General features: G+C 38.6%; 8 protein-coding genes, 2 long non-coding RNA genes and 1 pseudogene across 11 annotated transcripts in view; 3 read left to right on the forward strand and 8 right to left on the reverse strand.

The window, feature by feature from the left end:
* LOC122023504 (mitochondrial dicarboxylate/tricarboxylate transporter DTC-like) overlaps positions 1 to 11467 on the reverse strand; it is an 11841-nt gene extending 374 nt beyond the window's left edge. The window contains exons 1-6 of one of the 2 annotated variants that reach the window (XM_042581627.1): positions 11183 to 11465; positions 10812 to 10895; positions 2254 to 2315; positions 918 to 1279; positions 206 to 420; positions 1 to 102 (exon numbers count right to left, since the gene is read on the reverse strand). The exon at positions 1 to 102 is cut by the window's left edge and continues 374 nt beyond it. In XM_042581627.1, coding sequence (XP_042437561.1) covers positions 46 to 102; positions 206 to 420; positions 918 to 1279; positions 2254 to 2315; positions 10812 to 10895; positions 11183 to 11302 — 900 coding nt within the window. In that variant the 5' untranslated portion in view covers positions 11303 to 11465 and the 3' untranslated portion in view covers positions 1 to 45. Of the gene's footprint in view, positions 103 to 205; positions 421 to 917; positions 1280 to 2253; positions 2316 to 10811; positions 10896 to 11182 lie in introns of both variants that reach the window. The other variant, XM_042581628.1, reaches the window with a different exon arrangement.
* Positions 11468 to 36988: 25521 nt separating this feature from the next.
* Positions 36989 to 42327, reverse strand: LOC122022380. Its single transcript, XM_042580351.1, has 4 exons — positions 42026 to 42327; positions 38028 to 38226; positions 37428 to 37554; positions 36989 to 37308 (listed from the first exon to the last, which is right to left on the reverse strand). The coding sequence occupies exons 2-4, from the start codon at positions 38166 to 38168 to the stop codon at positions 37064 to 37066; spliced, it is 513 nt and encodes a 170-aa protein (XP_042436285.1). The 5' UTR covers positions 38169 to 38226; positions 42026 to 42327; the 3' UTR covers positions 36989 to 37063.
* Positions 38516 to 41219, reverse strand: LOC122023164. Its single transcript, XM_042581250.1, has 6 exons — positions 41165 to 41219; positions 40721 to 40842; positions 40415 to 40640; positions 39957 to 40329; positions 39260 to 39611; positions 38516 to 39133 (listed from the first exon to the last, which is right to left on the reverse strand). Exons 1-6 carry the CDS (start codon positions 41217 to 41219, stop codon positions 38516 to 38518), a joined length of 1746 nt encoding a protein of 581 aa, XP_042437184.1.
* A 13046-nt stretch (positions 42328 to 55373) lies between the features above and the next one.
* LOC122023165 (curculin-2-like) lies at positions 55374 to 59421 on the forward strand. Its single transcript, XM_042581251.1, has 2 exons — positions 55374 to 55808; positions 59326 to 59421. Exons 1-2 carry the CDS (start codon positions 55374 to 55376, stop codon positions 59419 to 59421), a joined length of 531 nt encoding a protein of 176 aa, XP_042437185.1.
* A 6362-nt stretch (positions 59422 to 65783) lies between these two features.
* On the reverse strand, positions 65784 to 66267 carry LOC122022563. Its single transcript, XR_006123017.1, has 3 exons — positions 66236 to 66267; positions 66028 to 66173; positions 65784 to 65834 (listed from the first exon to the last, which is right to left on the reverse strand). It is a non-coding gene; the product is annotated as an uncharacterized LOC122022563 (long non-coding RNA).
* Positions 66268 to 73534: 7267 nt separating this feature from the next.
* Positions 73535 to 73987, reverse strand: LOC122022594. Its single transcript, XR_006123031.1, has 3 exons — positions 73972 to 73987; positions 73764 to 73909; positions 73535 to 73570 (listed from the first exon to the last, which is right to left on the reverse strand). It is a non-coding gene; the product is annotated as an uncharacterized LOC122022594 (long non-coding RNA).
* A 4237-nt stretch (positions 73988 to 78224) lies between these two features.
* LOC122023166 (putative uncharacterized protein DDB_G0290521) lies at positions 78225 to 79049 on the reverse strand. The gene is made up of 2 exons (XM_042581253.1): positions 78513 to 79049; positions 78225 to 78371 (listed from the first exon to the last, which is right to left on the reverse strand). Exons 1-2 carry the CDS (start codon positions 79047 to 79049, stop codon positions 78225 to 78227), a joined length of 684 nt encoding a protein of 227 aa, XP_042437187.1.
* Positions 79050 to 96299: 17250 nt separating this feature from the next.
* On the forward strand, positions 96300 to 97120 carry LOC122024851 (ACT domain-containing protein DS12, chloroplastic-like). Its single transcript, XM_042583574.1, has 3 exons — positions 96300 to 96615; positions 96687 to 96812; positions 97011 to 97120. Exons 1-3 carry the CDS (start codon positions 96433 to 96435, stop codon positions 97050 to 97052), a joined length of 351 nt encoding a protein of 116 aa, XP_042439508.1. The 5' UTR covers positions 96300 to 96432; the 3' UTR covers positions 97053 to 97120.
* Positions 97121 to 111942: 14822 nt separating this feature from the next.
* LOC122023167 (mannose-specific lectin-like) lies at positions 111943 to 112386 on the forward strand. The gene has a single exon (XM_042581254.1). The coding sequence runs from the start codon at positions 111943 to 111945 to the stop codon at positions 112384 to 112386; it is 444 nt and encodes a 147-aa protein (XP_042437188.1).
* A 12401-nt stretch (positions 112387 to 124787) lies between these two features.
* LOC122023168 lies at positions 124788 to 126792 on the reverse strand (annotated as a pseudogene).
* Positions 126793 to 127223: 431 nt separating this feature from the next.
* On the reverse strand, positions 127224 to 128690 carry LOC122025408 (cysteine proteinase inhibitor-like). The gene is made up of 3 exons (XM_042584210.1): positions 128566 to 128690; positions 128292 to 128475; positions 127224 to 127405 (listed from the first exon to the last, which is right to left on the reverse strand). Exons 1-3 carry the CDS (start codon positions 128668 to 128670, stop codon positions 127398 to 127400), a joined length of 297 nt encoding a protein of 98 aa, XP_042440144.1. The 5' UTR covers positions 128671 to 128690; the 3' UTR covers positions 127224 to 127397.
* Between the last annotated feature and the right edge of the window lie 15489 nt (positions 128691 to 144179).

Raw genomic sequence — 144179 nt, forward strand, 5'->3', positions numbered from 1 at the left:
AGGAAAACAGTGAAATTAAGTTGCACGTATCCAATAACTATAATTCTATAAGCCAAGTGACTTTTCAACCTTCTGAATTTGATTCAGGAATATCCACGTCATCTGCAAAGCATGCCATTGTTGAAGAGTTAAACACAGATAAGCCAAATGGAGTGAGAAAGCAACTGCAATTGACTTTTACTAGGAGCATCAAAGCTTTATTTACCATGACATGTGGAGCAATTCTGACACAGTAGACGGGAAATCCAGTGTAAAATTTTAAAGGGCCACCAGATTTTAAGGTCTGCATCGCACAGTCCAAAGATCCAGTGTAGGGATACTTCCCATTGGCATCGGGCTGCATCTTCTGTATTTGTGTTTTCACGTAGTCAAAAGGTAAACTACAAGCAGATGCAAAGAACCCTGAAACAGCACTAGCTCCTGAATACGCACAAAAAATAGCAAATTAATCATAGTTACAATTACTATAACACTTTTCTGCAAGCATCATGAAAAAACATGTTTCGTGCGATATACAAGGAAACTGAAATACATAGGACCGGGAGCACCACGCAAGTCAAAGTCAAGCTCATAATGACTGAGAACTAAAATCTTAATTTTTTTTTATTAAAAAATAGTACCGATACCCATATATATTCACCAGAACAAGATACGATAATAGAAAAGCTAAAAAGAACTCAGTGTTTCAACTTTCAAATCCAGAGTGGAGTGGCCGGTTCAAAATACCTAAAACCGGAGGCCAGATCAGTCCAGTTCTAGTAGTAGAGGCCACCTAATTGAACCAGATTTTTGGACCATTTCAGCCATGAAAATCAGGAACCAGCAGGACCTTCGGTACCCTCCCTAGACCAGTTTTAAAATCACAGAAAGAAATATTCAAACAATTGCATCGACATCAATACAATCTAGCACCTTACCAAGCACGGTGCTAACTTCACCAAAGCCAAGGGAATCCCTGAACAGCTCAACACTCTGATCATACGATGCAAGCATACCCATATTGAGTGACATTGCTCTTACTACTGTAGGACCTGCACCTTTCCACAAAGCCAGAACCCCCTCATCAGCAATGATTCGGTAGAGAGCATGGAAAGCATTTTTGTAGTTTCTTCTCTGAGCTGCAGGCAAAGTCGCATCGGCTTGCATCCTGATGAGTGCCAAATCTGCTGGGCTTCCAACACTCGCTCCAATTGCTCCAGCTGTAAGACCAATAGCAGCTTTCTGAAGCAAAGGCAGTGGTTTGCCGTCATTAGCCTCAACAGCTTTGTTTGTCAACACTCTAAGCAAAATGTCAAGGATCACTAGTTGTCAATAAAATGAACTGAGGCATTCTTAGCCAAACTTCATCGCATTAGTGAACACTACATATATTCAAGTTTGAAAAAAAGCATTGGCAACAAACTTTCAAACAAGCACAGCTGCAAGACTATAGTGCTACAAATAACAAACATATTTGAGACAAAATTGATAGAACCAAGAAATTCAACTCAATAAAGATTTAGTATGATGCTTCACAAACTTCTCTCTAAATCCATAAAAATGCATAAAAGATTACTCAAGAGAAACTTATCAAGCACCGTAAATAGTACTCACTTGCAATGCCAACTTGCAATCAGAATCTTCCCAATCATAATATTCCAGGGTCTCATTTTTTTTTCAGATAGCCATTGTGAAAGTCAAATCTGAATAAAAAAAGGACAGCCCGGTGCACGAAGCTCCCTTCATGCGGGGTCTCGGGGAAGGATCCATTGTACGCAGCCTTATCCTGCTTTTTGCAAGAGGCTGTTTCCAAGATTCGAACCCATGAACTTTTGGTCACATGGTAACAACTTTACCGTTGCGCCAAGGCTCCCCTTCAAAGTCAAATCTGAGTAGTGACGTTAAATTATATCTTTATTGTTTTTTTCCTTACAAAGTCTACACAAACAGCTAAGCATTCAAGTTTCAACTCATACAAAATAAACACAAGCATTGGTAATCAGAAAATGCAGACTAGTGTTGCAGGGTCACTTATTTGTTACTCAACCTAGATAATTCCGCCTAATCATTGAAGAAACACAAGTACAAACAAATTGGGAGGAATAAATTCAACTCAATTATAGCATCCTAAGAAGAAGCATCTATTCAAGAATACAAAGTGTCAACGAGGATAATCCTCCAAACTTTGTTAAAATACCAAAATCTCAAACAAAGTTATAGAATGTATGCGGATCATATTCTCAATTAAAAATTCAGAAAAAGAAAAATAAGTACCTAAAGGAACCCAATCTTGCAGTTGTATAAGTAGCCTGCCTAAGTAAACCAGCTGATAGTCCCTGTTTAAGAACAATGCATCAGCAATGTAATACATGTTAGGATGTATACTAAAAGCCTAATTTTTGGTATAAACATTTATCTAGAAATAAGAATCACATTGGTCAAATGTCTACATTTATGATAAATGTAGTTGTTCAATTAATTTATATTGTAGATAACATGGTGTGTGGTGTCACACACAGAGGATCATGTTATCAGTACCTTATAAATTATAAACAGTAGCTCACGACCAAGATGGAAAGGAACAAACCATTGGAAGGTCGCAGTGTAATTAGGTATTAGTTTATTTTAACTATATAATTACACTAGTACACTTAGAGTGTATTGAGTAGGATCATTAGAGATCGTTTCTTTTATACTGACTTTATAAAGGAACAAAGACCTCAGTTATTATGGAAATGTGTGCTCTTAATCCTAATATAATAACAAACACATATATTTGATATTTATTTCTTTAATTTATCAATGGGTGAGATTTAGTTCGATAAATCAATAAGCCCGATAAGTTGGGAAATGATATCACTTATAGTGTGTGTTGTTGATTATAAAAGGAAACTGTGTCCTAGTAATCTAGGTTGAGAATGTCCCCAAGAGGAGCTCATAAGGATTGTCATGTTAAACCCTGCAGGTGGACTTAGTCCGACATGACGATAAGGTTGAGTGGTACTACTCTTGGACTAAGATATTAATTAAATGAGTTGTTAGTAACTCACTTAATTAGTGGACATTCGACATCTTAAACACAGGGAGACTAACACACTCATAATAAGGAGCCCAAAATATAATTTGGGATTGGTGCGGTAATTCAATAATAGTTCTCTAGTGGAATGAATTATTATTGATAAAATTAAGTTGTGTGTTCGGGGCGAACACGGGATGCTTAATTTTATCGGGAGACCAAAACCAATTCCTCCTCTCGGTCCCTATCGTAGCCTCTTGTATAGAGAGATTTATACCCACCACATACCCACCTTCTTACCCATCCAATGGGGCCGGCCAAGCTAGCTTGGAACCCAAGCTAGGGACGGCCAAGACCAATGGATTGTGGCCGGCCAAAGCTTGGGTCCCAAGCTTAGGTGGCCGGCCATTAGAATATTAAAAAGGATTTTTATTAAAATTATTTCTTATGTGGATATCATGTTTTTAAAAGAGAGTTTAAAAAATTAAAAATTTCCTTTTATAGCTTTCTAAAAAAGATTAAGAGAAGAGATTAATCTCTTTCCTTATTTGTAGATTAAAAGGATGGTTTTAATTTTTGGTAAAAACTTTCCTTATTTGTAAATTATCTACATGTTTAAAAGAGAGTTTAAAATTTGAAATCTTTCCTTATTTGTTGATTAAAAGGTGGATTTTAAATTTTAAGAAAACTTTCCTTTTTAACCATGTTCATGATTTAAAAGAGAGTTTAAAAATTAAATATTCTCTTTTATAAGTTTCTACAAGAGATTAAGAAAAGATTTGATATCTTTCCTTATTTGTAGATTAAAAGATATTTTAATTCTTTTATCCACATGTTTAAAAGAAAGATTTTAATTTATAAAATTTCCTTTTTATTAACCAATCATGAAGGGATTAAAATTATTGGAGAAATTTTTATAAATTTCTGGAAACAAATTAGGAAGTTTTAATTTTTGTTTTAATTAAAACTTTCCTTGATTTGGGGAGAAGAGTGGCAGGCCAAATAAATTGGAGAAGAGAAAATTATTTTTAATTAAATAAATTTTCTTTGGCAAAAGAATTAAGGAAGTTTTTATTAAATTTTCCTTATTTGCCAAGACCAAGGATTATAAAAGAGGGGGTAGAGGAGGCTTCATAGTGAACAACCTCTATTATTTTCTCCCTCTTTTCTTCCTTGGTGTGGCCGGCCTCTTCCTCTTCTTCTCTTCTCTCCATCCTTTGTGGCCGAACCTCACATCTTCTTTGGAGATCAAGTGGTGGCCGGATTCTAGCTTGGAGAAGGAGAGAAAGCTTACATCCCTTGGAGCTTAGTTGGTGGAAAAAGATCTTCATCTTTTGGAAGCATTGTGCTTGGCCGAAACTTGAAGAAAGGAGAAGAAGGTGCTTTGGTGGTTTCTCATCTCGGAAGATCGTTGCCCACACAACGTCCGAGGTTAGAAGACCTAGAGGTTTTTGCTTGTAAAAGAAAAGGTATACTAGTATTTAATTTCCGCATCATACTAGTTTTACTTTTTGTAAAAATACCAAATACAAGAGGCATGCGATTCTAGTATTTCGAATTTGTTTTCGATGTTGTGTTCTTTTGTTTTTTTCTTTTCCTTGTGATTTGATTGTTCTTTTCGGTTGACCTAAAGTTATTTAAAGAAATTAAATATTAGATTTCCTTAAAAGGCTTTGTCTAGGCGGTGGTGGTTGTTCCCATATCCAAGAAGGTCATGTGCCTCGCCATGCAGTCCTGGAAGCCAATTTTGGAAATTAATATTTAATGGAATTAATAATCTAGGTGATTTGGATCAAACGTGTTAAGTTCCGCAGAAGATCCAAGTCTAAACCTAAAAGAACAAATAGATTAAACTTTGGATCGAACGTGTTAAGTTCTGCAGGCGATCCAAATTTAATTTAAAAGAACACATGGTAACTAGGAAAAGGTTCAGACTTTTGTACAAAATTTTTGTACATTGGAACCATTAGATTTTCCGAGTAGCAACCAACAACACAGATATCCAAACGATGAAAATGTGAATCCCAAAAGTAAGGTCATAGTGCAGGGACAAAGATATTAGGCTAGTTTCTTAAACTACGGACAAGATATCTATGGCATATTAAAATAACCCTGCTGGAGGATTCGTAGGGGAAAAAGATAGATAGGAAGTTGAAGAACTATGGTAGGTTAAAGAACTACATTATGTTGACATGCTTACTGCCAAACACAGAATTTTTTTTTCAGAGAAAGTAGGATTTTGCTAATGAATCAGTGGTAATCAGCACAGTAAGTAAACAATTTAATCATCATGTAAAATACTAAAAATTAGCGAATAATGATAAGGGATTTTTCCGGAATTTTTTGGAAATTTTTCGGGGATTTTTCGGAGCTCGTATGACTAAGTTTACGGGGATAAAATGGGGCCCGGGAAAGTCTGTTTAGGCTATCCTGTTTTAATGAGGAAAAGTTTTAATTTCTTTTTCCTTATTCCTTTTTCTTTTTTTGTTTTTATTTCTTTTCTTCATTTTCCTTTTCCCCATCCCACACGAGCCGAACTCTTCTCCCTTGCAGAAACCATGCGTCGACGCCGAAATTCCTCTCTCGATCTTCTGCCCTAACCGCCGCGAGGGCACCGCCGGCTCCTCCTCTCGGCCAATCTATCCTCGCCGGCCGACGAGAGCCGAGGATAAAGCCCTGTCGCCGGCCACACACCGAGCCCTAGGTCTTTCTCTCTCGGCGCCGGTTGCTTCTTCCTCCGGTACCGGAGCCGTGGCCGAGGGATGTGCTTCTCCTCCCTTGCCGGTGCTCTCGGTTTTTTCCTCTGCTCATCGCCCCGATCGCTGCTGTGCCCTAGCTTTCACTGCCAAGCCGAGGTGGCGTCGCTGCATCCCACAGGAACCCTAGCGCCGACCTTCTCCACGCTGGGCCTTTTACCGATGCCGACTTCTTCCTCTGCTGCCTCTCTGCGCAGATGCATTTCCGACTCCACTGCAGCCACGCATGCCCTAGGGTGGAGCTTTCTCTGGGCATCTCTGCCTGACGTCTCCATCTGGACCGGTGGTCCTTGCGAGCAGCACTGAGGCATCAGAATTTGGGTAAGTTTCGTGTTGAGTTGTTATTGATCTAAATATTGAATTAGGTTTGAGGTAGAGTTAAGGTGGATTATATTAACAGAAAATGATTATCAAGTGTTGGATGGATTTTTGGAAGAAAAGGATGAGATCGTTAGATTGGATTTATTGAGGTTTTGGCTTGCATTATCCGATCTGTGATGACCCTAAGTGATTGATTGTATATTTATTTCAGGGTTCTGATTTGAGACAAGAACTCTGATTAGAGGACACACGATCTACATTTGAGGCGGGTACCTCTTGACTTATCTTTATGATATTGTCTATTGGATATGCATAGTATTTTATAGCTGCAAGCAATGATCATGTTTGCCTTGGTATGTCACGGTTTGATACCCATACCATGATCTGTTGGCCGTTTGTTATGTATCCATGTTTATGTTTCAGGATTATTGCCATGAGTACCTTGGTTTCTAGAGTAAGTGGCATACCATACCTACTGAGGTTCGGACTAGGTTCTGGATTTTATTTTTCTGGCATGTGTATCTAGATTATCTGATACCTAGGTTTTTATACCATACCTGACGTGTGTACCTCTATTTGTATATCATATATGATTCGTGTGCCTAGACCTTGATTCTTTGATCTGTGTATATTGTTGGTACACATGCTATGGAAGAGGGATATGTTTAGGATCTAGGTTGTTATACCTTAGAGGACTTGTATACCCTAGATCCGTGGATTTGACCTACTGATACTGTGGTACCCATATTATATATATATGGATTTTTCTATGCTGATCAGGATATTCCATACTTATTATGTTCAGGACATAGGTTTTTTTGATATTCTATCTGACCTGTGTACTCTAGATTTTGGTATGTGACCATCGCTTTTACAGTACCCATTTTGTATACATGGATATGGTTATGTTGATCAGTTTTTGTTATGCATAGTGACATGCATCATGATTGCATCTTTGTCACGATTATCGGCTCACTATGGTTGAGCCCATATTCATACACCCCACTCGTGGTTTAGTGGTATATCGAGCGGATGTGTGGCGGTTCATTTAGCTCCGTTGTCATATGACCCGTGGTAGCCGTGATCGATTCCGCTCTGTTTAGCTCAGCATTTAGTGTAGCGGGTAGCCGTGACAGTGGACTCTGTTTGCTCCGTTGGTCGGTGACTCGGTAGTGGCCGTGAGATGTCCTCCGTCGTCTTATCAGGGAGATGAGGCGTTGAGCTCCCATTTATGATTTGGGGTCACGGGACAGGAGTACTCCGACAAGATCCCGTCCACTCGGTCACTCATCGGGAGTAGTGACGACGAGTGCAGGTTGTCCTACCCACTCGGTCTCACCATTTGTGTGTGAGATGACTGACGACCAGGACGCATCATTAGCATCATATGCATTGATGCATTTATATTCTTATGATTGTGTTGCGTTTGGTTCTGCGTTTTGGTTGGATCGTACTTTTGACTGCATACGGGATTATTGACACTTCGGTTTGGCGACCCTTTTATGCAGATAGAGTTCTGGTGAGTCTGACTTCCTCGGTTACCTTTCGGTTTTGCGTATTCCTATATATGATTAGGAAGCTGTGTTTGTTGCTGTTAGATATATCTTACTACTCATGTCCATTGGTATTCGCTGAGTTGTTGAACTCACCCCCGTTGACACTATCTTTTTTAGGTACCAGGTTATTTATGGTGTCGCTTGGAGCATCCTGTCTGCTGGTCCCCACGTCACATCAGAAGACTTATCGGTTCCACGTATGTTTTGTTTGTTTTATGTATCAGTTTGTTTAGCTCTGTACTCTGGTTTTATTTTTGGAGTGTTGATGTTGTTATGTGGTATTTTGTATTTGTTATTGGTTGTGTAAGCCTAGTCGGCTAGCAATTTTGTGTTTTGGTTTTGGTACAGCCGAGTGGGCTGCTTTATTTTTAACTGCGTGGTTGTGTCAGCCAGAGGCTGAATTTGATATTAACTGCGTGGTGTTTGTTTTCTTTTATTGTTATTATTCCAGCCGCATGTGGCTAAGGTATATAGTGCTTGTAGAAAAGTTTCAGATTGTCCGCCGTACAGGGGAGATGCTGCCGAAATTTCTTCGGACAGAGACTCCTCCGGGGCGTGACACATCACACGGCAGCAACTTTAGCGCCAAGGCTCCCCTTCTGATGTATAAATTAAGGCAAAAAAAAAAAATCAAACTTGTGATTAATCTAAGTTATAATAAATCTACAATTCTAAGAGATTATGGTAGTGATATACTAAAATTCTCAGTTTGTCAAGAAATTTTGTATATTTCTTTGAATGACACTTTTTATCTACAATTGAATGGGTAAATGGCACAGAAGATCTTATTTGCAAGGTCTGTCAGGCTTAATATTGTTTCTTTCCAACAATCAAATCTTTTATGGGAAATGCCCCAAATTACACCCTTAAAAAGGATAATAATCCATCTGCTCACTTGTCCCTAGGATACCCTCCCAGTTCAACCAACCCTCTTGGCTTTGCATCTATCGACAGGTTTCCTGCAAATTGGTTGGATGGGTAGCCTAAAACCTGACTGTCAAAAGATTCAATTGTTGAAATGAAAAACCAAGAGAAGTTGAGGAACAAATTGCACAGTTAGGGGAAGGAGGAAAAAAATACTAGTGGATGAATATATTTTCTTCTCATCTCCATTTCATCTAAGTCTCCTCTAATATGCTAGAACAAACAAATTAAACCTAGTTTTTTGTCCTATGGCTACGATCAAAGAAGCAATCTTTAGCAATTACCAAGAAGTCAGAGTAGTGGTTATGAATCCAAACTTAACAAATTTGACCATTTAGTGCCAAATTGTTCTGTTACCTTGATGGCTAAAGCTTGCCCCAAACTTAGCAAAACCATCCCCTATATTGTAAATGTGATGAACATTTATTTATAACAATAAAATACAACTAATTTTAGAAGAAATCCGTGAGGAGACAAACAAAAAAGGTTCAAATGTCTTCCGATGCAATAACAAATTTACATTGGCAAGTTATATGGATATTTATAAGAATCAATTCTTCTTAGAATAAGGGTCGGTGAACTAGAGATAAAGACTAAAGAATTGCTCAAGCATATAAACACAACTACAAAAGGGATAGATATGTTTGATCACTGATCACATCCAAGTCCACCTCATTTTGAACATCTAAACCATCAAATATATCTATCCAAATTGATTGTGTTAAATAATCATCAACACAACTCAATCCCATTGAATTATGAGCTTTCTAATCTCTATGTGCAACTTGTCAAACTCTTAGTTGAACTTGACCACTTAGGGCATCAACACTTTCCCTCATCAAGACAACTCAATCTCGTTGAATCACAAGCTTCCAAAGCTCCATGTGTAGCCTGCCAAGCCCTTGCACACTCGATGAACATACAAGAAACAGGATACATGCACATACAAGAAACAGGATAAACCTAACCTAAATATTTTATCAACTACATAAAAGTGTTCTTAAAATCCACTAATTGGGGCATCATTGCACCAACATGAACATCACATCAATTATACTCCTACACAAGAAGTTCAGAGCATTAACAACAATAAAGAGGAGACTGAAAATTTAGTTGAAAAACACACCCATATCCTATACCACTATCCTATACTATTGTTTGATCCAATTCAAGTCATGGTAGCCCAAGTCTAACGTGAGTTGGTTTACTGAGATATATTTATGACATGGAAAAATTATTTTTTTTTAACATTACCTAATTTATGTTTAGGAAATTATAAAGTTGATTTCACTGGGATGCCATAGAAACTAATGCTTTTATCACACTCACTCTGCTATTAGTAAGGTATAATTATTAGTAAATATGCCTATTATGCTCTTGTAATTTATAGCTTTAAAATTTTAATTCAATTACTATAGACTCATATTGGAGGTAAACAAGTTAAGTGAAAAAGGTGTATATGATTAAAACTCACTTGAATTGAATTTGGCTCACTTTGAAGTATCCGTATTGTTGAGTATCAACATAGTACAGTACCAAAACTGAACTATTCCGACTAGAGACTAGAATTTTAATATGGAACAGACTCTAGATTTGCAGTCCTTCTAAAGAATCAAGTTTTTCATTCTCAACTTCTTTACATCATAGACCAAAGTTTCTTTTCAAGATGATTAATACAACTGTCATGGCTTTTCCTAACCATGGGGTGGTACAAATGCAGGTCAAAATTCATGTCGAGATGTCAATTGGTTGGTATTAAGTGATTTGTGTGTGTAGGACTTCTACCTTTTATCAATTTAGCAAATGACTTGTCAAGACTGCAACATCCAAGCTAACTTTTATGGGTCCAATATTTGCTTTTATGATATTGTGTTTATGAACAGTGGTTGGTCTAGTAGTAAATGAGCTAGATCCGGAGGATTTCTGCCAATATGTAGGTGTTCAAATCGACACTATTCATAAGGATTTATTTGTCAATCCTACTCGAAACAGGGAATAGCATCACATCTAATGTGGTGTGGGGTCATCTCGTGGTCAAGACAAGCATAGGAAATTTTCTAGGGCTTCAGATGCATCAATTCTCAATCAACAGCACCTTTCCAAGGTAGTGTGTATCACTTCTCTAACTGCACTTACGTACTAAAATAAACTCGAAATTTCCTGAAAAATAGCCAGAATTATTACTATACAAGTTACAATGGCAACTTGCTAGAATACAGGAGGAGCGAAGAAACAGAAAACGGATCCCGCGAGGCCAACCTTGTAAAACGAACCGAAGCCTTCGTTGGCAAGCATATTCTTCGTCACTTGAGCAGCCGACCCCTGACCCAGCTGGATCCTCACCTGCAACCCACGCAAAGTTGAATGAATACCCCGGATCTTAGAGATTAACGCCGCATAGATCTCAGATACACTAATGTTTCACGGCTAAATCTATCAATTAGGTCAACTTTCTAGCAAAGGAATTCGCAAGAGAAGCATCAACGTTAGGATCCCAATCAACTGAACCGCATGAGAAACCTTTATAATTTACAAATTTCCTCATCGAGATGCTTTAGCTCGAAATGGCGGGCACAAACTTGACAAAATGCAAAAGGATGCGAAAACGAGAACAGAGATACGCGACTTACCTTGACCATATCGATGGGCTGGATGGCGCAGGTGGCGAGCATGCCGGAGAGACCGCCATTGGCGAAGGGCTTGACGGTGCTCCAGGCTCCGGTCTGACTAGTGGACTTCCCCTCCGCCATCACCGCTCAAGAGATCGGGGGAGACAGTGAGAGGGGGATCGACGAGCGAACAGGAAGCGCGAGACCGAGAATCAGATTTTATTTATTTAATAAATCTCGAAGCGGGTGGGCGGCGCCTCCCGACCATTACTTCGCTTGGTCCGCCCGCAATGCAAAAGTTTTGGTTCGCATTCGATCGCCCAATTTTTATCGGATGGCCACCTTGAGGCTTGAGTCGCATAATGTTGTGGTGGGCCCGCTGATGTACCTGGCTCGCCACTGGTCGAAGAGACGGCGAGTAGGCTGATCCCGGAATCCAGCTACGTGGCCAGAAAGCCAACCAGGAGATCACTCGAACTTGTTCCGGATTAGGAATCCGGCCACATGGACGGAAGAGGAACCATGAGATTCCAACGGAAGGCTGTGAGACTATCTCTAAACCATCATCCAAATATCAAATTTAATGTCACACCAAAAGACTTCTATCCATATATTAAATTTCACATTAAATATGGTATGATAAATAGTACAATATCATGTTTGATGATGTACTTTTCATATTATCATATTTAGTATGAGAGAGAGTTTTTATTTTTTAAATTTTATTATATAATTAATAAAATAAAATGTAATTAATTTGTAATTATTATTTTCTCTACCTTTATTTATAAGTTATTTAAATATAATTATTGTTTATTATAAATTTAAATTAAGTGTATTTAATAGCATATTTAAATTTTATTATGTATAATTATAAATATTTAATTTATTAAAATTATTATTTTAAATTTATTTAATATATTTTAATTATAATTACATTTATAAATTATCACTAATTTCATAAAAATAATACAATAAAATATTAAAATTTTTTATAATGTAAAATACATTACCCATTACATTGACATACAAAATAAAGATAGTAATGACATTAAATTAAAATATTACTAATACAAACTTAAAAACATGAATAACTAAGCTTAATAAATAAGTACATGATAAAAACGATACTAATAAAGTACACATAAATTTAAAATTACTTTAATAACATTATAATACTAATATTCAGAAAGATCACTCCCCATTCCACTAAAATAATTATGAAATTGCTCGAAAATATTCGTAGGATTATGAGATTCTTGATCTTCACCTTAAGATTGATTGAGTTGTGATCCTTCTCCCTGTATTAGAGATGTTTGAGATCCTTCTCCTTGATGTGCAACTGAATGAGATCCTTGTACTTGCATTCTCTTTTGCATAATTCTAATTTGCTCATTGCGAATATATTCACGCATCATCGGGTTAGAGATCGAGTTCAAATTTTGAATTAAATTTTAGTTTCTTCCTTGTAAAGCATAGTATCTGTCATTTTTGTAGTAGCAGCAATACTTGCATTCATTGGCTCAACAAGTTGAGCATTAATATTAATTACCTTTGCAATTTGTTCATCATTCTTTTTCTTCATTTTTGTTTTTTTTAACCCCTGGAGGTCGTTTATTAGAAGTAGTTGTTGGAACCCCAAGGTGTTTTGATGTGATCAAACAAGCTAAGTTAGGTCCTGCGTTTGTTTAACCCTTGTGTCTAAGTGTGCAGGAGCTTAGGAACACAGGAAGTCGAGCGGAAGACGCGGCTAGCGAAAAGGACAGCACGGGAGAGAGCCGACGAGCTCGGTGCGTCCGAGGGATGAGGTGACCGCGGAAGAGTACACCGGTGGACGAGAAGAACGTGCGCGGCATTCGAGGGACGAGAAACCGAGAAGGAAGGCTGCTCGAGGAGAAGGCCGGAACATGGGTTCGGGTGAGCCCTATTCCGGATGGCCGAGATCACCCAAGCTAGTGGAGCCGGAACAGAAGACCCGGACTGAGACGAGCTGAACCGAAGCGGAGCGACCGGACGGAAAAAGTCAATCAGAGTTGACTTTTGGGGTACGGGGTGCCCGGAACCCTCCGGGGCGCCCGGAACGAGGTTTTTGACCAGATCGAGTCAAACTTGATCTGAACGTTGGGGGATAAAGTTTTATCCCCTGTGGCACCTGGAACCCTTCGGGCGACCAGTGCTATAAATATAGCACTGGTTTGCACAGATCATAAGAACTCACTTGTAATCAATTCCTTCGTGCTTTCAATTACATTCTTTTCATTTGTCTGTCAGCGTTTTAAAGAGGCTACTCATGGAGGAGAATCGGATAGTCTTACATTCCTTGGATTAGCAATCCCGATTGCAAACCAAGTAAAACTCCAGTCTGCTTTTCTTTACTTAGTCTCTTTTATTTATTTATTACAAGTGTTCATTATATAGTTGAAATCCGAGAAAGGTTCGAGTTTTATTTTGTAGGGCAATTCACCCCTCCCCTCTTGCCGGCCTCCAAAGGGACCAACAAGTGGTATCAGAGCAAGGCGCGCTTCAGGAGGACTAACCGCCGATCGAAGCAACAAGATGGCCGGACTAAGCATCGTCCCACCAAAATTCGAGGGGAACTTCGCAGACTGGAAGCGTCGTATGGAGGTATTCCTAAAAACAGATTTTGAAATTCGGTTTATTATGAAATATGGTTTTTTAGCTCCAATAGATAAAGATGGAAAAGAAAAAGAAGAGAGCGATTGGACAAAGGAGCATAATGAGTCGGTAGCAAACAGTCGTGCGGAACATCACCTGTTGAACGTGTTACCGCCTCAAGAGGTCAACCGCATCGGAAACTATTTATCTGCTAAAGAACTTTGGGAGAAGTTCTTGAAACTCCAGGAAGGCACGTCCGAAGCAAAGCTCGCTAGAAGGTGTTGGGATCTTAGATGGCTAGAGGGGGGGTGAATAGCTCCTTTAAAAACTTAAACGAAAACTTCTACACAGATAATCGTTAGCACAGCGGAATTGGACAACTAAAGGAGAGAAAAACACAAGCACACTAACACTAGGATTTACGAGGTTCGGGGATAACTTGCCCCTACTCCTCGGCGTGTCCGTAAGGTGGACGACTCCTTGATCTTCGGTAGATCGCACCCCGGATAAACTCCGGCTAAAGATCCTCCTTCTCGGTGGAGTAACCTCTCCACAAAGATCACAAGAGTAGATTTGAAAGTGAAGCACAATTACTTACAGAGTGTGGCTAAAGGATTGAACAGTTTAACTTACAGCCACGAAGCAGAAAAACAACGACAGGAGGAATCAGCAAGAGCTCAACAAAAACGCACAGCCTCTTGCTTGAACGACAGAGAGAGTTTTTCCAGAGTGTTAGCGATCCTCTCCTCTTCCTCCTTCTTATTTCTCTGCTTTCTTCACTGCGTTTGCCTGCATCGAATCACTGCAAACCAGTAGCGTATCACTGTCGCCAAACCAGGCGTCGCCAATCACGCTTCTTCCTCATCTGATTATCTGAGCTCACACCAATACCATCCTTGGTCTTCACTGGTGTCTCTGAACTCGAACCAATGAGGAAGAGTCAAGCTGATTGCAGCCAGTGAGCCAACTGAACAAGCCAGTGAACGTTGACGCTTCTTTTGCACAATCTGCAGCGATAACCAGTGGAAAAACCATTTTGTTTTATTCCTTTGATAGTCATTGATTTGAATCAAAGCATCACCATGGTACACCTCGTTACTCAAAAGCTCCTGGCGGATGTTAGATCGACGTATAACAAACGAATCGAAATCGGCGGCCCGGCGGTGTGTGCAGGCGGTGTGGTGGATCGGTCGGCGGACCGATCCACACCTTTGTTGAACTCGATCGGTCGTGAAGACCGATCGGTATCTGATCGGTCGGCGACCGATCGAGGTTTAATGGTGCGGTTCCTCGCACTCGAGATCATCACCGATCGATCCGAGACCGATCGAGATATGACCGATCGGTCCGACCGTCGGGGTTCATATGGATCGGTCCGGACCGATCCGCCTTCCTTCTCGCGACATCATCTCCCGATCGGTCTCGGACCGATCGATTACTCGATGAGCTCGGTGTTTCGATCGGTCTGGGCCGATCGGGTTACTCGATGTCTTCGGTGTTTCCCGATCGATCGCCGGACCGATCGCAAACATAGTTTCACCGGATCGGTCTGTGCACCGATCAGGAAAACAAAATCCCACCGGATCGGTCCGTTGACCGATCCAACGCCTATGTGATATTGGGATTGGTCTTGAGCGAGCTACCGAGCCCTCTCGACCTAGTCCGGAGAACGAGCTACAGAGCCCTCTCCGACTTCGTCCGGTCCGGAGAACGAGCTACCGAGCCCGACCTAGTCCGGAGAACGAGCTACCGAGCCCTCTCCGACTTGCCGGTCCGTGACAAGCTCCGACGGCCCTCTCCGTGCAAGTCTCCATACTTGGACTTTTCCCATGCCAAGCTCCCTGCTTGGACTTTTCAGATGTCCGGTCAATCTTGACCCATCTGGATTTCCTACTGGCTTCACTCACTAGGACTTTCCTCCCAATGGCCAATCGATCATTAGTGAAGTTTGAAATTTCGATACAAACTTAAATCGATGTCAACATCAAAACAACAGGTATCAACAATCTCCCTTTTGTTGTTTGACAACACGATTTAAGTTTAGATCAGAATTGTTCAAATTTTCATAATTTTAGGGGAATCAAGATCCTCCCCCTAAGACGGATACTACACTATATGAGGGTCTTCAAATTTTCATTCATCTAAACTTAGTTATCTTCTCCCCCTTTGTCAAACACCGAAAAGGTGCGAATACGGTAAGATAACATAAAGAGCTCCCCTTAACCCTTATTGTCTGTTTCGTAAAGCACTTAGAATGCCCTCTAAGTGTATTATAAGACAGTAATAAAGAAATAAAGGACAAACAAGACATGCAAGTGAACAGCATATTAATATCCAATAGAAAATGAAGCATAATAAAGAGCAAGCAAATAGAAAACGGAGTAGCATAAATACAGGAGTAGCATCAGAAGTGCAAACATCCAGGTCAGTCATAAAGACTAACAAATAACATCCAAAATACAGACAGCCAACAAACAAACTGTGTCAATCAACATCCTCACACTGAGGAATATCACCATCATCGGCAGGAGGGGTGAAATCCTGAGGCGGCATGCCGGAGGATGGATAGCCTGGGTAAGACTGCGGAGGCGGGTAGCGTGCCATCCATCCGAGTAGCAACTGCTGTGTCACCACCTGATGACTGCGCATATCATCGAAACGCTGGTCAATATGCCCGCGCAGATCATCATAGCGCTGGTCTATCCGTATGCGTAGTCCATCGAACTCAGCAGCCACCATCTCCTCGTGACGATCAAATCGGCTCTCCAACTCAGCGATCTGCCAGCGCAGGTCTGGATCCGCCTCGCCAATGTCAGCAGGAGGAGCAGCAACAGGAGCAGCTGCAGCCTGTCGTGGTAACTCACCTAAAGCTCTCCCATCCTTCCACTAAACATCCCCATTTTGCCCTATGATTCCAGACTTGGAAAATGCCCGTTTCCCAAGTCGGCAATCCTGCCTGACCATTTTGATTATTCTACCCTTAGAGACATCAACCTGAAGGGTCTCAAGCCAATCAATAATTATATGCCCATAAGGCATATAAATAGTGAAGCCGCTAGGCTGAGAATATGATATGATCGAGGAGTAGATGCTCGACATGATATCAAAATCGAGACGCCGACGCAAACCATAAAGCATAAGACAATGATATGATCGGATCTCAGATAATGGTTTAGATGTGATAGGTAGAAGGCAGTTCGTGACAAGTTTAAAAAGAATGTAATCTTGAGGAGATAATCTCAAGGCTGCAAAAGTAGGGAAGTCAACATCTAGCTCATCTAGCCCTTGTCTAGGCTGTCTGAAGAAGTACTCATATATATCGTCAGGTGAGATATCAAACGGTGGAAGTAACTGATCTGGTAAGTCAGGAAATATCGAAAAGACATCACCGGAACACCTCCGACAATTGAGATACTCAAAGAAAGATGAGATACTGAAATCAAGAGTCCGCTTAGCAACTCTTGTTTTAAAACCTTGATCATTAGTCTCATGAATGTTATTATAGAACTCAGAGACCAAGTCATAGTTGATATCCCGTTCCAAGTAGACTAGTGAATCGAGTTTGTAGTATGCTATGATTTCGGACACTTGTGGGCAAAATTCGTCCATGAATTTTCTATCCACGGACCTACAAGGGAGTAATTTGAATGTCCTTTGTTGAAAAGCTTGCTCAGACTGGCGGTTTGGGAATCTACTGGAACTAGCTGGTTGAGGTCGAGAGGGAGTAGCAGGAGCTTTGGATTTATCTTTGGACTTGGAAGTACCCTCACCTACTGGTTTCTTCCTAAGGGGACACAATGGGGTAAAATGGGGCAATGAGTGAGCACCGGAGCCACCAACAAATAAGAACCGAGACAACAATAACAGAAGATCCAGTGAGAAATGAAAACACAATGCCAAGTTTTAGAGAGGTAAGAAGTTACCTTGGTGCCATTTGAACTTTAGACTAGGGCTTCCGAGGGCTAGAGCTTCGGCTCGGGTTTGGCGTGCAAAGAGAAGAGAAAGGGTGGGCTGGTGGGAAGAGTCGGCTAGGGTTTCGCGTGAACGAAGAAAAGAAAGGATCGGGAGATTTTAAGGGTTTAGATGGGTGTACAGTGAAGAAATGATCGGACGGTTGTCCGATCCGAAGGTATCAGAAGCCTCCTGATCGGTCCCTGGACCGATCCAGGAACATCCTGATCGGTCCACGGACCGATCAGGAGACGATCAGTACAATCAGCGAGCTTTCTGATCGGTCGGTAGACCGATCAGAGATTGATCAGTGGCTTTGTGCCAAATTGATCTGATCGGTCTCCGGACCGATCAGGGATCTCTCTGATCGGTCTATAGACCGATCAGAAAGAGATCAGTAGCGTTCCAGGCTGACTTGATCAGTCCGTAGACCGATCAGTGTCTGATTTCTCCCGTAATTTCAGTAACTGAAAGTTGTAATTCCAGTAACTGAAAGCTGTAATTTCAGTAACTTGTGTTCGATAATTCGTGGAAGTTTCTCTAGGGAAATTTCCATGTTCAGAGCCTAGAACCTACAAGCATAACTCTTACCTAAAAGTTATGGTATGAACTTGTTTATAGCCTTGAGGTTTCAGATTCTTATCAAACCAAAAACCTCACACTAACTCCAACCATATGGAGTTCTGTCTTCTTGGTCCTTAAGAGTTCAAAACATATTTTTGCTAAACTCATCTCTATGATCAGGTTCAAGTTTGTCAAAATATAAACGACTTGTCCTAATTTTCAAACAAGGCATGAAAGCTGAAATTCTTGATCCTTGTTATGTTTAGTTTCAAGTTTGTCAAAATATATCCAAGTTGTTATTATTTCCTTTAATAACCTATCGTTTTATCAATCAAAGTCATGACATGAACCAAGCAACAATACCAATCAACACATCAACCATCAACCATCAACCATGATTAGAAAATTTCTAGGCAAAAGTCCAACCAAGATTCCTTGGTTGGAATATATGAGTAAGATCAAGGAACCAATTACACATGAATTATGTAATGGTGTTCTCCATACTCAATTAATGTCTCTTCAACCTAATTATTCAAGGGATGCATGATACATTTTGAATAATTTGGTTGTTCCTAGCATCTCACCCCATTTCTAGCAAACAAAAATATTTTGTTAAACCTTATAGTTTGTGTGAGATGTTCCCAAGTTGCCTAAAATCATTCCCAATTACTCTAGTCATTTTAATAGTCCTTATTGATCATGGTGTAGTTCTAATGACCTAAGGAGCCAAACACATTCCCAATTCCCTCCTTAAATGACTAAATTCATTCTCCGGAAGGGGTTTGGTGAAAATATCAGCTAGGTTTGACTTTGACTCCACATATGTGAGCACAATGTCACCCCTAGCTACGTGATCTCTAATGAAGTGATGACGCACTTCAATGTGCTTGGTCCTTGAATGATGGACTGGATTTTTAGTTAGGTTGATCGTGCTAATGTTGTCACATAGCACTTGTACACCCTTATAAGAAAGTCCATAATCCTCTAGGGTGTGTATCATCCACAACAATTGCGATACACTCTCTCCCATGGCAATATATTCGGCCTCGATCGTGGAGAGAGCACAATGTTGCTTCCGACTTGACCAACTAACTAAAGATGAACCTAAAATTGGCAACCCCACTAGTGCTTTTCCGATCCAATTTGCACCAGATAGTCGAATCGGTATAGCCTATCAAGTCAAAAGACTCTACGAGGGTACCATAGACCTACTCAATTGTGCCCTTAAGATATCTCAATATTCTCTTAACTGCAATTAAATGAGATTCCTTGCACGGACTTGATATCTAGCGCACATGCCCACAAAAAAAAGTATGTCCGGTCGACTAGCTGTGAGATATAGAAGACTACCAATCATGCTTCTATATTGCGTTAGATCAATTGGTTTTCCACTCTCATCATTGTCAAGGCGAGTGCTTGTCGCCATTGGAGTGGACACTTCCTTAGAGTCACTCATATTGAATTTTCTAAGCATCTCTTGAGTGTATTTTGCCTGATGGACATAAATTCCATCTCGAGTTTGTTTGATTTCAAGTCCGAGGAAGAATGTCAACTCCCCTACTAGACTCATCTCAAACTCACTTTCCATGTGAGAAATGAATTCATTCAAATAGCCCTTGTTATTTGAGCCACAAATTATGTCGTCGACATACACTTGGGCTACAAAAATGTTTTCACCATCTCTACGCAGAAATAGTGTTGGGTCTATTTGGCCTCTTACGAAACCCTTTTCTAGTAAATATGTTGACAACCTTTCGTACCAAGCTCGTGGTGCTTGTTTAAGCCCATAAAGTGCTTTCTTGAGCTTGTACACGTGGTTTGGAGCTTCGGTACTTACAAACCCCGGTGGTTGTTCAACATAGACCTCTTCTTTAATGAAACCATTTAAGAAGGCAGATTTAACATCCATTTGATAGAGCTTGAAACCTCTATGTGCAGCAAAAGCTAGCATCAAACGAATGGACTCTAATCGGGCCACGGGAGCATAAGTCTCATCATAATCGAGACCTTCGACTTGACTATAGCCCTTGGCTACAAGTCTTGCCTTGTTTCTTACAACTTCTCCCTTTTGATTTAACTTATTTTTGAAGACCCATTTAGTTCCAATAATGGTGGTCTTCTTAGGTCTAGGAACTAAGTCCCACACTTGGCTCCTTTCAAATTGACCTAACTCATCTTGCATAGCTATGATCCAATCAGGATCGTGCAATGCTTCATCAACTAGTCTTGGTTCAATCTCTGAAATCAATGCAACTTCATTAGACTCATTTCTAAAGAATGACCTAGTCCTAACCCCTTGTTGGATATCTCCCACAATTTGGTCTTGGGGATGACTAGTGGTTATCCTAGATTGTCTTGGTGTTGGTGGTGCCTCATGAATGGTCTCACTAGGCACAGGCAAGGACTCAATATCAGGCAAGGGATCAACCGGAGCCCTTTGTTGCCTTTGCTCATCGTCATCAGAGTCAACCTCGACTCTTTCTTCATTTTGATCATTCAAACTTAGATTTCTAAGTTCAAGTTGAATTTCTCCTACATCCCTTGATTGTTCATTTGATTTAGGGATTTCTTCAAAAGCTACATCGAGGACTCTTCAATCAATTTAGTCCTATTGTTGTAGACTCGATAGCCTTTGTTGGTGAGCGAGTACCCGACCAGTCCCTTCATCAGCCTTGGCCGAAAATTTTCCAAGATGATCCTTGGTGTTCAAAATAAACACCTTACAACCAAACACCCTAAGATGTTTAATTGTAGGTGGTTTCCCAAACCAAAGTTCATGAGGAGTCTTTCCTAAAAACCTATGTATCAGGATTCGGTTTTGCACATAGCAAGCTGTATTCACAGCTTGACCCATAAGTAACTCGGTAGTGAGTACTCATTGAGCATGCTTCGTGCAGCCTCTTGTAAGACTCGGTTCTTTCTCTCCACAACCCCATTTTGCTGTGGGGTCGTTGGAGTTGAGAACTCATGTCTATACCCTTTTGCTTGACAAAATTCTAAGAACCTATGGTTTTGAAATTCACCACCATGATCACTTCTAATGGTTTTAATTGTTGTTGATTTTTCATTTCAGTTCTTCTACAAAAAGAAATAAAAATATCTATGGTTTGATCCTTAGTTTTCAAAAGAAGGTCCATGTATATCTAGTAAAATCATCAATAATTACTAAACAATATCTACTACCATTCAATGAAATAACATTGTTACAATCAAACAAGTCCATATGTAATAAGTCTAAGGCAGTAGATGTACTCACAATGCTTTTACCTTTATGAGATGCTTTTGTTTGCTTACCCATTTGACATGCATCACATAGTTTGTTCTTTTGGTACTTGATGCTTGGTAAGCCTCGTACTAGTCCTTTGTTGGCCAACTTCCGAATGTTCTTCATGTTTACATGTGCCAACCTTCTATGCCAAAGCTAAGACTCTTCTTCTTTTGACATGAAACACTTAATCAAAGCATTAGTAGCACTTTTAAACGATACTTGATAAATATTATCAACCCTTGTGCCTACTAGTACCGTGTCAAGTGTGTCAATGTGTTTAACCAAACATTGACTTGAATGAAATTCAATTGTGTAACCCGTATCACACAATTGACTGACACTTAGGAGATTAAAAGTCATCCCCTTGACTAGAAGAACATTCTTGATGTGGAGACATTCGGATATATGAATGTCTCCAACCCCTATAACCTTAAGACTACCATTATTGCCAAAAGACACATTACCTCTATTTTTATTTTGTATGGTAGAGAATAGTGACTTGTCCCCTGTCATGTGCTTGGAGCATCCACTATCAACAAACCAAGTTGATAGACGCTCCCCCTCGACCAATGTCTACAAGACACGAAAGACGGATGTTTTAGGTACCCAAATTCTGGGACCTAATGCATCTATAATGAGAGACTTAGGCACCCATGCCTTAGTCACCTTCTTCCTAGTCTCATGAACCCTAGAAGCATGTGTTCTATGAAATTGGGTTCTTGACACTAAAGAAATAAAGCTAGACTCCTTAGGTTGGTATCCTAATCCAGCCTTGTTGTAAACCGCCCTTTGGGCATTTAGAATCATGTCTAAGGTCTTAGAGCTGGTTGAGAATTTCTCAAGCATTTTCTTGAGCTTCTCAATTTCACCCTTCAAGGTTTTGTTTTCATCCTCTAGGGCCTCTTGATAAAGGTCATCGACCTCATCTTCCCTAAGGGCCCTTAATTTCTCTATTTCATCTTTTAGCAGTTTAGTTTCTGTTTTTGATTTTTTAAGGGAAGTAGACAAATGTGCAATTGTTTTATAACACTTTTCTAAATGGGGAGATGTTACCTCTTCATCATCCGAAGATGATGAAGTCGCGGCTGAAGAGCTTGAGTCCTCACTCTCGGACTCGGACTCCTCTCTTGCCATGAGGGCTAACTGCCGTGTACTCTTCTCCCTCTTCTCTTCCTCAGATGAACTTGAAGAAGACTCATCCCATGTAGCTTTTAGAGCCTTCTTCTTCTTGACTCTTTCCTCCTTCTTTTTGGCTCGTTTCTCCTTCCTTTTTAATTTCGGACACTCGCTCCGATAGTGTCCCTTTTGCTGCACTCATAACATGTAACATTAGTTTTGTCAATATTTTGTTCACTAGGTTTACCTTTCCCTTTGTATCTTCTGCTCCTTCTCATGATTCTTCTCACGAAGTTGGTCATCTCGCTTGATGATGATTCACCTTCATCATCGGACTCGGAGGAGGATGAAGATGAAACAATTTCTTTCTCCTTCTTCTTTTCTTTCTTCCTTCTTCCCTCCTTGCTCTTTTCTTTTGCAACCAAAGCAATACCTTTCTCTTTTTTCCCTTTGTTAGCAAGTTCATGTAATTCCATTTCACAAAAAAATTCATCTAACTTAACAATGGAAAGATCCTTGGATACCTTGTAGGCATCCACCATAGATGACCACAAGGCATTCCTAGGAAAAGCTTTTAGAGCATACCTTACGAGGTCACGGTTTTCTACTCGTTCATCCACCGAATGGAGACCATTGATGATCTCCTTGAACCTTCCATGTATCTCACTTACAGTTTCATTTTCCTTCATGACAAGGTTCTGTAGTTGGTTTAGGAACAAATCCCTCTTGGCGATCCGAGAGTCTCGAGTCCCTTCTTGGAGCTCGATGAGCTTGTTCCATAGATCCTTCGCACTTGTGAAAGGACCAACCTTGACAAGTTGATCCTTGGCTATCCCACATTGCAAAGTGACAACCGCCTTGGCATCGGCTTGTCCCTTGCGAGTTTGCTCGGTTGACCATCTCGATGAGTCAAGTTCCTTACCTTCTTCATCCTTTGGAGGTGAGAATCCCTCCTTGACGGAGAACCACATGGAGATATTGGTCTTGAGGTAATACTCCATGCGGCTTTTCCAGTATTGAAAATCTGCTCCATCGAAATAAGGTGGACGGTTGGTGTTGAGTCCCTCCTTCATGGCCATTGTTTAGCTCTTTGGGTTGTTAAGCCGTAATGAAGAGCACCAGGCTCTGATACCACTTGTTGGGATCTTAGATGGCTAGAGGGGGGGTGAATAGCTCCTTTAAAAACTTAAACGAAAACTTCTACACAGATAATCGTTAGCACAGCGGAATTGGACAACTAAAGGAGAGAAAAACACAAGCACACTAACACTAGGATTTACGAGGTTCGGGGATAACTTGCCCCTACTCCTCGGCGTGTCCGTAAGGTGGACGACTCCTTGATCTTCGGTAGATCGCACCCCGGATAAACTCCGGCTAAAGATCCTCCTTCTCGGTGGAGTAACCTCTCCACAAAGATCACAAGAGTAGATTTGAAAGTGAAGCACAATTACTTACAGAGTGTGGCTAAAGGATTGAACAGTTTAACTTACAGCCACGAAGCAGAAAAACAACGACAGGAGGAATCAGCAAGAGCTCAACAAAAACGCACAGCCTCTTGCTTGAACGACAGAGAGAGTTTTTCCAGAGTGTTAGCGATCATCTCCTCTTCCTCCTTCTTATTTCTCTGCTTTCTTCATTGCGTTTTCCTGCATCGAATCACTGCAAACCAGTAGCGTATCACTGTCGCCAAACCAGGCGTCGCCAATCACGCTTCTTCCTCATCTGATTATCTGAGCTCACACCAATACCATCCTTGGTCTTCACTGGTGTCTCTGAACTCGAACCAATGAGGAAGAGTCAAGCTGATTGCAGCCAGTGAGCCAACTGAACAAGCCAGTGAACGTTGACGCTTCTTTTGCACAATCTGCAGCGATAACCAGTGGAAAAACCATTTTGTTTTATTCCTTTGATAGTCATTGATTTGAATCAAAGCATCACCATGGTACACGCAACTGTTACTCAAAAAGCTCCTGGCGGATGTTAGATCGACGTATAACAAGCGAATCAAATCGGTGACGGCGGTGTGTGCGAGGCGGTGTGGTGGATCGGTCGTGATCCACACCTGAATTGAACTCGATCGGTCGTGAAGACCGATCGGTATGCTGATCGGTCGACGACGATCGGGTTTAATCGTGCGGTTCCTCGCACTCCGAGATCATCACGATCGGTGCAGACCGATCAGATATGACTGATCGGTCCGGGCCGATCGGGGTTCATATGGATCGGTCCACGGACCGATCCAACGCTTTTTCCTTCTCGCGACATCATCTCCTGATCGGTCTACAGACCGATGTGCTACTGAGTGTTTCCTGATCGGTCGCCGGACCGATCAGCAAACATAGTTTCACCGGATCGGTCTGTGCACCGATCAGGAAAACAAAATGGATCGGTCTATTGACCGATCCAACGCCCATGTGATATTGGGATTGGTCTTGAGAACGAGCTACGAGCCCTCTCGACCTAGTCCGGAGAACGAGCTCACGAGCCCTCTCCGACTCGTCCGGTCCGGAGAACGAGCTACGAGCCCTCTCTGACCTAGAGAGAGCTACCGAGCCCTCTCCGACTTCGTCCGGTCCGAGCGAGCTACCAAGCCCTCTGACCACTCCGTGCCAAGTCTCCATACTTGGACTTTTCCCATGCCAAACTCCCTGCTTGGACTTTTCACCAGATGTCTGGTCAATCTTGACCCATCTGGATTTCCCTTGCCTGACTTCACTCACCAGGACTTTCCCTCCCAATGGATCAACCTCGATCAGTAGTCAGTCTGAGTTTGATTAATATATGATACAAACTTAAATCAGTATCAACATCAAAACAACAGCAAGGTCAGACTGTATCAACAGAAGGGACATCCTCCGCAACAAACTGATGAATATCCGTCTGGAGAAAGGTGAGAAAGTAGCCGGTCTACATGCAAAGGTAAAAGAACTAGTTACTGGTCTCGAAAACCTTGGTGAAACGGTAACAAACCGAGACACTATACGCTACGCGCTCAACGCGTTTCCAAGAACTCCGGAGTGGACATCAATCGTCGATGCTTACTACATCTCAAAAGACCTGGAGGTAAGTACTTTAGAAGAGTTGTTTTCTACCCTTGAATTACACGAAACTAGATATGCAGAGATATCAAAGGACACAACCCAGACTATGGCGCTGAACGCAACCAACAAGGATGAACCCGAGTCAGACTCCGAAGACGATCAAGAAGCGTACATGGTAAGAAACTTTAAAAAGTTTTTTTAGATCCAATAAATTTAAAATGCAGAATAAAAAGAATCAAAAAGGTAGAAGAAAGGTACGGTGCTACCAGTGTCAAAAGGAGGGACACCTAAGAGAAGATTGCCCAGAACTCAAGAAGGTCAAAATGAAGACACCCAAGAAACACAACCTAAAAGCAACTTGGGATGACACTTCTTCATCTAAATCAGAAGCTCAAGAGTATGCGGGGATTGCACTGATGGCAAGCCACGAAGGACAAAGTACATCAGAACCCAGCATCGATGAAGGGGGAGCGACCTCAGATGAAAGTAGCGAAGCAGGGGGAGATTCAGGCTTCAAGTCTGATATGGTAAGTGAGGTATGCCTCTTACCCCCTGATGAACTTTACTTTGGTATCAAAGCTATGACTAAATCCATGTATAAATTAGAAAATAAAAATGTTAAATTAGAAAATGAAATTTTAGAAACAAAGAGAATTTTGGCAAAATCATGTCTTATAGAGGATTTTGAAAAATTGAAAATTGAAAATGAAAAACTAAAAGAAGAAATAGAAAGATTGAAAAAATCTAATTGTTCAAATATTTCTACTTTTAGAAATTATAAATGTTTAAATTGGTATTATAGATTTCATCAAAGTCAAATTAGAAATATATCAAAAATCTATATACCTAGGAAATACTTGGTCAATCATGTAGGTAGGAACCTCTATTGGGTTCCAAAAACTTATTTAATTTAAAATTAAAATTAGACTTAGTATTTTCAGCAAGGAAATTAAACAACTAATTTCTTTATGAGGCTTTGTCTAAGGAAGTGGTTGTTGCTCCAATAACCAAGAAGGCCTAGTGTCTCGCCACGACCTGGAAGCCAAGTATCGAAATGAAAAGTTTAATTGATTAACTGAAAAAGTATTAATTTAAATTACTTAATGCTTTAAAAGAGTTATTCAATTTGTGTTAGAAAATATTTTAAAAAAAATTGTAACTTAACTTAGAAATTTTTTATTATCTTAGAAATTTTTATGAAAATTGACTTGGATTTTTTATAAAAGTAAACTTAGAGTTTTTTTTTATAATATTGCCTTATCATTTTTTTAAAAAATTGACTTAGAATTGTTTCTTATGAATATTCACTTCGAACAAAAAATTCTGAAGAGTGTATTTACTTAGACATTATTTTACACTTGAAAGTTCATGTTTGAATTGACCTTAAACTTGTTTATAACCCCAAATTTTATGTGATCAAAGGGGGAGAAGTATGTTAAGTCTAGGGGGAGGTACTATAATTTTTCAATTGAAAAATATTTGAACTTATTTGAATAAAAATTATTTTTATTGCATATGGTTACCCTAACTTAACTTGGGTTGCTCACATCAAAAAGGGGGAGATTGTTGGAACCCCAAGGTGTTTTGATGTGATCAAACAAGCTAAGTTAGGTCCTGCGTTTGTTTAACCCTTGTGTCTAAGTGTGCAGGAGCTTAGGAACACAGGAAGTCGAGCGGAAGACACGGCTAGCGAGAAGGACGGCACGGGAGAGAGTCGACGGGCTCAGTGCGTCCGAGGGACGAGGTGACCGCAGAAGAGTACACCGGTGGACGAGAAGAACGTGCACGGCGTTCGAGGGACGAGAAACCGGGAAGGAAGGCTGCTCGAGGAGAAGGCCGGAACATGGGTTCGGGTGAGCCCTATTCCGGATGGCCGAGATCACCCAAGCTAGTGGAGCTGGAACAGAAGACCCGGACCGAGACGAGCTGAACCGAAGCGGAGCGACCGGACGGACCCTCCGGGGCGCCCGGAACGAGGTTTTTGACCAGATCGAGTCAAACTCGATTTGAACGTTGGGGGATAAAGTTTATCCCCCCAGGGCGCCCCGACCAGTGCTATAAATATAGCACTGGTTTGCACAGATCATAAGAACTCACTTGTAATCAATTCCTTCTGTGCTTTCAATTCCGTTCTTTTCATTTGTGCTGTCAAAATTTTAAAGAGACTACTCCGCCCAGAGGAGAATCAGATAGTGCACTTACATTCCTTGGATTAGCAATCCCCTGATTGCAAACCAAGTAAAACTCTGGTGTCTGCTTTTCTTTACTTAATCTCTTTTATTTATTTATTACAAGTGTTCATTATATAGTTGAAATTCGAGAAAGGTTCGAGTTTTATTTTGTAGGGCAATTCACCCCTCCCCTCTTGCCGGCCTCCAAAGGGACCAACAGTAGTACCGCTATCTGAATCAGTGATATTAAGGGGGTGTTTGGTTTAGGGAAATAAGAGTGGGGAATGAGAATAACAATCATTGATTGTAATTGTTAATGTTTGTATTACAGGAATGAAAATATAAATAAGAGAATGAATCCTTATAATTGGGTAATGACTCATTCTCATGCCCCCCTTCAATGAGGCATTACTCTATTTTCAATAATTTAAATATTCCCTTATTCCAAAAAAATCCTTGACCTAAAACTAAAATTTTCCCCTTAATATCAAATATCAAAATATATTTATTTAATTTTTCTTTCATATAACTTTCTCTTTCCTTGTTCTCTCTCATCATATTTTCTCTCTGCTCATTTTATTGTACACTTTCTCTCTCCTTAATCCCTTCCATCACACTCTCTTCCCTCTTTTTTTTCTCATCATATTTTCTTTCTCATCATACTTTCTTTCCCCTCAATCTCTCCCATCACACTCTATTTTCTCTTTTTTTTCTCATCGCACTTTCTCTCTTATCATGCTTTCTCTCTCATCATATTTTCTCTCTCCTCAATCTCTCTCATCACACTCTCTTTTTTTTCTCAACATTCTTTCTTTCTTATCATTCTTTCTCTCTCATCATTTTTTCTCTCTGCTCAATCTCTCCCATCACACTCGTTTCCTCTTTTTTCTCATCACACTTTCTCTCTCATCATACTTTCTCTCTCCTCAATCTCTCTCATCACACTCTATCTTCTTTTTTTCTCATTACACTTTCTCTCTCTCCATCTTCTCCCATCATACTTTCTCGTTCATCATATTTTCTCTCTCACCATGCTCTCTCCCATCACACTCTCTTTCCTCATTTTCTCTCATCACACTTTCCCTCTCTTTATTCTTTCCCTTCACACTTTCTCTCTCATCATACTTTCTCTCTCATCATATTTTTCTCTCACATATAATTTTTTCTCTTATTTTTCTTTAAAGGTAAAAAATAAAATTTTGATTTATTCCGATAGAAAATATTCAATTAACCAAACATTACTTTTAAGAGTGATATCTATGCTCATACCCATTCCCATTCCACAATACTATGATTCCCATTTCGATTCCTATTCCTAAGAAAGAACCAAATGCCCCCTAAGATCAAAAGCAGACACACAAGGAGATGAAGGTGTATGAAATGCTTCCTTGGAGAATTGTTGTTCAGATGAACTATCATTAGCATTTTGTTGTCGCGATTGCATGCAATTGTCGCGATTTCATGCATGCAGTATTCATAGTGTTAGTGTCAAATTTTTCAATGTCTTTGAGAATATTCTAGACATGGTCAAATTTGAAATCCTTTGTGTATTTTGGGTCTTCTGCAAATAACATTCTGGCACGAGTTAATTGCAAGAAAATAATTGAACATCAGTTATGAAGACAATGATATATATTAATAAATTTAGACTTTGATTTTAAAATTTAGATAGTTTAAAATAAATATGAGCATAGTAACTTACAATATCTTGTTCGAATGCTCCACTAGGTTTCATATGTTCGATTTGTCGAATGCAACCTTTCATTTTAGATACTACACTTAGCATAAGAAGTATTCTTTTTTTGCAAAGATCTTGGCGGTCGACTATGATGCACAAAATTCGGATATGCACGAAACTCTTTCTCGACTCTTCCCCAGAATTGATCTTTCGATTGGTTGATCCGAATGATTGGATTTTGTGAAATATGAGTATGAAGCTTGTCGAGGGGTTGCACTCATTTTAGTAGAAGAGAAACTCTGACAAAAATTGTTGACATAAAATGTGTTATACCAATATCTGGTAAGCCATTATATAGTGAAAAAATGTGAATATAAAATTATGCAAATTTTAATTCAGTGTCAGGTCACGTCACTTGCTCAACTTGTCCCAATGTTGTCATTGTTGTGTTATGTCATCTGTGTATATTTGTCCAAATGTGTTCATTGTTAGGTCATGTGTCACGCCCCAGAGGAGTCCCTACCGAAAATTTTTGACAACATCTCCCCTATACAGGTGACAATCTGAGGCATATATACATACAAAATACATCAGCCATATACGACAGGAATATATACACAACCACATAGTTATATAATCAGCCCACTTGGCTGGAACAAGAATAAACACAACCACGCAGTTATATATATATTAAACATCCCACACGGCTGAAAGTAAAAACACAGCGAAAATCACAAATAACGATCACAAAATGACAATACAACCAACTGCGAGCCGGCTTGGCTTGACACATCATTACCAAACCAAATACAAGATATCACAAAACTAAACTCCATATAAAAGATACAAATACAAGAATAAGTACAAAACCAACAAAGCGTATAAAAACACTAATAGTATGGGAAACTCGGTGTGACATGGGACTGACAGACAGGATCTCCAGGCAACTCCATAAATCCTTTACCTGCTACCTGGTGAAATAACTAGTTTACAGGGTGGTGAGTATAAAGACTCAGCGGGTAATAGACAGATAGTGCATGAGTATAGTAAAGAACTAGAGATACAAAGGTATATAGTCTCTTAGGGAAAATAGCATATATTAAAGTGATATTAAATGTCCATACTTGAAACTATATCCTAGGCTAGTAAGGTCGGGAATAGTTCAGACCTGCTACAATACTGCTCATAACTACAAGGGTATCATGTGAGGTATACTACCAATAAATAAACCAGTGTCTAAACACATACCACAGATATATATCTCAACCTATGTAAGCATATCAGCATAAGCAAGCAATAGCAACATAAACTAGCAACATCAGAATAAGTATGCAAGAACAGCATTAGTAAGCAACAACGATATAGGTATAATAATAACAACGTATGAACGGATGGTCACCCCACCCACCTCTCTATACCACAACCCCTGTATGGTCGAGAGGCCAGATCGATGATAACTGTACGACACTCCAGCCGCCACTACTCTCGAGTGATCGAGTGAGCAGTTTCCTTAGTAGCTATCTAGCTACGTAGCAATAGGGTCCCTGCTGCTCACAACTCCAGCCGCCACTACGCATGAGTGACCGAGTGCGACATGACAGGATAAGCGACATCTCCTACAGCTACCACTACCCATGAGTGGTCGAGTGTGCAGCGCGACCCGACGACTCACTCTCCTACAAGGAAGACGTGGTCGCCTGCATGCATACAATGACATGATGCGTAACATGCAGTAGTCATCATATATATATAAACAGAAAACAGGTATGCTACATGAAGCCAACATGCTCAATAAGTAACATGAATAAATAGCAGTCAAAGCAAGTAAGCATGATATTTGGTATCTATATATCCAGTAACTAGTATCTAGTATCTGGTGTCTCGTATCTGCTATATATCATAGATGACAATGAGAGACTGTATATATACAGAAATGAGTTTCTCAAAAATTGAGTGGATAAGTATCAAGCACAGGAAAAATACGAGTGGAGTCAAGATAAATACAGGAACTATCCAAAAATATATCTCATGCACTAAGATCACTGTACTAGAGAGATAAAGCAAGAAGTACCCGCCTTTAGATGTAGATCGTGTCAAACTAATCCCATGTCGAGACGCTCATCCCGAACCTAAGTCCTGCGATCACAATATATTTTATTTAGCTAATTTCAGATGAATCGAATAGCTAAATAAAATCCCCAACTTAATTAGGAAAACCCCCTAATAGAACAATTATTCACTAATCCCAAGTTAATGATTAACCTCAATTATTTCCGTTCGTTATTCAACTTAGGATTATCTATATAATCATCTCTAATAAATCCAATGATTAAATCTAACCCAATGATTAGGTTATTTTGGATCTATTGACCCTAATCACGCAATAAACCAACTAAACTAGGGTCTTTCCATCATAAATTAATTCCCCAATTAACCTTAACTATACAACAACTTAATTAGATTAGGTTTAAATCCAACAATTCACCTTCATCATGCCATAACCTAATTAAATTAGGATTTACAATCATGGCTTACTCCAAAACTTACCCAAATCTAAGGTAACCGCTGGTGGAATACAACCAAAGGGTTCACTGCTGCAACCGAATCATCGGAACAGTGGATCGCTAGCAATCTGTACCGACCAAAGCTACAATGATCAACCAAGAATCAAATCTCTACACCCCAAGTAAAAAATGGAAATTAGATTGCCACAAAACTGGTACGAACCATACCTTACACTAACCTTGTGTCGGAAGTCCGTCCACTCTAAGGATCAGCAGCCAATCTATGCTGGCGAGAAAGAGGAACCGAAATCGTGGACTTCCCTGATTCCAAGATCCGACGAAAAGGAAAAGGTAGTGGCAACGCGATGTTGCCCCCTCTCGACGACGGCAGTTGCAAGGTCTCCAGTCGGATCTTCGCAAAACAAATAGACAGCCGAAGAATCGCTAGGGCATTAGGTGCTGGCGATCGAGTGGGGAAGAGAATGGCCGGCGACGACAAGTCGAAGCTAGGGCACGAAATAGGGAAGATCGGGAGAACTCCTGCTCAGAAAGATACCAGCACGACCGAGATCCAAGAGAGGCAGTTAGGGCATGAATCGGGCACAGAGAAAGGACGACGATGGCTAGCCAGAGATGAAGGAGCAACGTCGTTGGTGATCCGGTGGTGTCGTGTGGCGTGGTGTGGTCGGGAGAGATCGGCGTCGGCGACGTCGAGCAGAGATGCGAGGGGAGGAAGAAGAAGGATCGGGCGGAGAAATGAAAGAAAATGGGGAAAATAAAATTTATATACCTAGCTTTAATTAAATCCAACTTTAGGTTAAATTAATTAAACCTAAAGCTAATTCCTTAATCAATTCCCACTTAAATGGGGTTCCAAACATGCCTCCAACTAGCCCCACCGATTCATCCCTTCAAAATGAGTCATACGAATTCCGTTTAAATCCCAAAAAATTTCTAAAAAATCTTAAAAAATCTAATAAGATTATCTTTCAAATAATCTTATTATTTAATTATTATTTGGGTACCGTATTTTACATCACGTCATCTGGATACACAAAAATGTGTGTTCAATACCTGATCACGTTGCCTGCTAAACTTGTCTCGATATTGTCATTGTTGTGTCACGTCATTTGTGCATATTTGTTCAAATGTGTTCATTGTTAGGTCACGTCATCTGGACACACAAAAATATGTGCTCAATGCCCGGTCACGTCGCTTGCTAAACTTGTCCCAATGTTGTCATTGTTGTGTCACGTCATCTATGCATATTTTTCCAAATGTGTTCATTATTAGGTCATGTCATCTGGACAAACAAAAATGTGTGTTCAGTGTCCGATCACGTCGCCTGCTCAACTTGTCCCGATGTTGTCATTATCATGTCACATCATCTGTGCATATTTGTCCAAATGTGTTCATTGTTAGGTCACATCATCTGGACACACAAAAATATGTGTTCAATGCCCAGTCACATCACCTGCTAAACTTGTCCCGATATTGTCATTGTTGTGTCACGCCATATGTGCAAATTTGTCCAAATGTGTTCATTATTAGGTCATGTCATCTGGACAAATAAAATGTGTGTTCAGTGCCTGGTCACGTCGCCTGCTCAACTTGTCTCAATGTTATCATTGTTATGTCACGTCATCTGTGCAATTTTGTCCAAATGTATTCATTGTTAGGTCATGTCATCTGAACACATAAAAATGTGTGTTCAGTGATCGGTCATGTCACCTGCTAAACTTGTCTCGATGTTGTCATTGTTGTGTCACGTTATCTGTGCAAATTTGTCCAAATGTGTTCATTGTAAGGTCACGTCATCTAGATAAACAAAAATATGTGTTCAATGCTCGATCACGTTGCCTACTCGACTTGTCTCGATGTTATCATTGTTGTGTCACATTATATGTGCAATTGTGTCTAAATGTGTTTATAACATACATTATAAATACATGCCCCATAAGCAACATGTACCTCATCCATTCAATTATCTCAGAAAATGGATAACAACATTGAAGGTTCATCAAAATTATTATCTTCAAGCTCTGATAATGATAACTATGTGGAAAGTTTTGGTGCAAGGCAACAACTGATCGCTCAGGTGATTTCTACCCATAATCAAATTATCTTGAATTATCTCAATGAAGGAAGCAACAAAAGCATGCATCGAGGCTCAATTCCTGTTCATAACATGATTAATCGTAATCGTGAAGCTGCTGATCGTAATCTATTCAATGATTATTTCGCCGAAAATGCATTGTATAATGATGCAATGTTTCGAAGAAGATTCTGAATGAGACAGAATTTATTTATGCGTATCTGTGATGCTGTTAGTAATCATGACAACTATTTTATACAAAGAAGAGATGAGCTTGGAAGACTTGGTTTGTCAAGCTTGCAAAAAATAATAGCTTCATTTCAGATATTGGCGTACAGTGTACCAGCAGATGCTACTGATAAGTACATTAAAATAGGGGAATCAACTGCTATTGAAAGTGTGAAACGATTTTGTCGTGCTGTTGTTGAAGTTTTTGGAGGGCAGTACCTACGATCTCCAAACGCTCACGATGTTGCTAGGCTACTTCATATTGGTGAGCAATGAGGTTTTCCAGGTATGTTAGGTAGCCTAGATTGCATGCATTGGAGATGGAAAAAATGTCCAATAGCATGGGCAGGACAATATTCTGGTCATAGTGGAAAGCCAACAATTATTCTAGAAGCTGTAGCTGATTATGATCTGTGGATTTGGCATACATATTTTGGGTTGCTAGGATCGAACAATGATATTAATCTACTTGAGTCTTCTAATCTTTTTGCTAATCTTGCTATATGTATTACTATTCCTGCTCGTTATGTCATTCAAGGAAAAGAGTACAATATGGGTTACTATTTAGTTGATGGTATATATCCAAAATGATCAACACTTGTTCAAATGATTCATGCTCCACAAGGTCGAAAGAATAAATTATTTGCAATGAAGCAAGAAGCGTGTAGAAAGGATGTTGAGTGAGCATTTGGCGTTCTCCAATCACGCTTTGCAATTATTGTAGGACCTTCACGTTTTTGGCAAAAAAATATTTTATATGATATACGGACATCATGTATTATTATGCATAATATGATAATTGAAGATGAACGTGATTTAAATGCACCAATCGTGGAACACTTTGAGGTGCTGACTCCAGATGTTGAGCCCGCAGTAGATGATAGTACTCGATTTGAAGAGTTTCTAGCTTGATACAGACAAATCAAAGACAAAGAAGCTCATATTGCCCTTCGAAATACATTAATTGAGCATTTATGGGAAAAATATAGTAATTAAGGTTAAAGTCTTGTAATATTGTATTTTTAATTAAGTATCATTGTTTGTTTTAAATAAAAAATAATAAAATATTTTATCCTAATTGTGTGTGATTTTATAATATTTTTAAAATATATTTATGCCTGAGTAATTATATAATAAAATTAAAAATAATATATATATATATATATATAAAAGTTGGATACTGAATTTAAAATAATTTAAAATATCAAATATTAATGAAGGATTAATTTTAAATATAATAATTATCATATAAAAAATTAATAATAATAATAGAATATTTTTTTTTGGTGTGATATGGTCTGGATGAGTTAGAGTTGAAATAGTGTTTGGTGCTGAAATTGCACCATTTTAGTGTGAAATTTACACCAAATTTGGTGTTATGAGTTGGAGATGGTATGATGAAGGAAAAGGGAGCTCTCGAAATTTTCGAGGCGACGCTTCTTTCTTTTTATTTTTATTTTTATTTTTATTTTTTTAATTAATATAAAAATTTCAATTTTAATTTAAAAAATCAATCAATTTTTTATTTAAATATTTTATTTGATATAATGTAATGTAATTTATTTTTTAATTGTTAATATTATTGTGATAATTTATGAATCTAAAATTTATTTATATATAAGATAAATATAATGAAAATGTGAAATTTATAAAGGAGTGGTTTATAGATTTTTTGATAATGGAGAAATATGTAGAGATTTTTTACTTTTGATGTGGTCTTGATGTGACATCAAGGGAGCTCTTGAAAAACTCTCATGATTGTAAATGCCCGAAGGACATCCACGTTCGGAGCTCCCAAGATCAACGTAGCAAAGGGGAGGGAGCTCCCTCCCATATACTCCTTCATTCTTCTCAAGGAACGACTTTGTGTTTATGGAGCCACTCCTTCAAATTTGTTTTATTAAAATATTTTTTTAAAGAATTGTTTTACTTAAAAATTCTTATCATATATAATTTTTGTTTTTTTACTAAAAAAACATGCTGTTTTTTTATTTAAAAAGAAAACATATTGTTTTTAATTAAAATTTTTTAATTAATAATGTAAAATATGAGAGAGATATGAGAAATATTAATAATGAAAAAAGTGTGTATCCATGCAGGAGTTGTTAAGAGATTTTTTTGCATAGTGGAGAGATGTGTTAGATTTTTTTACCTTTGACGTGACGCGAATGTGACAACGAGGGAGCTATCTAAGAGCTCCCACAATTGTGGATACTCTAACCTCGCGATTTGTTGTCTGTCGATCTGTCACAAAGGAAACTAAGTGGGCACTTAGTTTGTGGAAGAGAATGGGAATGTGAATGTTTGAAAATACTAAGGGCCTGCTTGGTTAGAACCATGGAATGGGAATGACATTGGGATTGATAAAGTGGAGAATGGGAATGGATATGATTGATAGAAGTGTGCTGTTTGGTTGGTATTAGGAAATCATTACCATTGCCATAGATGGTGTTTGGTTTGTTAATGAAAGAATCAATATATATGTTACCTATATTTTATTTACTTTTCAACATGAAATGTATATGTTACCTATACAAATTATTCATTAGATGAAATACATATTTCCGAAATAATTATTTTCGAACATTATGCACGTCGACAACTTCTATCATAACCTCAAAAATGACACCAGTTTCAAAACCTAGAGCATACAAAGATCATATCATAACCTCAAAATAAGAACAACAGCACTGCATTTGAAATGAAACGCCTAGCTTCAAAAAAATCAAAGTTTGAGAATCCAACTTCATAAGGAATGTCATCGGCACTTGAAGTTATGCGACTCATATGCTGGATTTTGTCTAAAATAGACCTTCTGAGATCAACTGAAGTTGCTGAATCCAAAAGATCAACGTCTGTATCAGTTGATTGTGGTGTGTTGCAATTTCCCACCAAACCAACCTGCAGCTTTCCGACTGAAAGCAAGCACATTGTAGACGAAATATGGTCTTAGCTCTCAATGTTCATGGGAGTAGTAAACATATATATATACAAAGGAGTTCAAAGTGAGAAAAAATGATAAATTTTGTAGCACCTGAACTCGCATTGAGGCTCCCAATTGAGCAACTGTCATTTGAAAATGAAGCCTCCAGAATAGATATTGGGCTAAGCTGACTACTTTCCATTTCAAGAATTGAAGTAGGACGAGTTTTAACGTTGTCCTGATGGAAAATGAAATCAAATGTCAGAGGAATCAAACCGAGCAACCACCATAGCATGAGGAACTCCGAGCAATTTAATTTTAGCAATAATAAAAGTCAGTTACTGTAAAATCTAACATGTAAAATATATGAAAATTTCCAAATTTCTTTCCTTCTCAAATCATGCTAATCATCATCAACACCAAGCCATGAGGCTCAACTATTTTGTGCTTACTTCATATAGTAACTCAGTCATAGCACTGACCATGTAACATGCTAAACATTTTATATACTTGCTAGGGGAAACAATATTGCCGATGATATGTATCTAGATTTTAGATTAAAGAGTCTAAAATGGGAGACAAAAGGGGGTGTGCTAGATATAATCCTATTGGTTGAGAGCTAGATATGCTCTAGTCAAGGAGCATTCAAACTACAAGCACTTCATAATTAAAATAAATGGTGGTGGATGCCAAAAGGACATTGCATTTCACCTGTTTTTGTGAAGTAGGAAAACTAGATGAGCCTAAGGAGGAAGACATGACATTTTTCTTGGAGCAGGCGCTAATCTGTTTATGTTCATTCTGTCCAGATATAAAAGCAGCTCCCAGATCTTGGAGACAAGGAAAAGACATTGCAGCCCCAATCAATTACCAGCTCAGCAGAGCTCCCTCATTCTCTTTCCTGCACCATCTGAAAGCGAACAAACAACAACTTCCACACATAATATATGCCAACAATAACTTCATCAAAATAAAACAGAATCTAAATCAGCAAGTGCTAAAGTTACAGCATTGATACAAGTTTTGGTCTAGCTGATGCCTAAATATTACAAAATATTTTTACCGACATACAATATAACTAGGTTAACACAATATTGCATGCGTCTAACTACAATATTACAACTTCAAAAATACCGAATGCAATTCAAAATAACCTAGTTATTTAACATCAACAAAAAAAACATGAATCCACACATGTTTCATGGAATAGAAGATGGATAGATAAATCCAAGCACATAGGATCTTCGCAAATGGCTTGGCAATGCAAACATAACTTCAACCTTGGCAGGGTCATTGTAACAAATTTCAGCAGCCCTACCAACATCCATTGGAGATATGCCAATATTAAGTAGTTCAACAATAACCTCCTGCATTTTTTCACCACCTATGGATTCTGGCTTGGACTCTGCAATCAAAGCATTTGTAATAGTACCATATTGTGTTGCCATTTGATCACAAATGACCTCAAACTTATTAGTAAAGTTGTCCAATCTCGAGTCAATGGTTTGTTGGGGTGTTGCTGCTTTCTTTTTCTTGTAAAAACTTTCCCTTCTTGGTGAAAGTTTTTTTCTCTTTTTCGACCCATTGTTACATGACGAACTCGAAGGTGAGCCTTGTGATAGGATGTCCAAAACAGGTTCATCTTCATTGTCCGAGGAAGAACTCACATTCAAATTCTTTTGCCAATTAGCATCCATGCTTGCGTCAACCACATCTTCAGCACTAAGTCCCGTGGCTCTGTCCTTTCCCCACACAATGTCCAGTTTGCGCAAATATGGAAATTTAAAATCCCTCAATCCAGCAGCATTAGGGTGAGTCTACACAAAAGAGTACAAATAGAGGTACAAAATAAAAAATAATATTTTTGAAAATGTACTGCCATTATGAGAAATAATCACTATAGTACTATCTTAAAAAATGATCGATGCATACAAAGCACTTACCAGACACCATTCATCGAACCATTGCTTTTCACAGTTAATCTTGTGCTCCACGTCATCCCAATGACACCCACTTTGCATACACATCTCAGAGAGGGGATTGTACTTGGTTTTAAGATATTTGATCTTGGATTCAATATGAGGAATAACTGCTTTATTGAAACTTGAAATCTTACCCAATACCATTTTGTGTATTTGAATCATATAACCATTTTTAAAACCAGTATCTACCTTCCATAAAGGATCGGAAGCCAGTTCTATGAGAGCGTCAACCAACACTTCCACCTCCTCATCCGTCCAATATTGTTTGTTTTTCCCTCTTCCACGTGCAATTGATGGAGTAATTGTAGTCATCCTAACAAAAAAGATGACAGTGTAAGAGGTATGAAATGAATATCATATTGGCATAAAAGAACTTTTTTAATCATTAGTAACGACTGATGGATAAATCTTATAATGTCGAGTATACATATAAAACAAAACACCACATAATATACCAATATATGAATCTTATAATGTCGAGTAGAACTGGTACCATTCAAATACATATATAAAATCAGAACACGCAATTGTTATAACATTCTTACAAAATAGAACTCAATCACTAACATTGCCACTAGGTCTAGTAGACCATGTGTTATACATATTGGTTGCCATATTATTTCTAAATGATGACCACTCATTACTTGGATTAATTTACGTAATATACTCTACTTCTTCATTGTCACTTCCCCCATCAGATTCCTCTTCCTCATCTGCTATAAGTGACTCTTGTGGATCAAAGCTCATAAACTTGCGAATCAAATTATGCATAAGACAACATGCCATGATAATCCGAATTTGGGTTTGAATGGAGAAAAATGATGGTGATGCAAGAATCTTCCATCTCCCCTTTAACAACCCAAAACATCTTTCTATAACATTCCTAGCCTTGGAATGCTTCATGTTGAAGTATTCCTCTGGTGTCTCCGGTCGATGGCCATCAAATTCTTTTAGGTGATATCGTTGTCCTCGATATGGGACAAGAAATCCATTTGCATTGCAATATCCAGAGTCAACCAAGTAATAACGACCTTCATTGTTGAATATAAATGAAATTGTTAGTAACATTAAAAAATAAAAATAAAATTTATAGTATACATTACAACGCAAATGTACCTCGAGGGACCCTTAGACCATGCGGTCTTGATATCGCATCTCGAAGCACACGACCATCATGTGCTGATCCCTCCCAACCAGGTAATACATATATGAATTGCATGTTTGGGCAACAAACACCTAATACATTAGTTGAAATACACCCTTTTCTAGTGCGAAAACGAGGTTTATCTTCTGTAGGAGGTGTAACTTTAATTAATGTTCCATCTAATGCTCCTAAGCATCCCTACAAAGTTAACAATTATACAATTAACACTTATTATAAAAAAAACATGTATTAAAGTTGATGTTAGATGTAAAAAGTACCTGAAAACATTTCCACTTCTCATCTTGATAATCCTGAGTAATAGGTTCTGGCTTCTTGAGCAAAATAGGATATAATTTTAAAATTGCATTAAGAACTTGATGAAATTGCCGACTCACTGTTTCTGTAATACGGTAAAAAAGTAGGCTAATTGTTCTACTTTTTTTGTGATGAGCCAAGGTATATATGAACATTGCTACAACCTCCTCTATGGATGTGTTCTTAGTGGGTTTTAGTCCTCCAATGTTTGCTACCATATCACACAATATCCTAAAGGTTGCTCTATCCATGCGAAGTTGACTAATGCAAGCAGAATCACAATCCATTGTCAATCTACACATCCATCTCGTTCGATTGACTCTTTTTTCTTCTTTTGTTTTGATATGACGAACATTATCTCGAAGGTATGAACAAATGAGTACATAATATAGAGCAAATAACAAGACCAGCATATTGTTGGTTGTTTGTTGAAGCAATAATAGTTTCTTTAGTTTTCGCCATTGTTCGGTAATAGGAAGCCGAGCCATTTGATCTACATAAAAAAATCCAGCAAGTAATTGTAACTTCTGGATTGGAAGGTAGGGCAAGCATCATTAGTAACAAGCAAATTGGTTACCATTTTTAAAACAAGAAACAAATCATGGGCATCATATATTGCTAGCAAATCTCTCAAGGTGCATCTTCCTTATAAATCAAATAACCATGTGTTTAAAGTTCTGTTTTCCATATTCTTCTTCATAAGAAGAGCTACTAAAAATATTCTTCTTCATATCATATAAAGATCAAGATCGAAGACAAAGTTGCAATTGCCAAAAAAGATGACATGGAAGAACATTCATATGTGTGGAAAACAAATGCATTCTGAGCAGCATGTGTGGAACAACATTCATATCAGTAGCTGGTTAGTTGCATGCTCACATAATATTACAAAGAAAATAAATGACAAGGCAACTAGATAGAAAAGATTGAGAAAAAATAAAAATACCTAAAGATGACTTGAAAGAAGAACAAAAATCAGAACTTGGTGAGGAACATAGCAGAAAAAAAATCAAGGAAGAACTTGGTGAGGAAGATAGCAGAACTTGGTGAGGAAGATGACAAGGCAACTTGCTCAGTTTTGTGGGGGAAAAAAAATCAAGATCGCAGAACAAAAATTAGAACTTGGTGAGGAAGATGACAAGGCAACTTGCTCAGTTTTGTGGGGAACAAAAAATCAAGATCGCAGAACAAAAATCAGAACAAAATCAAGATCGCAAAAAAAAAAAGGGCAGAGCTATGGCGAGAACTTGGTGAGGAAGATAGCTCACCTGGCGAGGAACTGCGTCGAGGAGAGGGAAGAGTCACGGCGAGGTCACGGAGAAGGAAGATTCGCGACGAGGTTGACGTCGAGGAAAAAACCTAACGTCAAGGAAAGGGAAGAGCTATGGCGAGAACTTGGTGAGGAATGCCAACGCGTCACGGAGAAGACTCGGATTCACGGTGAGGACAACGTCGAGGAGAGGGAAGAGTTGTGGCGAGAACTGGTCGGGACGATCTGTGGCGATTTGGACGGGAGAAGAAAAGAAATAGGGCAGATGGAGGGAAAGCACGCGCGCTAAATCGGGATCGGGAATGAACAGTAGTGTTTTTTCATTCCCCCCAATTTGCTAGGGATTGGAGAAAACCCATAGACTAGTATATGAAATTTACTGTTTAGGAAACAAGCCCACTCACCAAACATACCAATTGATTCTCATACTCTTTCCTTTGGTTAACTCCCTCTAACCAAGCAGGCCCTAAGGGGTACTTTTTCAATCCGAACAGTATTTTTTCCCATTCCCCCCATTTTGCTCGGTAATGGCACATTCCCATATTTGGGGGATTGAATCTGTGGGGTCCACCACCAATCCCCCAAACTAAATACCAACTTTCAATCTCTTTCCTATTCCCCACTCTCATTCCATCTAACCAAGCACCCCCTAAGTAAAATCTTATGTTGGAAAAGTATTTTTTTATAGGAGGTTTGATTCAAATTTTCTAGGGAATCTGCATCAACAAATCGACCTCCTTCATAGTTTTGGTAATCTAGTACTTAGTCATTTCATTTTGAAGCATTCTCACTTTGCACCCCTCCTAATACAATAACTCAAGTTTGCAAGTTATTCACTTTGGAACATCATTTCATTCATGTAGTCATACTTTTCACATGCGTAACACTCCTCATATTTCTTCTATCACTAAGAATGTACTTTTTGTATGTCAATTTACTTTTAATAATAATGTGTTTTTGAATCTCATCCTCATCATTGTCTTATGAAGGTCCCACGATAGGAACTATTCTATTCCAAGGAGACATTAAAAATGATCTTTATCATCTTCAACCCACCTCTCTCAAAGCCTTTATTGGAGAACATATGGATAAATTCTCTTAGCATGCATGTTTTAGTCATTCGTTTCTATGTCTTGTTTAAAATATTATTAATCGCTTTGGTTTACCAACTTTTTTAGTCTTATCATCTCATTTATGTGAGACTTGTGAGACTTGTATGAAAGTAACATCTCATAAGCTACCTTTTGTGTCATCTACTTACACCTCTAGTTTTCTTTTGAAAACTATCTCCTATTCCATCTAATTAGGATTTTCTTATTATGTTATTTTTATTGATAGCTTTAGCAAGTTCATTTGGTTTTTTTTATGAAAAGAAAGTTTGATTTCTTTGATATTTTTTTAATCATTTTTAAAAGCATGTTGAGTGTTACTTTTATCGTAAAAATACTCTCTCTTCATTTTGATTGAGGAGGTCAGTATCAAATGCTTCATCATCATCTTACCTCTTCAAGCATCCTTTATCGAGTCTTTTATCACCGAGTGATATACTAGAATCCTATATATTGCTCCATCAGAACATATTGAAAGTACAAGGGGAATGGTATATTGGGTCTTGCTCCATCTCCACTATTCCTGTAGTTTTAAAATAATTTTTAATTAGTTTTAAAATAGTTTTTAATTAAGTTTTAAAATAATTTTTAATAAGTTTTAAAATAGTTTTTAATTAAGTTTTAAAAAAAATTTAAATTAAGTTTTAAAATAATTTTAAATAATTTTTAAAATAAGTTTTAATTAGGGAGAAAAGTTTTAAAAAAATTATAAATTTAAAAAGTTAACTTTTTAATCTTTTCCTTTAAGCTCTCCCTAAAAGTAGCATTTTACTTTTCTTTTAAAAAAAAAATATATTTAGCTTTCAAAGAGTTTCTTAGAATAACTTATTAGATATTTTTCTTTGAAAATAATGTCTTTGAATAATACTTAGCTAAATACTTAACTTTGAAAAGGATGACTTTGAAAATACTTAGATTTGAAAAGATTTTCTTTTTAAAAAAGCTTAGCTAAATGCTTAGCTTTGAAATTTTTTTTTTTTAAAAAAAAAAACTTAACTAAATACTTAGCTTTGAAAAGGATTTTTATATAAACTTTTGAAGAAGTATTTGCTTTTTTTTTTTATTTTTTTCCATGACACCTTGAACTAAAAAAAAAACATGCGCTCCCATTCAACAACCAATAATTGAATTGAATAGTGAAAATAGTAGTACGAGTAATAATGCATGCCATATGTATTTTCAATTCTTCAAACTTGTTAATTAGGAATTGTGCTAGCTAAAATGGAGGAGCAAGGTTGCCTCTCAAATGATTAGGGTAAAATTAACCTTGATTCGTGATATGTTTTGTCATATGCTTAATTCGAGTGAAATTAATTTTGATTATCGACAGCACAACCACTCCCATTTAATATGAATTTTATTATAATGGAGGAGACTTTTGTAGTAATTAATTTCAAATCAAGTCTCTTTTAATTAGAATGTTTAAATTTTAATTGATAAATTAAAGGGAAACAATTCTGATAGTTAGATCCGATGACTGAATCAATACCATATACAGTGAATTTGTATGCAATGTTTCTTCGTATTGTTTGATTTTTTTCTCATTAATTAATACATAAATTTACCTTCTCCTCCTTTTTCAAAAATATTTATTATCTCTGATCACATAAGTTTAATAAAAACATTTTAACTATATTATAAATTATTTTATATAAATCAACTTTAATTTAACTCTAATTTTACGGATCATGATTATAATACTATATATGAAGGTCCAATTTATCAAATAGTTAAAATTTTCAGTTGTCTTGGGGAGCAAATCTTGTAGGTAAATCTTTTAGGATAAGGAAAGTATTGGAGGATGGTGTGAGTGTAAATTATTTAATTAAATTTGTGACGCTTACTACGAGCAAAAATCCAAAATCTTATGTCGTGGTCCAGCTATTTAATTAAAAAATGAATGATAAATATTTAAAATTTTGTTGCTTTTGATTGCGATCTTTTAATATCAATCTACTGTTGGAGTTCATTGTAATCAATGAATTGAAATATCGTTCAATTCCAATGAACTATAATAAATTGTGAGCCCATGCATATATAGACCAAAGAACATTCCACTAATCCATCACTGTAGTGAATTGAGCAAATAGAAAGTTTAGAGCTCGACTGAGAAGAATTTAACATTGTATAGTAGCGAATAGAAAGTTTTTGTGTTAATTATTGGGGTGCGTTTGGTTCGGGGTTATTCTTGATAACCTTGGTTATCCATCCAAGGTTATCAACAAAAACCTTGTTTGGTTTAGGTATTCGATGATTCCCAAGTAATGTTTCATACCCGACACGTCAGCAAAAGGATCATGCAGTCCGGAATCGGAAAACCTCAGAAAACTAAGGTTTTTCTTGATTCCGGGGTTAACGAATTTTTTTTACCAAAAATACCCTCCGATAAGAAAAAACATGAAAAAGAGAAAAAATGTAAAAAAATAAAAAATGTTTTAAAAAATTTAAAAATTTATTTTTTTTTAAAATAAATAATTTTTAAAAAAATAAAAAATAAAAATTTAAAAAATGTTAAAAAAATTTAAAAATTTTTAAAAAAAATTAAATTTTTTTTAAAAAAATTAAATTTTTTTTAAAAAAATTAAATTTTTTTTAAAAAAATTAAAAATTTAAAATAAAAAAAAAATTTAACAATTTTTTAAAAAAAATTAAATTTTTTTAAAAAAAATTAATTAAAAATTTAAAAATTTTTAAAAATAAAAAAATATAAATATTTAAAAAATTTAAAAATAAAATAAATAAATAAGTAAAAATTAAAATTTAAAAAATGTAAAAAAATAAAAAATATAAATAATATAAAAATATAAAAACATTAAAAAAATAAAAAAACACATAAAAAAATAAAAAATATACAAGAAAAAGAAAAGTAAAAAAACATTAAAAAATAAATAATAATAATAATAATAATAATAATAATATTATGTATAGTTAGTTTTGTAACTGAGGGTAATACGGTAAAATATTAAAGTAGGGTATTCATTAAAACCTTCAAACAAACAAGTTTTTGTTGCATTACCTAAGTTGAACCAAACAACATTTGGTTATGTTTTATTCCCTATAACCTTGGTTATGTGATTACCTGGTAATCACATAACCAAGGTTATACATGATGACTTGAACCAAACGCACCCTTGGAGTAATCAACTGAAAGTGATGATTAATAAATTTATAAGAGAAAATTAACCCTGACTTGAAGGCTATAAAAGAAGAATTTTTAGGAGATTTTTGTTCGTACAAGTACTAATAATCAATCTTAGATTTTAATGTATGATAAAAGGATAAAGTTAAAATATGTATTATCTAATGTATTTACGAAGTGCTAATCTCTAGTAGGACTAGACAACTGGCCAAGGTCTAGAGGGGCATATGATAGGAAGATTTGATGGGTCAGATGTCTAGTCAAGAAGGTCTGCAAATGTTAAGTGGAGGTAAATAACTAGAGAAGAGATCCAGTGATGATGAGTCCTTGTGGGACTATCGGTGTTGGTCCAACTTAGATCGATCCATTTTGAAAATCAAAGTTGAGACCAAGACTAGATTATGATTATATTAGATAGGATTTAATTTATAATTATATTATCTGTGCTAACTCTATTTTGTAGATATTTTCTTTTAGTTTGAGCAAACATATTTTGCAAGAATTGATAACTTACATTTTGACATAATATTTTTATTACTCTTTTGGATATTCTAATCCATTCGTACGTTAATTCCCTATATTTATCATGTTTTACAAGTATTGATTGGTTTTTGCACTTTGATGCAAATATCTTTTAATTTAATATCCCTAGCACTAATATGATATTTACTATATTGTGTAGGGAATCAAGGATTTAATTAAGGGAGGGCTTTTTGGTCACATATGCACAGCCAACGGATGTATTCAACCAATTCTCCATCTTGTGGCCAGATTTGTTATTGCAAAGGAACAATAAAAACTCCAAATTCCAGCCAACAGGAGCATCTTTTCAATTCCAGAAGCCCTAGCAACCGCTTCCATCTTCCTCCACGCCACTATCTTCCTCGGATTCAAGGAAGAACCACCTCACCAAGGTATTCTGGCAAGCATCTTTCATCACGCCAACATCCACCTTCTTCTACAGATTCAAGGAGAAGTTTCGTATCTAACGGCGACGTGCATCTATGTTCAACTAGATCTCAGTGATTTAGATATCCACTTGGGTTCCAAATTTCAGGACCTAGTACATTTCAACCCTAGCATCCGCTTTCAGAGTTTCAATCGAGACCCCGATAGACTCTTACCACTGTGTCTTGTCCATCTTCGGACAAATTTTGGGTTGAACTGGTCACTTTTATTTTGCTTTCCCTTGTGTTAGCATGATTACATTGTTAATTCTCCTCACATTTGATTTTGTGGTTGATGCATGGACTAGTAGCTTAGTTTAGTTTTTGCACTTAAGTTGTTTGCTGAAATGCTCCTTCAGACAAGTAACTAGTTCGTGAGTTTTTTTTTCCTTCTCTCTCCTTAGTTTTTCCTTCTAGTTGTTGACTTAGTTGATTTGTGAATAAATACGTGTTAATTATTTGATAACAGAAAAGTGAACAAAACCCCCGAATTAATATAATATAATTCTTCTCTAGAGTTAACTTCCACCGTGACTTCTCTGGGAAACGATCTGGTTTTCTCTTCTATACCGTTTAATTTACATAAGGGATTATCAAAAATTAAATTGGTACTGCGGTGTGAGCCTCACAACGACATATCATTACTCGTTACAATTCACATTGGTATTAGGAGCTTAGAGAAAAATTTAAGTTTGGATGAATAATGCTCGAGATGCCTTAACTGATTGGAGGTGCCCTAGGTAAGGAATCGGAGGCACCTCGAATGGCTGGAGGCGCACACGATTAGATAAATTTGGAGGCGCCCTCAGACAATTGGAGATGTAATGTTTTAATGGAGTCACCTCAGGTTGAGGCATTGGAGGCACCCTTAGACAATTGGATGCGCCAATAGAAGGATAAAGTCAGAAGACTTGGGATCGAATGAGAGTTAATGGAGGCACCTCAAATGAACTGAGGTACCCCCAATGCACTATATAAGAATTCCATGGTCAACACTCAAGATATAACTTTCTAACAAGTTTCTTTGATCATTCTACTACACCGTCACTTTGCTACTGCTCTTGTCACGTCTCGAGGGTATAATTGTTCATCAAACTAGATGGTACTCCCTAGTGATAATATAGAAAATATGATATCAAACTCAGATCAAGCAAAATAAACATCAATGCAACATAAAAACTTGATAATTTTTTAAATACCAATGCGTGTGTGTATGCATGTTCATGTAATCATACTAAACTAAACAATTAAATTATTATAACAAAACTCAAAGATTTAACTAGAAAATATAACCATAATCAAAGGCAGCAGAAAAATAAATCAAACAACTTGAAAAGAAGAATCCAAACAAGTTGGGCTAGTACCAAGACCTCTAACCGACACACACATTCTATATCTGCTAACTTGGAAGGTCAAAAAAATAAAGGGTAATGAGTACAAAATACTAAGTAGGTATAAGAAAGATAGTGCATGATACTACATATAAGGAGATCAAAGGAAACAATCACAATTAATAATACTTAATACAAAAGTAAGAGCATAGACATAAAATCATCTACTAATTAAACCATAAACAATGACACAAACCCTTACTAACTTGCTCTGCCAAGTTTAACCAATAAATTAAGAGTATATACAGTACAACCAAAAATCACCTACATAAAACAAACACATAACAAATGGATAACAAATATATATCAAGTACTGACTGCGCGCAAACTCATACTACCACTATCTGGTCTAGTGGACAGTCAAGGTCATAAACTCATGCTACCGCTATCTGCTCTAGTGAGTAGATAGGATAAGATAGCTATCTAGCTCCCCAGCTACTGACTGCGGGTGATAACATATGCTGCCACAATCTGGTCTGGTGGACCGTCATAGCACATAAATATCACTGTTTTTGGGAGACAATACACACTATCACTATCTGGTCTAGTTCGCAGACAAGAAATGTAGCTATCTAGTTATGGACTATAGGTGACAACACGCTACCATGGATGGTCCCGTGGGTAGTCACTGATCGCTGATGATTCTCTCAACCATGAATGAGAGACAATGGTCAAGAAGATACACCAATGGTCGTTGATGACTCTCTCAATCACGAATGGGAGATAATGGTCGACAGGATATAATAACGATTACTAACGACTTTCTTAACCATGAATGAGAGACAATGATCATTAGGATATAATAACGTAATGCTAAGCACAATGAATAATCATATCTAATATAACACTTTATAACCGCACCTCGATCTAACCTCACTAGTGTATAAGCATGAGCCATAACAAACAAAGGTTTAGTAGAATATTTAATATTCTATACTACGGTATAATCTTACTAAGGTATAGGCATGAGCCTAAAGAAAAACTAGGGATTAGTAGGATACTCGATATCCTACACTACAGTATTGCTATATAAAGACACAAATATAAATAGCAATAAATAGCATGGATAGCAGCAAGACTGCATGGATATCAAATAGATCAAACTAAGTACAAGCAACTAAGTATCAACTCAAGAAGCAAAAAGAGTAGAGTCAAGGTAAGTAGTAACTGTTGTCTAATCAATATTTGATAATAATTAATCATGCATTAAGATCAAAGAAACTATAGAAGTTAAAGCAGAAATTATAAACCTCAAATATAGAGTGTCTTATCCATCTTCACGTCCAAAGGTCACATCGAGCTTGAATCCTCTTCTCTCTGATGTGGTTTCCGGTGGCCGGCAATGACACTGGTCGGGGCTATAGTGGCAGCAGCAGGTGTAGTTTTCTTCTCCAATAGCGGGTTAATGACACACATGTGTCATGCTCAAGGAGGAAGCTGGTAGTGGAGACGTCATCAGAGTTATAGTTGAGGACAATGAAGGGCGACTGTGACTGTGCTTGATCGGTCTATATTCGTTGATCGATCTCCTCTTCAGTGAGGAAAATCAATAGGGAAACTGCCTATCTTAGCAGGTCAGAACCTTGCCATTGGGCTCGCGCAGGCGGTGAAGGTGATGTCAGAGTTTTGGAAAGGCTCGGCCAGAGGTGGAGAGACTAGGACAAGGCTAGTGGAAGCAGAGGTTCATGGAGGCATTTCCTTCTGCTTGGCTTGCTGATGGTCAATGATGGCATCAAGGAGGAGAGGGAAATTCGACACTCATGCGGCTAGATTGCCAGAGCTCACTAGAGATGGTTGTGATGACAACTCGCCGACGATGATGGAAGTCGCATGAACGACGACTCCTGTGATGACACGGATAGGGAAGCTCATGGGAAAGCTACGATGAATAAATAAAACTTAGGTTTTGATAATTAACTTTTATGTTCAATCAACTCCTTCTTTAAATAGATATTTCTAAACAACCTTTTCTCTTATCCATTTTTCCCCATAAAAATCTAAAACAACTAATTTAAAATCCATAAAAATTTCATAAATTTCTATTAATTCATATAAACTTATTTCTCTATTACTTATCATTTTTTGTTGTTTATTTTCTTAAATAAATTCATTTAGTTTTAATTTTAATCGTTTTAATCATTATCCTAAACATATATATATATATATATCGAAACCCTAAACTATATATATATATATATATATCGAAACCCTAAACTATTCAAATATATATATATATATATAGACACATTCTCTCTACTAATAAATTTGGTCCCCAAAATTACTATTCAAATTGTAGTACTAAGGTATTCTCATCTAAGGTAACAACTAAGCATGACACTTATATACTAGTTCATTCTAATACCATAGGAGGTCCTAACTGTTAGAGAATAGGATTTTCTTATAACTATATAATGATCTATTTTAAATTAGATAACTTTGTGGGTTATGAGCCCACTATGCTTCTGCTACGCCAACATTATCGTCGAGCTACTTATTGTGGGTAAAATCCACTATGCATAAATGATCTTCTAGCTGCCTTCGATGTCCATCTTTTAGGCTCAAAGTAAGTCCTCCACTTAGTGAATGGTGCACTTTGTTTGTCTGTTTGTCTGAAATTCTGCACAAATGATGTTCTACACAAAATGAAGTTCTACATACATAACTCGTTGGAAACTCTATCAAGTGATCCAACAAGTCCGTCTAGTGTGCCAGTAAAAGATGGTCGAATGTAATTAATTGATCAATGATCACCCAATATGAATCATGCACCCTCCAAATTCATCGTACTATATTTCCCTTTCCAATTAGGGAAAAAATCTTTTGAAGTAAGCCTGCTAGTCTCTGAGGCTCATTGTGGGTTATGGCATACAATGCTTCTGTTGCATCATTATGATGTTTTGTTGACGAGCTGTAAAGTCTGCAAGGTTCTTTTTCATACCGTTCCACTAATAGGAGCATTTTAGGTCTTGATACATACGAGTACCTCTCGGATGAACCATGAATCATGATCAATTTTCTTCCTCAAATAGGTCTTCTTTAACTAAGTTCACCTTGAGAGTACATAGTCTTGAGCTATTAAGTGGGTATCATATTTAGTGAGTTGACTAAACTCCACCTTGAAATGCATTATATTATGGTTGCTCTACTTAAAGTTGAGGACCTCCTAATGACAAGCTATACAAAAGGAGGTAGAAAATTTCTCTCTCTCAAAAGCCTATCAAAATAATCACTAAGTGATTCTTTATTCCCCTAATATTATCTTCTACATCTTCCACTAAGTGGTGGCCTGGTCTTGTAAGTGATAAGCAATCAACTCCATAATTTCTACATCGATGTAGGTCATATATCCGAATGTATATTCGAGGTTATCTAACCAAGTACGAGCAGTCCATGGGTCAGAAGTGTAGGATCGTAACGTGCTAGGGGGGTGAATAACATTCATGGATTTTTCACTCGTTTAAGAAAACATGATCAGAGATATATGCAGTGGAAATAAAGAAATAACAAACGCACACAAACACCGAGATTTACTTGGTTCGGAGCCTGTGACGACTCCTACTCCAAGACCCGCGATCATCGATCGCTTTCGTTAGGCAATCATTATAGATTTGAAAACTTACAACTTTGAAGTATAATTGCAATATTAAATTATAATATGATTTTGCTTGTGTTGTGGAGGTTGCCCCATCTTCTTCTTTACTTGACCCGGAAGTAGAAGCTTCCCCTTCTTCTTGGTCCAGTGTCAATGAATGTCTCTCCCCCTCAATCCTAGAGGTGGAGGCCCCTTCATCTTTATCTTGTATATGGAACAAAGAGTATGCTCCCTCTTTGCCCTTCTCATTGCATTCCTTTGAAGATGAGGTTTTTTGGACTTCTTCTTCGGATGTTGAGCATCTCGCAACTTCTGAGTCCTCTTCCTCTTGGTCTTGCTCCAATGAGTTGCCCTGTTTGGATTTGTCTTGATTTGGTACAGTGGAGGGTTCTTCATGAAACTTGGCCAATTTGCTCCATAGCTCTTTGGCATCCTTGATTCTCCAATTTGCTCCAAGATGTTGCTCGGCAATAGATTGACCAATAGCTTGGTCACTTTATCATCGACCTCAAATCTTTGGATTTGCTCTTGGCTCCACTTGCTCCTTTTGAGAATTTTGCCCTTTGAATTTGTTGGAGCTTCAAAGCCTTCCATTAGAGCAAATCATTATTCTATCTCCATCATCAAGAAATTTTTATTCTTGATTTCCAAGAATCGAAGCTCGTCATTGTGAATGGTGGAGGCCCCCTTGTGTCGAATCCGAGTCCATCTCAGAATTCCATTTGAAGTTGAGCTTTTGTTGAAGTCTTCGACTTTATGGATTTTGCTCCAAGTTCTTCATCCTCTAGCCTTGTTGCGCCTTTTGGCGATGATTCCGGTGAAGAGCGACCTCGCTCTGATACCACTTGTTAGGGACGAAATGTGCTAGACCAAGGGGGTGAATAGCTCGTTGCGTTTCTCGTTGCTTGCTTCTTGGTGATAATATGCAGCAGAATGAACAAGCAAGAAAATTACAATGCTAACATAAGGATTTACTTGGTATCCACCTCAAAAAGAGGTGATTAATCCAAGGATCCACACGCGACACACACTTCACTAATGAAAATACTCCATTACGGTAACTACCGAAGGCGGAGAAGCCTTACAACACTCTCAATACAAAAAGAAAAAAAGGGAAGCAAATACAAGTAAAATCTTACAAGATTTATCCAAGAAACTCTAACCCTAACTTCTTCTTCTTGTTGTAGAACGTCTCTTGAACTTGGAAGTGCAGAAACACTTTGCTCCAAGAAAGCTTCAAGAACTGGCGTCGACAGCCGAGAGTAATCGCTGGAGATGGAGTTGAAGATCTAGAAGCCGTGTCGAAGAAATCGCTCACCAACAGCTATAACCTGTGCAACGGTCGGATCCCAATCGATTGAATGTCTCTCAATCGATTGGGGAGGTTTTGAATCGATCGGTCGATCGATTCAGAGCGCCTCTGTGCTCTCTTGAAATCGCCTGAATCAATTGCACGATCGATTCAGCTCCTGTGTGCAATTTCCAATTCCCTTTGACCCACTTGAACTTTTCTTCTCGTGCTAAATGTTCGGTCAATCTTGACCCATTTGGACTTCTTTCTACCATAAGTCCAGTCATCCTTAACCCATCTGGATTTTCTTAGGCTAAGTATCAAGTTAATTCTTTGACCTACTTGGACTTCCCACACCAGGTGTCCGGTTAACCTTGACGCACTTGGATTTCCTTGTGCCAAGTATCCAATCAACTCTTTGTCCTACTTGGACTTCCCACACCAGGTGTCCGATCAGCCTTGACCCACTTGGATTTCCTTGTGCTTGGTTTCACTCACCAGGTCTTTCCACTGCCCGGCTTCACTCATTGGGACTTCTACCTGACTAGCTTCACTCAACAAGACTTTCATTTAGCTTCACTCATCAGGATTTTCTATCTGCCTAGCTTCACTCACTAGGACTTCTCATCTGCCTAACTTCACTCACCATGACTTTCACCTAGCTTCACTCACTAGGATTTTCCCACTGCCTGGCTTCACTCACCGGGTCTTTCACCTAGCTTCACTCACTATGATTTTTCAACTGTCGAGCTTCACTCACTAGGTCTTTCACCTGGCTTCACTCACCAGGATTTTTCAACTGCCCGGCTTCACTCACCAAGACTTTCTACTACCTAACCTCCAGTTAGGACTTTCCCGGTTAATTATCCAGTCAACCCTTTGACCTACTTGACTCTTCTTCATATGTAACTGGTCAAACCCTGACCAGAGGGAAATTGTATCAACAATCTCTCCAACCGGAAGATTACATCTGCAATCTCCATGTATTGTCAAATATCAAAATCTAAATATCAAAACTCAAACTTAGTCAACTAGGTTAAATTTAACCTAAGAATATTGCACTAACATATAGTGGATAATGTATGTGAATTAAGAATGGATCCTTATATTAGTTATCTCAAAGTAATGAATATCAAGTAAAATAGAAAGAGTTCGCATCGTACTTATTTTGCTTTAAGTTTTGGTTGTCAATCAAAGTCAAAGAAGCGAAGCGACCATCGACCATCCATACTTGATAAATGGTACAAGTTACAGATATTCTCTTTACTTGGTTTTGCCATGAAGATCCTCCTTTTTTTTATGCATCCATTTATTTGATATTAATCCTTAGTGTGCACGATTGATCTTCATCCAATATTATCACTCGATCTGTTCTCATAAGCATTTACTATCCTGACATTTAAAAAACATGCACTCATTCCAATATATATATTACTATATAAATCACAATCATCAATTGTCAATATTTGTTTTTGGTCTTTTGTTACCAACTTTTCTGTATATGTTATCGAAATGAACGGTTAGACATATATGAGTCTCATTTCCAATAGAACCTAGCTAAACTGGAGGGACATTTATTAATTGGCTAGATTTGTCCTACTGCTCTACAAATCAATTTATTTAATTAACAAGTGATATAGATCCATTTTAATTTATTTAATTAATCAAGACCATATAATTTGTCTGCAATGATTCTTGATACTATTTTTTTCCCCATTAATTAACAGAGTACTATATTTGAGTTTTAAGTACCGTAAATTTACCTCCTCGATCCGATCCGATCCAATCCGATCCTCATCTATAAATAGATGGGGGGAGTTGCTCGATACTCTGAACACGCAATCACTTGAGCGAAGTGAGTGATATATTAATTAACCATGGCTGCCCTCGTCATGCTCTCTGTTGCTGTCCTCCTCGGCCTCCTACTGCCTTCCTCCACAGCCGACAGATGTTTTCTCAGAAACGGCGAAACGCTGAAGAACGGCGATTCCCTCACCCAAGGGGACTATGCCTTGACCATGCAGACCGACTGCGGCCTGGTGTTGTACCACAACGGCCAGCCCGTGCGGAACATCTCTGAAGATACCATCGGCAAAGGCGAAAACTGCCTCCTCCACCTTCATGACAACGGCGACCTCGCAATCTACAACTATAAGGACGAAATCCCGATATTTATTTGGGCGACCGGCACCAACGGCGTCGATGGGCATTACATCCTTGTCCTGATGACCGACGCCGTCGCCATCTATGGCCCCGAAAAAATATTTTACGACGGCCCCTACTTGCAACCCAAGAACAGGAAGATCGCCATGGTGACTAAGAATTAGTAAATGGGCTTCACCGCGTACCATGCATGGATAGCTATTAAATAATTAGCTACATATATGCATAAATAATTAGCTACATGCATGGAACGTAGCCTTGTTTTTATGTTGTACGTATCGTATGTACTGTTAAGTCGGTGTGAGTTGATCACCTTAATTATCTACTTGCATGCTCTGCTTGAATTACGTTGAAATTAAAAAGAAAAACTATTAATTAATTAAAGAACTCTATTAATTATATATAAATTGAAAAAATAAAATTAATACAAGGTGGCCGGAATCTAACTAACCTAATTGAAAATTGAAATATAGAATCAGTTAAAATAGTGGATATTTATTCAAATATAGTAAATAATAATTATTTATGGTGATGGAGATAGTGTGCTAGATAATAGTTTTTCATTTTTTTTTCTTTAAATATTTATTGTCTCACATAACTTTAATTAATAAAAACATTTTGACTATATCATAAATTAGTTTATAAAAATCAACTTTAACTTAACTCTAATCTTACTATGATCATGATCTAAAATACTCGAAGGGCGAATTTAACAATAATTAAACATTTCAACCATCTTCGGGAATAAATCTTATAGGTAAATCTTTTAGATCAGTGGAGGATGGTGTGGTTATAAATTATTTTAATTAAGTTCGTTCGATGTGGCACTTCGTGCGAGCAGAAATTCAAAATTTTATGTCGCCGTCCATCTACTTATAATTAAAAATGAATAATAAATTTAAAATTTTCTTCTATTTGTTTTCAATCTTTTAATATCGATCCACCTTGGTGTTCATTGTAATCTTGAATTGACAATTCAATGAACTATAATAAATCAAAATTTAATAGAAAGTCTAGAAATTAAATAAATAAATATAGATATAGATAGATATATCAAAAATTATTCTTTTAATCCCCCATAGCCCGGGAGTACTAATGACAAAGAGAATGTTATAGATTATGATAAAATAAAGAGAGATATAAATTTCTAACTGGTTAATTGCAGGATTACTCTTTTTAAATCCTAAAGAGGCTTGTAGTCCACAGACTCCACACCGACACGAATCCTTTGGGTAGACTTAATTAGCCTTTGGTGCATATAAATGGCATTCGATAGTTGTATCCCTTTGATACTCTAGGTACATATATGTACTTTTAAGTAGTTGATAACTTTCTAAATTTTTAATTACTTTTCAAACCATTTCAAGTAATCTAGGAACGACGGGTAAAATAGTACTTATCATACAGACGGACGAGAAAGAGGAGTTTGAGAAGAATGTAAGAAGAAATAATCATCTAGATCTTTGTAAAAAATAAAAGAAATTTTATTTAATATCAATAGCTAAACATATGTTTATATAGACTACAATCTTAAAACAAAAAACAAAATCCTAGTTAATATATGGATTACAATTCCTATTTACACAAGAAAGGAAAGAAAGATATTTTTTTTTAGCATACATGTAATTCTATAATTTCTAAATAGACTTAAATCCAAAAAAAAATACAAACAAAAGCTAAAAATTAACAAAATACCTAAAATACAAAAAAATACATTAAATATCAAAAGAATAAAAATTATCAAAAATAATAATAAAAATATACGGATCCTCCTGCATAAATCATCTCGAGTAGAAAGAACTAGTGCTCGAGTTTAGAATAATGTCAGGTGGTAGACCAGGAGGAAGATTATCTAGTACTAAATCGGTAAAATCTACTAGTAGCTCCTGAACTTTGGGAATCTTCATCGATCCGCCAATGAGCATGACATTGATGACAATACTCTTATCAAAGTCATCGCCACCAAGATGTGTGTCCCCCGATGTTGAGAGCATGCACCTAAACAATAATGGCATCACGTTTACTTAGATATGATATTTCCTTCTATTACTTCTATGTCCTGAGTTTGTTTAAAACTCCATAAATTTATCTCTTGCCACACCCAAAACATCAAATTTTAGGTTAGCAAATATGTCCTTTATCTTCTTAACTCCTTGATTTATGAGAATTTCTTCTTTTTCATCATTTTGAAGTCAATTTAAACATGGAAGCTCTCTCCCTTCAACTCTTGTGTCAACAATGACACCATCAGGGAAATTCAGAGTGTTCGAAACCTACAACACGTCGTCACTAACTTCATCAAGAACTTCATCCATTTCATCATCATTATAAACTTGATCATCAAATATTCGATCTTGTCATCGTCTCTCTCATCATCCTCTAATTCATCCACCTCCTCATCGTTATAAACTGGATCATTAATCACCTCGGTCTCGTCTCCAATCACTACAAGCAAAAGTTGAAAAAGTATTGTTAGATGTGGCTAAAAAAGTGTTGTTAAAAGGTTTGTTGTAAAAAGTCCGCTCAAAGACAATGCTTAAAAAGCGTTGTCATTTTTTTTTACAAAGATAATACTTTTGTAACGCTTTAAAAGTATTATCTTTTTTAGCGGAAATAATATTTTTTTAATGGATAGAAAAGTGTTTTCTTTTTTAAAATATAATATTTTAACAAAAGATAAATCTATTTTCAAAATCAAAATCTATTTACACCATGAATTACTTAATTAAATCCTTATAAAATAATACAAATTAAAATATCAGGAAATTACAACTTATAAATTTTCTTACTATTGAACTAGAAATATGTCATATAATTCAAACAAAAATATGTTCACATAATCTACAAAATGTGTATCCATGTTTAGTCTATACAAAAGTAAAACCCCTTCTTGGATTGAATCTTTTGAGTAATATTACATCTTCTCGGAAAATATGAGCACCCTTCTTAGTAAAAAAAAACCTCACTTTTAGTTTCTTTCCACATTCATCTACGAGGAAAAAAACTATTAATTACAATTAAGATGAAATAACTCATATAATCAATACATTAAATCCAATGGAGAGATTTCAGCAAGATAATAAGCTAACAATATATACAGTATCTATATACAATGAGCAAGCTCACATAATTATACACTTTCTAATTAAAAATTAAACTCAAGCATATTCTACACTTTAATTAAAAATTACTGAATTTTATTTGCATTTTATAGTTGATTTAAATAAGATTGTCAGTAGTTAGGTTCTACTTGGATATATTGAATGAGGGTTGTGTGAATGAATAGCAGCACGAGCAGAATGAGGGATCTCAGCAAAGCATTGCCAGCAAAATAAGGGCTGTGTGAAAGGAAACCATCTTAGTTCCTTTCTGATCTCAGCCACTGGAATGTTCTTGGCCAAACAGATAAGAAGCCAGCAGAGTTAACTATATCTTTTATGAACAGAGAAATCACAAATAGAGGTTTTGTTGACACAAGTACACAAGATCCTGTTATGGCAGTTGTGAACAAATTTGGAGGAACCTATAACTGGAGAGCTAATAAAGCACAATTCACATTAATAGTCTTTCTGCTCTTATTGAGAATGATGATGCTTATAACTTCGTTGAAATTTCTTACATTCTTGATTGCTTCATCATTAACATGTGGAATTTGGCTATATGCAGAAACAAAAGACTGACAATTTTGAACTAGAAAAGGTTCAAGGAGAAATTGCTAAATGTAAAAGACAATTAGATTTTGCTGAAGAGGCTATAGTCTAGGTACTGAAAGAGATGGAAGGCACTGAGAGGTTGATAGAAGAACTGAAACGTAAACTAGAGAGAGCCAAGCAAGATGAGGCTCTTGCAAGACAAGGCACGGAACTGTCCTTTCTGAGATTCGATGAAATAGAGCAAGGTATTCCCATTGAATCAAGCAATGTGGTTAAAGCACAATTAGAGTTTTCTAGAGAAAGACATGAAGCCATAATGACTGCGAGACACTCATCGGTTAAGGAACTAAAAGATTTATAAGAAAAGATGGTTTCATTGATTAATGAAAGGGATATTGCAATTAGGAATCTAAAAAGGCTACTTTTGTTGCCATGAAGATTGAGAAGAAAATAGAGGAGCTTACGATGGAGCTCAACTCAACAAAAGGACCATTGCAATCAGCTCGTGCTGCATATCTTGAGGCAAATGAACATAGAATTGGTGCGACCTTGGTACGAGATGAAGATTGCCTAATGATACGGTGCATGTTCTGTGGGGTCGGTATGATGATGTGGTTACGAGTCAATACCGCAAGAAGGTCAGAGGTCAAGCTGACCTGGAGATCAGGAAAGTCAAAAGTCGAGCCTACGTGGCCGGTCAACAGTCAAGCGGACGGGGATAGCAAGGAGGTCAAAAGTCGAGCTTACGTGGCCGGTCAGCAGTCAAGCTGACGGGGATAGCAAGGAGGTCAAAAGTCGAGCCTATGTAGTCGGTCAGCAGTCAAGCTGAAGTGGATAGCAAGGAGGTCAAAAGTCAAGCCTATGTGGCCAGGGTCAAAGTCTTAGTTGACGTAGTGATTAAAGGAGGGAATTATAAATCGGACAAAGACCAGTCCTGAAAGTAGTCAAGGACCAGGTCCATGGGCCAGGTCGGAAAATGTTAGCCCTGGAAAGCAGTCAGGAGAAGCAGGTCTGGCTACAGACTTGGCAAGCAGGTCGGAACGAACAAGCCATGGATAACAAAAGATAGAAGCAGCTCTGACTACAGACTTGGCGAGCAGGTCGGAACGAACAAGCTATGGATAACAACAGATAGAAGCAGGTCTGGCTACAGGCCTGGCGAGCAGGTCGGAACGAACAAACTATGGATAACAGACAGATGCGGGTCGGAAACCAGACCCAGCGTGTAGGTCGGGACGTACATGCCTTGGATAACAGCAGACAGATGCGGGTCAGGAACCAGACCCAGCGTGGAGGTCGCGCGGGACGTACATGCCTTGGATAACAGACAGATGCGGGTCGGGGACCAGACCCAGCGTGTAGATCGGGACGTACATACCTTAGATAACAATAGACAGATACGGGTCAGGAACTAGACCCAGCGTGCAGGTCGGGACGTACATGCCTTGGATAACAGCAGACAGATGTGGGTCAGAAACCAGACCCAGCGTGTAGGTCGGGACGTACATGCCTTGAATAACAGCAGACAGATGCGGATCGGGAACCAAACCCTGCGTGCAGGTCGGGACGTACATGCCTTGAATAACAGCAGACAGATGCGAGTCGGGAACCAAACCCAATGTACAGATCGGGATGTACATATAGATGCGGGTCAGGAGACAGACCCAGTCTTTTGGTCGGGAAGCAGGTCAAAGCCCAGGTCTGAAGGCGAAAAGCGAGTATCACCAGGTCAGAGCCCAAGACGAGCCGGAGGTAGGATCAGGATAAACAGAGTGAGACAGGAGCATACACAGGTCTAGAGGCGCCATCAGGTCAGGGCGATAAATACAAACTCAGCTTAAGGATCGCAGACCAAGAAGACCAGACACTACATGACAAATATACAAGGAATCGTAACCACCTGTCAGAGAATAATCATCACATGTCAGGAAATATTCTAACGGTTTGAGGCTCATACTTCTCTCGATTCCTCCGCCAGCCTATAGGAGGAGGCCACGTGTCGACCACCGCGAGACAAAACCTGACACCCGACATTCCCTGACATTCGCCAGACCCCAGAAACATCCGTTGCAGTATAAAAAGGGATGTTTTGTTCCTTACGCAGGTACGCTCACTCGTCATTTCTCACTAGTCTTTACTTTTTGCCCTTTCTCTGTGTTTTCTGGGGGAAAAGTACCTGACTTGAGCATCAGAGGACTTGACCCGGGGACTTTTTCCCTGGTTTTTGGTCTATAATGACTGGGTGGGCTAGCCTGAGTGTGTGCAGAGCGACAGCGTCATCATCCGGGTCATCTTTCTTCGTCAACTGTCCGTGCTCACCTTTTAGGAGAAAAGGGGATTCAACGCTTCAACGACTTTCCGTCAACTTTTTGCACAATAAGGCCCGCCTTCATCCGACTCAGCTTCCGGATGGGATCAAATTTGGCGACGTCTATGGGAACAGAACAACCTGTTCCGAAATGTGACGATGGAGGAGTCTGGCCGTATTCATGTCACTATGATCGCCGGAGAGTACGAGATCTTCAAGGAGGCCAAAAGGTTGGCAGCCTCTGAGAGGCAGGCAACTATTTCACGACCACGACAAGCTCCTGCTGAAGCTTCCAAGGAGCCCCTCCCTGTTTCAGATCGGGGTTCTAAAAGAAAGCAGCCTGAGGTATTTCCTCAAATTCCTTATCGTGAGCCTGGCATGGGATATTATCAGCCAGAGCCTCAAGGGCAAAGCCTCAAGAAGGAGCAGCCTCAAGCCTCCATGGCTGAAAGTTCCTTGCCACGAGACTCGAAGAAGGGAAAGGCCCTTATCGTACTTGAGGTGTTCCCCGAAGATCCGGACGAGAAAGTACCTTTCTCGGCCAGGATTTTAAATGAAAGACTGCCTAAGGGTTACAGAGCCCCGTTGATCGGAGAGTATGACGGGAGCAAAGATCCGGAGAAGCACTTAAGAAAATTTAAAAATGCAACCCTGCTGCACTAATATAGTGATGCTGTCAAATGTAGAGTTTTCTTGAACACTTTAGCTGACTCAGCTTTAAAGTGGTTTGATGGGCTACCTCAAGGGTCCATCACCTATTTTTTGGACTTCAAGACGGCTTTTCTGCGTCGATTCGCTAGCAGCAAGAAGTATCAGAAGACAGATCATTGTCTCTTCGCCCTGAAGTAAGGGCCGACTGAGCCCTTAAGAAGCTATATCAACCGCTTTAATCAAGTGGCTCAGGATGTCCCCACTGCCACTTCAGATATTCTGATGAGCACCTTCTCTCATGGATTGGGAGAGGGAGAATTCTTCAGAGATCTCATCAAAAATCTTGCTCGAAATTTTGATGAGATGGTGGAAAAAGCTGCTTCCTATATCAAAGTGGAAGAAGCGCAAGCAGCTCGAAGGAAAGCTGAAAGACCACCTCCCTCCACCAACAAGCAAGAAAGAAGGGTACCTCAACCACCTCCTCAACCTCTGCCGCGAGCTCGGGAGGCCAGGCCTACATTTCATCCCGGGCCAGAAGTCAGACCCGCACCTCGATTTGCCGCTGTGCATGCTCCCCGACCAGGGCCATGGAATAATCGGTATTGTACCTATCATCGGTCACGTACGCATGATACTAATCATTATTTTTAGTTCGCTCGAGACTCCAAGTGGGCTGCCGAGATGGGTTTACCTCCGCCTGAGTTAGCCCCTCAATTGATCAAGATGATGGAGGAACAAAAGGGTGCGACTGGACAGGCCGGGCATTCTCGCCCCGACCTCGCAGGACCCAGTACTCATCAACCTAGCCGGGGAAAAGAGCCCGAAGGATCACGGGAGGCTGAGAATAGAGGCAATGCTGCCGTAAGAGAGATTGGCATGATCTCTTGAGGGCCAACTGACGGAGATTCAAGGAGAGCACGCAAGTCTCATGTCCGTCGCTTGGAGGTTCATGTCGTTGGATGCAGTCAGGAGCAAGCTGCCGGCCCTGTTATTAGCTTCAGGCCAGCAGACCTAGAGGGCCTGGAGTTGCCTCATGACGATGCCCTCATCATCAAAGCCATCATTGCCAATAGCCGAGTGGCTCGGGTTTTTGTCGACACCGGGAGCTCGGTTAACATTATGTTCAGGACTGCATTCGAGGAGATGCAGATTGATGCTACTGAACTACAGCCGGTGGCCACGTCTTTATATGGGTTTACGGGCAATGAAGTGAAGCCTATGGGTCAGATTAAGCTGGCCATATCTTTAGGCACCGAGCCATTGGTGCGCACAAGGAGGAGCACTTTTATAGTAGTGGACTCCCCTTCTTCTTATAATGTCATTCTAGGAAGGCCCGCCCTGCATGAATTTAGGGCTGCTGTTTTGACCTTCCATCAAAAAATCAAATTTCCCGTGGGCGAGCAGGTCGGGGAAGTTAAAGGAGAACAGAGGGTTTCTCGCCGGTGCTATATTGACATGGTCTGAGTAGAGGCTCGGAAAAATCAAAGGATGCAAGATGGAGGCGCCCATGCTGTGCAGGAGGAGCCTTTGCCTATAACCGAAGAACTCATTCCCTGGGAAGAAGTGCAACTACACGCCGAGCGACCTGAAAGTTTGATCCGGGTGGCCAGCGACCTTCCCCCTCCCCTCAAAGAAGAGTTAATTCAATGCTTGATCCGCAACCGGGATGTCTTTGCCTGGTCTACTGAGGAGCTGCCTGGGGTCAAGCCGGAAGTAGCTGAACATAAGCTGCATTTATTGCCAGATTCCCGACCTGTAAAGCAAAAGAAAAGGAATTTCTTAGTCGACCAGAATAAAATAATAAGAGCCGAGGTAGATTAGCTCAGGAAGGCAGGACATGTCTGGGAGGTGCAGTTCCCATCATGGCTCTCCAATGTAGTCTTGGTAAAGAAGCTCAATAATAAGTGGAGAGTATGCATAGATTTCCGAGACCTCAACTGAGCCAGCCCTAAAGACTGCTATCCTCTGCCACGGATTGATCAAATGGTGGACTCCACGGCTGGCTGCGAGAGGATATGTATTGTCACGCCCCAGAGGAGTCCCTGTCCGAAGAAATTTCGGCAGCATCTCCCCTGTACAGCGGACAATCTGAAACTTTTCTACATCTCATATACCTCAGCCACAGGCGGCTGGAATAATAACAATAAATAAAATCACATTCCACACAATCATCCACGCAGTTATATATATAATCAAACAAAGTAGTAATACTCTGACTCGAAAACCACCCTACTCAACTACACTCGTAAAGCTCAAAACCGACGAACTCACCTCTTCTGCCGTCCAGGCAGGCATGTAGTAGAGTAAATCCAAATCATACCAAAAGTCCATCCAACGGAAAGATTCCATACAATATCCATATGTAAAGTCCAAAACAAAACTAAAACAAAGTCTGATAGCGGAAAGCTAAAATAAAACAACAACTCAAAAACCAGCAGAGGAGTAGCACTACGTGCTGTGGGGACCAGCGACTGGAACTCCCTCCTGACAGCATCAACCTGAAAATAACAACAATGGAGGCGGGGTGAGTCCAACACTCAGCAGGTACAATTGATATGCAAAGTAAAGAAACAACACCTAGCACTAATCATGCGTGCAGTCTCCTGATAAGAAAGATAAAAATGCATCTGAAGTAAACATGAGAATACTGTACTAACCAGGTCCTGAGTATAAGGTCAAACAGTCCGAGTGGTATAGGGATCCTGTATGCATGTCAAACATAGGTATCCAAACAATATGCAGCATATAAATGCAGCAACCACAAACACAAGCAATAAATGCATCATGCATATGATGGCAATGATGCTTCCTGGTCACCCCTGACGCCAGTCGGTCATCTCATACAAAAGTGAGGCCGAGTGGGTAGGGCTGTGACAACCGTGCACTCTGTCGTCACTACTCCTGATGAGTGACCGAGTGGACGGATGTTTGTCGAGTACACCTATCCTCCTACCCTAAATCATAGATGGGGAGCGAATGCTCTCAACTCCCAGACACGATGACGGGAGGAATCCTCACGGATAACTCGTTGTGTCACACTACCCATGAGCGGACCAACGGTGTCTAACAAAGTCCTCCTGCCGCTACCACACTGCTATACTAAACCAATAGAGCCATACATGAACTGGCGATGTGCTCAACAATAATGGAGCGGACTATCGCACAGCATGCAATCATGCAAATGATGCATGACAATAACCATATAAACATCCTGACCTAATCCATATATATAGAAAAGTGCACCCTAGGTCAACGAATCATATCGAATCAAAGGTACACAGAAGGTATAAAAACCTAGGTCCTGAACATGGTAAAGCATGGTATATCACTACCCGTATAAGCATGTATAGACAGGTAAAGTATACATGGGATGCAAAACAAATCAATCAATCAAACATGTATCAAGATTTGGGTAGTGATTAACCGAAACAGATAAGAAACACAATTGATGCAATATGTTAATTTCATTACTAAGCATATCAAAGACAAAAAGTCAAAAGTACCCGCCTCCAAAAATAGAAAGGTCCAATCTGACTCCGAGATACTCGTCTCGCGTCAAAGTCCTATGTTAAATCGCACAGTTTAGCTAATTTAATTATAAATAAATAGCTAAACTAATTTCTAATCCACTAACCAGTTAGGGTTAGTTTCATTAACCCCAACTACACCGTTATACAACTTCTAAACCTAAATCAATATTTATTGCTAACACAACTAGCAACAATCTAACACAAAGATCAAAACCGTAAACCTTACCTCAATTCAACCGGATCAAGAAGGAGGAAGTGGTGATCGACCACAGCTACTTTCCGCAGCAAACAACCTACTGTTGATGCTGGAACCAAGCAAATCCACAGATCTCAACAGAATGGAATAGAATCTCCTCTCTGCTGGATTCTTCCCTACCATTCAGATCAAGGTGAGATCAAGAACACCACAGAACATCATAGTAACCAAAAGTCACCTCACTGATCTCAACCATGCATACCCAATTCTGTGCCAAATCCCTTCCTCCCCAAGGCTCGGTAGAAGGCTCGGCAGAAGGCTCGGCAGTGTACTGCGGGGTGACGCCGTGAGATGAGTGTCGCGGCTGAGCACAGAAGAAAAGGTCGGCACTGTGAGTTGTGGCCGGTGGTCGGCTGGCGTCACTGTGCTGGCCTCGTGCTGGAAGAGGACTCAACAGTGGCACGTCAAGGAAGAACTCAGCACCTAGGTCTCGGCTAGGGCAGAAGCGTTTGGGGATCGGCGCCAGCAGAGGAAAATGGTGGCCGGCACAAGGAAGCAGCCGAGAGGAGGCAATGGCGTCGGCGGAGATGCTAGGGCACCAGGGTGTGAGGCACTGCTCCTTGCGTCGCCGGCGGCTGCACTACGTCGGTGGCGGCGAAGCAAATCTCAGCGCCGACACAACCCAATTAGGGCACGACGTTGCTGTGGTGGTGGCAGAGGAGAGGAGAAGAGGAGAAAGCTTCGGGTGTGCGGCTCGGGATGAAGAAAATGAAAAGAAGAAGAAGAAACCGCAGCGCGGCGGTTTGGGCAGAGGAGAAGGTCGCGAGGGGGAAGAAGATATCGGGGAAGAGGGAAACGGCGAGGGAAAAAAAAATAAAGTAAGGAAATAAAGAAAATAAAAGAAAAAGGAATTGTAAATATAAACATTTCCTTACTTAAATAGGGTAGCCTAAACAGGCTTTTCCGGACCCCGTTTTATCCCCGTTAACTCGTCCGTACGAGCTCCGAAAAATTCTCGAAAAATTACCAGAAATTCCGAAAAATTCCTTTATTCATATTCGCCTATTTTCCGGTATTTTACATTCTCCCCCACAAATAAAAATTTGGTCCCCAAATTTCGTTATCTACCATCAGCAAGTACGAACAACAGATATAGAGTATAAATGCTGAACGGTAAATAAATCACATACCTCAAGTGAAAAGATGGGGATATCGAGCTCGGATCGTATCCTCAAGCTCCCAAGTAGCCTCCTCGTCCGAATGATGCTGCCATCCGACTTTAACCAGCCGGATAGTCTTGTTCCGCAACTGACGCACTTTTCGGTCGAGAATCCGTACCGGAACCTCCTCATATGTAATGTCAGGCTGAACTGGAACTGGAATATCTGCCAGCACATGTGTCGGGTCATGTACTCCTCAACATCGATACGTGGAACATATCGTGAACGCTTGCCAGGGATGGTGGTAGTGCCAACCGGTAAGCTACCGCTCCGATCCTCTCCAAGATCTCGAAAGGGCCAATATACCGCGGAGCTAGCTTACCTCTGAGGCCAAATCTCTTCACCCCTTTCGTGGGTGAAGCTCGCAGAAATACATGGTCACCAACAGAGAACTCTAGTGGTCTGCGTCTCCGATCAGCATAACTCTTCTGGCGATACTGTGCCTCTGACATCCTCCGTCTGATAGTACGGACCAACTCTGCATCCTGCTGAACTCTATGAGGTCCCAACAACTAGGCCTCTCCAACCTCATCCCAGAGGACGGGTGTCCGACAAGGTCTACCATACAACACCTCAAACGGTGCCATCTGGATAGCCAAATGAAAGCTGTTGTTATAGGCAAACTCTACTAACGGCAAATGGTCCTCCCAACTGCCTCCGAAAATCCAATACACAAGACCTCAGTAAATCCTCTAGAGTCTGAAAGGTCCGCTCTAACAGTCCATCTGTCTGCGGATGGAAAGTTGTACTGAAACAGAGCTGCGTGCCCAAGGTCTGCTGCAGTCTCTGTAAAAAACGAGACGTGAACCGGGGATCTCTATCCGAAATAATAGTCAACGGAATACCACGTGATCTGATAATCTCCCGGCAAAACAGATCTACCAATCGATCCAGGAAATCAGTCTTCCGGATCGCTAACGAGTACGCGGATTTGGTTAATCGATCAACGATTACCCAAATCGAGTCATGGTCTCGTCGTATCCTCGACAAACCTACCACAAAGTCCATAGTAATGTGTTCTCATTTCCACCTAGGAATAGGAATCTGCTAAAGTAAGCCGGCAGGTCTTTGGTGCTCGGCCTTCACTTGTCGACAGACAAGACATCTAGCTATAAAATCCGCGATGTCTTCTTTCATGTCGTCCTTCATGTCGTTCCACCAATAGAAACATCTCAAATCTTGGTACATACGGTTACCGCCTGGGTGGACAACAAATCATGAGCGATGAGCCTCCGAAAGTAACTCCTATAAGACCGGATGAGACTGAAGCACGCAAAATCTACCTCGGTAGTGTATAACACCCTCCTCATCTCGGGTGAACTCGGTCTGCTGCCCGGAAGCTATCTGGCTATAAATAAACTGCAAATACTGATCAGCAGCCTATGTCTCTCGTATCCTTGTCCTGATCAACGACTGAGCAACCCTGCTCTGTCTGTCCTTACCCCTCAAGGCCCAAATCGGAGAAACCTTAAATCAAGTCTGTGACCACAACTCGGTGGCAAGCTAAAGTCCCTCCGGACTTCCTGCTAAGCGCATCGGCAACCACATTAGCTTTCCCCGGGTGATAGCTAATGGTACAATCAAAAATCCTTCAGGAACTCCATCCATCTCCTCTGTCAGAGATTAAGTTCCTTCCAAGTAAACAGATATTTGAGACTCTTATGGTCAGTGAGAATCTCAAAGGTAACGCCATATAAATAATGTCGCCAAATCTTCATGGCAAAATAATGGCGACTTGCTCCAGATCATGTAGAGGGTAGATCTTCTCATGCTCCTTCAACCGACGAGAAGCATAGGAGACTACTATATCGTGCTGCATCAGAACAGCGCTCAAACCCTGAATAGATGCGTCGGTGTAGAGGACATATCCGTCCTCTCCAGAAGGTAAAAATTCAAAATCGGAGCCGACACTAGTCTCTGCTTCAGCTCCTAGAAGCTGGTCTTGTCATCCTCAGTCCATGTGAACTTCATGCCTTTCCAGGTCAGGCGTGTCAGTGACATAGCTATCCGAGAGAAACCCTTAACGTATCTCCGGAAATATCGAGCCAAACAAAGAAAGTTGCGAGCCTCTTCTATAGACTCCGTCTACTTCCAACGGTAACAACCTCGATCTCCTGTGGAACCACGGTATACTCCTACTGGTGACCATCTCACAGAAGACAACCAAAATACGCACTACTGATCTTCACATCTAGATGTTTCAGTCGAAACATCTCTAGAACTATGCAAAGATAGTGTACGTGATACACCTCAGATCAGGAATAAAACACCACATCATCAATAACGATAACGAAATATGATCCAATATCCTAGGGATACCCAAATCATCTAGTACATGAAAACATCTAAGGCTCCGCAAGCCCTAATGGTAAAACCAATACACATAATGTCCGTATCACAGACATTCCCAATCCATAAGATCCTCGACAATAAATCTGAAATATGATCACCAACGATATAAATCATCTAAGCATAGATCCTCCAGTGTGAGAGCAACGCTCCATTACAGAAAATACCACATATGTGGGAGCAACGCTCTACCACAAGAAATCCTCAATACGTAGGAGTAACACTCCACTACAAATAATCTATAACATGTATCTGCAATAGATAGGGGAGCAATGCTCCGCTACAAGCAATCCGAAATATGTATATGTGGGAACTCCGCTCCACCACAAACGATCCATAAGTGTCCAAGGCACCTAACTATCCAATTAGAGGTTGCACGAGATCACTCAACCACATATCACTGTAGGCAGCCAAAGGTAAAAACAACCTAGTAAACAAATCAAATCCATAGTCAACTCTATCATCATCCTAGTGGGTTGGTCACCCACTAATAGGAGAATTAGTTGATAGGGTTATACAACCAATAACATAATGTAGACACTCAGCATTCTACATTCAACATAGGTAGAATCATCATGATGCTACCCACCATACACCTGGTACACATGCACACACAACATATATCTAATCGACATAATCCTCCAATTTGTACACACCAAACACACTCATAGCATAGGTATAAATCAGTGTGATACCTCCAACAATACCTATCAAACCCGTGTGCATATATCAACATAGGTATAATCAACAATACACCTCAACAACACTTACATGACATATGTACACCTATGCCAAGAGTATAATCAACATAATACTTCCAATAAATCATAATCGACACGAGTATACTCTCAAAACAATCATATAATAAACAAGAAACCTCAAATATTACACCCAACACATCTGCACATATCACAACTCAGATTAGATCGATAAGATACATCCAATAAAACACTCAAACATATGTGCACATTCCACAACATAGTTTTTAATTGACAAATACCTCCAATAAACAATCAGACATGTATGTCTAACCACTCGGGTATAATCTACTAGAAACCCACAATAATCATATGTATAAATGTGTACGACCCAAATGAAAAAGTCAAAATTCAAGCTCATCACGACACTCTCATTTTTATCCTAAAAAATATCAGCCCACATAATATCAGATAAATCAGTCTCTACTCCCCATGAGAGCAATTTAACATTCAAAACATCAAATCATTATGTATCCACATAGTCAAATATCAGATAAAGCAAATATAAATTTTATCATCCTGTTAACTAACCACAACTAACCAGATTTATTAAAATCTCATAGGCACACTCAATCGTAAACTCTCTAGCACCCGATTATAATCTGATCACCAACTATAATCATCAAATCTATGAATATCATACTTGACACTCACTATGTCACCATCAATGACAACCCAAATAATAGATCATCAAAATAATATCTAGTAACAGATCATCAGACAACCACATAACATTTACTCTCATAAACCATTAGAAATCAACATATCATAATATCTGATCTCATAATATCCCTCAACCTCAAACCATTCTCAACAATGATCAAACATGGTAACTCCCCAATGAACAATTTTCCATCGTATCGGGTAATCTAATATCCAAAAGATATGAGTATAAAAACTCTATTGGCTAAGTCAACAGGAATAGGTAAATGTCATCCACTACCCAACTAACAATAGCAGAGGCTGGTATGTGCCTCCATCTCCTACTAGTAGTGACAGAAAATTAAAACTACTGATGGTATGATAAGAAAAATCACTAGAGACTATAATCCTTGATCTCTATTAAGGTCAACCATGCTCAGTGGCTAACCCATCACATGTAATATGGCCACAACAACCAGACATGTAATAAAGATAAAGTGCTACTAGATGTCCTAACCATCATAAAATAACCATCATACCTATTAGCCGTCTGGAGATGTTCCATCGCTGTCCAGTCCCCAACTTCTGACTTCAAAATTCCGAACGAGAAAATCGACGAAAATCCATATAAATCCGAAATGGAAATCCGAAACATAACCATATCGAAAATCCGAAAATGCCCAGTTTGACTCGCAAACCTGGCTAACCCAAATATCCAGAATACCAACAACAGGTATCCGATAAATCTCCAAAACACCAAAAGCAGGTATCATAACCCACTCTGATACCAAATAAATTGGTATCAGACAAATCTCGGAAATCCAACAAACTGAAATAGATATCCAAAAATCCAGAACACCAAAAGCAGGTATCGTAACCTGCTCTGATACCAATAAATTGGTATCAGATAAATCTCGAAAATCCAAAATATAAAAATCCAACAAGTATCACCCAACTTGGCGCTCTGATACCAAGTAAATAAATTGGTATCAGGTTATCCCAAACATCAAAAATACGAAAACAAAAGATCATATACCTGGGCTCTGATACCACTAAATTGTCACGCCCCAGAGGAGTCCCTGTCCGAAGAAATTTCGGCAGCATCTCCCCTGTACAGCGGACAATCTGAAACTTTTCTACATCTCATATACCTCGGCCACAGGCGGCTGGAATAATAACAATAAATAAAAACACATTCCACACAACCATCCACGCAGTTATATATATAATCAAATAAAGTAGTAATACTCTGACTCGAAAACCACCCTACTCAACTACACTCGTAAAGCTCAAAACCGACGAACTCACCTCTTCTGCCGTCCAGGCAGGCATGTAGTAGAGTAAATCCAAATCATACCAAAAGTCCATCCAACGGAAAGATTCCATACAATATCCATATGTAAAGTCCAAAACAAAACTAAAACAAAGTCTGATAGCGGAAAGCTAAAATAAAACAAACACTCAAAAACCAGCAGAGGAGTAGCACTACGTGCTGTGGGGACCAGCGACTGGAACTCCCTCCTGACAGCATCAACCTGAAAATAACAACAATGGAGGCGGGGTGAGTCCAACACTCAGCAGGTATAATTGATATGCAAAGTAAAGAAACAACACCTAGCACTAATCATGCGTACAGTCTCCATAAGAAAGATAAAATGCATCTGAAGTAAACAGGAGAATACTGTACTAACCAGGTCCCGAGTATAAGGTCAAACAGTCCGAGTGGTATAGGGATCCTGATGCATGTCAAACATAGGTATCCAAACAATATGCGGCATATAAATGCAAAGCACAAACACAGCAATAAATGCATCATGCATATGATGCCAATGATGCGCCCTGGTCACCCCCCTGACGATCATCTCATACAAAAGTGAGGCCGAGTGGGTAGGGTTATGACAACGTGCACTCTGTCGTCACTACTCCCGATGAGTGACCGAGTGGACGGATGTTGTCGAGTACACCTATCCTCCTACCCTAAATCATAGATGGGGAGCGCAATGCTCTCAACTCCGGGTACACGATGAGAGGAATCCTGCCGGATAACACGTTGTGTCACACTACCCATGAGCGGACCAACGGTGCCTAACAGAGTCCCTGCTGCAACACACTCTGCCTGAATCGACCACTAATCCATGAGTGGTGGTGTGTGCAGATCCATGTAACTGGCGATGTGCTCAACAATAATGGAGCGGACTATCGCACAGAATGCAATCATGCAAATGATGCATGACAATAACCATATAAACATCCTGACCTAATCCATATATATAGAAAAGTGCACCCTAGGTCAACGAATCATATCGAATCAAAGGTACACAGAAGGTATAAAAATCTAGGTCCTGAACATGGTGAAGCATGGTATATCACTACCCGTATAAGCATGTATAGACAGGTAAAGTATACATGGGATGCAAAACAAATCAATCAATCAAACATGTATCAAGATTTGGGTAGTGATTAACCGAAACAGATAAGAAACACAATTGAAGCAATATGTTAATTTCATTACTAAGCATATCAAAGACAAAAAGTCAAAAGTACCCGCCTCCGAAAATAGAAAGGTCTAATCTGACTCCGAGATACTCGTCTCGCGTCAAAGTCCTGTGTTAAATCGCACAGTTTAGCTAATTTAATTATAAATAAATAGCTAAACTAATTTCTAATCCACTAACCAGTTAGGGTTAGTTTCATTAACCCCAACTACACCGTTATACAACTTCTAAACCTAAATCAATATTTATTGCTAACACAACTAGCAACAATCTAACACAAAGATCAAAACCGTAAACCTTACCTCAATTCAACCGGATCAAGAAGGAGGAAGTGGTGATCGACCACAGCTACTTTCCGCAGCAAACAACCTACTGTTGATGCTGGAACCAAGCAAATCCACAGATCTCAACAGAATGGAATAGAATCTCCTCTCTGCTGGATTCTTCCCTACCATTCGGATCAAGGTGAGATCAAGAACACCACAGAACATCATAGTAACCAAAAGTCACCTCACTGATCTCAACCATACATACCCAATTCTGTGCCAAATCCCTTCCTCCCCAAGGCTCGGCAGAAGGCTCGGCAGTGTACTGCGGGGTGACGCCGTGAGATGAGTGTCGCGGCTGAGCACAGAAGAAAAGGTCGGCACTGTGAGTTGTGGCCGGTGGTCGGCTGGCGTCACTGTGCTGGCCTCGTGCGGGAAGAGGACTCAACAGTGGCACGTCAAGGAAGAACTCAGCACCTAGGTCTCGGCTAGGGCAGAAGCGTTTGGGGATCGGCGCCAGCAGAGGAAAACGGTGGCCGGCACAAGGAAGCAGCCGAGAGGAGGCAATGGCGTCGGCGGAGATGCTAGGGCACCAGGGTGTGAGGCACTGCTCCTTGCGTCGCCGGCGGCTGCACTAGGTCGGTGGCGGCGAAGCAAATCTCAGCGGCGGCACAACCCAATTAGGGCACGGCGTTGCTGTGGTGGTGGCAGAGGAGAGGAGAAGAGGAGAGGAGAAGAGGAGAAAGCTTCGGGTGTGCGGCTCGGGATGAAGAAAATGAAAAGAAGAAGAAGAAACCGCAGCGCGGCGGTTTGGGCAGTGGAGAAGGTCGCGAGGGGGAAGAAGATATCGGGGAAGAGGGAAACGGCAAGGGAAAAAAAAATAAAGTAAGGAAATAAAGAAAATAAAAGAAAAAGGAATTGTAAATATAAACATTTCCTTACTTAAATGGGGTAGCCTAAACAGGCTTTTCCGGACCCCGTTTTATCCCCGTTAACTCGTCCGTACGAGCTCCGAAAAATTCCCGAAAAATTACCAGAAATTCCGGAAAATTCCTTTATTTATATTCGCCTATTTTCCGGTATTTTACATGTATGCTGGATGCCTACCACGGGTATCATCAGATACCTTTAGCAAGGGAGGATCAAGAAAAGGTTAGCATTATTACGGCTGATGGTACTTTCTGTTATACTGCCATGCCCTTTGGTCTCAGGAACGCCGAAGCCACATACCAACGAATGATGGATAAAATCTTCCGGGAGCAGATCGAGCGAAATGTGGAGGTCTATGTAGATGATATACTCATCAAATCCCCGTTGGTCGTGAACTTGATCAAAGATGTGGAAGAAATGTGCAGGACTCTCCGGCAATATGGGCTGAAGCTGAATCCCTTGAAATGCTTATTTGGAGCTAAAGGAGGAAAATTCTTGGGTTACCTGGTGACTGAGCGAGGAATAGAAGTCAATCCTGAAAAAGTTCAAGCGCTAAAGGATATGCAGCCTCCTCAGAATTTAAAAGAAACCCAGAAGCTGGTCGGCAGGATAACAACCCTGTCAAGATTTATTTCCAGATCTGCAGACCGAGCTACTCCTTTCTTCAAGGTGCTTAGGAAGGCCTCCAAATTCCAATGGGATGAAGAATGCACCAGAGCTATCGAAGAGTTGAAGAAGTATTTGGAGACTCTCCCCTCTCTCTTTAAGCCAGTTGTAGGAGAAACTTTATGGGTCTACTTGTCGGCTACCCCTGAGGCTGTAGGGGCCGTGCTCGTTAAAGAACATGATACTGTACAACGGCCAGTGTATTTCTTCAGCCATTTATTGAAAGGAGCCAAGTCCCGATGCACAATCCTAGAGAAGTTGGTTTATGGGTTGGTCCTTATGGCTCGGCGGTTAAGGCCCTATTTCTTATCGCATCCTATCACGGTCCTAACCAATAGCACTATAGGTAGAGCGCTAACTAATGTAGAAGTTGCAGGTTGGCTTATCAAATGGGCAACAGAATTGGGAGAATATGACATACAGTATCAACCGCGCACCGCCATTAAGGCGCAGGCCTTAGCAGATTTCTTAACAGAGGTTCATTAGACCAACTCTGAAGAAACCTGGAAGATCTATGTGGATGGGTCTGCTAATCACCAGGGAAGCGGGGTTGGGGTCTTGGTAATATCTCCTCATGGAGATATACTCCAATTGGCGGTTCGATTAAGTTTCCGAGCCATGAACAATGAAGCAGAATACGAGGCTTTGTTGGCAGGACTGCAAGCAGCCCGCCACGTAGGGGCAGCCCGGGTAATCATTTATTCAGATTCACAATTGGTGACTTAGTAAATGACATGCAACTTTATGATAAATTGTGATAAATTGCAAATGTACCGGGAAGCTTATGAGAAGATGAAGGAAGAATTTATAGAGGTTACTGTAACCAAGATACCCAGGTTGGAAAATGAGAGGGCCGATGAGTTAGCAAAGATGGCCAGTTCCTTAACTACTTGGGTGTTGGATCGGTCTACGGCACAAACTTTTCTGATAGCTCAGATAGATCTGCAAAACAATAGAGAAGCAACTATTGATTGGCGGTGCCCATGATTAACTATCTCAGGCAGGGTATCTTACCAACCGATCCAGAAGAGTCACGGCTGATCAGGAAACAAGTTCACGCTTATGTCATGATCGGAGATCAGCTCTATAAGAGGTCCTTCTCTCGACCTTTACTCAAATGCTTGGGGGTAGAGGAAGCCGACCAGGCCTTGCGAGAAATACACCTGGGATGCTGTGGCAATCATGTTGGTAGTCGGACATTATCTCACAAGGTACTCCTGGCCTGGTATTTCTGGCCTACTTTACAGAGGGATGCTCACAAGTTGGTGAACACATGCTTGTCCTGCCAGAAACATCAAAACTTGACACATCGACCTACGACCCTGTTGAGAACGTCTATAGTTTCATGTCCTTTTGATCAATGGGGCATGGATATCGTGGGACCATTTCCGATGGCGCCCGGTCAGAGATGTTTCTTATTGGTGGCAGTAGACTATTTTTCTAAGTGGGTAGAAGCAGAAGCTTTGGCCCGGATCACAAAAGATGCCGTCATTCAATTCCTATGGAAGAACATCCTTTACAAATTTGATATTCCTCACAAGATGGTGTCTGACAATGGAAGACAATTTCAAGGACAAAGAATCCAGGCCTAGTGTAAGGGATTTGGCATAACACAAGCCTTCACTTCAGTAGCATATCCACAAAGCAATGGTCAAACCGAGGTAATCAATAGAGAAATAGTACGGGGTCTGAAGGTGAAGCTGGATCATGTCGGAGGAAATTGGATGGAAGAGCTACCAAGCATTCTGTGGACCTATCGTACAACACCCTGGGAAAGTATAGGCTTGACACCATTCCACCTGGTTTATGGCAATGAAGCGGTCGTACCCATAGAGATCGGAGTGTCATCGGTCAGGAGGACCTTATATGATGAAGAAAACATGGAACGAAGGTTGGCTGAGCTAGATCTTATTAGCGAAACTCGGGACAGAAAGGCGGCGCGGCTGGAAGCTTATCGACAAAGAATGAGACAAAATTATAATAGAAGAGTGATTCCTCGATTCTTTGGTGAAGGAGATCTGGTTTGGAAGCAAATCAAGCTCGTGGGGGACGTGACCAAACCAGCACCTCAGTGGGACGGGTCTTACAAAGTCATTAAAAAGTTAGTGTCCGGGGCTTACTATTTACAAGATGAACGAGGCAAGAAGCTAGACCGACCCTGGAGCGCTAATTATCTGCGGCCTTATAGAATCTAAGTATATAACAAAGAATAGGCCGGGTTGTAAGCCGAGCTGTCACCTGATTGACAGACCGGGTAAAAGGCAGATCGGATAGAGCGACGCAGGGGTTTGAAAGCAGAAACTGTATGTCCTAATGTTCCATTCGGGCAACTAAACAATTCGGGAAAAAATAAAACTTAGAATGCGAGTACTTTACAAGAAGTTATGGTCATTATATACAAGTATCTAAGAAAGATCATTTAAAAGGTGCAAAAATTTCATCTGAGATCTCTTTAAGGATCCGATCATGATCCAAAAACTCTGGAGGCGGAGTTGACTTCAAATAGTCTTGTTCATAAAGTTGACGTAGAGCCCCGGCCGCACCATAAATGACAGAAGTGGAGAAGTATTCCCCTACTTGAGTACAAAATTTAGGAGAGCGCAGGTACAAAGCATGGCTCTGTTGGCAGCGATCATTCTCTCCTTCTCTATAAAGGGTCAGGGTTGTCGATACGCCTTCGGCTGTAGCCCGAGCCTGAGCCAGTTCATTCCGGGCTGTGGCCAGTTCGGTTGCTTGAGAAGTTAATTGGGCCTCCTGGAATTTCAACTTCTTGTCTTGCTCCTGCGTTAAGGTTTCGGAGGCGCGTAGCTTTTGAGCCCACTGGTCCATAGCTCGTTGATGCTCTAAGGCTTGTCGATCTATACTCTGCTGGTGCACAATATTGACTCGACTTTGTTCTTCCTAGACAACTTTAAGTGCTCGGTTGGCCTGTGCTAGGGATACTTCCAGACTGTTCTTCTTTTTGGTCAAAGCTTTTATCTCGGCCCTCAGGGCATGGCTGGCCTGAACAGGGTCATTCAGTTGCAGTTCCAGTTCAGTAATTTTGTCCTACAACATCTTGTTTTGATGGTTAACTGTATGGAATGACTGGTTTATTGTCAAAGACTCTGCACAGGCCTGGGACATAGGAAGAGCATTTGATAAAAATGAGGAAGACAATAGTGGCAGTAAGCAATTATGAAAGCTGACCTTAATATATAGCTCAGAAAACCTATCCATCTGGGCAAGGGGTGGCAAAAGTTGCATTTGATGCCTGCTTTCTTCCCACACAATGGATAGATGACCTTTCATGGTTAAAGAGCTAATGGGGACGTCTCGCCTTGACTGTAGTCCAGTCTCTGAAGGAGTAGAGGTGTGATAATGGAGATGTACCGGTGGAGGCGGTTGTGAAGGTCCCGCAGCGGAGTTAGAAGGTCCAGCAGCTGACCCAGAAGGAGCCGAGGGAGGCACAGGAGATGGCTCTGGAGGTGATGTAACTGGCGAAGAGCGACGCGAGGGATCATCCTCGGTGCTTGGGTGCTGTGATGACATAGAAGGCTGAGTAGGAGGTTGGGCTGAAGGAGAATGTTGAGCAGTGGGAAGGTCCATTGGAATTGCAGTGGGAGCAGGCGGAACATCTGTTCGGCTCGGGACTGGAGCCTGAGTTGTGATAGGAGGCGAAGGAGGAGAAGTGGTTGCAAACGGGGGTGAAGGAGAAGGGATGGTAGAAGAGTCTGGGTCTGGCATTGAAGGAGGGGCTCGGCGTCTACATCTCTGAGCCAAGGGCTGGCTATCTGATAAGAACCATCGGAGGGTGATCGAGCCCTGCGTCTAGAGGGAGAAGTGGCATCCTGGCTCAGGCGGTCATTTGTGGAGCGGGCCCGGCGAGCTGCTTGAGAAGCTTCTCTGAAAGCGGGGCTGGCGAAGGAAACATTGCCTGATCCTCCACCAAGGCCCAGACCAGGGATATAAGTGGCTCGGGGAGGACTAACCGATTGGAGGGGTGTTGGGGTAGTAGGCCGGGCAATACGTGGGGTCCGGGGGAGAGCAGGAGTAGCGGGCCGAGGTGGACGCGCAGCCCGGGGGCGAGTAGGGATAGCCGATCGGGGTGGACGCGCAGTCCGGGGGCGAGTAGGGCGAGCCACGGTAGCAGGTCGGGCACCAGAAGACCCTCGTCGAGCAGGTCAGGGTGGAGGATTGGCCGGGGAAGCCCCACTGATTGAAGTCGAGGATGAATAGGGGAGTGATCTTCTTTGCAAGATAACTCGGTCACGCCTCATTATTTCCATATCGCTCAGAGGAAGGGGTTGAACCTCCGAAGCGTGGGTTAAAACTTCAGCTGCACAAAATAAAGTGTGAATTTAGTTGCCGTAGAAAAAATAAAATGCCCACGAAATGATAACAGAACAGAAATAGAGGCTTACCCATGGAACGAGGCATCTCAAGGGTCAGATAGCTTAGGTGAAAATAGGACAACAATTCCTCCTCAAATAATAGACGCGTTAAGTTCAGCTGCCAGCCGACCAGGCGAAACGAGGCTTCTATGTAAGAAGAGTCAAGATGAAATTCCCCTAGTTCGGGAGAGGGAGGAAGCAACTGTTGCCATCGCAAGGGCCACTCCACCTCGTGAGGAAAGCTAATGAAGAAAAATTTGTTCCTCCAGCTCGTGTCGGAAGGCGGTAAGGATGAGAAAAAAGTAGTTCGAAGACGGGGCTGAAAACGGAATGTGCCCTCTTCCTGGCGCTGGAGGGTGAAGAAGCAATGGAATAAGTGGGCGGACCAGGATAATTCACACATATCACATAGCACTACAAAGCCACAAAGGATCCTTATGTCCCAGGGGAATCCGGAAATAGCGGCATATGTCGGAAAAGAAGGGGTGGATAGGAAGACGAAGGCCCGCCACAAATTGCTCTTTAAAGAAGGTGCTAGAGCCAACAGGGGGATTGATGAATTGATGTATTCCAATGGGGATAACCACTTGTACGTCGTCCTCAACTCCGTAGGTATACTGCAGGTCATCCCTATCTAGTTCATCAAAAGTGGAAGAGTCGGGGTAGTACATCGATGCCAAAGAAGAAAGAAGGGAAGGAGAGGCCATGAGAAAAGAAATAAAAGGAAAAGAGATCAAGCAGGAGAGTTATCCACGTCCAGACAGGGATATCGAGGTTCAGGAGTGTTCAAGGGATTTCGTCGAAAAGAAGAAGACGAGAAAAAGTCTGAAGGCCAAAGTAAGTGGGGAATATTTATAGGTGCAAGCCAGAGGGGTAATTTCATCAACTATCATCTACCGGCTCACAATAATTGGCGGGAGTAAAAGAGAACCGAAGGATCTTCCTCAGAAATAATGCCCAGGGGCATATTTGTAAAAATACTGGCATGAAATACGAAGAGGCGGATCTCAGGAAAAGATATGAACAGCTGTCTTAGAAAAGGACCCTCGCTTTCCCGGTCTGGGCTTATCCCGGTATGTGCTTAACTCTTAATTCCCTGGTCTTTGATTATTCAGACCTAGAGTACAGGGGAAGGGACAGATCACGGAACAGGACCGAGTCAGGGGGATCAGCAGAAAAAGACAAGGAAAGCAGGCCGGGGCAATAGAAGGATCCTCAGCCGGGGGTAAATGAGACCTAAAATAGGTGGCCAAATTATACACAAGGCTTTGGGGCATTTCAGACGGGAAATATACAAGACTACCAACAATAGAGCAAATCTACTATCAGATGATTAGTACGCTAAGAGAAAATCGAGAGTCAGCGATCAAATGGTATCATGAGAAAGATAAACATGCTAAAGTAAAGATAAATCAGCAAATAAGTTGGAATAAAGTTGATCAGCTATAGGTTTACATCAAAAAGTACATAAAAAGTGCAATGCATATTGCCATCTTAAGGATTATCGTCAGCAGGGCCAGCAGGGGGCTCAGAGGGGTTAGACGTAGAATCGGCCGGAGGCTTAAGAAGGAGGAAGAAGTCGTCGTCGTCCTTGAAGGTAGGGAATGACCCGTCAGGAATCTCGTTCATTATGCGACCCATATCTAAGAAATCTTCTAAAGGGGCGGCACGAAGCAAATTTTGTTCAAACATTTGGCGAGCTCCTCCACCCGCGCCACAACATGCCATGAAACTCATCAGCTCTCCAATTTTCCTCATGAAGAAAGGGGAGGTAACGTAAGCTCGCCTGTAGGCTCTTAGACGACCCACTTCCCCTGCCTGGTAATCTGTCAACTTAGTCTCGGCCTTCTCCTTGTCAACGTGGGCCAGAGTCAGGGCTTGTTGATTTTGAGAAACGTTCTCTTGAGCTTTCAGAAGGTCGGCCTGCATAGATTTAAGAGTTGCTTGGCTGGCCTCCCACTGACTTTGAAGGGTTTTCTCCCGGTCGGCGCTGGAAGCCAATTGACCCTGGACTTCTGTTATAGTCTTCTGAAGAGTCTCCCGGGTTTCATGCAAGCTCGCCAACTGAGCATCCTTTTTATCCAGCTCAACTGCTAGCGCCCGACGCCTCTCTACTTCAGAAGCCAATTTAGACTCGCTTGTCTACAGAGCCGCTTCCAAAGCCTTTATCTTGTCAAAAGCCGCATGAGAAATATTGTGGGCAGACTCTGCAGACTCCCCAATCAAGCGAAGATAATGCGCTAGGTCTCCAGGAGTCGGATTGAGGGGATCGCGGGGGGTTAGTGGCAACTCTACTTCCTCAAGACGAGCCTTTAGTACTTCATTCTCCTTCTGTAAGTGGGTAGCATACTGAAGGGCACTTAGATTGGCGGAGCAGGCCTGCGTTAGATATAGGAGAAAAAAATTATAAAAGGTTTCAGCAAGGGAGCATGAAGATAAGAAGACTTACAGAGACCATCTGGCAAGCCGCTTGATCTAGCCCATCTACTGGGGGATTCTTCCAAAACTTTCGATGGCCTGAGCGCCAGGAGGCCGCTAAGTCTCCCTCTAATTCAACCAGAGAAACAAGGGGAGGATCCCCTTCAGCTGTTTCTGCGGCGGCCCCTGAGCCTGTGGAGGAAGGCAGGCGCCAAGAGTTAGTAAAGGAATATTTCTTGTGAGTTTTCCTCCGAGATCTAGAAGTAGATGCGGGAGCAGCTAAGGGAAGGGAGGAAGATTGAGTCGCAGAGCTCCCGGGCTGGTGCACTAAAGGTAAGGGTAGCTGACCGGGAGAAGAAGCTTGAGCGGGAAAAGAAGCCTGCTCGGGAGTTATAGCTCGACCGGGGGCCGGGGTTGATATGCGGGGTGACATAACGGGAACCTCAGGCCCCATATTAATCCCCCGGTCGGGAGTAGCAATCTTGGTTTCCATAGAGTGAAGGGCAGCATATGAGCGACGGCTGGAAGGAAGAGGTGGAGGTGACGCCTGAATAGCTGGAGTAACCTTCTTCCTCTTGCGCTGAAGTTTCGGGCGTTTAGCTGGCCGGGAAGATGCAGCTTGCTTTTCCTCAACCTGCTCTTCAGTGGCCTCCTCGGCCTGCTCTTCAGTGGCCAGGTCGATCTGCCCTACAGCGGCCAGGTCTTCCGCGGGAGCCACATCCAGGGGAATGGCCGAAGAAGCTTCCTCCTGGGTCGGTGCCGGTGGGATAGGTAGTGAGGCGGAAGGAGCATACCGTGAAGCAGAAGGGCCAGATTGGGAAGAAGCTGCCAAACCTTGCTTAAGCTCCTCACTTAAAGTTTTCAAATAGGAGGCAGATCAACGTTTTATATCGGAGGAGTACGCTCGGTACATGGCAGCCTCTGCAATAAGAAAGAAAGATACCTCAGTTAGGGAAGAGCAGTAGAAAAAAAATGGGGTCTTACCAAACGGAGCCCCTATTTCCGTCCGAACGGGGCTGAGCCCAAACAGATACAGAAAGCCTTCCAACAATAATATAGAAAAGCTAATGGTCACGCATTGAAGTTTCTCTGAGGCGGTGCTACAAGAAGGCTGGTGTTGATGTACAGGGAAGTCGGAGGGGATGTTAGAGTGCCAATGCGTCAGCCTGACCAGTGGCTCGAGAAATCTAACAAAGAAGAAACGGGATTTCCACCCCTTGTTCGAAGAAGGCATATCAGAAAAAAAACTTATAGCCAGGCCTAGCCTGTACCATAAACACTCCTGGCTCTGAGCGTTTGAAAGAATAGAAATGGTGAAAGAGCTGAACAGTCAGGGGAAGTTGATATACACGACAAAGAATAACAGTGCCGCAAACTGCTCTAAAGAAGTTGGGAGCAAATTGAGAGATGTAGATGCCAAAGTATTCGCTCAGGGAAGAAATGAAAGGATGGATGGGAAAACGAAGGCCTCCTAAAATCTGGTCTCTAAAAACGGTTATGAAGCCTTTCGGAGGGTTCGTAGGATGTTCATGGTGCGTAGGAACTCGAAGTTCGTAAGCATCACTAAGTCACAGGTCCGATCGAATCGCAGATAGGTCGTGATCGTCTATATCTGAAATGAAGCACGAATACCAAGGAGTGGTCTTACCATCAGCCATTATCAGGATAAAGAAGGTTGTGGAAGAGATTAGTCGAGGAGGAGAAGAGCAGCAGATGGAGGAGCCTAGAAGGGGAAGGGTGTAGATGCCGGAGAAGTCGAAGCAACAGGAAGAAGAAGGCAATCAAAACGCACAAGGCAATGACTGCGGACTGCCTTTAGGGTTTATAAAGGGAGTTCTTCTAGGGAATATCGAAAAGAGATGTCGAGTATCTTTTTGGGTGAAGCGCTTAAAGCCGTTCGATCGCCGAGGGACATGCTCTTATAGGAAATCGTGTACAAAAAAGAGTGGCGTCGGCGACGTCATACTGCATAAGCAATAAAGGCGTGGGACAGGTGTCGATCCCCTAGGAAGCGTATTAATGATGGGCGTGATAAGGAAATCATGAGATGAGGCGGGAGTACAGTAACGTTTACCACACGACTTCCTCGGGAAATGACAAAGAAAAGTGGCGGGAAAGAAATTTGCAAGCGGCAAAGCCACAGTACGTTTTTGTACATCTATTTTAAAACTAACTTATTTTTGAACACCAGTCTTCAAAAAGGTTAAAATTTAACTGAGTGTTTGATAAATTGGAAGTTTAAAAATCCCACCTAATTTTTAAACTTGATTTTAAAGTTGAAAATTATTACAAATCTAAACTTATTCAATTTTGTAACATATGCTTAAAACTTAAACTTTCCAAACTTAGCTTTTATCAAATTAGCCTTAACAAATTTATTTTGGATAAAATTTTTACTTGTTTTTTTGAAAACTTAAAAATTTTGCTTTGTTTTGAAAAATCAAATTTGAAAATTGGAATTTGAAAAGTAGAAATTACCTTTTGACAAGTAAATGTTACTTAAACTTGAAAAGTAAATTTGAAAAACCGGATTTGAAAAATTTTACACGTTTGAAAAGTTAAACTTGATTAACTTTAAACTTATACTTTTCAAAATTAAACTTGTCTTCCCCAAGTCAACTTGACCATCCTTTTAACTTGGTGTTGGTACTTGTAACAGTATCTTTGAATTTTAAATCAAACTTAGATATTTTTCAAAATTAACTATTTTTTTTTTATTACTTTTTACAGTAACCCTACACAATGCTAATATACCCTTGCTTATTTTTTGATGAATGCCAAAGGGGGAGGGTTAGGTGGTTAAGTTAGCTAAACCAAATTGAAAATACTAAAACTAACTTTAAAACCGATGTACCTGTTTTATTTATTTTTTGCGTCCTTTCACTAACTTAACCAGATTGTCATTCCATCAAAAAGGGGGAGATTGTTGGTGCGGGTAGCACTAACGGTCTAACCTAGGTTTTGATGAATGACAAATAGGTTAAGTTAGTTTTGTTGTTGTTTGACACTTTGATCGAGTGTGCAGGAGAAGTCCAGACAGGTCGACGGGCTGACCGGATGTCTGGCACGAAGTCCAGCTAGGTCGACGGGCTGACCGGATAGCTGGCGAGAAGTCCAAGCGGGTCGACGGGCTGACCGGACGCTTGGCAAGAAGTCCAGCTAGGTCGACGGGCTGACCGGATAGCTGGCGAGAAGTCCAGATGGGTTGAAGGGCTGACCGGACGTCTGGCAGGTAAGTGAGGTAAGTCACTAAAGGGGAGTGACTGCGAGGACGTGTTCCCGGGAAGGGAACATTAGGCGTCGATCCGGCTTAGATCCATTTTGGATGTCTAAGTCGAGATCGTGACTAGATTCCGGTCTCGGAAAGACGGAATCTAAGTCATACTATTTTTACTAATTCATACTCACTTTGCTTTTGCTAACAATCTGTGTTGCAGGGTAAATTTGCCTCCGGACTAACGTTTGTCTTGCAGGACGGATTCTGCGGGAAAACAGGGTCCGGGCGCCCGGGAGGCAAACTTCATCCAAACTCGCACGTCGCCACGTGGAGCATCTCGGTTTGAGCAGCTACGTCACATTCCAGGCGCCCGGAAGGAATCCAGGCGCCCGGAGCAACATATAAAAGAAGCCCCAGGCAGGAGCTTCAGAATCAACTTTTGCATCTGAGAACTCTGAGATTACTCGCTCTGCTGCTCTGCGCTCCAACGACGCCCACAAAGCTCCGACGACACAGTCCCGCTCTTTTAAATTCCTTGTCTGTCGGTACAGCTTTGTTTTTCTTTTCATTAGCATCTTTTGTACTTAAACTGTAATTATCCGAATTGCTAGTGAATTGCCCAACGAAAGTACTCAAGGAATACGGACCTTCGAGTAGGAGTCGTCACAGGCTCCGAACGAAGTAAAAACCTTGTGTCTACTTTACTTTTCCGCTGCGCTTATACTCGTTGTTTTTCGAATCGATATTCACCCCCCTCTATCGAATCTAACGGTCCTACACTTTTTCCCTGGTTTTGGTCTCTAACGACTGGGTGGGTTCGTTTGAGTGTGTGCAGAGTGACAGCGTCATCATCCGAGTCATCTTTCTTCGTCAACTGTCCGTGCTCACCTTTCAGGAGAAAAGGGGATTCAACGCTTCAACGACTTTCCGTCAACTTTTCGCACAACAAGACCCGCCTTTATCCGACTCAACTTCCGGACGAGATCACCTAACATGGGAGAAGGAATTAAAATAGGCTGAAGAAGAGGCTCAACAGCCTTATCAGCTGTTGACATTAACAAAGGATCTAAAATTGAAACTAGATACATCCTCTGCATTGTTATCTAAAGTGAAGGCTGAATTAGTAGCATATATGAAAAGCAAAATTGGAACAAGAGTCCGAGGGTTTAAAAATTGATAAAATGTCAGATAATGAGGCAGAAACAAAGAGAAGACTCCCATTCACTGAAGAATTGGATCTAACTAAAAGGGAACTCGAGGAATTGAAGAATAGAGAATAGAAAGAAAGAATCTGAAATGAGGTTACCTCTCTCGGAGTTTCAACGGACTGAGCTCCTTATTTTTTATTAGTATGACTCTTGGTATACACTTGATCGGTTTCAAAGTTGGTCGGATCTTCAGAGCTCAGCTTCCTACATCTCATGGGCATGACTTTCAGCATAAATTCGATCGATCCCAGAGCCAGTTGGACCTCCGGGGCTCAGCTTCCCACGTCTCATGGGCATGACTCTCACTATAAACCCGATTGGTTCCAGAGCCGGTCAAACTTCTAGGTCTCAACTTCCCACTTCTGATAGGTATGACTCCCAGCATAAATTAACCTGATCGACCCCCAGAATCAGTCGGACCTACGACACTTAGCTCTTCACTTCTCATGGGCATGACTCCCAGCATAAACCTGATTGACCTCAGAGCCGGTTGAATCTCTGGGGCTCAGCTCCTCACGTCTCATGGGCATGACTCCCAGTATAAACTCGATTGGCCCCAGAGTCGGTCGAACATCCGGGGCTCAACTCTCCACTTCTCATGGGCATGACTCCCAATATAAATCCGATCAGCTTTAAAGCCGATTGGATCTCCGAACCTCAGCTCCTCACTTTTCATGGGCATGATTCCAAATATAAATCTGACCGACACATGTTGATCGAACTTCAACTGGACTTAGCACCTCACCTCACATGAGAATGACTCCCAACTTAAACCTCGTCAGCACCAAGCTGATCAAATTCTTTTTAGGAGATAGTATTGTCAAAAAATCGTAATCATCTGTCAAAAAATAATAGTTACTCATCAAAAAAATATTTCGTTACACTGATATATACATGCAAAACCTTCTTATGCCTAAGGGAGGGCTCCCTCAAGTTTCTATCATACAACCTATATAATACGGGAAACTAGAAGTTATATATTCACCCCTCTAACATCGCATCGATCCGAATAAATTTTAAAATAACACAAGACTTGGGGATAGAAATAGGCTCTGCTTACCTGTAAGTCATCATCCATACTTGATAAATGGTACAAGTTATAGATATTCTCTTTACTTGATTTTGCCTTGAAGATCCTCACGATTATTTTTCATCCAATATTAACACTCTCATATGTATTTACTATACTGACATTTAAAAAACATGCACTCCGGCTTGATCACTCCAATTTATATATTACCCTACATAAATCATAATCATTAATTTTCAATAATTTTTTTTGTCTTTTGTTAATAACTTTACTCTTTTGTATATCTTATAGAAATATATGAGTCTCATTTACAATCGAACCTAGCTAAACAGGAGGGACATTTATTGGCTAGATTTGTCCTACTGCTCTACAAATCAATTTATTTAATTAACAAGTGATATAGATCCATCCTAATAGTAAGCCATCCTTTAAATTTTGCCGTGATAATTATATTAAAACAAACTGGTATGTATTGTCACTATATAATTTGACATCAATTGATAATTTTTATTATGTACATTGTGACTATTATATTATCCTTTTAATTTCATTAAGATAATCTAAAATAAAGTAGTATTAATATGAATATTGTGTAATAAGCTGATGAAAAAGATAGTATTGAATGAAGATCCATAATTAAAGAAAAAAAATGAATTTTTTTTTATGAAATATTAAGTCATTTTACATTGAGCCTTAAATTTTTATTAATGTTTTAGTTTACATTATTAATTAAGAATCAGTATTACAATCAATCTTAGTGTGATCAAATATGAAGTGAATAAAGTGAATTTATCTACTTCTATATGAATATCTAAGAGTCGTTGATACTCTTTTTTTGGGTTGAATTTAGAGATTTATGGATACTCTCTTTTGGGTGAAGTTGGTTAAACATGTTTTTTTTTATTACTCTTTTGGATTGTATTTGTTAGATATTTGTTGTATATTTATTTAATTTTAGTGGTGGAAATATTTTGTTCAATTAACATTATGTTGCAGTAAAATATAATTAATTACTTCTCTAATATAAATAAATAGTGGAGTAATACAATACAAAATACTTCGACAAATTTAAATAGTGGTGTAGTTTAAAAAAATATTTACTTCGTCACAGTGAAGTCGTATACATACAAAAACTATGAAGTCATATAAATAACTTACTTCGTTAATCAACGTAACATGTGAAGTCATATATGGCCAACTACTTTGATATTTTTACGAAACCAATAAAGTAAAAAAGAACCATTTTACTTCGAAATCGATTCAATTTTGAACTTGCTTTGAACAAGTTACTTTTATGGTGAAATAATAAACTGATCCTTTTTAATTTTACATGTGTCTACTTCAATAATTATCTACTTATTAACTCATTGAATTTCAGAAATCTATCAACAGAATTTACATACACTACAACAAATTCATCTTACAAATCGTTTTGAGATTTGTAAGACAGCTATCGCAAGATAAAATTGTTGTATGTTGGGAGATGATTATTGTGTTCCATGAGCACCGAGTACGGAACAAATTCATCTTATAGAGATAGAGTCCAACTTTATACTCAACTTCGTGTGTTATATTATCATTTTACCCGCACTGCACCACCATCTTATCCAACCATTTTTTACATATTTGGACGATTAGAGATATATTTTCTAGATTACATAGCTTTATCGTAACTATTTAACTTGAGTAAAACATTTAGAAATTTAAGTATGATAATTATGACTTATTATCAGCCAAAATAGAAAACATGAATGAGGTCTCTTAAAATATCGGAGTCAATTCTTTGCTAACAATCATATCATGTCCTCTTTCATGGACTGTCACTGCTCGAGCTGAGAGCATCTCTGTCGTTTACAGAACTTGATGGGACGCCTGAGATGACAAGTGTCATCATTTTTTGGCAACACGTTGGATGAGTTGGCGGGATAAGCTAGGTTCCGGTACAAATTGGATGAATATCCATAATTAATGTGGTTGACTCAATATATAATTTAAACAATGCACATTAAATATGTTTTAAGATAATACTCATCAGGATATATAAAAACCCTTTTCTTCTTTTGTGTTTTTTCCATGACACCTTGAATTAAAAAAACATGCGCTCCAATTCATCAACAACCAATAATTGAATTGAATAGTGAAAATAGTAGTACGAGTAATAATGCATGCTTAAACTAACGATGAAATGACCATATTTATAAATGAAATTAAATGATGGTATCTATATATAATGTATACAATATTTTAAATCAAAAAATCAATTCTCAGCGGTCTTCCGGAGCAAATCTTGTAGGTAAATCTTCTAGGATTAGGAAAGTATTGGAGAATGGTGTGAGTATAAATTATTTTAATTAAGTTTGTGACACTTACTGCGAGCAAAAATTTAAAATCATATGCGGTGGTCCAGCGCATATTTAATTAAAAAAGAACGATAAATATTTAAATTTTTGTTATTTTTGATTTTGATCTTTTAATATCAATCAACTGTTGGAGTTCATTGTAATCATGAATTGATTGAAATACATTTCAATTTCAATGACCTATAATAAATTGTGAGCTTAGATTATAATTTAATAAAAAGTCTATAACCACAGCGAGCACAGCAGTGAAGAGGATGTTATAGATTAGGATAAAATCAAGGAGTTAAAATATAAAATTAATCTTTTGCCAGGGTGTTCAGGAGGCTGTTATAGTGATTAGGGGTTTGCTATATTGTTTTAAGAGTTATTATAATGATTGGGGGTTGTTATAGTATTTGGAGTTTCTGTTATAGCAATAGTTGACTGATGGACAATGATAATCGAATGTTATTGTAATAAATAGAAAGTTTAAACCCCGATTCATCAACTCAACGGATGTAGTGTTATGCTACATTAATAGTCGACTGATAAATAGTAATAGTTGATTGTTATTGTAGAAAACAGAAAGTTAGGGAATCGATCCAGGTGATCAATTGATTGAGTTAACAAAAAGTTTAGAGTTAGATTGTGAATTTAACTAGTTGTCCATCAGTGAATTGATAAGTTTGAATAATCGACTGATGATACTGTATTGTAGTGAACAGAAAATTTTTTAGTCTACTGTAGTACTCTTAACACCAATCGATTGTTGAACATGAACAATCTACCGTTTGTGGTCAAATAGATTTGTTAAGAGTCGTTCTATAGGTATAATGATTGAATTTAATAGAGCAATTGGCTTAAAAGTGATGATCAATTGATTGATAGGAGAGTATAAGCCCTGACTTGGAGGCTATAAAAGAAGAGTTTCAAGTAAATTTTTGCAATCGATTTTGGAAGAAAGTGAGATTGTATTTTAAACTATCAAAAGACAATTCAAAATAATAAGAAAGTGATCAAAGTAAGTTGCTTGTAAAGTAGTTTACTTTTATTATATTTGCCTATATATATTTGTATTCTTGTTTTATTATTAGTAAGTGCAAGTGGGTCAAAAGTGTTGAATAAAAGTGAATGGAGAAGAAGTGGAAGAGGAAAGAGGCTCCATTGTGAATGAGACTTTAATCCCACATTGGAAGTTTCATGGAATGATGGTTGGTTTATATTGATTTATATGCATTGAGGATGTGAACAAATACATGGAGAGAGGCTCTTTGTTAAAGAGTATACTAAAAGCCTAGCTTTTGTATAAACATTTATTTAGAAATAAAGAATCACAATGGTCAAATATCTACATTAATGTTAGTAGTCGTAGTGTAATTAAGTATTAGTTTATCTTAACTAATAAATTACACTGATATACTCCAAGTGTATTGAGTAGGACCATTTTAGGTAAGTTCTTTTTTACTGACTTTATAAAAGAAATAGACCTTAGTTATTATGGAAGTGTGTGCTGTTAATCCTAATATGATAACAAACACATATATTTAGTATTTATTTCTTTGACTTATCAATGAGTGAGATTTAACTCGATAAGTCAATAAGCCCGATAAGTTGGGAAATAATATTACTTATAGTGTGTGTTGTTGATTATAGAAGAAATCTGTGTCCTAGTTATCTAGGTTGAGAATGTCCCCAAGAGGAGCTCATAAGGATTGTCATGTTAAACCCTATAGGTGGACTTAGTCCGACATGACAATGAAGTTGAGTGTTACTACTCTTGGAGTTAGATATTAATTAAGTGAGTTATCAGTAACTTACTTAATTAGTAGGCATTCGTTATCTTAAACACAGGGAGACTAACATACTCATGATAAGAAGGAGCCCATAATGTAATTTGGGATTGGTGTGGTAGTGCGATAATAACTCTCTAGTGGAATGAGTTATTATCGATGAACTTGAGTTGTGTGTTCGGGGCGAATACGGTATACTCAAGTTCATCGGAAGGTCAAAATCAATTTCTCCTCTAGGTCCCTGTCGTAGCCTCATTAAAGCCATAAGTCCATCCAAATATAAGCCCATCTTGGTGTCCAAGACGGGGGTCGGCTCAATGCTTGGTGACCAAGCAAGGGTCGGCCACATTGTCCTCTTAAGGGGGTTGACCCCTTGCTTGGTGCCCAAGCAAAAGGGGGTCGGCCACAATAATTCAAAAAAGGAGGGGTGTTTTTGAATTTTTAAAATCTTCTCTTTGTAGAAAACTACAAGTTTTAAAAGAGAGATTTTAAATTTAAAAACTTTCCTTATTTGAATTAGGCCACATGTTTTAAACAAAAGTTTAAAAGTTTTAAAACTTTCCTTTTTTTAACCATTCTCATGGTTTAGGAAAAAAAGGAAGAGAAGTTTTAAAATTTAAATTTTCTATCACCATGTTAAAAAAGAAAATTTTATAAGAGAAGTTTTAAATTTTAAAACATGGTTTTAATTTTTAAAACTTTCCTTTTTTAACTCCTACTTTAGGAAATTGAAAGAGAGCTTGTAAAATTTTATAAAAGGATTTCTTATTATAAAATTTTATATTAAAAAAATATATTTCCTTCCTTATAGGGGCCGGCCACCCTTGCTTGGTGCCCAAGCAAGGGGCCGGCCAATAGGATTAAATCATCATCCAATCAAATATATGATTGGTGATTGATTCAATCAAGAGGAAAGAAAAAGAAAAATTAAAAGGGAAAAGGAAAAACATGAGGAAGATTTTAATTTTTTGTATAAAGTTTTTCCTTATTTGCCTTGGGCAAGTATTATAAAAGAAGGGGAAGAGAGGCTTCATGAATTAATATTTTTTTTCCTCTCTTCTCTCTAGTCTCCTCCTTAGGGCCGGCCTCTAGCTCTTTATCATGCTAGGGCCGGCCACATTTTGCTTGTGGTTCTTTTAAGTGGCCGGATACAAGAAGGAGGAGAAGGAGAAGAAGAAGAAGAAGGAGGAGGCATCTAATTCTAATCTCTTGCTTGTGCTCTCTCATGATGGCCGGATCTCTCCCCTACCCTTTCCCTTGCTCTCTTTGGTTCCTAAATTGGTGATGGTGGCCGGATTTTAGAGGAGGAAGAAGTAACCTCTTTGGGTGGTGTTCATCTTGGAGGATCGTCGCCCACACGACGTCCAAGGCGAGGCGAGGAATACTGCAGAAGATCTCGAGGTCATTAGCATACAAAGAGAATGTATAATTAGCAGTTATTTTCCGCATCATGCTAGTTATTTCTCTTTGTAAGAATTCCAAACACAAGAAGCATTAGATCTAGTATTTCGAATTTATTTTTCGAGTTTGTGTTTTCTTTGTTTTTCGAATTTGTGATTCGATTGTTCCTTTTGGTTAAACCTAGAGTTATTTAAGGAAATTAAATATTAGCTTTCCTTAAAAGGTTTTGTCTAGGCGATGGTGGTTGCTCCCATATCCAAGAAGGTCATGTGCCTCGCCATGCAGTCCTGGAAGCCAATTTTGGAAATTAATATTTAATGGAATTAATAACGTAGGTGGATTTAAATCAATAATGTTAAGTTCCGCTTGCGATTCAAATCTAAACTATTAAGAACAGATAAGTTAAATTTGAAATCAATGATGTTAAGTTCTGTCTGTGATTCCTAATTTAACTTCTAAAGAACACAATAGGTTATTTAAGGAAAGGTTCGACACTTGTACAAAATTTTTGTACACCTGAATCTCACAATAGAACTAACATTCTTGATGATGCAATTAGTCTCGTATTTGGCAAGGAAGCTCGAGGTAGAGTGCACGGAATGGGCTTTGGAATAACACCATCGAAAGTTGGAGCATCTGTGCAACAAAATGGAACTATTAAACGACTTGAAAGTATGGTGAATAACCTTCAACAAGAAATGCAAGAAATGAGGTTCTTGTTTTTTCAAAATATGAGGCAACAAAATGAGCAAGAACAGATTAGTAATTAAAAACCAAATATATAATATGAAAAAGTTTGTCATCAATTGTCTTAATTACTTTGAGTTATTTTGTATTCTTGTTAGTAAAATTATCTTATGGTGATATTAATTGACACAATTTGTTTATAAAATTAGGTTGCTAGCGTGGCATTGGTAGCGGTATAGGTAATGATGTTGGTGGCGGTAGTCATGGAAAAAAAATAGTAATGTAAACCAACCTCTAATTGTAGCTCAGGTAATTATTTTACAATTTTTGTTTTCTAAATTACATATTTGTTATAAAATAGATATGGTAGAATTAACACTACAAAAAAATTGGGATTCTACAACACTTAAACGATAACGGTTTTTATAAAAAGCGTTGTCTATTTTTTTTTAACAACGCTTTTCATTAAAAGCGTTGTCTATTTCATTATTTTCTTATTAATAAACAACGCTTTTCTAAAAAGCGTTGTCTATTAGTGATTTCTACGGGTCAAAGACAACGCTTCGTAAAAAGCATTGTCTATCAGACTTTGTTTTAGTGTCTACGACAATATTTTTAAAAAAGTGTTGTCCATTGTTAAATTCTCATCTAAATCTTGATTAATACAAACCGTTGGATCTAAGTAAGGAATAGAAAACCCGAACCCTTCTCCCAACTCCTATCTTCGGATCGTTTTTTATCCCGAACCCTTCTCCCAACTCCTCATCTCACGCGGCCTTCTCCATCCAACTCCTCTCCGGCGAACCACTCCTCTGAACTCTCCGTCAAGACCACACCTTCGTCAAGCGGCAGATCCCGGTGCTGAGGTGATCGACCACGACAGATCGACCCATCTCTTCGCCTCCTTCGCCCTCGACGTTGAGGCGGTGACTGGTATAAGGAGGACAAGATGAGCGTGAGTCCAGTGCCGGCCTCGGACACCCATGGCAACCTGGACGAGCAGATCGCGCAGCTCATGCAGTGCAAGCCGCTCGCCGTACAGGAGGTTACATCTCGCCCTTTCCCTCGCTTATTTTTGTCCGATCTCTCCTTCGATTTATTCCTTCTCTGGTCAGGATGTTTGTTTTGGGGGTTTTCTGCTCAATTCATGCGTATTCTTTATAGATCTGAGGTTGAGTGGGTTTTCTGCTCGAGCTCCTCCTCTCATGCTAACGCAGAAGAATGGCGATGTTTGTGATGGCTTCTGGGGTCCTTCGGCCGAGCCTTGGTCTGAATCTGAAGCCGGGAGGTGCTGGCTTGTGGCCCACCCTTTTGAGCCACTCGCTTTTGCGCGTAGTGGAGCAGCCTTTCTCCGATGCTGCACCGTGCATCACAGCACATGGGGGATACGACGCCTGAGAGCACAGAGTTGATGATTTTAGTGGCTGCCATTTTTTTCTTGCCTTAATAGAGGCCAAAAAGATTTGGCGTGGACGACCTAGACCTTGATCTCTCCCCTCTCTCTCTTTCTCTGTCACTCTCTCATTTTGTTCGAGGGTGCGACCTTGGCGGCGGCTGTGGGGTTGCAGGCGATGGCTAAGAGAGTGGACAAGCAGGTAAATCTCTTCTACTGCGCCGAGTGCGAGGAGCTCGCCAGGAAAGTGGCCGATCACTCCGACACCATCTAGCTCCGGACTATCTCTTGGAGGTAAATCTCCACCTCCTCTTTCATGGATTCTTTGCACGGAAGATAGGCTACTTGGCGAACTGGATCTTGTGGCTTCTGAGTTCAATGATTCGATCTTTATCCTCGTAGTTTGGATTTTTTTTCTCTTTTAAGTGTAAATAGCGGAGCTAGGGTTTTGAATAGGCCTAATCCATTCTTTTTATCCTAAAGTTAGGTTTCGTTCTTCCTCCTTAGCGTTAAGAGTTTTGTTGTTGTTGTTGATAACTCCAAGCAAAATGGATTAGAAGGATCTGCTCTTCTGTTGCTTTATCATCGATAAACGTTTTTCATTTTCATATCCTCTTCCGGAAGTTTGTCTAGGTTTAATGATGCATTGTAACAAAGCATGAGTGTGTCAATCTGTTATACCTCTCTTCTTCAGAAGAAGAATTTAACTTCTCATCCATTGTTGCAACTCGAACTAATAGGACGTTTCCATTAACCATATAAGAAACCTAAACCATGTGTGGAATTGATTAAGCAAAATCTATGGAAGTATTTGACCTATCTAGACATTCTCTGTTGGTTTCAATTTCCACGAAGGTTTGACATCCTCAAGGATCAAAGTCTATGCTATAGAAAATTGTCCCTTGTCGGCAGAGCAAAAGTCCAATAGCATACTCATTGTATTGAGCCTGCCAGTGAGAAAATGGACCCAATTGCAGTTCCATTTACAAGTACATCGATTGTTGCATCCCGACCAGCAAAGAGAATTGACCAATTATGTTTAATGTAAATTACCTGGCTGAAATGTTCATGGCCTAATTCTTGGCTATAGACTTATTTTTTTTCCCCTTACAGATTCATGTGTAAAAATGTTCCATGGATGCGAAATCTTTGCTTTTTATCCCCAATTAAATAGATCAAAAAATGCAGATCTCGACTTCTTGTTAATCTAGGATTTTCTTACGGATGAATCGAGAACTTGTAGGCACATCAAGATGTTACTGATGTGTGATCGTTCTATATACCATGTCGTGTTTGTTCTTAACCCTCGATTGTTGGATTGGAGCATATGCTTGTTCTTTGCGTGTGTCTTATTTTCTGCTGATGTTGTATTATGGGATATTGTCAGATGTCCATCCCAACGCACTCCTAGAGCTACATACCCAACTGCTGTTGAGGTATTCAAGCACCTGCTTGATGCATTTATCCGGAAATCCATTCTGATTTTCCCTGAATTCAATTGTGACAGGATGACAGTTCCAAAGAGACTGACAGAATTCCAACACCTAAAGTGATAATTGATCAAGACTCAAACCCAGATGCAACCATCGTCGAGGTAGCCTTTGGCGATCGCCTTGGAGCACTACTTGACACTATATACTCGAAATCTCTGACTCCCTTCATGTTTTTCTTTCAATGTTTCTTTTTTGTTTCTAGAGTAGCAAACATTTTTTTAGCTTTGATTTTTTGTTTATAATTATATACTTTGTATATGTAAAATGGTAGATATTGGTGTTAGATCTATTTTAATCTTTAGTCGATCTTTCTTCGTAACGAATTGGTTCGGTTGTAGGTCTTTGATCCGGTTCCCTGGATTGTTCCACATATCCTATGATTCAAGCTTTAAACAATGGAGTTTGTAGAGAAATTTGAGCTCTTCCCAGACTTGAAACTGCTAATGTAGAACTGGCCAATCCATATTTCATTCCTGGACTGTAATGATTTTCTTTGTTGGACTATGGGGTGGGTTAGTGTCGATTGTTAATGAATAATCTGATGATTTATTTATCCGATGTGACTTAATTATTTCTCCTTGATACAATTATAAATTCTTTAATTTGGTAGAGATTTTGGGAAATAGTTTATCTGATCAGCATGTCATTCGGAATTCAGTTTTTGATTGAGCTGATTTTTCTTGTAAGTTATATAGAAAAAATATTCGTAGAGGTTTCTATTGTATCTTTTCATAAACCTCTGGAAATTTATGAAATATTACTCAAGTTATAGGAGGACTCCTCTAGTTACATGCATTAACTGTTTGTTCTATTAACAAGGAATAGAGGTAAATGCTTCTATTCCCTTCTTGTGTCTTGCTAATTGCTAAAAGTTCACAATGAGTTCACATTGTTAAGACATTAGCTTTTGCAGTCCAATGTTTGTTTAGTGTTCTTTTTTTCCCTATGAAAATAATATTTGGAATTTCTTGCAGTTTATCATTGTGAGTTAATAACTATATTTATAAGTTTTTAAATAAAATTTCAGGTTAGGGTGCTTTGTGAAAAAGCTAAGGAGGTTTTAATGGTAGAAAGCATTGTTCAGGTAGACATTACTTCTTTTAAGTAAGTTATTCAATCTAGTTAAGGCCCTTGTTAAAGTATAACGCTGTTGAATTTCCTTGAAGTTGTTCAATCGCATGCTGGCCATGATCATTCTCTAATAAAATTAGAAAGGAATGTAAACAACACAAACCTCAACTGATGTCTCATAAGAAGTTCTTATAGAACTTCATTGGTTGTAAGCGTAGAAGCTTACTATAGATATGTATTATTGAACTTCAGGATATTTGCTTGTATTACAAGATATATACTTCATGTAAATATGAAATAAAAAATACATATGCAACATAAGACAAAAACTGAGAAATGGATGTTATACTGAGTACTACAAACCATAGTTTATCATATTATAGTTGATTCTCTAGTAAAGTTTCACATTTTGAACTCGTTTATTTTGATTGTTTTGTTTCTTTTGAGAGCCATCAGTAATGCTCATGTATGGAACCACAGTTTATCATATTATAATTGTTTCTTTCTGCAAGATTTATTTTTGCAGTTTGAAGAAATATTGTATTTCTGCAATAACAGTGCTTTCTGTAGTTTGAAGAAACGTTGCATTTCTTCAAGCTTTCTTTCTTTCTTTCTGCAAGAATTTCATTTCTGAGTAATGAGTTTTGGTTCATTTATAGAAAATAGCTAGTAGAAGTAATTTTTTGGTTCAAACTGTTGACTATAATTTTTTGTTTATATTTCAGGCCAACTGTTCAATCTGTTTAAAGCTCACAAAGATCCTAGACAAAATCCAATTGCTCACAAGATTATTTTGTGCTCTTTTATTTTATTTGTGAATATCACTATCTACTTTGAAACAGAATTAATGTTAATTTTGATATTTACTAGCTTCTCATGTAATTAAATACTAATATTACTTCAATGTCAGAATTCTATTATTTTGGTATGAGTTTGAAATCATTAACTGAGTTGATTATATGTAAAATTTGAATCTAGACATGGTAAAAGAAAAATAATAGTTTCATAAATATAAAAATAATGATTTTTAAATAAATTTTTTATATTTTTTTCTTTAAAACGACAACGCTTTTAAAGCGTTGCAAAAACGTTGTCTTTTCTACCAAAAACAACACTTTAAATGCGTTGCAAAAATGTTGTCTTTGCATAAACTGACAACGCTTTTAAAGCGTTGCAAAAGTGTTGTCTTCGCTACAAATGACAACGCTTTAAAAGCATTGTCGTTGAGCAGACTTTTAACAACAGTGCTTTTAACAACGCTTTTTCAGGCACAAAGACAACGCTTTAAAAGCATTGTCTATTAGCTTTTTTCTTGTAGTGTAATAATTTCATATTGTTATACAGTCAAAAATGAAGGATGTGAGTCATGGAGATATTCGGGATAATGCTAAATGTAAGCTACTTCATTGGTGTGTTGATGGTGTTGTGGCAGAAGGTTGAATTGCATCTACAGATCCAAAAGCAAAAGTGCATCACGTTCTTCTTGGTGGATCATGTTGGAAAGTTTGGGTTGATAAAGTTTTTGTAGAGAAGGTGGACCTAATTAGACCAAATGATGAAATGCTTTTTCTCGATGATGCAATAGGAAGTACAGTTGCTTGGTTATCAAAGTTTATAGTTGTGTATGACTGATATAGTTTTATTTATTTTAAAGTCATATACTCTTTTGTATGAAAGAAATTATGTTATAACTTAGTGAATTTTGTGTTACTAGTTTTGATTCTTTTACTTAAGTGATGTTTATGGTTGAATGTGATATTATAATTGTTTGAGTTTTAATTTTATAATTGTGTGTATGTGGTATATGTATGTGATATTATAATTTGCGTGTGGTATTATAATTGTATGTAGTATTGTAATTTGAGTGATATTTGTATGTGGTATTTGAATGATTATAACTGCAGCGCGCGATGCGCATTGCGAATGCTCTTAATCACAGCATGCGGCACATGTTGTTAATACTCTTAATCGCAGCGTGCCATGCATGCTGCTAATGCTCTTAACTACAGCGTGCAGTGCATGTTGCGAATGCTATCGATTGCTCATACATACAGCGCGCAGTGCGTGCTGCGAATGCTTGTAACCGTAGCATGCGGTGCGCACTGCAAATGTTGTTGATTACTCTTAATCACAGCGCGTCGTGCACGCTGTGAATATTTGTAACCGCAGCATGCGGTGCGTGCTGCGAAAGCTCATAATGGCAGCGTATGATGCAAGCTGTGAAAGCACTTAATCGCAGTGTGCGGTGCAGGCTGTCGATGTTTTATGACTTTTAACAGCTTGCAGTTATGTAGTGTGCAATGTGCGCTGCGGATAGCATATTTGCATGCTGCAGAAAGTCATATTTGGGGTAGTGTGTAAGGGGCGGATATCGATATTCGTGTTTCCTGAGACTATGCTTCTTGATCTCCAATAGGTTGTTGATGGGCATGACCCCTTCTTTCTATTTCGGTCTCAATTGGTGCCACAAAAGAATATACATTCTCTTCATCAGGTTTGAGCCCTAAAGTGTCAATTGGTTGCTTCCGTGATCGACCCCAACCATGACTGTGAATAAGGTCGACTCACTAAGTGTCTTCATGCTAGAACCAAGTAAGTGAATACCTGATAGTTAGGTATCAAAAAAAATACACAATTCAACTAAATTTGATAGAGTCTAACCCATCCTACCATAATTTCTATGATATTCAACTTATCTAACAATAAACTAAACAAGGTAGTAAACTCAAAAAAGTATGACAACCACTAGAGGTATACCTTATTCTCCTATATATCTCAGAGATGTCCTTCAGCTTTCCTTGCATCCCAAACACAAAAATCATAAATCAAAATGAGATGGAAATCCCTATAAAATAATCAACAACGAAGCTGACTTTGATACCAATAAATTATTACATCCTGAGAGTATACTTGCCCATCAAACTGGAAGGTAACCGCTAGTGATAATATAGGAAATATGATATTGGACTCAGATCAAGCAAAATAGACATCGATGCAACATAAAAACTCGATAACTTTTTAAATACCAATGCATGTATATATGTATGTACATGTAATCATACTAAACTAAATAGTTAAACTATTATAACAAAACTCAAAGATTCTACTAGGAAATACAACCATAAAAAGAGGCAGTGGAAAAATAAATCAAACAACTCAAAAAGAGAATCCAAACAAGTGGGACTAAATTCCAAGACCTCTGAGTGGCACACACATCCTCTATCTACTAACCTAGAAGGTCAAAGAAAATAAGGGTAGTTAGTACAAAATACTCGATGGATATTAGAAAGATAGTGCATGATACTACATATAAAGAGATTAAAGGAAGTAGTCTCAGGTAATAATACTTAGAACAAAAGTAAGAGCACTAACATAAAATCATGTACTAAGCAAACCATAAACAATGACATAACCTCTCACTAACCTGCTCCACTAGGTGTAACCAATAAATAGGGAGTACATACAGTACACCCCAAAATCACATGCATAAAAGAAGCATATAACAAATGTATAGCAAATATATATCAAGTCCTGACTATGCGCAAACTCATGCTACCACTACTTGGTCTAGTGGGGAGTTATTATTTACGGGCAAACTCATGCTACCACTATCTGGTCTAGTGGGTAGATAGGATGAGTTAGTTATCTAGCTCCCCAGCTACTAACTACAGGCAACAATACATGCAACCACCATCTAGTGCAGTGGATAGTCAGAGCACATAAATGTCACTATCTATGGGCGATAATACACTCTACCACTACCTAGTCTAGTGGGCAGACAGAACGTGTAGCTATTTAGCTACGGACTATGGGCGACAACAACCACCACGGAAGGTCCCGTGCAAAGTTGAATGTATAATGATCACTGACGACTCTCTTAACCATGAATAGGAGATAATGGTCGACAGAATATACCAATGATCATTAACGACTCTCTCAATAATGAACGAGAGACAATGGTTACTAATGACTCTCTCAACCACGAATGAGAGACAATGGTTATCAGGATATAACAATATAATGATACGCAGAAAATAAATAATCATATCTAATATAAAACTCGAAAACCGCACCTTAATCTAACCTCACTAGGGTATAGGCATGTACCTGAATAACAAATAAAGGTCTAGTAGAATGCTCGATATCATATACTACAGTATGATATTACTAAGGTACAGGCATAAGCCTAAAGAACAAACAAGGGATTAGTAAGATACTCGATATCCTACACTATGATATTGTCATATAAAGATACAAGTATAAATAGCATGGATAATAATGAGACTACATGGATATTAAATAGATCAAATTTAAGTACAAGCAACTAAGTATCAACTCAAGAAGCAAAAAAGTGGAGTCAAGGTAAGCAGTAACTACTGTTTAATCAATATATGATAATAAATAATCATGCGCTAAGATCAAATAAATTATAGAGGTCAAAGTAGGAACTACCCACCTCAAATGTAGAGTATACAATTTGTCTTCACGTCTGAAGGTCACATCGAGCTTGAATCCTCTTCTCTCTGATGTGATTTCTGGTGGCCAGCTATGTCACTGGTTAGGACTACAGTGGTAGCAGAAGGCGACAGTTTTCTTCTTTGGCAATGGAAAAAGAGGAGCGGCACAACATGCATGTGTTGTGCTCAAGGAGGAGGTTGGTAGTGGTGGCGTAGCCGGAGTTATAGTTAAGGACGATGAGGGGTGACCGCAACTGCGTCTAACTGGTCCAGATTTGTTGATTGATCTCCTCTTTGGTGAGGAAAATCGATAAGGAAATCATCTATCCTAGTAGGTCAGAGCATCCAGATTGAGCTCACACAATGATGGAGGTGATGTCAGAGCTCGGGGATATCTAAGTTGATGGTGGAGAGACCACGATAGGGTCGGGGGTAGCAGCTATTCGCGACGGTGCTTCCTTCCGCTTGGCGCTGAGGGTTTTCCACCTGCCTAGAGTCCACTAGGACTTTTTCCTAAGAACACTTAGGACTTTCTTGCAAGCTCAGTCACACTTGTTAGATAACAAGTAACCTTAACTTTGAACCCTTTGCTATTATTAAAACACAGGTTTGATCATCTAGTGTTTCCTGCACCAACAATCTCCACCTTTTTTATTATGATAACACAGTTCAAAGTTAAGTAAAATATATAACAATAATTGTAAAAGTAATGCAAAGAAATGCAAAAGAAATACAACATTTAGAACAAGTTAAGAGATTCATTCATAAAGAATTTGTTTAACGATTCATTCATAAAGAATTTGTTAGCTCCCCCTTAATCAGTTAACTTTCTCTTTTTCTTAACTTCAGACATTCTAGCTTCTCTCCCCCTTTGACATATATCAAAAAACTATTTCAAGAGAGTTCACAATAATTTCAAACAGACTATGTTTTGAAAGCTTTGAAAGACACTTAGATTTTTAGAAAAAATAGAGAAAATTTGATAAACCTTTAGTTAAGTACTTAAAAAATTTGATAAATTTTTAATAAAACACTTAGCTTTTGAAAAAAATGGTTTTAAAAAGGCTTTAAACAGATTTTGAAAAAGAATTTTTATAAAGGCTTAGCTTTTAGAAAGATTTGATAAAGACTTAGTTAAGTACTTAAAAACTTTGATAAGAACTTAGTTAAAAATACTTTCACAAAAAAATTGAGCTTTCTTTTTCAAGTAAAATATTTAAGGGGAAAAACTAAACTTTTTTTTTCTCAAAAAAAATTTAACTTTGAAATTAAAAAAAATATTTTAACTTTGAATTAAAAAAAATATTTTAACTTTGAAGTTTTTTAGAAAAACTTTAATTTTCTTTCCCTCCCCTTTGATGAATGCCCAAAAGTTTTACTGTCCTAGAGTCTAGGCATGAGAGTTTAAAGTAAAGAAAAACTTCAAAATAAATATTTATTTTCCTTAACCAAATGTCTAACCTTTAGCTACTAGTTATTTACCATGAGGTAGTAGCTTTCTCCTGATTAGTCAAGTTATGTAAGTATTCCAGTTAGTTTGACTAATGGATAATTTAACTTGATTAATTTGACTTTGGTATTTATTGTCCAGACTTATGTTGATGCATAGATATAAGTATTCTGAACTCCAGGCAATACCCAATGCATCTCACATCATTCTAAGTGTTTTTCATACACAAGTAAGGTAATCATATTGCACTTATGAGATGCTCTGGCTTAAACCTATGAGTACATTCTTTCTAGGGGAATATCCTAGGCTATTTCTAATCTTTGAAAATACTAGTAAAATTGGGAGTTTTCAAAATAATTTTCATAGAATTCTAAAACAAAATATGATTTTGAAAATAATAATAATAACTTTTTGAAATAGTAAAAATTTTAATCTACTCTACTGTGCACATCCCTAATTTTCTTCTAAGTGTACTGAACTCAAATTCAGGTAAGGGTTTTGTGAAGATGTCACCTAGGTTTGACTTGGACTTAACATAGTCAAGTGCAATGCCACCCTTAGCTACGTGATCTCTTATAAAATGATGTTTTACTTCTATGTATTTAGTCCTTGAGTGGTGTATTGGATTTTTAGTTAAATTTATTGAACTTATGTTATCAATTAAAATTTTTATATTTTTGTATTTAAGTTGATAATCTTTTAAGGTATGCATCATCCATAGCAATTGAGATGCACATTCTCCCATGGCTATGTATTCTGCTTCGGTAGTGGATAGAGCAACACAATGTTGCTTTCTACTGGACCAGCTTACTAGGCACTAACCTAGAAATTGGTAGCTTTTCCTTGTACTTTTCTATCTAATTTGCACCCAGCATAGTCTAAGTTAAAAAAAAATCCAACTAAGTCAAATGTACTAGTCCTAGGGTACCAAAGTCCTACACTTAGGGTTTCCTTAATGTATCTAAGTATTCTTTTTACATTTGTTAAGTGTGATTCTTTTGCACAAGATTGGTACCTAGTGCATATATCTACTATAAATAAAATATCAGGTCAACTTACAGTTAGGCATGGTAGACTTCCTATTGCACTCCTATAATATTTTAAGTCTACTGATTTTTCTTCTAAGTCAGAATCAATTTTAACATTAGTTTCCATTGGTCTATTTATATATTTAGAATTTCATATTCCAAATTTTTTTATTAATTCCTTAGCATATTTGGTTTGAAAGATATGAATTTCTTCTTTTGTTTGTTTTATTTGTAAACCTAAGAAGAAATTAAGTTCTCCTACTAGACTTATTTCAAATTTATGTTCCATTAATTTGATAATTTTTTTAAAAATTTTTATATTTGGTTAGCCAAATATCATGTCATCTACAAAAATTTGAGCGATAAAAATATATTTTTCTAAAGTTTTAACAAATAGAGGTTGATCTATTTGGCCTTGGTTAAATCCCTTAGATGTTAGGTATGTTGATAGTCATTCATACCATGCCCTAGGTGCTTGTTTTAGTCCATATAAAGCTTTTTTTAACCTAAGGATATGGTCTAGGTGGTCTAGGTCTTCAAATTCTGGGGGTTGATTTACATAAACCTTTTCTTTGATGAACCCATTTAGAAATATGGATTTTACATCCATTTGGTATAATTTGAATCCTTTATGTGCTGCATAGTCTAATAGCATCCTTATGGATTCAAGTATGACTACGGGTGCATAGGTTTCATCATAATCAAATCCTTCTACTTAGTTGAACCCCTTTGCTACTAGTATAGCCTTATTTCTTACTATATCACCTTTATCATCTAGTTTATTTCTAAATACCCACGTAGTGTCAATTATAGATTTGTTTGTGAGTTTAGGTGCAAGTTCCCAGACCTGATTTCTTTCAAATTGGGTTAACTCCTCTTGCATTATGATTATCTAATCTAGGTCAGGTAGGGTTTCTATAGTTTTGGGTTAAATTTTAGAAATAAGGGCTATTTGGCTTAGGTTTCTATAAGATGATCTAGTTCATGCTCCTAGGGTTGGGTCACCCAAAATTTGGTCAAATGGGTGGTTGGATCTTATCCTAGATGGTCTTGTGTTGGGTTCAACACTAGGTTCTTTCGATTCACTAGGTTTAGATTTAAATTGATTATCTTTTTTGCCATCTATTTTTCTTATATTTTGGTGATTACTTTCTTTGATTAAATTAGATAAGTTATTTTCTTCATCAAAAATTACATTGGTCGTTTCTTCAACTTTTAGGGTATTTTTGTTATAAACTTTATAAATCCTATGGGTTGTTGAATATCGTAAGAATATACCAGTTGAAGATTTTGATGAAAATTTACCTAAATAATCCTTAGTGTTTAATATGTGTACTTTATATCCAAACACTTTTAGATAATTTAGATTGGGTATTTTGTTGTAGTATATTTCATAAGGGGTTTTATTTTAAAATTTATTAATTAATATTCTATTTTGAATTTAGCATGCTATGTTTATTTCCTCAGCATAAAATTGGTTGCTTAGGTTATATTCATTTAACATAGTTCTAGCAACTTCTTATAATGTTCTATTTTTTTGTTCTACTAGTCCATTTTGTTGAGGAGTTCTAGGGCATGAGAACTCATGATTATATCCATCAATTTTACAAAATTTAGTAAATTTATAGTTTTCGAATTCCCCTCTAAGATCACTTCTAATTCTTTTAATTTTGGTATCTTTTTTATTTTCTATTAATTTACAAAAATTATTAAAGATTTTAAAAGTTTCATCTTTGGTTTTTAGAAATTTTACCCAAGTAAATCTTGAGTAATCATCAATTATAACTAAGCAGTATTGATTTTTTTCTTGGTGACTTGGCTCCGTGTGAATTAAATAGGTTTAAATGTATGAGCTCAAGTATTGAGTTGGTTTAACTTAGTTTTGTGGGTTGACTTAGTTTGTTTACCTTGTTGGCAAGCATTACAAATTATATTTTCTAGATTTTTTTAATTTTGGTAAACCTCTAACTATGTCATTTTGACTCATTTTTAAAATGAGTCTCATGTGAGTCAGAAGACACTTTAGTGAGGATGTTGGTAGGTTAATTGTGTAAATATTATTTTTCCTAATTTCCTTAAGTTTGATTTTAGGATTTTTGATATTTTTAATTAAATAATTAGAGTTAGAAAAGGTTACTAGGTATCCGGAGTCACACAGTTGACTTATGCTACATAAGTTGAAATTAAATTTATCAACTAATAAAACTTTTCGAATAATGAAATAAGAACTTAGTTCGATATTACCTGTTTCGATTACCTTAAGCTTTCCTTCATTGTCGAATGCAACTGACCCTAGATTTTTGAGGTTTAGCTTGGTGAACTTCAATCGATCTCCAATCATATGTCTGGAGCATCCACTATCCAACATCCATTTGTCCAAATTGTTATGTTCCTACACATAGAGTATTTGATTTGGATCCAATTTTAAATGGATTATAAGATAGATTGATTGTGTTCAACTCCTTAATTTCCATCTCACCCAATCTAGGTTGTCAATCATGTTATACCAATGGGTGATTGTGAGATGGTTGATTTAATTGGATTAGATTTAAGACAATTTAAGTTAAGTTTAGTTTAGTTAGGTTAAGTTTAGTTTAGTTTAGTTTAGTTAAGTTTTGTTAGGTTAAGTTAATTTTAGTTAAGTTAGGCTATGTTGAGTTTCGTTATGTTTAGTTAGGTTAAGTTAAGTTAGGTCGAGTTGGGTTTCGTTAAGTTAAGTTAAGTTAGGTTAAGTTAAGTTAAGTTAAGTTAAGTTTAGTTAAGTTAAGTTTAGTTTAGTTTAGTTTAGTTTAGTTAGGTTAAGTTAATTTTAGTTAAGTTAAGTTTAGTTAGGTTAAGTTAATTTTAGTTAAGTTTAATTTAGTTTAGTTTAGTTTAGTTTAGTTAAGTTTAGTTTAGTTTATTTTATTTTAGTTTAGTTTAGTTTAGTTTAGTTAAGTTAAGTTTAGTTAAGTTAAGTTTAGTTTACTTAAGTTAAGTTAAGTTTGATTTTTAGTTTTAATTTTTTAAGTTTAATTTTTAGTTCATTAAAGTTAATTGATTGATTGAACTAATTTAAATCTTAATCCATCTCACCCTTCTTCTAGATTGTCAATCAGGGGACCTTATAAGTTTTTGTGAGATGGTTAATTTTATCTTCAATTTAGATTAACGTCTAAGGATTGATTCATATTTGAGTTAGACTAAGGTTTAAAAGTTAGTTAATTAAATATTCATTTCAATAATTGACTTTTAGCTTGTGGCGAGACACTAGACCTTCTTGGATATTGGATTATCAACCACTTCTAAACAAATCATTTTAAAGAAATTAAACATTTAATTTCCTTTATGAAAATACTAGGTATAATTAGTCAAGTGTGAATCAAGCTTAAGTCCTTATCTACCCTAATCTAAGCATGAAAAACAGAAAGTAGTAAAGCATACATCAAACAAATTTATCTAATGAATGTAGTCTTTCTATTGACTGCCCCTAGATCATAGTCTCGATAGAGTCTATCAAAGTAATGGATTGATCCTTGGGGATCCAATATTGACCAAGTTTAACTTGATTAATCAAGCTAGACTTGGAGACCCATACTTGGACTATTCTTCTATTAGCTCGATTAACAAGTGATAAATAAGATCTAAATGTTTGCTTATCCTTATATTCAAGTCCGGACCAATTGTATATGACTCTTTGTTTTCCAAGAATTAGGTCAAGATTGTTAGAACCTAAAGTGAACCATTCCAATGTATCCTTCAATTTCTTGACTTGACTTTCAAGCTAGAATTTTCTTCCTCAAGTTTTTGGACTTGAGTTGAAGTTCCAATCTAAACCAATTCTGTCAAAGAGCTTGGGATAGTCATTTCCTTGAGGGCTTTGACCTCCTCTAGGAGTGACTTGACTAGGAGGTTGGACTTAGCTAACTTTCTTGACAAGTAAGAAATCAAGTTATGCCATCTAATTAAAGATATGCTTACATTGGTTTGGGAACCTTCTGAACCAAATATGGATCTGTGAATTCACTCAAACTCAGCTTCCGATTCTGTCTCGGACTCAGATTCGACAACTCGCTCTCAAGCTGGAAGTGCAAGGAAACTTGTTTGTTTTAGATCTTCATCGGAGTCTTCCAATGATGATTCATCCCATGCTGCTTGTAGGACCTTCTTTCTTCATTGCTTCTTCGCTTCCTTCTAATTTGGACAATTCGCCCCTTGATGTGTCCCTTTTTGTTGCACCCATAGCAGGTGACTTCAAATTTTGTTTTGAAGCTTGGGCTTGGTTGCATCGTCTTTGACAGGATCACCTTTTTGATCTCCCATTTTGTGAATCCCCTCTTTTTCTTGTATAGTTTTCATACAAGGTTCACTAGTTTGATAGTGATCTCATCGTCATCTTCTGAGTCTAACTCGTTTTCAGACTCGGGTTTGATTCGGTGCTTGACTTTTGGTTCCTTTGTTCTATTTGTACCTGCAATAAGAGCAATACTTTTCCCGACCGAGGGTGTGTTAGTCTGTTTATGTAATTCGAATTCTGAAAATAATTCATCTAATCTAATTGAGGAAAGGTCCTTAGAGACATTGTAAATATCAACCATTGATGCCCACAAGGTTTTCCTAGGAAATGCATTTAGTGCATACCTGATGACGTCGTGATTCTCCACCTTCTGACCAATTGCGTGGAGGTCATTGAGAAGGTCTTAGATGTGTACGTGTAGTTGACTCGTAGATTCGACATCCTACATTTTTATGTTATACAATTTATTTAAAATTAAATCTCTTTTACTTACCTTAGTATCTTAGCATCGGAGGTCTAGCAGAAAGTCTTGGAGCCTCGGACGCTGAGCAAAAGTCCAGTCGATCTGAAGGACTGGTTTGACAAAAGTATACTCTCCTGAGTGGAGTAGGTGTGGACGCGTTCCCCAATGAGGGAACAGTAGGCGTCGGCTAGACCTAGGGTTTCCGGTCGAAAATCTGAAGTCAAAATCGGACAGTCCTGAGACCGTCAAATACTTGTGTTTGATTTATTTTTCATAACTATATTGTCCTAACTTTATTTTGCAGGATATGGTTAGTTTGTTAGACTAACATATTTTGTAGGAAGTAATTTGGACATCTACGCCTCGGGTAACCAATAGAGATGACATCGTAGCAAGGCGCGAGGGTACCCTCATGGAGCTTGAGTGTGCCCTGGACCTGGCGCGAGGGCGCCCTCCAGGAGGTTGGAGGCGCCCTCAGGCAGATAAGCGGTGACCTGTTCAGAGCTCATCTTTGCTGCGGATTTGGCACGGATGAGGGTGCCCTCCGGGGTGTTGGAGGCACCCTCCACGAGCTTTATAAGCATGTTCCGAGCAGCAGCTTCACAACAATTGACAATAGCGATCTTTCTTCCATGTGCTGCTCAAAGAACATTCCAACAAAGCTGCAACTCAACTCTGACGACCAGACGCTTCAATTCTACTATTTCTTTTTGTCGTCGGTATATTTTATTGCATTTAATTGTACTTCAAGTTGTAAAAGATTTCCAAATTGATAGTGATTGTCCACCGAAAGCGATCAACGATAGCGGACCTTGGAGTAGGAGTCGTCCCAGGCTCCGAACCAAGTAAATCTTGGTGTTTGTGTTGTTTGTTTTAATTTCCGTTGCGTTTTACGCTAAGTTTTCCAAAATGAAAGTGAAAGTCACGAGCGTTATTCCGCCCGCCCGGCCCCCCTCCCCCTTTAGCGCTTTCGATCCAACACAATAGGTTGCTAAATCGATTTGTCTAATTTATTCAACATGGTTAATTAATAAGAAGCCTTTTTCGTAAAGCACAGTAGGTTGTTGAATCATTTAGCCTACTCAATTTAGTATGATAATCGATTGGGGCAATCGTTGGAAACATTTTTACGAGATCATAGAAGGTGTTGAAATCGATTGGGGTAATCGATTCAACTGGGATCAATAGATTAGACTAATCGATTGAACTATTGTCGCGAAGAACAAAAAGTTTTTGAATCGATTGGCTCAATCGATTAGAATCTACTAATCAATTGATATGACTTATCAATCAATTAAACGAACTAAAAAGAGTCGTTCTGTAAGTTTTGAATGGTTGATCCGATATGACAATCGATTGAGATAAGGCCAATCTATTGGGAGGTATTTTCCAGCCTAAGACGAATCCTAGAAAAGGAGGTTTTGTGAAGAGAATGAACCGTCGGTTCTTGAAAAGTTTAAAGTAAAATATTGTTGTATTTCTAACTGATCAAAAGACATCTCCAAGCAACAAGATCGAAAGCTAAGCAAGATTTCATTATTGTAAAGTCATTTTCGATTTTCTTTATATTTGCTTTTTCTTTTCTTGTTGTATTCTCGTGCTTGAGATTATACGAGACTTCTCTGCTTAAGGAAAGTTTCCAAAAAGGAGGTGTTCATAAGGGATAATATGTGTGAAGAGTGGATCCTTATGTTAGTTATCTCAAAGAAGTGAATATCAAGTAAAATAGAAAGAGTTCGCATGTGCTTATTTTGCTTTAAGTTTTGGTTGTCAATCAAAGTCAAAGAAGCGAAGCCACCATGACCATCCATACTTGTTAAATGGTACAAGTTAGAGATATTCTCTTTACTTGGTTTTGCCATGAAGATCCTCCTTTTTTTTTATGCATCCATTTATTTGATATTAATCTTTAGTGTGTACGATTGATCTTCATCCAATATTAACACTCGATGATCTGTTCTCATAAGCATTTACTATACTGACATTTAAAAAAACATGCGCTCATTCCAATTTATATACTACTATATAAATCACAATCATCAATTGTCAATATTTGTTTTTGGTCTTTTGTTACCAACTTTTTTGTATATGTCATCGATATGAATGGTTGGACATATATGAGTCTCATTTCCAATAGAACGTAAACTAGCTGGAGGGGCATTTATTGGCTAGATTTGTCCTACTGCTCTACAAATCAATTTATTTAATTAACAAGTGATATAGATCCATTTTAATTAGTACCAAAATTATGCATGATTGAATATAATCAATACCATATATATATATATATATATATATATATATATATATATATATATATATATATATATATACTATGAATTTGTCTGCAATGATTCTTGATACTATTTTTCTCCCCCGTTAATTAACAGTGTACTATTTCTGAGTTTTAAGTACCGTAAATTTACCTCCACGATCCGATCCTCATCTATAAATAGATGGGGGGAGTTGCTCGATACTCTGAACACGCAATCACTTGAGCGAAGTGAGTGATATATTAATTAACCATGGCTGCCCTCGTCATGCTCTCTGTTACTGTCCTCCTCGGCCTCCTCCTGCCTTCCTCCATGGCCAACAACGTTCTCTATACCTACAAGGATTTGCTCACCGTTGAATCCCTCACCAACGAGAACTATAAGTTTGAAATGCAGTCCAACTGCAACCTGGTGCTGTCCGACAATGACACCAACAGGATCCTGTGGTCCTCCAACACCACCGACAAAGGCCATAACTGCTTCGTCCGCTTGCAGGCCAACGGCGACCTCGTCATCTTCAACGGGAAGAACGAGGTTGTTTATTCGAGCAACACCGCCGGCAAGGAGGACAACGACAAGTACATCCTCTTCCTGTATCCCGACGGCCACATCATCATCTACGAACCTAAATGGACCCAACCCAACAACACCGACAATTACACGAACAGGAAGATCGCCATGGTGACTAAGAATTAGTAAACGGGCTTCACCACGAACCATGCATGGATCGCTATTAAATAATTAGCTATATATAGGCATAAATAATTAGCTACATGCATGGTATCGTAGCCTCGTTTTTATGTTGTACGTATCGTATGTACGGTTAAGTCGGTGTGAGTCCATCGCCTTAATTATCTACTGGCATGCTCTGCTTTAATAACGTTGAAATTAAAAAGAAAAAACTATTAATTAATTAAAGAAATCTAATAGCATGCATATATTATATATAAATTGAAAAAAAATAAAATAAAATTAATACCAGGTGACCGGAATCTAATTAACCTTACAATAATATTATTGGCTAATGTTTAAGATTTTCGAGGAGAAGATTTTTTTAACTTTTAGAGACCTTCTCTAACTGAAATATAGAATCATCAGTTAAAATAGTGGATATTTATTCAAATATAATAAATAATAATTATTTATTGTTATATATAGAGATAATAGTTTTTCATTTGTTTTCTTTAAATATTTATTGTCTCTCATATAAATTTAATTAATAAAAATATTTTGACTATATCATAAATTATTTTATATAAATCAACTTTAACTTAACTCTAATTAATCTTACGGATGATCATGATCTAAAATACAATTTAACAAACAATTAAACCTTTCAATCATCTTCGGAAAAAAATCTTATAGATAAATCTACTAGGATAAGAAAAGTTGTGGACGATGGTGTGGTTTATAAATTATAATTAAGTTCATTCGATGTCGCACTTCGTACGAGCAGAAATTCAAAATTTTATGTCGCCGTCCAGCTATTTATAATTAAAAATGAATAATAAATTTAAAATTTTCTTATATTTGTTTTCAACCTTTTAATATCGATCCACTTTGGTGTTCATTATTGTAACAGCTTGTTTTCCCAAAAGAAGCGGATATGCTTCTATATTACTAAAATAAGCACCTTAATTTTTAAATTATAAAAAAGAGCACAAAGAAATAGTGATATTCCTTTTCTACCCTTCCGGTCAACCTCCTAAATCCTCCCCTTCCCTCCCACGTCGTTTTCCAATGCATCCAAGCCATGTTAGTTTAAGTTTAAATTTAAAATTAATAAAATGGTTCGGATGCATGCGAGACTCATTCCCCTCTTTCTTACCTCATGGAAATCCATTGTTATCGTCCCCCACTGAAACCTTGGCTTCGTGTGTCCCGACGTACAGGGTTTTTTCGAAATAATCCACACAATATGTCCCTCTAAGGCAATGACAAGGCTTTCCGACAAAATCAATACAACTAAGGCGACGGACGTTAAGGGTTTCCGATGAAATCCACACAGAGGTATGTTCATTCAAGTATTTAGGCTTTTGTTTGCCGTAAAAACTCTCCTTTCATAATGAAACAAGAAGCTGCGGCAGCAAAAGTAAGTATCATGAACTTGTTCATCTTAGAAACTCATAGGATATATCCAGAAACCATAGGATATATTCAGAAAGCGCCTGATATGGAATCATGACATTGGGCATGATATGGTAAAATATCAGGCCCAACGTGGGCTTGATATATTATCATATCAAACTCACGTTGATATATCCAGAAAGCACTTGATATGAGATCATCACGTTGGCCTGATATGGTAAAATATCAAGCCCAACGTGGGTCTGATATGATCTCATATCAAGCCCAACGTGGGTCTGATATGTTCTCATATCAAGCCCAATGTGGGCCTGATATTTTACCATATCAGACCCTCCAGAACAATGTGCATATCGATTTGGAAAATATTCTACAGTTTTGTTTTTGCTGTTAATAAATTAAATTTGTAAAAATTGTAGGATGTAGTTGATTTTGGCCCGAAACTATATTGAAATAGTGTGTTAGGTCACTTTAATAGTTTTTTTCGACCATCCATAATTAAATAAAGACATTAGGGAGATGTTATTTTATATGATCGACACATAGCAATGATCAAATAGTCCCTTTTTGTGTTTTCTTGGACATATAAAAAATCCATCATATCCATGGTATACTGGTCAATATATTTCAAAATTGAGATATAACATCTCAAACCTTTAGATTCTCAGGTACGACTCCCATTTTTTAATCTTAAGCACCAAATAGTTTTATAAATTTAATGTTTTATTTTTTTTATTTTGGTATGCAAAAAAATATCGTACAATATAACTATTAATTTGTGATTTTCAAGTGTATCTGTTGCATTTACACGAAGAGACATATCTTTATTGCTTGATTTTGCAAACCGAGGTGCTTCGGTTCCTATTAATTCAAATCAAGCCTCGGGTGACCTTTTTCTTGGTCACTTCTCAAATAGCAAACCCATTACTAAATCAAGAATTGAGGAGTTATTGAAATTTTATTCCAATAGAGTTGAAGCACATGCTGATGTTTTATTATTTTGCAAATTCTATATTTTATATATATTTATTTGTGTCTTATTTTCTTCTAGTACATATAAACTTCCTTTAGGTCTTATAGATATAGTAGATGATTTTGAGAATCTTGGTAGATTCAATTAGCTTGAAGCCATCCATCAATTTATGGCTCCACAATTAGCTACGATTGGGGATTTATTTTCATCAACTCAGACATATGACCCCAAGGCCTTCACACTACCTTACCTAAATGGATTTGCTGGTCTTTTGGCTGTGATTATATTTTCTATGTTAAATTTGATAATATTTTATGGAAATTTATGATTATATAACACTTATTATGATAAATTAGACATGATTTTTTAAGCATGCTCCAATCCAAAAATCATACAATATTGAAGGATCACGAATTAACAAGTGAAGGAATATTCCTTCACATATTAGTAAGGTGAGGACCTTGTTAGACCGAGTATCACCTGAAAAGGTAAATATTGAAGACTGTCACCTATATAAAGTAAATATACAGTTTATTACATGTGTTTTTATAATTGTATAAGTTATTATTGAATTAATCCCTACCCAATTTGAAAAAACATTGGTTGAGAACCTTGATTTGGCTGTTGATATTCCACGTCTATTGGAAACACCACAATTAGATGAAGTTGGATGGCAAGGTAATGAGGAATGTTGTAAATGCATCATTCAAGTAAACAAAATCAAGGAGATAACATTGGAGAACATGCATCTGAATGAAAGGGTGAAAGAATTAATCAAAATAATAGAAAATAAAGGCATGCAAGGTTAAGCAAGCGAGCGTGTAGTCGATCCACAAGACCCAATTGCTTTTGGAACAAGGAGTAGGAGAGTACGTGACCGTAGTCGGTATGATTATAGGGATACTCCAAGCGATAGTCCATTGTGGTGAAAAGTTTTATCTAAGAGGAAGCGGAGCAAAATACAAATATACAAGCCTATCGAGAACATCATAGCAGCAGAAGAGACTGAAAAAGTTGTAAAAGAAAGTGAAGCTAAAGATGTTATTGACAAGGGCAAAGGAAAATTTGATGGGGTTGATATGGAAGAAGAAACAGAGATTATCTCAATGTCGGAAGGCAATTCTGAAGAAGAGGCGGAAAAGGATGCACTTAGGATTGCACAACTCAACAAAATGAGAAAATAAGTCATTGCCATAAGTGTGTATCTACATATTAATTAGTTTTAGATGTTAGATTTAAATTATTAATTCAATGTGTTTAATGTCTCTGGTCATAGAATGTGAAGAAGCAATTTAAGACTTCGAAGAAGAAAAAACAAGACAAAGATGTGGCCTACCTGTTAAAACAATTGGAAAACCTAAAGTATGGTAGTGTGAATTCTGAAATACATACTCTATTTAAATCAGTGAAAAGTTTTGAAAATTAATCGATTCATTCCTTAATTTATTAGAGCAATTGATTTACTTTGCAGGCGTACAACTAATTTTGTTTGGGAGGAACCATCCTTTGGTTTAAATATGGCTTCCTTCTTATCTGGTGTGAATGGAGAGGTGTTTACAAAAGGGGAGTTAATAGACACCAATTGTAAAATTTTATTTAGGGGGACATCCTCATCTGGTAGGTCATATAACAAGTCTATATATTGTTCCATCTTCTTCACTATAAGGAATTTAAAGTATTTGCTGATATATAATATCTTACGAGATTTTATTAGTTTGTTAAGTAAATCTGCCTTTACATATTTGTAGTCGGTGAAAAAAATTCGCAATGAAGTTTGGCATGCAACAAGTGATAAACACAGATATTAAAGATGAAGGGGTTAGGTATAATTTTATACCTTTGTCCACTAGTAGTGCACACTTTCACTTGTTGGTGGTGGACACCAAAGCAATAACTATCAATCATTATAATTCTCTTGCAAGTAGTTCTAAATCGAAATATGAGTTTAAATTAGAGGTGAGCAACCAATATTCATGTGTATGTTAGTATTGTATTATAAATTTAAAATTATATTTGATGTTTATTTGATAAATTGTTTGTTCATTCTTATAGGTGTTGGAGATAAAACAATATACTCATGAGCAACTTGCTGCTATTCATCCTTATTTAGAAAGTCATCATCCATTAGACAAATGAGTCTATCTCACAATAGAATGTCCACAGCAAGAAGCCAGGTAAGTAAATGAGAAACGGTATGAATATGATAATTGTATAATAAATATGAAAGACTAAATTGCTGATGTTATTTACAGCGTTGATTGTGGCTTCTTTATGACCCAATACATTCAATGTCTGTTATATGATTTAGAGATGAACTTTAAACAAGCATATATGAAAAAATTTAGAATTGATGTACTAGCATCAATCTTGAAGGACAGATTCTGCATAAAATCAGATAAATTATCCAGTGTTGTAAGAAAAATTGTTGGGTACGGAATGTAAAGCTAAATTTTTCAAAAGTGGTGTTACTTTGATCATCTTTGTACATCCAGTGTTGTAATGTAAATATACATTTTTGTATATTATTGTTACTTTGATCATGTTTGTATGTATAACATCCATTGTTGTACATCCATTTGTTCGACCTGATATGGTGCTATATCAAGCCCACTCTGGGCTTGATACGGAAAATATCTAACCCACCTTAGGCCTGATATATTTTCATATCAGGCCCAACGGTGGGCCTAATTTGGGAAAATATCAGGCCCACGGTGATTCCTGATGTGAGAATTGTATAGTTAAATTATTTTGTGAATAATAAATAGGGTTGTAAATTGAGTTTCAACTCTAAGTTACGACATAAAAATGAAGAATCTTGTTGTGCTTGTAAGTTAAAACTCGAAATTGTGCAATGTTCATTGAATTCCAGCAAGTGCACTGTTCCGTGCCAAATGGCACGACACAATATAACTTCATTGACAATGGTTATAACCTAGGTTTGATACCATATCTACCTTCTCCTCACTCAACCCTTCCCATTCATTGAGAGTTTGGTGAAATCTGACTACCCTAGGTCCATCAGTGGATTTTGGTCAAAACTCACTGATGGACCTAGAGAGGTTAGATTGCACCCAAATCGTTGTGGCTTTCTCATGCATCAAGGACTCCAACGATGTTGTCTATCGTTGATTTTGCTCTCTCTGGAGGTGATTTAATTTTACGATAATTTTTAGTCCCAACGGTGAGCCTAATATGGGAAAATATCAGGCCCACTCTAGGCCTGATACGGAAAATATCAGGCCCATGGTGATTCCTGATGTGAGAATTATATAGTTAAATTATTTCGTGAATAACAAATAGGATTGTAAATTGAGTTTTAACTCTTAGTTATAACATAAATATGAAGAATCTTGTTGTGCTTGTAAGTTAAAACTTGAAAGTGTGTAGTGTTCATTGAATTCCAGCAAGTGCACTGTTCCGTGCCAAATGGTACGACACAATAACTTCATTGACAGTGGTTATAACCTAGGTGTGACACCATATCTACTTTCTCCTCACTCAACCCCTCTCATTCATTGAGAGTTTGGTGAAATTTGACTACCCTAGTTCCTGTTGGTGCAGTAAGCATCCGATGATCGAACCTCAGTTTTGATAATGGAAAAGGGATTCAAAGTTAAGATTCCTTGTTATCTAACGTGGTTAAATAAGGTTTCAGAAAAGTCCTAACTGCGGTTAGGCAAGGGAAAATCCTAAGGGGGGGGTAACCTTAGGTCCTAGGGGGCGGTAACCCTAGGTGAAGGAAAATCCTAAGGGGAGGCAACCTTAGGTCCTAGGGGGTGGTAACCCTAGGTGAAGGAAAATCCTAAGGGGGGGGGGGGGGGCAACCTTAGGTCCTAGGGGGCGGTAACCCTAGGTGGAGGAAAACCCTAAGGGGCGGCAACCTTAGGTCCTAAGGGGCGGTAACCCTAGGTGGAGGAAAACCCTAAGGGGCGGCAACCTTAGGTCCTAGGGGGTGGTAACCCTAGGTGGAGAAAAACCCTAGGGGGCGGTAACCCTAGGTCCTAGGGGGTGGTAACCCTAGGCGGAAAGTCCAGTCGGTCTGGAGGACCGGACTGGCATCAGGTAATCTCTCCTGAGGGGAGTAGGTGAGGACGCGTTCCCCGTAGAGGGAACAGTAGGCGTCGGGTCGACCTAGGGTTTCCGGAACAGTAGGCGTCGGGTCGACCTAGGGTTTCCGGTAGGAAACCCGAAGTTAGGCTCGGATAGTCCGGAGACTATCAATATCACTTCTATTATGCGTTATGTGCTAACTTTGTGTTGCAGGGTATATTTTGGATTAATGTATCTTGCAGGGACCAAAGTGCAAAGGTTAACCTCGGATGAACAGTGTCCGAGGCGCCTCGGGTGCAAAAGTTGACCTGGCTGCGAAGCTTCAATGGAGGCGCCTTGAAGGGGGTTTAAGGCGCCTTGGAAGGCGCCTTGAGCAGGGTTTGAGGCGCCTTAAGCAGATGAAGTTCGACCAGATCAAGTTTGATCCGTGCGGAAGAATCGGCTGCATGGAGGCGCCTTGAACAGCCTTCAAGGCGCCTTGAACACCCTTTATAAGGGGGTTTCGACCAGCACTTCAGTACATCAAGTCTTAAGTGATTCAAGTGCTACGTGCTGCTCCAAACGACGTTCCGAAGTGCTGCTACTTGTGCCCGACGACCAGGAGCTCCGAATCTTCATTTCTTTGTCGTTGGTATAATTATTTACTGTCGTTCATTGTACTTCAACTTGTAATCTTTTATCGAGCTTATAGTTGTTGCCCACCGGAAGCGATCAAGGATCGCGGGCCTTCGAGTAGGAGTCGCATTAGGCTCCGAACGAAGTAAACGACCGTGTCTCTGTGTTTGTGTTTATTTACATTTTCCGCTGCGTATTTTACTCCGATAGTTTTACGAATCGAACGAAATAGCCACGAGCGCTATTCACCCCCCCCTCTAGCGCGGTCTCGATCCAACAATTGGTATCAGAGCGGGGTCGAAAAAGAATTTAGATATCTCCACAATAGCATGATATTGTCCACTTTGGGCCTAAGCCCTCATGGTTTTGCTCTTGGGCTCTACCCAAAAGGCCTCTTGCCAATGGAGATATCTTTTCTCTTATAAACTCATGATCTTTCTCATGTGTTTCCAATATGGGACTTGTTTGGAACCTTGCAATCCCAACAGTTCCATCAATGAGTTTTGGTCAAAACCCACTTATAGACCTAGAGAGGTCATATTACACCCCAAATCAATTCCTGTGGCTTTCTCATGCATCAAGGACTCCAACGGTGACATCTATTATTGATTTTTATCTCTTTGGAGGCGATCTAATCTTACGATAATATTTAGTTCCAACGGTGAGCCTGATATGGGAAAATATCAGGCCCATCATTAGGCATGATAGGGAAAATATCATGGCCACCTTGGGCCTCGTATGGAAAATATGATATCACAATTAGATATAAACCAATTTTTGGACATAACAACATCAAAATTTTTAATGTAACAGTAATTTTTTTACATATATATATTGAATTATGCATATAGACAAGAATCACACTTGCTCGATCCAGTTTTTGTCTGTCATAATTTTATGTCCAGCTCTAAATCTATAAGATTTAATTTGAGTTTGCTTAAATGTGGTTGATCTCTTAAACATCAAACTCTTCACATAGCGCATTACAAAAAAGGCATAATCTAATCTGCAAGATAAATTTTTTAAGTAGGTAAGAATCATTTAAATTCAAGAAATTTATAGGTGGTAGACAATTACTTACGAATTGCTTTGTGTTGGGCCATCTATTTGAATCGTTTTAAACTCTCTAGATGAAATAGGTTGTAGTCCTTGATGCCACATTTCAAAGTATAAGTTGTCCATACCTTTAAAAAATCTCCACCTACACGTAAATGACATTATTAATCAATACATATCGAAAGCTTAATGTGTTAAATATATATAACTTAATACTTACAGTTGTTTCAAATACAACAGTGTAATTGTCTGTATACCCGAGAGAGTTATAATGAATGAATAGACATTCTTCCATGTCGATGACCATTAGATGCCAATGATCATCTTTGTTATCAAGCAAACAGAAGATATATTTAATGGCTCCATATTCATCAGTTTAACAAGTTTGTTGCAAGACTTCTTCTTTCATCATCTCAAACATATTCTATGTAAACAAGATCCATTTTAAAGACTAAAGTCCAGAAATAATAAATTAGATGATTTACGGTAGTCAAATACTTACAGCAAAGGAAACCCCACAAAAGATGGATGGCAAGTATGATTTTCCACAGGTTTTGGCTTCATGTGCGATAATTGAAAAATATGCATTAATACAATCACCATGTGTCCATTGAGTCCAATCAAACAATGTAATAAATCTTCCATATCTAGTGAGAAAATTGAGTTGCACCAGACTGGAAGCGTCGTAACCCTTCAGAAACAATAAAAACATAGTAACAATTTTCCACTATTAATATTATTAAACTCCATAATTCATTAATGGTTTACATAATGATGCAACTATGCTACCAACTAACATACTTTAATTGACTAATCTTCAATAATGCATCTACTATAAATATGCTTTTATTCTTCTTGAAAGTTGTCTTCACTTGCTGACCAAATTTATAGACAAAAATGTCATTGAGGATTAAAAGATGAGTATGCTTTTCACACCCTATTTATTCATCCTTATTCTATCTCAATATGTCTTGAAACCCTACCTTCAATATTTGATTTTTGACATCTTGAAGATGAGTACATTTGATTTGTTGACTTGATGAAACGGTGGAACTTATAGTTGATGTGACATTAGCTACTGAATTTACATGTTGAACAATCTCTTTGCCTTTCCCCTTACCTTCAGATATAACTTTTCTATCAGTTCTCTTTCCTTTGGGCCCTTGTTAAAATGTTCTTCACAATCTCTTTACTCTTGTATGTGTTTGTGGTATGACCTCTTTATCCGTGATAGAGGCTGCTTGTGTTTTTTCATATTCTGTCAACTGTAGCTCAGTTTAGAGCTCTTTGATTTTCCTTTCAGCATCAGCAATTATCTTATCTTTTGTTGTTAAGAGATTATCCTTTTCATTTATGGTCATGGCCATCTCCCTTTTAACCTCCAAACCAATGGCCTCCAATTGAGGAGCCATGAAACTATAAACCACATTACACTAGTTAAACCTGGCTAAGTTGTCTAAATCATCTAGGCAGTCAATTAGTGATAACACAAGTAATCTAGCAACGCTGCTAGTACCATAAAACAGGACAGTTGCCAAAAAAATATAGAATATAAAGCTGACAGTACAGCTTTGTCATTTGATCTTGACTTCATTATTAGTTCCTCCAAATGCTTAGTAGAACAATCAAACTCTTGAAAAACCTCCATGTACAGTAGGTTGGATGCCTTATTTAAATCAAGTGGAACTGTATCTCCATTGTTGGGTAGGCCTAGAATGAGTGAAACAACAACCTTTGTAAATTATAGTTTTTTCCCATGGAAGATGAAGCTGTGTTTCTCTGAATCCCAATTATCAAACATATTTTGGACCACGACTCTTACATAAGGGCAATTAGTGAGGTCGAGAACCCACGTGAAGGGAGTGCGTAGAATCAACTATTCTTGTTGTGTTATCGGTTGAACAGAAGAAATAAATTCCGTGAAATGGAAATGAGTACTTTTCTAGTTTATTCTTTTACTGTGCCCTCTGTTTACATAACTAGGATAACTGGGTCGAGCAGCACCTCCACTTGAGGACTCTGTTTTTTAACAATTCCCTAACTGAGCAAGCATAGCAAGCATAAACCAACCGTCACAATCAAAATGAATTTGGCCGCCCTAAACACTAACAATAACCCAGGAGAAAAAAAAAACTAAATAAGGATTGGAGCTACGTACATTTGAGAAAGAAGATGGTGACAATCCTAAGCCACAGGTTTAGGGTTTGTGAAATGTTAAGTTTTCACCTCGCTCACAATTTAGTTGACCTAATTTTGAGAAAGAAGATGCACGGAAGCAGATGTGTTCTGTAAATCAATATAGGCCTGATATTAGACCATATCAAACCCGACATGGGCCTGATATAAGAAAATATTAAGCACGACTTTGCCTTATATGACAACTGGGCCAAGGTGGGCCTGATATTTTCCGTATTAGGCCTAGAGTGGGCCTGATATGGCACTATATCAGGCCCAACGGTGAGCCTGATATTTTTCTATATCAGGCCCACTGTTGGGACTGAAAATTATTATAAGATTAGATCGCCTCTAGAGAGTCCAAAATCAACAATAGACGACATCGTTGGAGTCGTTGATGCATGAAAAAGCCACAACAATTGATTTGGGTGCAATCTGACCTCTCTAGGTCCATCAGTAGGTTTTGACCAAAATCCACTGATGGACCTAGGGTAGTTAGACTTCACCAAACTCTTTGTGAATGGGAAGGGTTGAGTGAGAAGAAGGTAGATATAGTGCCACACCTATGTTCTAACCACTGTCAATGAAGTTATTGTGTTGTACCATTTGGCACAGAACAGTGCACTTACTGGAATTCAATGAACATTGCACAATTTCGAGTTTTAACTTATAAGCACAACAAGATTCTTCATTTTTATGTCATAACTTAGAGTTGAAACTCAATTTACAACCCTATTTATTATTCACGAAATAATTCAACTATACAATTCTCACATCAGGAATCACCGTGAGCCTGATATTTTCCCATATCAGGCCCACCGTTGGGCATGATATTTTACCATATCAAGCCCACCGTTGGAAAATATAGATGAAACCTAATTCAACTTATTGTAATTTAGTTAGAACTTACAGATGATATGGATGTACTACATACAACATTTTCCAAGATCGCCTACATACAAAAGATATGGATCCATTCTGCCTTCATACAAAATATATAAATCAACCATAATATTCCTTCTTACAAAATATTCCTGCATACATATACCCGTAAGTCAATTAGCAGGGGCTGGCAACATTCTACAAGTCCTTCGATTATGACCAAGTTGTTTGCAATGGTTGCATTTGATTTTTACCTTCCCGTTATGTTTTGACTCGGTCCGTGCCTTCTTTCTCCTACCGGGCTACACAAGGCTACGGGGACATAGAACTATAAAGTTGTTTACACTGCAAGGCCAAAATTCCTTGCTTTGACAAGGATAAATACAATCCATATAAGTGGTTTTCCAATTTTTCAAATGAAAATAATGCTCAAAATACGGGAGTGTATCCATGTTCCGATGAATGATTACAAAAATAGCATGTGAGCAAGGCAATCTAGAATTTTGAAACTCTCCATAGTTGCAATATTTTCTTTCTAAATCAACAATGTATGAAGTACTTCAGGTCTCTATTCCATTTCAGATTGAGACTACGGATGGACTTTATATGGTCTAGCTTTTTCTCACCTTGAATCCATTTCTATAGTAGCATTAGGCACTACAACAAAAACCCTCATAGACATCGGTTTTCCACCTGTGTCTATTACATGTTCGACCGATGTCTATGAAGGCGATGTAAAAGGTCTGCCATTTTAGACATCAGGTTAAAACCGGAGTAATATCACTTAAAGACATCGGGTGTAAAACCGATGTAATATTATATGTTAATAACAGTACCAGTTTTGACAGCGGTATACAACTGATGTAATATTAGTTAATGACACCGGTTTTACAACGGTGGAAAACCGATGTAATATCAGTATTGTTTAACAACACAAATTCGATTTCCGAAACAGTGAAAAATCGCCAGTATCCAAGAAAATACACAAATATTCACAAATTACACAAATATTCTTCTTCCAACAGTATCCATAAAATACACAAATATTCACAAATTACATAAATATTCTTCTTACAACAGTATCCATAAAATACACAAATATTCTTTTTACATCAAAAGCTAATAGATATTGTACACATCAAGGTAGAACATCGTGAGTCAAAAATCAAGCTGAGGCTACATTAAATTATGAGAATCAAAATCTGTTCAACTTGCTATACTGCTCCATTCTTCTTGCGCCTTTCATTTCCCTAATCTCACCACTTTTCACCTTCAAATGCCTAGTTTTCTGAGTTAAAACATCCACTGTTCTAATCTGTCAAACAAAAGTATCATTTGGTCTACTTAACTACAGCAAAGAACAAAAATAGAAGAAATATACATGCTGTAGAAGTCCTAGAATATCACCATCAGAAAGAAAAAATCACACTTGGTGGACATAAAACCTCAAACATATCCAACAAACTACCTCTTGCAGTTCCCTCTTGACATTTTCCAGCCCACCAATATCATCCCAGCTGACATTTGGTACTTCAACAACCTGATCAAAACCCAACAAACTATCAGCATATCTCAAGGTAGAAATAGAAGTGGTTTTTAGGTCATTCATCAACATATGACAGTAAACACAAGTTACCAACCAAACACATGAGGCTATAGAATTTCTTGAGTTGAAAAAGGTAAGTTTAATTTAGAAAGAACACCAATGTCAAATTTCTCATTTTCAATTCTTGCAGCAACAATTTATTTAAAAAATTCATGTAGATAATCATATTTAGAAGGAAAAAAACTAACTGAAAATGATTACAATTACCAAAACAAAGACTTACAGTTTCACGGAGGGCAGATGGGTTACTAGATCCCAAAGCAGTCTTAAAGTGTTCATTTGTAACAGACATAGAATTGAGATTCTCAGCATCAATTGATTCATCTTCTAGATCAATTATGTCCATCTTTTCACGGATACACTAGAGAGTAGCTTCAGTGCATAAAGCAGCAAGGTCAGCCCCAACATAGCCATGAGTATCCTTAGCAATCCTTTCCAAATCAACCTGCATTGAATAAATCAAATTTCATAACTTGGACATTCACTGCAAGATATCTATTAACAAGGTAACAACAATTGGTAATGTTCACATACATCATCAGATAGCTTCATGTTCTTAGTATGGATGCGAAGAACCTCCAATCGGCCAACCTTATCAGGAACACCAATGTCAATTTCTCTGTCAAACCAACCAAATCGTCTAAGAGCTGGATCGATACTGTTTGGCCTGTTCGTAGCCCCAATGATAATTACATGAGCATGAGACTTCAACCCATCCATCAGTGTCAATAGTTGAGACACTATGCGCCTTTCAACTTCCCCATGAGTTTTCTCTCTCTTAGGAGCAATGGAATCAATCTCATCAATGAAGATAATTGAGGGTGCATTTTTCTCTGCTTCCTCAAAAGCCTTCCTCAAATTACTCTCACTCTCACCGGCTAGCTTTGACATGATCTCTGGACCATTGATGCAAAAGAAAAAAGCTCCTGTCTCATTTGCGACTCCTCTAGCTATTAATGTCTTACCTGAACCAGGTGGACCATACAACAAAATACCTTTTGGCGGCTTGACACCAATAGATTTAAATAGTTGAGGATGTCTTAGAGGAAGCTCTACTAGTTCCCTTATCTAAGCCATTTGTTTCCTAACTCCTCCAACATCATCATAACCTACCTCATCAAGCCTGCCCTCGTCTTCTCTTTTTACCGGCTCCCCCTCATAGAAAATCTCTGTATCAGGAGCAACAATGCAGTACTCTGCAGGATCAGTTTCTATAACCTTAAACTCAACACTCCTCATCCCACCCCTAACAAGGAAAAGATCCCCTTTTCTAACAGGATGATATGCTTCCAAAAAATAAGCTGCAAAAATGTTAAATTTTAAGTCAAAAGAACTAGAAAAAGTAACAAAGAAAACAAATCACGAGTATCAGACAACTCTAGCCTCAATAAGTCTTGCTATAACAAGCTAGAATAAATTTTCATGTGGTTCCAGTAAATCAAAACCCTAACATAGAGTTGAAATGCACTGGTATGCATAAATTCATGAGATTACTTATGAAAGAAACAATTAGGAACTGATCAAGACTGAACCAAACAAGATAGATGTACCTAACATAAACCAAATGAGTGAAACTAGTCACTCATGCATAAACGAGACATGGAACCCGCATATGTTGAATCAAATTACAGGAACTATGATCCACTCCAATTAGAACCATCAATGTGAGTTCAGGAAAACATTGAATTTTACAAGAGAAAAATACTGCTACAACATTTCAGCATTTACAAGTAGAAAAGTGATTATTAAGAACATTTATAATCATAATAGATACATGAATCAAATAATTTATAGATGAAATAAAAAAAAAGATAAAAGCATAACTGATTGTCAGAAAGCTTCAAGCAATGACAAGTAGCTTGATTAGTTAAATTACAAAACCCAAACAACTATATAATAAATCCAGATCTGATCAAACCAATAACTTAAATCAATAAAATAAAATGTAGAGGATGACTTAACAAAGGTTAAATAAGGGACCAGTCTATGTAAATACTTTGCACGCATGCTAGAGAAATCAATCATTATAGTTATTGTTATTTAAAAACCAACTGCACTTCATTAGTACTTAAATATTTTTTTTATTTACTCAAGAATTTAGTTTACTACATCATATATCCAGTATTAAGGGAAATTAAGAGTAGAACATTTTTCTATAGAGAGAACACAATGCAGGCTCTATATGCTCCTGCTACATCTTATTCGAAACGTTAAGTTGCTCCAAGGTTCTTGTAGTGCTCCGAACATCGACTCTTAGCAAACTCTTCAATCACCTGATAATTGAAAAGAATCAAACAATTTGTTACCTTCGGTTAGTGATCATGTTGATAGTTTTTCAAGTAGCACAAGTAAACAAGGCATGCTTACTTCAATGCTTGCAATAAGGATCTTCAGTGGTTCACAAGGTATCAAAAAGTTGAATTTGCAGTTACAAATGAAGTAAAAGAATCATATTCAGTTGTCAAAAGATAACTAGGTCCATGCTCTTAGAGAGAACCATACAAAACAAAATGAAAGGTTTCGAACATAAAAAAAAAAAAATGTTAGCCATGCCAAGACTGAGATCACTCATCTATCTATCATTTCAACCTAATAAATTAGCTACTTTGGTTTTGCAAAGTCTCCCAATTGTGTAGGAACCTCAATAGCTTTTATCCCAAGTTCAGAGAAGAATAATAATGAGGAAAATCAATTTCTATATTTACAACACTATTTTGATGTTAAATGTTGTTAACATGTTTGTTCAACGTTGTTGTCTCCTTGTTTAGGAGCATTCTTCAAAGCCCACATGAATTTTTAAACAAAAATCATGTCGAGTGCTGTTTTTCATTTTTATTATTGACCTAAGCCTGGAAGAGCTTATAAGCTGAAGTATACAAGTTTGCTAATAGAAGGTAGCAAACATGAACAGGATCAATAAAAGAATGATGATAAGAAACTTCCTATCCATTTTATATGAAATATTGACAGGCATTGACACAGATTGAATCAAGTGGGAAGAAAAAAGTTTACAAAAGGATACAGGAATAGGACAAGAGAAATTGAACAAAAAGTATAAATTTTGTCGAGGAATTGATCAACACTAATTTCAGTATGTTTATTTTATTTATTGATGGAATTTAACCCAAATCCATCGCTAAGAATTGACGCTAGATTTACCTTGTTCGCCAACATGCTTGAATTCTTCAACATGTTTGAAATTAAGCCATGGCTTCACCCACACTTTGGCCTCGTACAACTTCTTCTCCCCTCCCTCAACTGCCTCCACCGTCAAGTGATGCAGAGTTCCAGCAACAACCTGCTTCCTCGCCTTCACAACACGCGCAAACTCCAGAAGCGCATTCTGCACATCGACAGATCGAAAAAAATTGGTCTGGAGAAAAAGCCCTAATTTTGGGAGAGGAAAAAACAGTAATTAAGAGGAGCGCGAGACCTGTTTCTTGTTGTGCTCGTCGACGAAGAAGCGAGCGAGCTCCTGGATCTCGATGCTATTCTCTCTTCCTTCGGATTCCCTCACGTTGCCGACCAACTGTGCCATGGTGGTCGTGGGCGTCCTCTCGCTGTTAGGATCCCGTCGGCCCCTGCCTCAGCCGGGAAGACTGAAGAGAGGAAGGAGGAGGAGGAAGAGATGATCGGACGAGGAGGCAGAACGAAATGATTTATGCTGCGGTTTTGCTTAGGACCGAAGCAGGTGGTTTTGATCCTGATCGAGAGAGGCAGGTACGTCGATCTAGAAGGAGAAGAGGGAGATGAGGCTGAGAGAGATGGCCGGAGGAAAGTGGTGGTGCCGTCACGACGATATAGGTTTAGGGCTAAGTATGGGGGGACGACGCGATATAGGTTTAGGTTTGGTGGGAAGAGTGAAGTGTTGCAAATTTCGGCTAAGTATGGGTGGAAAAATTAAATTATTTTATTTTATCATAGACATTGGATTTTAAAAATCGCTGTTAAAATCGGTGTCTATTAACGAAAAAAAGGCGCTCATAGACATCGCCTAAAAAACCGATGTCTATGAGCGAAAATCCGCGTTCATAGACACTGATTTTTGGAAAAATCGGTGTAAAATACTCAAAGACATCGATTTTTGCTTAAAACCGTTATTGTTCCACCGATGTCTCTGAGGGTTTTTGTTGTAGTGAGGTGTCAAAGCACCCTTCCATTTCGAGCCTTCTTCCCTCTGGTTATAGAACCATTTAGCTACTTTTCTTCTAGTATTATCAATTAACATATTTATGGGAAGTTCACATGTATACTTGAATAAAGCATTTAAACTCTCTACACAATTAGTGGTTAGCATTACGAACCTTCTCCCACTAAAGTGTGCATTAGCCCATCTTTTAGGGTCAATGTTATGAATCTACTTATGGGCATCTGGATATTTTTCAAGCATGGACTGCATTATGAAATCATACTGGAGTGTTGTATTTGCTTGTGCTGCTGCCCAAAACAAGGCTAAAGATGACCTACTTCTTGTATCTATTACTATGTTGCAAGACATGTGGTAGCAACAAAAAGCATGATGGGTGGTCGGGTAGACTTTTCTAATTACTGATATAATGTCACGATGTCTATCTGATACTATGCTCATTGACTGTGCATCGGCAGCTAAGAATATCTTTGTATGATCCAAAAATCACTCCCATGCAGATGCACATTCAACTTCAGTAATTCTAAAGGTAACTGGGAGGACATCCCATTATCATCGATCGTTGTAGCCATCAACAACACACCTAGATACTTACCTCTTAGATGTGTGGCATCAATTCTGATTAATTTACGTAGATATGACCTGAATACTCTTTAACATACGCCAAAAGCCCAAGAATATTGTTGGAACTGATTATTACCATTCCTGTGTAGTGCCACATAAGTTTCAGGATCCCTGACTCTCAACTCACGCAGATATAGTGGAAGATCTCTATATGCTTGATCATAATCTCCAAACACCTTTTTCATCACTTTCTCCCAAGTTATGTATGCTTTTATGTACGATATGGTCACGCCAAACCTAGCTAGCTTTAATATCAGATATAATCATACTTAGTTTGTATTATTTGTTAGAAACAAATTGTTCTTCAATAAAAGATTCTACAAATGAGGAAGAACAGACTTGATGATCAACACTTTCCCTTACAGTGCTATGTTGGTGTTTCTTTACATATTTTGTAACCCTAAACTCCAAATCACCCCGCCCAACCATTCTCCATGTACATGGTTGGTTAAAGCAAACTGCTTTCACTTTATTTATTTGGGTTTCAACTGGGTTATATCTTTTTTTTTATTCATGGCATGCTTCACAAATGCATTCTTGAACTCTTATCGAGAAGGAAAACTCTGTCCAACATAAAATTCATCCACATCTCTTGCCTCTCTAATAGGCCTTTGTAGCAATCGAGAATTCAAAATATATGGATTATCAACAATTATGAACTCCTCCTCTAAGTTACTGTACTGCTTTGCGGGGAATTCATATTAATCAATCTGTATATCATCAGCTAAGAATTCTTGTCCATTTATATTGCATTTTAATTCCTCTGAAATCTGGATATGATGCTCTTCCTCCTCACTCCAAGTAGAATCAAAGTATTCGACAAGTGTCGTACCAGGATTTTGAACCTCATCTTCTAGGTGACTTCTTCATTTAAATCAAAGGCCAAATTGTCTGTATTTCTATTTGTGTTACCCACACTAGTATACTCAGAAGTAGATTGAGTATTAGCTCCCTATTCCACAATAGAATTTGCATCAAGCTATTCCATATTTTAGAAAGAATTTTTTTAGCAATATGATTATCTTTGCAACTAAGTTAGCAAAGTTATAATGTAAGAATCAGTGGTATTTGGATTTGAGTAAAATGGAAATCATTAGGAAGGGTTGAGCGAGCCGATTAAAAAGGGCCTGATATATTGGACCATATCAGGCCCACAGTTGGGCCTGATATATTCACATATTAGGCCCAGTATGGGCATGATTTGGAAAATAGCAGGCCCAGTGTCAGCCTGATATGGAAAATATCGGGCCCACTTAATATAGGAAAATATCATGCTCACAGTGGGCCTGATATGAGATAGTATCATGCCCATGGTGTGTTGGATCGAGACCGCGCTAGAGGGGGGGGGGGTGAATAGCGCTCGCGGCTATTTCGTTCGTATCGGAATCGTAAAAACTATCGGAGAAGTAACACAGCGGAATAAAGAAAACAAACACACAGAAAGACAAGCTATTTACTTCGTTCGGAGTCTATCTCGGCTCCTACTCGAAGGCCCGCGGTCGCTGACCACTTTCGGTGGGCAACAACTATAGTGCGAAAAGATTATTACAATCTAAGTACAATTTAAGCAGTAATAAAAATATACCGACAACAAAAGATTAAATCTGAAGCTTCGGGTCGTCGGGGTGTTCTTGTAGCACTTGGGGATGGTCGTATTCGCAGCACGTTGCAGAAGATTGCTTGAAGAAGTGTTGTCTTGAGCTGCTGGTCGACCACTGCTTTTAAACAGTGTTCAAGGCGCCTTAAACAAGCTCCAAGGTACCTTGAAGCTTGAATTCTATCCCAATCTGCTCGATACGATAACCCTTTGACTGCCGCGACCTGAAGGCGCCTTCAAACCCTTCAAGGCGCCTCCAAGCTGTCCAAGGCGCCTTCAATCCATCCAAGGCGCCTTAAGCCTGCTTCTCGCGCCAGCTCAGGTTTTGCACCCGAGGCACCTCCAAGCCCCATGGAGGCTGTAACACCCACTAAGCTTTTAAGATAAGCATATGAATGTAGGATTTTTCCTTAGAAAAATAAAAGGAAGTGGGTTGAAGCAAAAAGAAATAAAATGAAATAAAAAGAAGAGGAGGTCAAGGATTGAACCTTGAACCTCTTATATTATAATTTATAGAATTAATTAGTAGAAACCAATTGGGATAGAGAGAAGATATTGATAGCAAAGGAGGTAAACTCATGATAAGGGTGAGAGTAAAAGTTAGCCAAAAGAAAACAAGAAAAGAGCAAGAGAAAGGCAACTTGCCTTCCTTCCTTCTCTCCCTCTTTCTCTCTTCTCTTGCCGAAAATAAAAGAGGCTAATTAAGGGGATTCATTCCCCCTTATTTCACCATGAATGATGAGGATAAATAAATAAATAAAAATAAAAATAAAATAGAAAAAAGGCTAAGGGAGAAGGAAAGCAAAAACTAATTTTGCTACTTCTTCCTCCTTAACATAAAAGGGAGCAAGTAAAGAGAAGAATTCTAATTTTTCTCTCATTTCTCTCATTCTCCCCTCTCCATCACCGAGAACCCCAGCCCCCTCTCCTCCATCTTCGGCCCCAAACCAAGGTTTTCTCCTAAGAAAGCCTAAGATACAAGGAGGACTTAGCAAGAGGAACAAGGGAAGGGAACTAGAAGAAGAGGCTACTTCTTCCATCACCATACCTTAGATCCACAAGCGAAAAGGATGTAAGCTTCCCCTCACCTGTGGTACAAGGCTTTTTATGTGATTTTCGGATTTTATGAGGATTAGAAAACCTAGAATAGAATTTAAGAAAATTCGGCCAAAGAAGAGTTTCAAATCTAGGAAGGTTTAAACAAGTCATCATTTCATGATATTTTTCTATGCTATGTAGGAAGGTTTTCCTTCATGTTTTTATACCTATATGATGCTTGGTCAGAGGAGTACCTAACCCTAGAATTTCGGCCAAAAATGTTTTAAAGAGGTTAGGGAAATCATTGTTTAACCAAACTAGTACAAGATTCCCTCCATGAATTACTAAAGATCTTTTATTGGTTTTCTTGCTTGAAAGTTACTTGGAACCAAAGGAAATCCCCTCATATGTTTTGGCCAAGAAAAGAGCTTAGGGTTAGGAAGACCTTTAAATTTAAGTAACCATGTTTATATGATAGAATATAGAGTTCTCTTAAAGAATTGCATGTTGAATATTGCTAGAAATTCATGAACTCTTCATTAAGATTTTCGGCCATGTTAAGATGGATAGCTTAGGAAAGCTTAAACAAAATTTTAACATGCTCAAGACCTCTGTGATATTAAGATATGAAAGTGGTTTAATGCTCTCATGCTTAATTAGGGTATAGAGAATTTAGTTACATGATATATGACTTGTAAGGTCACAAGGGTCCTAGCTTGTTTATGAACCAAATTTGTATATGATGTTCTTAGTAATTTTTGCCATGAAACTTACTTAGGTTTTCCATGCTTTAGGCCACTTAAAACCTAGTTTAGAGAATGGTAGGTTTCGGCCATGAGGAAAAATAAAAGAAAAAGGAAAGAAACCTAGGAAGCCTAAGACACAATGCACATGTATGTTTATTATGCTTGTCTTTATACATGCTATGAAACTTGTATGACTTCCTATGCTTTTAGGCTATTTGAAGCAAAGTTAACCACTGATGGGTCTCGGCCAAGTAGGGTTTAAATGACCTAGAGGCCTTAGAATTGAAACCAATTGTGTTAAAAATGCTTCTTATGGAAATATGATAATGTGTTGATTATGTCACATGCTTGTATAATTTTTCCATGACCTAAATGGACCATTGTAGGTCTCGGCCATGAAGGGATAGATGCCCTAGAAACCCTAGAACAAAATTTAAATATGCTCATGTCACTCTACATGAAATATGATAAGTAGAAAGCCAAAGTTCTCATGCTATATGTTGCTTAATGACCTAAAATGAGGCTAGGGTAAGTTTCGGCCATACCCTTTGTATGATACCTTATTATGAATTTATACATGATGTTAGTTCAAGTTCACATGCTTGTATGCTTGTTTTAGCCCTAATGAATACTTGTGAAATTTTGGCCATGACATATGTTAAGGGCTTGAGGAACTTAGGAATTAGCTCAAATATGATTACTATGTTACTTGGAAGAAAAATGCTATAAATATGGTTTAAGGTTTCCATGCTTTCATGACAATTGGGACCTTGTTTCACACCTGATAAGGTTCGGCCACATGAAGTTTAGGGACTTGGAGAACTTAGAAACCAAGTTAATCATGCTTATAATGCTTCCTATGAAATTGATGTGATGATAATTTAGGTTCCACATGCTTGGAGGTTATTTTTACCTAAATTGAGATCTAAGGGGGTTCGGCCATGATAAGAACCCAAGGGATTAGGAAGCTTAGAATCCAAGTTAACTATGTTACCATGTTCCTTATGATAGTATAATCACATGATACACCCTTATGCTTAAATATGTATGCTTGTGATTCATACTTTCCATGATATGACATGTGCTAGAAATATGCATGCTTTTATGATATGATATGTGGATAGAAATATGCATGCTTTTATGATATGCTATGTGGTGAAAATATGCATGCTTTTATGATATGCTATGTGGATAGAAATATGCATGCTTTTATGATATGCTATGTGGTGAAAATATACATGCTTTTATGATATGCTATGTGGGTAGAAATATGCATGCTTTTATGATATGCTATGTGGATAGAAATATGCATGCTTTTATGATATGCTATGTGGTGAAAATATGCATGTTTTTATGATATGCTATGTGGATAGAAATATGCATGCTTTTATGATATGCTATGTGGTGAAAATATGCATGCTTTTATGATATGCTATGTGGTGAAAATATGAATGCTTTTATGACATGATGTATGCCTAAGTGATGCATACATTTATGACATGATGTATGCCTAAGTGATGCATACTTTTATGATATGAGGTGTGCCTAAGTGATGCATGCACTTATGATGTGTGATATGTATAAGTATGACATGTACTTTACTTTATATGGCTTGTACCAAGGGTGGGCTCCATAAGCGCCCCGGGGTCGATGGAATAAGACTCGGACCTCGTTAGGGATGAGCTCCTAAGTGCCCCTAGGTCGATGGAGTAAGACTCGGGCCTAGTATGTTTTCCTTGTAGGGTTCAAGACTTGTTACCTTGGACCTACATAGGTTGCGCGCAATATGTAAGTGGTACATAGCCGGGATCCCCTTTAAGTTGATAATATGTTCAAGTATATATGTAAGAAGAAATGATTTTAAAGATCATGAGACATACACATATTTTTCGGATACATGTTTTCAAAATCATATTGCATATACCTTATGATCATGTCGTGATGATGCTATGATTTATGATATGCCATGATTAGATATGATTATGTTATGTTTCATGCTATGCTTGATATGCCATGCTACCTTATGATGATGCTATGATATGCCATGATTAGATATGAGTATGTTATGTTTCATGCTATGCTTGATATGTCATGCTACCTTATGATGATGCTATGATATGCCATGATTAGATATGATTATGTTATGTATCATGCTATGCTTTAAGAGATGATATGCCATGACTAGTTATGATTTTGTTATGTTGCATGATATGCTTAAAGAGTATGATATGTTATGCCATGACTAGTTGAGATCATGTTATGTTGAGATATTCTTTGATCATGTGATGATTTTCGGTTTTAGTGAGTAGGAAAGGAACTTACTGAGCCATGAGTGCTCATAGCTTACTTTCCTTGTACCACAGATAAAGGAAAAAGCTGGATGAGCTAAAGGAGCAGCAGGAGAGGCAAGGAGATGTGTGTGGCGGTGGCTAGGCAACCAAATAAGAACCTGCTTTAAGAACTTTTAAGAATTTCGCTTTGGTTTCGTAAATTGTAGTACTATATGGGTAACTTGATGTTATGTTTCTATTTATCTTGTTATCATGTTATGGAAACCATATTAGTGTAGTTCGGATTTGAAAACAAAAGAAAATTTTTAATAAACTAAGAAAATTATTTCAAGTCTTCCGCTGTAATATGTACATAGAGTATCGTAGCCCCGTCCCTTAGGGTTAGCAGGGAGGGCGGGCGTTACAGGTTGGTATCAGAGCCAAAGTTATTGCCAGCTCACTACACACACATCAAGCCTCCGACCTGTCGCTCCAAGTAAGAATGCTTATGTTTAATTTTCTTGTTATATGTTGATGCTTAATTTTCATGTTATATAACTTATGCTTTAGTTTCATGTTTTGCTTGTTTATGTTTGATGCTTTATTCCATGCTTTTAGTTATAATTTAGATTAGGATTACGTATTGGTAGCTTAGGAATAATACCAGAACAAATAGATAGAAACAAAACAGTACATTAGATGGGCTAAAAATGATAACCACTTACACTAGTCTGTTTGTCCTTATTTAGATAAACATGGTTAGGACACGCAATGCCCGAACCGGAGGGACAACGACTCCACCAGACCTGACGCAGGTAGTCGCAGACCTTCAGCATCAAATCACGGAGCAACAACAGCTGATCACTACCTTAATGGGTCAGCAAGGCAACCATTTACCCCACCGACAAATCAGAATGCACTAACGGTTATACCTACTGCCGCGCCAGTGCCCCCGGCAGCTCCTACTCCGATGGTCCGACAAGAGGCCTATCTGATTCAGTGGCAAAGGCTCAAGCCGGAAGCATTCTCGGGAAACTGCGAACCATGGGATGCACAAGCCTGGCTCAAGACCGTGGAAAGCATAATGGAACTACTGGATTGGCCTGAACATGAGAAGGTCAAATGCGCGTCGTTCTGCCTTACCGGAGATGCCCGGATGTGGTGGGACAGAGTAAAGGCGAAAAGACAAATAAACCAAATGCAGTGGACGGATTTTGAGACAGAGTTCTTAGAGGAATTCTTCCACATGCAAGTGACCAACAAGCACTATGATGAGTTCACTGAGTTCCGGCAAGGTGATCTGTCAGTTAACGAAGCCGTCAAGAGGTTCAACCGCCTAGCACGACTGTGCCCAGAACTGATCCGTACTGAAAAAGAAAGGGTCCGATTAATGTTAAAGATGCTCCGACCCGAGATAGCCCTGAACGTAGCCGGCGGAGTTAATAGACCGCAGACTGCAGAGGAGCTAGTCAGCAGTGCCCTAATTACCGAGCACTACCAGAAAGCAATGAACAAGGGCATGAACCAAGCACTGACCGGAGCACAAAAATTCCACAATACCAGAATCGACTGGAAAGGAAACTCAAGTGGAAAGAGGAAACAGTGGAATAAAACAAAAGGTGGTCCGGCCAATAAGCAGACCAAGTACCCTCAGTGTGCCACATGTGGGAAGATGCATTCTGGAGTATGTCTCCTAAGTACCAGAAAGTGCTATAATTGAGGAAAGGAAGGCCATCTAGCGAGAAATTGCCCAACTCAACCTCAGGCACCACCTCCGCAGAACTTTCAAAACAGGAGTGCCCTCACACAGCTTCACCAGATGCAAGCTGCCATAGAAGGGACTTCAATCAGCCAAGGAAGATTGGAAGCCCCTCCCGCTATGACAAATGCCAGAGTCTACTCTCTTACCAAGGAGGACGTGGCGAATGCCTCTACCGTTGTCACAGGTCAGCTACTTATTTACAATCATTATGCTGTAGTATTATTTGATACCAGGGCAACACACTCGTTCGTCTCAACACCTTTTATGAAGAAGCTAGATATACCACTCCGAACTCTAGAGGACACATTCTTAACAACCTTACCATCCGGGGAGATTATGCCATCGGACCATATGCTGCAAGCGGTACTCATTCGGATCGCAAACAGAGAACTCTACTGCAATCTGATAGTACTTGATATGCAGGATTATGACAAAATATTGGGCATGGATTTCCTTAGCAAATACGGCGCTTCAATCGAGTGCCGCAAAAGGAAAGTGATTTTCCGACCCGAAAATGAACCAGAGTTTGAATTTTTCGGGGAATCAAAAGGAACGGAGAAGTTATTGTCATCTATTAAAGCACAAGGGATGTTAGATAAAGGATGTATGGGGTTTCTAGCGCACGTGGTTAACACCAATCAAGTCAAAGACCATAAATTAGAAGATGTCAGAATAGTATGCAACTATCCAAGAGTATTTCCTGATGAACTACCAGGGTTGGCCCCTGACAGAGAGATAGAATTCGGAATCGAATTGATTCCTGGTACTCAGCCGATTTCAAAAGCACCTTATTGTATGGCTCCGGCTGAATTAAAGGAGCTTCAGGAATAGTTATTCGAATTGCTTGACAAGGGACTTATTCGTCCTAGTCACTCTCCATGGGGAGCTCCAGTGCTGTTCGTAAAGAAGAAGGATGGGTCTATGCGAATGTGTATAGACTACCGAGCACTGAATAATGTGACGATCAAGAATCGGTACCCACTCCCACGGATCGATGACCTGTTCGATCAACTGAAGGGGTGCGACCGTTTTCTCAAAGATAGACCTACGATCCGGTTATCATCAAGTGAAGGTGAAACCAGATGATATACCAAAAACAGCATTTCGAACCCGATATGGACACTATGAGTTCATAGTTATGCCTTTCGGAGTAACCAACGCTCCTGCAGTATTTATGGACCTGATGAATCGGGTATTTACGGCATATCTTGATAAATTTGTAATCGTCTTTATTGACGATATACTTATCTACTCAAGAACCCCAGAAGAACATGCTGAACACCTGAATACTGTATTACAGATCCTGCAAGAGAAACAACTATATGCAAAATTCTACAAATGCGAGTTTTGGCTTGACCGGGTAATATTTCTAGGTCATGTCATCTCCAAAGATGGAGTTATGGTGGATCCAAGCAAAATCGAAGCTGTAAATAACTGGAACAGACCAAGGAATGCCAGCGAAGTCAGGAGTTTTCTCGGGCTAGCAGGCTATTACAGGAAATTCGTAGAGAATTTCTCCAAAATTGCAACCCCTATGACCGCCCTCACCAAGAAAAATACAAAGTATGAATGGACAGAAGCTTGCGAGAAGAGTTTCGCGGAATTAAAAAGGAGACTGACCAGTGCTCCGATTCTTACTCTCCCGGAAACCAACAGAGGCTTCGATATGTACAGCGATGCTTCCATCACAGGACTTGGAGCTGTACTCATGCAAGATGACAAAGTCATTGCCTACGCTTCTAGACAACTTAAAGAGCATGAGAAGAATTATCCCATTCACGACTTAGAACTAGCAGCCGTGGTCTTCGCTCTCAAAATATGGAGACACTATTTATATGGAGCCCAATGTAAGATTTATACCGACCATCAGAGTCTGAAATATTTCTTCACACAAAAAGACCTGAATATGAGGCAACGCCGATGGCTCGAGCTAGTTAAAGATTACGACTGCGAGATTCTTTATCACCCAGGAAAGGCGAACAAAGTGGCCGATGCACTCAGCCGGAAGTTCAGTGCCACCTGATGTAGCTATTATAAAGTTCGAGGACGAACTTTTTATGAGGTAAGGGGTACTGTAACACCAACAAAGCTTTTAAGATAAGCATATGAATGTAGGATTTTGCCTTAGAAAAATAAAAGGAAGTGGGTTGAAGCAAAAAGAAATAAAATGAAATAAAAAGAAGAGGAGGTCAAGGATTGAACCTTGAACCTCTTATATTATAATTTATAGAATTAATTAGTAGAAACCAATTGGGATAGAGAGAAGATATTGATATCAAAGGAGGGAAACTCATGATAAGGGTGAGAGTAAAAGTTAGCCAAAAGAAAACAAGAAAAGAGCAAGAGAAAGGCAACTTGCCTTCCTTCCTTCTCTCCCTCTTTCTCTCTTCTCTTGCCGAAAATAAAAGAGGCTAATTAAGGGGATTCATTCCCCCTTATTTCACCATGAATGATGAGGATAAATAAATAAATAAAAATAAAAATAAAATAGAAAAAAAAGGCTAAGGGAGAAGGAAAGCAAAAACTAATTTTGCTACCTCTTCCTCCTTAACATAAAAGGGAGCAAGAAAAGAGAATAATTCTAATTTTTCTCTCATTTCTCTCATTCTCCCCTCTCCATCACCGAGAACCCCAGCCCCCTCTCCTCCATCTTCGGCCCCAAGCCAAGGTTTTCTCCTAAGAAAGCCTAAGATACAAGGAGGACTTAGCAAGAGGAACAAGGGAAGGGAACTAGAAGGAGAGGCTACTTCTTCCATCACCATACCTTAGATCCACAAGAGAAAAGGATGTAAGCTTCCCCTCACCTGTGGTACAAGGCTTTTTATGTGATTTTCGGATTTTATGAGGATTAGAAAACCTAGAATAGAATTTAAGAAAATTCGGCCAAAGAAGAGTTTCAAATCTAGGAAGGTTTAAACAAGTCATCATTTCATGATATTTTTTCTATGCTATGTAGGAAGGTTTTCCTTCATGTCTTTATACCTATATGATGCTTGGTCAGAGGAGTACCTAACCCTAGAATTTCGGCCAAAAATGTTTTAAAGAGGTTAGGGAAATCATTGTTTAACCAAACTAGTACAAGATTCCCTCCATGAATTACTAAAGATCTTTTATTGGTTTTCTTGCTTGAAAGTTACTTGGAACCAAAGGAAATCCCCTCATATGTTTCGGCCAAGAAAAGAGCTTAGGGTTAGGAAGACCTTTAAATTTAAGTAACCATGTTTATATGATAGAATATAGAGTTCTCTTAAAGAATTGCATGTTGAATATTGCTAGAAATTCATGAACTCTTCATTAAGATTTTCGGCCATGTTAAGATGGATAGCTTAGGAAAGCTTAAACAAAATTTTAACATGCTCAAGACCTCTGTGATATTAAGATATGAAAGTGGTTTAATGCTCTCATGCTTAATTAGGGTATAGAGAATTTAGTTACATGATATATGACTTGTAAGGTCACAAGGGTCCTAGCTTGTTTATGAACCAAATTTGTATATGATGTTCTTAGTAATTTTTGCCATGAAACTTACTTAGGTTTTCCATGCTTTAGGCCACTTAAAACCTAGTTTAGAGAATGGTAGGTTTCGGCCATGAGGAAAAATAAAAGAAAAAGGAAAGAAACCTAGGAAGCCTAAGACACAATGCACATGTATGTTTATTATGCTTGTCTTTATACATGCTATGAAACTTGTATGACTTCCTATGCTTTTAGGCTATTTGAAGCAAAGTTAACCACTGATGGGTCTCGCCAAGTAGGGTTTAAATGACCTAGAGGCCTTAGAATTGAAACCAATTGTGTTAAAAATGCTTCTTATGGAAATATGATAATGTGTTGATTATGTCACATGCTTGTATAATTTTTCCATGACCTAAATGGACCATTGTAGGTCTCAGGCATGAAGGGATAGATGCCCTAGAAACCCTAGAACAAAATTTAAATATGCTCATGTCACTCTACATGAAATATGATAAGTAGAAAGCCAAAGTTCTCATGCTATATGTTGCTTAATGACCTAAAATGAGGCTAGGGTAAGTTTCGGCCATACCCTTTGTATGATACCTTATTATGAATTTATACATGATGTTAGTTCAAGTTCACATGCTTGTATGCTTGTTTTAGCCCTAATGAATACTTGTGAAATTTTGGCCATGACATATGTTAAGGGCTTGAGGAACTTAGGAATTAGCTCAAATATGATTACTATGTTACTTGGAAGAAAAATGCTATAAATATGGTTTAAGGTTTCCATGCTTTCATGACAATTGGGACCTTGTTTCACACCTGATAAGGTTCGGCCACATGAAGTTTAGGGACTTGGAGAACTTAGAAACCAAGTTAATCATGCTTATAATGCTTCCTATGAAATTGATGTGATGATAATTTAGGTTCCACATGCTTGGAGGTTATTTTTACCTAAATTGAGATCTAAGGGGGTTCGGCCATGATAAGAACCCAAGGGATTAGGAAGCTTAGAATCCAAGTTAACTATGTTACCATGTTCCTTATGATAGTATAATCACATGATACACCCTTATGCTTAAATATGTATGCTTGTGATTCATACTTTCCATGATATGACATGTGCTAGAAATATGCATGCTTTTATGATATGCTATGTGGATAGAAATATGCATGCTTTTATGATATGCTATGTTGTGAAAATATGCATGCTTTTATGATATGCTATGTGGATAGAAATATGAATGCTTTTATGATATGCTATGTGGTGAAAATATGCATGTTTTTATGATATGCTATGTGGATAGAAATATGCATGCTTTTATGATATGCTATGTGGTGAAAATATGTATGCTTTTATGATATGCTATGTGGTGAAAATATGCATGCTTTTATGACATGATGTATGCCTAAGTGATGCATACCTTTATGATATGATGTATGCCTAAGTGATGCATACTTTTATGACATGATGTATGCCTAAGTGATGCATACCTTTATGATATGATGTATGTCTAAGTGATGCATACTTTTATGACATGATGTATGCCTAAGTGATGCATACCTTTATGATATGATGTATGCCTAAGTGATGCATACTTTTATGATATGATGTATGCCTAAGTGATGCATACTTTTATGATATGAGGTGTGCCTAAGTGATGCATGCTCTTATGATGTGTGATATGTATAAGTATGACATGTACTTTACTTTATATGGCTTGTACCAAGGGTGGACTCCATAAGCGCCCCGGGGTCGATGGAATAAGACTCGGGCCTCGTTAGGGATGGGCTCCTAAGTGCCCCTACGTCGATGGAGTAAGACTCGGGCCTAGTATGTTTGCCTTGTAGGGTTCAAGACTTGCTACCTTGGACCTACATAGGTTGCGCGCAATATGTAAGTGGTACATAGCCGGGATCCCCTTTAAGTTGATAATATGTTCAAGTATATATGTAAGAAGAAATGGTTTTAAAGATCATGAGACATACACATATTTTTCGGATACATGTTTTCAAAATCATATTGCATATACCTTATGATCATGTTGTGATGATGCTATGATTTATGATATGCCATGATTAGATATGATTATGTTATGTTTCATGCTATGCTTGATATGCCATGCTACCTTATGATGATGCTATGATATGCCATGATTAGATATGAGTATGTTATGTTTCATGCTATGCTTGATATGCCATGCTACCTTATGATGATGCTATGATATGCCATGATTAGATATGATTATATTATGTATCATGCTATGCTTTAAGAGATGATATGCCATGACTAGTTATGATTTTGTTATGTTGCATGATATGCTTAAAGAGTATGATATGTTATGCCATGACTAGTTGAGATCATGTTATGTTGAGATATTCTTTGATCATGTGATGATTTTCGGTTTTAGTGAGTAGGAAAGGAACTTACTGAGCCATGAGTGCTCATAGCTTACTTTCCTTGTACCATAGATAAAGGAAAAAGTTGGATGAGCTAAAGGAGCAGCAGGAGAGGCAAGGAGATGTGTGTGGCGGTGGCTAGGCAACCAAATAAGAACCTGCTTTAAGAACTTTTAAGAATTTCGCTTTGGTTTCGTAAATTGTAGTACTATATGGGTAACTTGATGTTATGTTTCTATTTATCTTGTTATCATGTTATGGAAACCATATTAGTGTAGTTCAGATTTGAAAACAAAAGAAAAGTTTTAATAAACTAAGAAAATTATTTCAAGTCTTCCGCTGTAATATGTACATAGAGTATCGTAGCCCCGTCCCTTAGGGTTAGCAGGGAGGGCGGGCGTTACAGAGGCGCCTCGGACACTGTTCATCCGAGTTCTTCTTTGTGTTTTTGGTACCTGCAAGTATGTTAATCCAAAAATACCTGCACCACAAAGTTAATACAAAATAATAGTATGAATATGAAGTAATGACAGTCTCCGGACTGTCCGGGTCTGACTTCGGATTTCCAACCGGAAACCCTAGGTCGACCCGACGCCTACTGTTCCCTCTGCGGGGAACGCGTCCTCACCTACTCCACTCAGGAGATTTACCTGATGTCAGTCCGGTCCTCTAGACCGAATGGACTTTCTGCCTAGGGTTACCACCCCCTAGGACCTAGGGTTACCGCCCCCTAGGGTTTTTCTCCACGTAGGGTTACCGCCCCCTAGGACCTAAGGTTACCGCCCCTTAGGGTTTTCCTCCACCTAGGGTTACCGCCCCCTAGGACCTAAGGTTGCCGCCCCTTAGGGTTTTCCTCCACCTAGGGTTACCGCACCCTAGGACCTAAGGTTACCCCCCCTTAGGATTTTCCTTCACCTAGGGTTACCACCCCCTAGGACCTAAGATTACCCCCCTTAAGATTTTCCCATGCCTAACTGCAGTTAGGACTTTCCTGAAACCTTATT

This window comes from Zingiber officinale, chromosome 9B (genome assembly GCF_018446385.1).
Source record: "Zingiber officinale cultivar Zhangliang chromosome 9B, Zo_v1.1, whole genome shotgun sequence".
NCBI classification, from domain to species: domain Eukaryota; kingdom Viridiplantae; phylum Streptophyta; class Magnoliopsida; order Zingiberales; family Zingiberaceae; genus Zingiber; species Zingiber officinale.

Coding starts and splice junctions, on each gene's coding strand:
- LOC122022380 (XM_042580351.1), bottom strand. CDS start 38,168: ATGTCTTTTCCTTGTCTCCAAGATCTGGGAGCTGCTTTTATATCTGGA. Junction 37,555..38,027: donor TTCCTACTTCACAAAAACAG/GTGAAATGCAAT, acceptor ATTTTCCATCAG/GACAACGTTAAAACTCGTCC. Junction 37,309..37,427: donor GAGCCTCAATGCGAGTTCAG/GTGCTACAAAAT, acceptor GCTTGCTTTCAG/TCGGAAAGCTGCAGGTTGGT.
- LOC122023164 (XM_042581250.1), bottom strand. CDS start 41,219: ATGGCGAAAACTAAAGAAACTATTATTGCTTCAACAAACAACCAACAA. Junction 40,843..41,164: donor AAACAACCAACAATATGCTG/GTCTTGTTATTT, acceptor ACCGTATTACAG/AAACAGTGAGTCGGCAATTT. Junction 39,134..39,259: donor GGTTCGATGAATGGTGTCTG/GTAAGTGCTTTG, acceptor TCTTTTGTGTAG/ACTCACCCTAATGCTGCTGG.
- LOC122023165 (XM_042581251.1), top strand. CDS start 55,374: ATGGCTGCCCTCGTCATGCTCTCTGTTGCTGTCCTCCTCGGCCTCCTA. Junction 55,809..59,325: donor AGAACAGGAAGATCGCCATG/GTGACTAAGAAT, acceptor GGCTATATGCAG/AAACAAAAGACTGACAATTT.
- LOC122023166 (XM_042581253.1), bottom strand. CDS start 79,049: ATGCCAGACCCAGACTCTTCTACCATCCCTTCTCCTTCACCCCCGTTT. Junction 78,372..78,512: donor TTTCTGAGCTATATATTAAG/GTCAGCTTTCAT, acceptor AAGATGTTGTAG/GACAAAATTACTGAACTGGA.
- LOC122024851 (XM_042583574.1), top strand. CDS start 96,433: ATGTTACTGATGTGTGATCGTTCTATATACCATGTCGTGTTTGTTCTT. Junction 96,616..96,686: donor CATACCCAACTGCTGTTGAG/GTATTCAAGCAC, acceptor CAATTGTGACAG/GATGACAGTTCCAAAGAGAC. Junction 96,813..97,010: donor TTGGAGCACTACTTGACACT/ATATACTCGAAA, acceptor GTTCGGTTGTAG/GTCTTTGATCCGGTTCCCTG.
- LOC122023167 (XM_042581254.1), top strand. CDS start 111,943: ATGGCTGCCCTCGTCATGCTCTCTGTTACTGTCCTCCTCGGCCTCCTC.
- LOC122025408 (XM_042584210.1), bottom strand. CDS start 128,670: ATGGCACAGTTGGTCGGCAACGTGAGGGAATCCGAAGGAAGAGAGAAT. Junction 128,476..128,565: donor ACGAGCACAACAAGAAACAG/GTCTCGCGCTCC, acceptor GTCGATGTGCAG/AATGCGCTTCTGGAGTTTGC.